Raw genomic sequence first — 139,951 nt, 5'->3', positions numbered from 1 at the left:
GTCCACCTCACCTACAACATCACAGCATCACGTGGCACAAACATAAAGCAGTCATTTTTAAAAATCAAAACCATGTCTTGAGCTGGGACTGTTTTCTCTCATTTAAAGTTTTGGGAATTTGCCGTGAGGTGCGAAATAACCCACTGGTATATACTGGATTCTTAGAGAGTGGTCCATGACTCAGACTCCTCAAAGGAAGTAAGACTGCTCCACGCAAAGCCTTTGGAAGTCATTTGTAGTCAGAGAATGGGGATAAATTTGAATCGCTCCGTGAAAAGAGAAATTGCCTATTTAAGAGGTGAGTTGAGGGCACTGTGGAATCATTTATGGAATTTTGGAAGAAGCGCCGTTGTAAAATAAATGAGGTATCGTGGACAAGTCAGTTTTGTTAGTCAAAGGAAACCGTGATCTAAATTTCAGCAACCCATATAGAGGAGACGAATATGGACGCGGCGGGGATGCACAGATATTCACAATGATCTCATCTCGTAGACGTTATCAGGAGCAAATACTTTCTAGTAGGCTATAGAACATGTGTGTGTGGCATGTTTGGATTATACGGCTTCTGTGCTTTGGAATTAAAACCCAGAAGGGGATGTATACCCATGGACAGAAACCCACATACAAGAAAACTTTCATGAGAGGCTTGGCTATATCTGCTCCCTGACTTCTTTCCTTCTTCCTGCTTCCTCAAGTCTATCCCCGCTTCCTTGACCTCCTGCCTGCTGCTTTGCCCGACTGACCAATCCTTCTCTCGGCTGACTGGCTTGCTCCATTCACATGCTTAAACACAGGACATGCAGGTGCTACAGGCTATTGGTTGGAGCCACAAGTACTCACACTGGTGATGAGAATGTGAAGTACACATAATTTTCCCACAAGCACAAGAGTGGACACGGAGAAAAAAAAAATCTAAGAATGAGTGTATTGTATTGGGAAAAAAAAACACACAGAAGATCCTGTCTCTTGGACCACCGGCATTGGCACCATCCAGGAGTGTGTTAGAAATGCAGGGTATAAAAAAAAAAAAAGAAATGCTGAATATCAGACCCCAAACTGGACCTACTAAATCTGAATGCTTTGTTTTGTTTTGTTTTGTTTTTTTAATATTTTTATTTTTTTAGAGAGGGAGAGCTAGCAGGGGAGGGGCAGAGAGAGAGGGAGACACAGAATCCAATGCAGGCTCCAGGCTCCAAGCTGTCAGCACAGAGCCTGACGCGGGGCCTGAACCCACAGACCGTGAGATCATGACCCGAGCTGAAGTCGGGCGCTTAACGGACTGAGCCACCAGGGCTCCTCATGAATGTGCTTTTTTAGTAAGATTGCTAGGGAGCTGTATGTACATTAAAAGTTTCCGAAGCACTTCCCGGGAAACAGATTAGATTAAAACTCAAGTTCTTATAGCAGCACAGCACAGCGTAGCAGTAAAAGCATGGAACCTGATGCTAGAATGCCTAGGTTCACCACCTACAATACGAATCACACAACTTTCTTCACCTCTCAGAGACTCACTTTTCTCATCTATAAAATCAGAATGATAATAGTACTACCTCATTGGGTTGTAATTGAATTAATAATTGCAGAATGCTTAGAACAGTGACTGGTACTTGGCAATGAAGTGCCATTGGCTAAGTAACCCGTTTCTGAAGCTCAGTGTAACATAGGCAAAACGTTCTAGAACTTCTTTATAAACTTTATGGAGTGATAATCAAGGCCTACTTGACTCATTTCTCCACGTTCTCACACACTGCTTCCTTACTTCCTCTTTTGGGCTGCCTCTGAGCTGGGCATATATATCAACTCTGTGCTTATTACTCTGTAATGTAATAATTTATCACTCTGCCTTCCACACCATACTATGAGCCCTTGGGAACAAGGACTGTATCTTAGTCTTTTTGGTATTGCTTCAGAGTCTGGCATCTGATAGTAGGCACTCGATAAATGCTTTTATTTTTTATTTTGATTTTTTTATACTAAATACAATTTATTGTCAAACTGGTTTCCATACAACACCCGGTGCTCATCCCAACAGGTGCCCTCCTCCATACCCATCACCCATCTTTCCCTTCTCTCGATAAATGCTTTTAAAATGAATGAACAGATGTTTGATTCATCATTAGTTCTTAATTTTTCTCAAGGCTTAGACATCTCTTTGTTTTTCTCATGCATTTTTCTCTTAATATTATTTAACACCATCAATTTATATTCATGGGGAACCTATTGTATATAGCTGTACGTATGTTTTCATTCACTAAATACATTTCACATTATTCATATTAGGTTTGAAAGTGGTGCCTGATAATGCAAAACCAAGCAGATTTCTCTAACATAATTATTCCAGAGAGAGTTTCTGCTCTAAGTGAGTCTGGCCTTGTATCCTTCACTAACAGCAGGATGTGACTTCTTCCAGTTTTAGCTCCCTTGCACACACATTCCGACGTGTGTTATGCCCTGGCCATTCGGACCTAATTAAGGCATACGTTCCTATCTTTAAAGACTCAGCAAAAAACTAGCAAACCAAATCCAGCAGCAACACACAAAAAGGATTATATACCATGAGAAAGCAGGATTTATTGCAGGAGCGCAAGGTTGGTTTAACGTCAGAAAATCAATTAAATTAGTAATATGTTATATTGAGAGAATAAAAAACAGAAAGTACACAATCATCTGAATAGACCCAGAAAGACAATTGACAAAAGCTACCACCTTTTCGTGACAGACACTCAGCAAGCTAGGAATGGAAGGGAATTTCCTCCCACTGATACAGAAAATCTGTGAAAAACTGTCAACGAGGTGACTGAATGGTCAAAGACTGAATGCTTTCCCCTTAAGGCTGGGGACAAGAGAAGGATGTCGCTCTCACCACTTGTATTCAACATTCTGCTGGAGGTTCTTCAGGCAAAGGCAGTGGGAATGACTGCTAATAGAGTTCTTTCTGAGAGGATAGAAATGTTCTCCACTTAGATTATGGTGACGTTGCACAACTCTGTAAGTATACTAAAAACCACTGAATGGTACAGTTTAAACAAGTATGTTTTTATGTTATATAAATTCTATTCAATGTAGCTGTTAAAAAGCCATTATAATACAGGGATGCCTGGTTGGCTCAGTCAGTAGAGTGTGTGACTCTCATTCTTGGGGTTGTGAGTTCGAGCCCTACGTTGGGTGTACAGATTACTTAAAAATAAAATCTTAGAGGCGCCTAGGTGGCTCAGTTGGGTGAGCGTCAGACTCTTGATTTCAGTTCAGGTCATGATCTCATGGTTTGTGGGCTCTGAGCGGATGGTGTGGAGCCTGCTTAGGATTCTCTCTCTCTCTTCTCTCTCTGCCCCACTCCTGCATGCACATTTATTCTCTCTCTCTCTCAAAATAAGTAAATAAAAAACTTTAAAAACATCTCAAGAAAAAGTCATTATAGTATAAAATGACAAGTGACAAATGTAATAACCCCTAGCCTTTTCCTAAGCACTGAGGGCATACCAGGCAGCATACTAAAGTCTTTAAATATATTATGTCTGTAATCACATATAAGGTAAATGTTGCTATTATCTTGATTTCATGGCTTTTGGCAGATGGGGAAACTGAGGCTTAGAAAGCTTCAGTAATCTCTCAAGGTTACACAACTAACAAGGGGTGAAGCTCGAATTCAGTCTTAAATACTACGAGGCTACAATGTATATACAGCACGAGCAAAGGGGAAGGATCTTCCAAATTCTGTTACTGAACACACGCTTTGAATATTAAATATTTATGCCATTGTAATTCTGTGGACTTATACAGGCCACTTCCTTTGGTATGAGGTTGGGGACTGGACTTGGACCAGGGCGCTCATCTGAGGCATAAAACGTTGAAGGGGGCTGAGCTGAAAGGCAGATTCCGGCATGGTAAGACCACACAACCTTTCGTTCAGCCTACAGCAATGATAGCGTCCTATCCAAAAACTCTTCAGCACACACATGCCTAACAGTAAGACCATTCTCTTCCTTCAACTCCTGGGAAAACAACAGGAAACCGCAGACTTGCACATCCCACTGTGGCTCTTAGGACACAACCCAGCTCATGGAAAGTGAACATTCAAGAAGAAGGGGCGGGACAACAGCAGGTGAAAAGGGGCGGTGGCAGATTTTCCCTCCTGCTGCTAAAACAATGGGCGGACTCAGTGAGCTCTGAAGCACAGGGACCTTCTCTTCTGTGGAGGTAAAAAGAAAGTTTTACCCTCCCTCATTCTCTCTGGCCTCCCTTTACTTTCCCTGTCTTTACTTTCAGGGTGTTTGGATGTTTCTTTTGATGCGTTTAGAAGTATTGAATCAGAAGGTGAAAATAGGGCAGGGAGAGAAATGTGAGTTTGCTGGGCTCATCACCACTGTCACGTGTTGCCTGGGAAGTGACCTGCAAGGGAAGTAGGGACCTGCCACTGGTCTCCCTCCTGGGCCCTGAATCCGTTTTTCTTTTTTTTTTTTTAATTACAAAAGTAAGACATCTTGTTTTTATACATTTCACCTCAATTTCACCTCCCTGTCAATTTCAGAGCAATTGCCCTATAGTTTTACTCTGGGAAAAAGCGCAAGTAAACTTCAGGCACTAGAAAATAGCTAGCAGGAGACCTTTAGAAGAGAAAACAAAATAAGCTCAGAATACTTAAAAAAAAAACACGTGCATGGAGCCTTCTACAAATCTTCCGAAAGAGGTAGGGAGCCACAGAAATGAATGACATAAATATTGTGATGTCCAGGTACTGAGGACCTTCTCTGTGCCGGTAAGTTGGTTGACCTCCAGAGCAGAAGCTTGGGCTCAGGGTCCCTCGCTTTCATGGAATCCCTTGCAACGCCCTTGTGTGGTAGGATCCTCTCCCTAAGGAAAGAAAAAAACCCAAAAACCCTCAAGGTAACCCGGCTATGCGCGCAGGTGACAGCATCCCTCGTGACCTTTAACTGAGGCCACTTAATCAGACTGCATGTTTGTGTGTGTTGCCATACATGGGAAACAGAGAAGTAAAAAATATATAAAAAAATACACCGTGTGGCATTTGGGCACACACCTATCTGAGTGGTGCTGGCACGAATAAAGCTGCTTCCTGGAGAGAAAAGCCTGGGTGTCGTGACTTTCTGTGCATTTCCACCTCCTTTGCTACCGGGGATGTGGATCTCGGGGTGCCAGGAGAGGCAGCTCACCTGGCACCAGAGGAGCCACTTGATCCGCAGGAGACTAGCCCTCCCAGCGCAGCAGGGTGGGGACCTGGGTGCGCAATGGAACCCGTGAGGCCCAGGAGCCTGCTCAGGGAGCGCCCATCAGACTGGTAAGAGCCCGGGTTCGTTTTGGCAGACCTGCCCCTAAGAGGCAGAAGGGGAGCCTGATCACCTCCCAGCGTTGCCCTGGTAGGTCCAAGAGGGACGAGGAATGAAGCCATAACTCTAAGGCGCTGGGCGCTGGCTGGTGGGTTGCAGTGGCCGTGTGACTGTGTGTGGGGATTTGTCTCTCGTTCATTTCCTGGGTCAGTGACTATGATCATTAGAGACAACTGTCTCTGGTCGGTTTACCTCAGAACGGGGACTTTAAGGAATATTCCCAAGCAGCTGCTGAAACTCCTTTTGTTTCGGGGAAACTCCCTGTCTTCTCCAGACTGACACGGATGGGGGGGGCGGTGGGGGGGGGAACAAAACAAAACAAAACAAAACAGAACAAAAGAAACCTGGAGTCTGCTCCTCGGTCTGACCTGGTAAGATTTAAACCAAGGAATTCTCTTTCTCTGCCTTCTGCTGGCACCTGGCCTCTTCTGCCTGCCCTTCCCCCCCTCCTGTTTCTGCCCCACCTGGGGGGCAGCCTGCACAACTGGCTCCCAATGCCTCAGGCACCATCAACTCCTCCTCCCACCCTAGATGTCCAAGAGCGAAGACCCCGGATGTCAGATTTCCCCACCAACGTTCCAGGTAAAAATTAACCACGGGGAACAAAGTGTCTTCCGTGGACCCAAGTAAAATGTATTCAGTGTTTAATCTAATTTAAGTTTGTTGGTTTGAGATAGACAGTGTTTGTCAACAACAACAACCAAAACCCTTTTATTCTACCTAGATTTGCTGGAGGTCAAATGAGCTCATGTTATCTCTGTTCTAATTTGTCAGCAAAAGGATGACTTAAAGTAATGGTTAACTTTGGGGCGCCTGGGTGGCTCAGTTGGTTAATTGATTTGTAAGTTTGCCATCTTAGAAATTCTGATGTAACAGTTCACAGTTGGTTACTACTTAGTTTTCACCGGACACTAAAGTTTCTAAGAGTTAAAATTCCTGCTCAATGTCATTAAGACTAATGAGAATAAGGAAAGCAACTCTGCATGTAAAAAAGTAGATATATATTAAAAAAAATATATATATATGTGTGTGTGTATATATATATATATATATATATATATATATACACATTTTTTGTTAAAGGTAAAAAAAAAAAGAAAAATACTTTTGTCCTAAATGAGACTGGTTGTTTAGACACACACACACACACACACACACACACACACACACACACACAGAAAAAAGGCTTAGGTCAAAATCTAAAAGCAAAGATAAATTGTAAAAGGTTTATAAAGAAAAATCTTAAAAAAATTTTTTTATATCTGGTCAGGAGGTCTAAAGTTAAACCATTAACTTATGCTAAATTATCCACTATCTTACAGACACAAAATAAAAGCCCGGTGGCCTTCCTGGAAAGGTTAAGGGAGGCTCTCATTCAATATATGGCTATTTCCCCTAACACTCCTGAGGCTGAGATGATTCTAAAAGACAAATTTGTCACTCAATCCGCCCCAGGTATTAGGAGAAAACTGTAAAAACTGGCTGTTGGTCCAGAAGGGACCCTGGAGGAGCTCTTATGAGCTGCCAACTGGGTATATTGCAACCAAGATCAAGAGGAGAATAAAAAAAAAGAAAAGAAAAGAAAAAAGAAGAGAAAAGAAAAGGAGGCTTAAAAACAAAAGAAAACAATCTGAGGCCTTAGTTGTGGCCTTATGTACTATGGCAGACCGGACTTCCCGAGGTCCTGGCACCAAGTGCCATTTATATGGCCGTTCAGAGCACTAAAATGAGAACGTCCTCAGAGGGGACAACAGAAATGAAAACCCCACAAGCCAGGCCCCTTGCGTGGAGACAACCACCGGAGATCTGAATCCCCTCAGGGACCTGTATCTGTGAGGCTCAGATAACCGTGTCCCTGCAAGGGACTGACGGGGCCTGGGGCTCTTCACCGAGGCTCCCCTGAACCAACCGTCTATCAGAAACCCAGAGCCTCGGGTAACTCCAAATATAGAACGAAAACTGGCTGATTTCCTTCTTGACACCTGAGCTACCTTTTCTGTCCTCCTTTCCACTCCAGGCCAACTATCCAAACGCAGTACGACGATTAGAGGCATCTCCAGACAACCTCTAACTAAAGTTTTCTCTCAGCCCCTGGGATGCATGTGGGAAAAAACTAATTTTTTTCTCATTCTTTCTTGATAATACCGGAGAGCCTTACTCCCTTGTAGGAAGGGACATTATAACTAAATTAGAGACTATAGTACGAGTAACTCCAGAACAAATAAACAATTGTATGAATTTTGGGAAATTATTGGATATTGTAGGCTGTAGATACCAGGGTTCAGGAAAATGGTTTGCCTGCTATATCAATTATTAAAGGAGACTCAATCCCACCTACTCTCCAAAAAACAAACAAACAAACCAGGGTCTGACTCCTAGGCACTGTCTCCAGCCCTTGGAATGGTTATAAACAGAGCAGGGCAATTACTATTACCAAGCTCACAGGGCTAAAAGATCGTTAAAACACAGCATCAGGCCTTTCATTTAGGGAAGGACAAGATTTATCGAATGGCCCAAAGGATGTTTACTGGAAAAAATTTGTCAAGGACAGTTCTGCAAGTAGTGTCAGCCTGTGAAGTATGTCTTAGAAACAGTCCTCTCAACAAACTCTCTCTCCCAGGCAGTCAAAGAACTGGAGGCTAATCCCCGGAAGACTGACAATTAGGTTTCACTCATATGCCAAGGTCGAAGGAATGCCAGCATCTGTTGGTATGGATTGATACTTTTACTAATTGAGTAAAGGCCTTCTTCTACAAGACAGAAAAGGCACAAGAAGTAATAAAAGTTCTGCTTTATAAAATGATACCCAGGTTTGGCTTACCTAAAAATTTGCAAATTAATAATGGTAAATGGCTGCTTTGACTCTTTCTCTAGTAGAACTCCTGGCTCTTAGAAGAGTTTTACCCCTCAAAATAAAGCAAACTGTCTGCTGATGCTCAGCAAAACTCTAAATAACACCTCAGAAGCATTAGATGTTTAAAAAAATGTTTTTTAAGTTAACCTAGGGCCGAACTCTTGGAAATAGAGCCACCATTGGTTATGCACTGCTCCTGTTCCTCCGTCACCTGAGTTATGAGAGATCCCCTGACAAAGTCAGGGTCTCTCCTAGGTTGTTTGACGGGTTTGGGAACTAAGGACATTATCTTAAATTTTTTTTTTTTCAACGTTTTTTATTTATTTTTGGGACAGAGAGAGACAGAGCATGAACGGGGGAGGGGCAGAGAGAGAGGGAGACACAGAATCGGAAACAGGCTCCAGGCTCCGAGCCATCAGCCCAGAGCCTGACGCGGGGCTCGAACTCACGGACCGCGAGATCGTGACCTGGCTGAAGTCGGACGCTTAACCGACTGCGCCACCCAGGCGCCCGGACATTATCTTAAGACGCCATCTTGTTGGTCAGTATAATCATTACTTTGTGTTTTTCTCTGTGTGTCTGCTGATGTTAATACCACCTCCTGCCTGCCAGCCTTCCTGTAGAAACATGCTGTGGGTCACTCGACCGACCCGTGGGTGGACTATAACTGCTGTACCCCTCCCTACACCACCCCTTGTCAGCTTGAAGAAGCCTCAACGGTCATCGTCCCTGTTCCCTGACAGCAGTTATAGGCCCTGTTCCAGGGGTGGAATAAACAGGGAAAGGGTTAACATGAGGCAGGGAGAGATAAGGGACCGCAGCTGCAGGTGGGAGGCTGAAGAAGCAGACGGGCTTCTCCCGGTATAGGATCTTTGACAGGCACCCTCCCCCCCCCATTATCAAGGGCATAAAGGGGAGGATCTAAATGCGATGGACAACCTAACCCTAAGACAACAGATGCGGGCCCTCGGCTCTGCCCTAACCACCTTACACCACTGGGTCAGGGAGCGATTACCTGTGAGTCTGACCACAGATGCTCACCCCTTTAAACCAGGAGATGCAATATGGATAAAGGAGTGAAATGTCCAACCCCTAAAACCCTTCTGGAGGGGCCCGTTCACTATCATTCTGTCCACCCCTCCTGTAGTAAAGGTGCCCAAAGTGTGTCCCTGGATTCACCACAGCAGAGTGAAGCCGGCATCTCGAAACTGGGCATGCATTCCTGACCCATCAATGCTGTGCAAGCTGACCATACGGAAGATTCTGCAACTCCAGAGCCTCCGGGAGACTGCAGCCCTGCTTTAGTCACTCCGGAAGCTGCCTGATCTATGCAGAGCAGAAGGCTGAGGAACCGACCGTCTGGTGAGACAGATGACCGTCTTATTTTCTATATGTTTCCTCACTTGTGATGCACTGTCACCCTTGTTTCTCACTATTACTGTGATGTTTGCTCTACTCTTTGTCACAGGATTGGCCTAGGCCGCCCCGGTTGGCTGCAAATGTGGGGAGAGGTTTCTGTGAACACTCACCTTCCTCTTGTGGATAGGATACTTCGTTGGTACCAACGTGGGAAAACAATGGCCATAAGAGACTAGAAAATTAGATCCCCACAAACTTTATTTTTTTTTAATTTTTTTTTTCAACGTTTATTTATTTTTGGGACAGAGAGAGACAGAGCATGAACGGGGGAGGGGCAGAGAGAGAGGGAGACACAGAATCGGAAACAGGCTCCAGGCTCTGAGCCATCAGCCCAGAGCCCGACGCGGGGCTCGAACTCACGGACCGCGAGATCGTGACCTGGCTGAAGTCGGACGCTTAACCGACTGCGCCACCCAGGCGCCCCCCCACAAACTTTAGAGTAAAACAAAATACCCCAGTCCTACTACCGGGGTTTGGCTTCTCAAAAGCTCAAATAATTGGGAAGAACTTTCTTACCTAGTGGGGGAAAAGTTCATCGTCGTCTCTGTTAAAAACTTAACATTCCTAGGCCAACTGAACTGCCAGGAAAACCCAATGGTGGGGGACCCCAGGTCACCTTGAGCCAGATCCCCATCCATTTTCTAACTTTTCTCATCTCTGAGAGGCCTGGGACAGTGTCAACACAGCCATCAAATGGCGGGTCCCAGGTGGACCGTACTAGATATGTGGAAGGACAGCTCTACAGTACTTCCCTTGGTCTGGTCACGGTCACGTGTGCTGGGAACTCTTCGTCCATCTTTCTTCCTGCTCCCACTTGCCAGAGGGAAACATTCGGGAGTCCAAGTGTATGGGGAGAGGGAGACGCAAAGAAAGCAGCATGCCTTACAAATTGGCACTTAAAAAGGCGATAAAAGGCCTCCCGAGCGTATAATCCAATATTATGGCCCTGCCGCCTGGACAGAGGACGGGTCCTCAGGCTACTGCACTCCCATTTACATGCTAAACCGCACAATCAGACTATAGGCAATTATAAAAATTATAACCAACAAAACTGCCAGAGTGGTTGACTTACTAGCCAAGCAGCAAACCAAAATACACAATGCTACCTATCAAAATTGCTTGGACTTAGATTACCTGCTTGCTTCCCCCCCAAAAAAAAAGTTTGTCAAAAGTTTAACGTAAGCAACTGCTGCCTACAGATAGATAATGAGAAAAAAAGTCATAGAGGAGATCACAAATCAAATGAAAAGGATTTCTCATGTCCCCGTCCAGACCTGGAACAGTTAAAACCCCAAGGAGTTATCTGGAGGATGTTTTTCAACTTTCGGAGGGTTCAAAACTCTCATAAAAATTATCCTCCTAATTCTGGGAGGTTGCTTAATCATACCTTGCTTAGCTCCCTTGGTGGCATGGTCTGTCTCCGGTCTCATTGAGACCATAATTAAAAAAAAAAAAAGGATGGTCACTCATGTAATGATGTTATAGAAATACAAACGTCTAAACCAAGATGATGCTGTTTGACCCAAAACAGAGGGTGTGAGTGTCAAAGGGGGGGAATGTGGTAGGGTTCCCTGCCTAAGGAAAGGAAAAAAAACCTAACAAAACCTCAAGGTAATCTGGCTATGCGCGTCCATGATAACATCCCTCATGACCTTGTAACATGAGACCACTTAATCAGACTGCATGTTTGTGTGTGTTACCATATATGGGAGACAAAGAAGTAAAAAATATACAAAAAACTATGCCACTGGCACAAAAAGAGACACTCAGATCAATGGAACAGAATACAGAAGCCAGAAATGGACCCACAAACGTATGGCCAACTAATCTTTGACAAAACAGGAAAGAATAATCCAATGGAATAAAGACAGTCTCTTCAGCAAATGGTGCTGGGAAAACTGGACAGAGACATGCAGAAAATGAACCTGGACCACTTTCTTACACCATACCCAAAAATAAACTCAAAATGGATGAAAGACCTAAATGTAAGGCAGGAAAAAATCCTCGAGGAGAAAGCAGGCAAAACCTACTTACTCATCATGTAGCAACTTCTTACTCAACATGTCTCCAGAGGCATGGAGAAACAAAAGAAAAAACGAACTACTGGGACCTCATCAAAATAAAAAGCTTCTGCACAGCGGAAGAAACAATCAGCAAAACTAAAAGGCAACCGACGAATGGGAGAAGATATTTGCAAATGACATATCAGATAAAAAGTTAGTATCCAAAATCTATAAAGAACTTAATCAAAATCAACACCCAAAAAACAAATAATCCAGTGGAGAAATGGGCAAAAGACATGAATAGATGTTTCTCCAAAGAAGACAGCCAGATGGCCAACTGACACGTGAAAAAATGCTCAACATCACTCATTATCAGGGAAATACAAATCAAAACCACAATGAGATATCACCTTACACTTGTCAGAATGGCTAACATTAACAACACTGGCAACAACAGATGTTGGCGAGGATGTGGAGAAAGAGGATGTCTTTTACACTGTTGGTGGGAATGCAAACTGGTGAAGCCACTCTGGAAAACAGTATGGAGGTTCCTCAAAAAACTAAAAAACTAAACATAGAACTACCCTATGACCCAGCAATTGCACTACTAGGCATTTATCCAAGGAATACAGGTGTGCTGTTTCAAAGGGACACATGCACCCCAATGTTTATAGCAGCATTATCAACAATAGCCAAAGTATGGAAAGAGCCCAAATGTCCATCGGTGGATGAATGGATAAAGATGTGGATCAAAAAGAATGAAATCTTCCCATTTGCAACTACCTGGATGGAACTAGAGGGTATTATGCTAAGCGAAATTAGTCAGAGAAAGACAAATATCATATGACTTCACTCATATGAGTGAACATAAAACAGATGAACATAAGGGAAGGGAAGCAAAAATAATGTAAAAACTGGGAGGGGGACAAAAACATAAGAGACTCTTAAATATGGAGAACAAACAGAGGGTTGCTGGAGGGGTTGTGGTGGGCGGTGGGCTAAATGGGTAAGGGCATTAAGGAATCTACTCCTGAAATCATTGTTCCATTGTATGCTAACCTGGATGTAAATAAATGAATAAGTAAATAAGTAAATATCAACACAAAACAAAACTACGCCACGTGGCATTCGGGGCTCAGTTCTTCGGGTGCGAACCCAACTGAGCGGCGCTGGCAGGGATAAAGTTGCTTCCTGAAAGAAAAGGCTTGGTGTCACAACTCTGTGCCCGAATCCTGCTACACTTGGAGAGGCTCTGGCAGTTTTATATTCTTAATTTTCTACGTTTTTGAAGACCGTAATGTTATTGAAGTCTGACATCACATAAAGAAGACAATTTTGCATCATTTCTCCTGAGGAGGATCCCCTACTCCCAAACTGTGTACGTCTCAGGCCCCACAAAACCTGCCTCGGCCTGTGCTTGAACTTGCTTCTGGAGAGAAGTCCTTTCCCTCCTCCTCTCCCATCCTAACTGCGGAATTCAAGCTTGATTACCAAAAGCCTCCCTGAGTTCGGAGTGCTTCTGGCCCCTGTTTTGCACTTCCATAAAGAGATCCATGAAATGACAGTGGTATCGGCAGGCTGGAATAATGTGCTCAAATCCTGAACATTAAATTTAAAAGACGTGAGTGTAAAAAAAAATCTAGCATTTGAGTTATAAAAGAAAAGGTACAGGACTGAGGAAACGGCTGGACTGTCATCCGTGAAGAAGGAGATAAGTGTTTTGTTTCACCACGAACTCAGTGTGTCAGTAGGTGCTAATGAGGTTATTAGAAATATCTAGAGTTATGGGATGTATGGTAACCGGGCAAGCATAGAGGAGTCCACTGTGTGCAGACCACATCTAATTTATCCTTCCGTGTTCTGGGAAGCCTGTCTCAGGAGTGGTAAAGCATACTTTTCTAAAAGGTAAAGTCACAAAAATAAAATGAACAGGTGTCAAGTATTTTATTTAAGTCGCTAATTAAAATCTACTTAGATGGTATTTTGACTTACAGAGATTTATGTTTTCCACCAGACAAAATCCATTTACACTGCCATGAACACGAATCATCTGCATTACCATGGGCACGCACTTGCCTTTGTTACCCATTTTCTATAACTTCAAGTCTATTCCTACGGACTTGTAAAATAGCCAAGCCAATTAAAGGCCATCAGAAGTGCACACCCTCTAGAATTAGACAACCCTCGAGGGTGTGCTAACAGTGCTGTGAGCTCCACTGAAAGGGCACTAGAAATCAGTTTGGCCATTTCCAAAGATTTGGACCATTTTTCCTACATGAGGGATATTACCAAAGAGAGGGATGTTTCACGTAGAATAACCGTGAAAGCAGATATCATGCATTCTGTGGACAAATGATGGGGGGGGGGCTGTGTGGGGTATTTTCAGCCCAGGAAAGGCAAGGTATATTGTACTGGGGGCATTTTCTGCCTGGCAAAGAAAAGATATGTTACCCAGTATCAAAGAATTGTCATGAGGCAAAGGGTTATCCTTATTCTCTGGTTGAAAGGTCAGAATCAAGATAAAGAGAAAACAAACAACCCCAGGATGTTAAAGCACAGCAGATCTTAATTCAATATATGAAAGTCCTGTTCGGAAATGAAAGTGGTCATTTGCAGGTTCCTTGTCATTGAAAGTATTGAGGCAGAGGTTATTTAATTTTCCATATAAGTTTTGTGAGGTCAGTTGTTACATTTTTAAGAAATTTGGTCTAGAGCAGTGCTGCCTCTTAGAGATGTAATGCAACTTGTGTAATTTTAAATGTTCTTCTAGCCAGATGAAAAAAACTGATTAAATTGATTTTAATAATAGACTCTGTTTAACCTGATCTATCCAAATCATTACTATTTAAATGTATAATCGATACAGAAAGCATGAATTATATCTTTTATTATTTTTGTACTGTTTCTGACATTCAGTTTGTATTTTTCATGTGGCAGCACGTCTCAGTTGGGATGAGCCGTATTTCAAATGTCCAATAGCAACGTGGAGCTTGTTCCATCTTATTGGCCAGCACAGGTCTGGGCCACTGGTTCCCAAACTCGAGCCTGGAAGACTTGTTAAAATATTATTGCTGGGCTCCACCCCATTTCCCAGGTCTGGAAGGGAGCCCACTAATTTGCATGTCTAACAATTTCATGTCTAACAATTTCTCAGGGGAAGCGGATTCTGCTGTTCTGGGACCATGCTTTGTGTTTCTGGGACCACCTTTGTTCCAGACAAACCTAAGATCTTTACACATGAGGTGAGAAATGGTTCTCTTTTAGAAAATCTTTTTTTTTTTTTTTTTAATGTTTATTTTTGAGAGAATGAGAGAAAAAGTGCACGGGAGGGGCAGAGAGAGAGAGAGAGAGAGACAGATGATCCCAAGTGGGCTCTGCGCAGACAGCACAAAGCTGGATGCGGGGCTGGAATTCATGAACCATGAGGTGGTGACCTGAGCCGAAGTTGGACGCTTAACTGACTGAGCCACTCAGGCGTCCCGAGAAATGCTTCTCTTGAAAATGGGTATATGTTTTGGATATCTGTTGCTTATTTTTGTTAAACGATGGTCTTTGTGTAATAAAATTGAGATTTTCTGGGTTGACTCCAAAATGATTCTGACTTTTTCAGTCTTCACTGAAAGTTTCCTCTTATATCATCCTCTCATTCTAGAGCTCCTAATGTTTCACTCATGTTTGTTTTTGAACAGAGGTACTTTTACAGATTTCACTGAGGCTGTATACACATTTACATAAAAGTCAAAAAGGGGAGTTTAAGGTTTTTGTATTCTTATAAAGGACATTCAGCAGTGGGGCATGATTTCTCGATGCATTAGACCCCAGAGACATAAGTCTCTGTTTTTCTTTTGTACCATATCTATAGGCTACTGAATTTATCTAAATATTTCTTGAAACTATAAATTTATTAAACTACATCATAATTTTATATCATACTTTTGAAGCTTATTAAATATATAAAGTAGACCTTTGAAAAGACTTTTCCTAAAATTATACCTTTTAATTTCCAAGAGGAGCTTTGTTAATTTGATTATCCCAGAATTTGGCAAACATCTCCATATCTAATTTACTGATACCCCATTATTTCCCTGCTGGCATGTGTCCAGATATCTCCTTGGAAACTTTAGTTAGGGTCTTACTCAATGATGCTTATCCATTAGCTATATCCACCTACATCCACCAGGAATTCCATTTTCAACTTCTTTTATCGAAAGCCACACTTCTTGCATAGGTTTTTTGGTTTGGCCTTTAAAACAATCAGTTAGCACCAAAGCAGTTATGAAAAGAAAGAGAAAGGCCTGGATATTCTTGGTAGCCAAGAAGACAAATGTTTCTTCTCAGCAGATACAAGAAACACAGACTTTTATTTTTTTCATGTAACCAAGAAACAAGAGTTTCTTCTCCTTCTTAGGAAGTTTGGGAATACACCAAGGGCCATTTGCTCACAGTCTTCACAAAGGTACAAGGCTTCCATCAGATCCAAATACAGATGGGCTTGGATATGCATGCTGGTCAGGAACACCAGCTTCCCGGTCAGGTTGTTGTTAGAGAGGGGGTTTATTCAAGCTGGGGAGATGACCAGTGGGGACAAAAATCAATGGTTTAAAAGTACAAAATATAGACACGTTCAAAACATAAATTAAAAATTGATGAAGCTTTGCATGAAACAGAATCCATTTAGGTGTATTGTGGCTGAGAAATGCCACGTGAAAATAGGACTTTGACCTTCAGGGTGTCTATCATACTAACCAATAAGTTTGTCAGTTTTGCTTAGAAGTGTTTAAATTATTCCCAGTAGACCCAGAACTTTCCTTTTAAACTATTGGGTTTCCAAAACACGTGATAGGTTATTTAAAAAAAAAAAAGACTAAAATCTTATCATGTGAATTAGTCAACGAGTATTTATTTTGAGCACCTACTCTAAGCCTGAGGCTTACTAGGTGTTGGAGATTCAAAGATGAATAAAATGTTACTACTGACTTTTTGAGAGCTTATACTCAAGTGCTAAAGAAAGGCAGGTAAGAGATAATTATGGAGCAAATGCTTTGGGAATAGCCCCTGTTTTTGCAAAATGTGGGAGTTGGGAAAGGCTTCAAGTGGAAAAAAATTAGTTTTGCCAGCAGCGAGGGGGTAAGGAGGGCTGGGGGAGGGTGGGGAACGGAAGAAGGAGCAAGAGGTGTCCTCCCTTTGGGTAGAGGGAGCCCCATATGCAATACACATAATAGGAGGTCTAATTTAGCATTGTGATACACAACTGTGTCTATCAGTAAATATCTAAAACATTTTGAATGTCGAACGCATTTTTGAAAACCAGATTTTAGCTCGTCACCAGTCAGCAACCATTTATGAATGATCCTCATATTTCTGGAGTTTTAACGTTCTATTACTGGAGTAATGAAAGCCACACCATCTTTGAAGCTAGTAGATTGTGTGTGTGTATTCTAATCTCACCGCCTATTGAGGCTGTCACGTTGGGTAAGTTACATTAACTCTCTGAGCCCCAGCTTCCTCATCTGTATAACAGAGATAATAATACTTTACAGAGTTGTCATGAGGATTAAATGAGCAAGTAAGTCTAATAGTATTTGATTCACCCTTGGTGGTCAGAATGTGCTCATTGCTGCTCTTGCCCTAAGTCCTTCCTCTACTGTGGGGTGAAATGTGGTTTTCTTATGTCTGTTCAGAAGCTTAACACTTAAATCACTTTTAGGGGCTCCTGGGTGGCTCAGTCGGTTGAGCATCTGACTTTGGCTCGGGTCATGATTTTGCGGTCCCTGAGTCTGAGCCCCACATCGGGCTTGCTGTTGTCAGCACAGAGCCCGCTTTGGATCCTCTGTCCCCTTTCTCTGTCCCTCCCCTGATGTGCTCTCTCAAATATAAATATTTTTTAAATATTAAAAAAAAAACTTTCAGAATTTTGTAGCATCTCTGGAGAAACTGCAGACACTTGTGGGATGGTTTAGTTCAGGTTTGCTCTAGCCTAGTGATTTTCAGCCCTGCTGTATATTAATATTAATTGGTGGAGCTTTTAAAAATTATGATTCTTGGCTCTTCTCCTCTCCCATAGTTTAGAACCCCTGCTGTTCATTTAAAAGAATTCTTCTGAAGATCCAACTGAGTGGGGCCATTATTTTAGTTTTTCATGCAGACTATAGTCACTGCTTTGGGTATTTTGAATGAGGTTCAAAAGGATGTTCTTTCATAATGCATATTCAATCTGCGGAATCATGTCAATAATTTAGAATAGCATTTAAGTAGTCATATGGCTGTTCCCCAGTACCTTTTTCTAAAGTTCATTTTATCATGAGAGATTCTTTTTAGGGGTCACAAAATGAGCTAGGATTTTTTCTTCCCCTGGAAGAAATAACATACTAAGATTATTTAATTTTGTTCACTTGGGATGACTTTAAGAAGTACTCTAGGTTAGAAAACTCTTCTTTATAGTAGGACAAGACTCAGCTCTGTAGATGTTAGGAACGCATGAGTATATTCAAAAAATCAATGTTGAAGCTACTAGAGCCATTTGGACTTTTCATTGTGTTGTGAGTATCTGGGGTAACTCTACCAATTATGAGGGAACTCTTACAGAGCCCCTGTGAAGAAATTCCAAGACGGTTGTTGGAGGAACTTGGAAACCCAGAGAGCACCAGTTGGAAGAAAGAAGAGAAGCTGGCTAGAGTTCTAGGCTGGGAATTTCTTGCAGCAGAGAAACGGTGAAAGACTTTACTACAGACAGTGGAAAGAATGTCAGGCACTAAAAAAGAGACCTGAAATGTCCACTAAAGGGATAGACTTGGGGGAAATCACATGACCTTTCTGAACACTGCCTTTTTATTTTTATTTTTTTGTATGAGACAGAGAGAGAGAGTAGGGGAGAGGAACAGAGGGAGACAGAGAGAGAATCTTAAGCAGGCTCCATGCTTAGCATAGATCTTGACGCAGGGCTCGATCCCACGACCCTGGGATTATGATCTGAGCCGAAATCAAGCTGGATGCTCAACTGACTGAGTCACCCAGGTGCCCAGGGATCTGCAAGGGCTCTTCTGTCAGCAAAAGTTGTGACAGACGTTTGAAATGGGCAAAAGAGATTTCTGGATGTCCTTCTAGTGGAAATCTGGGTATTGTGGGAGGGGCCTTCCCAGGAGAGTCCCATTCTCTGGGGCCATAAGTCTATGTCTTTGCTCTATTTTGTAACTCCGTAGCAATAGAAACGGTGCCTTAAAGTCATTAGTTTATAAATGTATTCAGCTGCTGGGAAACTACTAGACTCTAGCAAGGCAAATAGAGAAAAATGAGATAGGTTTCTAGTCAGTTCCTAGCCTAGAAAACGAGTCACATCATACACCCACTGATACTAAGTCATCCTTTACCTGTGCCCCTACCAACGTCCCCATCCTCAAATCCACCCAGGAATGGGGACTAGGTCAAAGAAGAAACGTTATGCAGAACAGTATGGTGGGCACGAAAACAACTGTGAATATTTTATAGTTAATGATAAGTTTTGTGTGGTCAGAGTTTTGGATTAATTACCGAGTGAATTTAATGAAGCTAGATGGTAAGATTTGGCCAGCTTTCTAAGGGTCTTGTGTTCCACACTAAAGGACGTGGATCTTAAATACCATATGCGGCAGAGAGCCAGTAGGGATTTCTAAGCAGGGAAGAGACAGGATGTTACCTTCACCATTGATACGGAAAATGAGCAAATGAGGAGAGAGTGAGGGCAGGACCACCCAGGTGAAAGCTGACAGTTTTGGACCGTGACAGTAGCTGGGGGAACAAAAAGGAAGACAGGGGTTGAGAGTCATGCTTTGAAATGGAATTAACAGGATTGCATTAGAGAAAACATTGCATTGGTGAGAAGGAAGGTAGTGCAGGTTGATTATGAACTTTCTATATTGCACCAATGGTAGCTTCCATATTGGCAGCAAACAACGTTAGAAAAGTGAGGTTGCTGGGGCGCCTGGGTGGCTCAGTCGGTTGAGCGTCCGACTTTGGCTCGGTCATGATCTCACAGTTCATGGGTTTGAGCCCCACATCTGGTTCTGCGCTGACAGCTCGGAGCCTGGAACCTGTTTCAGATTCTGTGTCTCCCTCTCTCTCTGCCTCTCCCCTGCTTGCACTCTGTCTGTCTGTCTGTCTCTCTCTCTCTCTCAAAAGTAAATAAACATTAAAAAAAAAAGTGAGGTTGCTAAACTAGGTGGGGTGAGTTGGGGAATGCGTTTAGCTGCAGACATGATAGGAGAAGCAACTTAATAATTACGAAACTAATTTATATTTGTATAATCATTGATAATTTTTAATAATTTTCATATGTATTTCTCAGTCGATTTTTTTTTTCAACGTTTTTTATTTATTTTTGGGACAGAGAGAGACAGAGCATGAACGGGGGAGGGGCAGAGAGAGAGGGAGACACAGAATCGGAAACAGGCTCCAGGCTCTGAGCCATCAGCCCAGAGCCTGACGCGGGGCTCGAACTCACGGACCGCGAGATCGTGACCTGGCTGAAGTCGGACGCTTAACCGACTGCGCCACCCAGGCGCCCCAATTTTCATATGTATTTCTTAAGAATTGTGAGTTGATATTTTTACAGTATCATATTTTCGTCTTTCATAGAGGGGCGTGCTACTCTTACTGAACATCACGAATGTATGAATGTGGATTAAACAATGTGTGTGTGCACGCAGTTCTTTGCACAGTGAAGGCACACATAGTCGTTCTTTGGTTTGCAGTTGGAGCTTCTGCAAATTGGGCTTTCCCTGTTGATGGCTCTGTGGAAAACCTAACAGCTCCTCACCTCTGGGATCTTTCCCAATGGTCACACCACCATTTGTAAGGCCTGTTTCTCAAGGTCATTGCTTGAGGCATTCTGAGTGTGGGTACGCATTTCATCACGGTATCCCAAGCCTTTAGACAGGATCTACCACAGAGGACTTAATCGATAAGTGCTGCCTGAATGAAAGGATGGATGAATGAAAGGGCACGTTCAAGCCGTCAAAGCTTAGGTAGAGCAGTACAGTTGCAGCACTGATGGACTGCCTGGAAGTTAGGACTCGTCGTGTCCTTGAGGGTTGGTCACGCGTGACTTGGGCTTTTGAAAGCGCGTAAGAAGTAGGACAGAAAATGTGCAAAAATTCACATCTCAAACAATCTTCTTGTCTTCTTCCCACAACTTCAGCCCCTTGGTAGACTTACTGATAATTTCTCTCGTATCTGAAATGTAAATATCCCTCCTTCCCCCATCTATGTGATCATTGGTTAAAGAGGCTTAAGGAAAACTAATCTAGAATAAGTTGTCTAAAACCAAACTATCCTGAAGGCAAATACCTAGAATTATCTACTGATTACCAGCAGGTTGTATTTTCTTTTTTCTTTCTTTCTTTCTTTCTTTCTTTCTTTCTTTCAGAAAAGAATTTTTTTAACGTGTCCTCATTTTTCAGAGAGAGAGAGAGAGAGACAGAGCACAAGCAGGGGAGGGGCAGAGAGAGAGGGAGACACAGAATCCGAAGCAGGCTCCAGGCTCTGAGCTATCAGCACAGAGCCCAACACGGGGCTCAAACCCAGGAATCGTGAGATCATGACCTGAGCTGAAGTCGGATGCTCAACCAACTGAGCCACCCAGGTGCCCCCAGCAGGTTGTATTTTCATCTGTGGTCTCAAAGGGATATGGTCAACTTCCTAAGGTTTGTAATACATTTGAAGTCCTGAAGTGATGCGCTATTCTTGTATTGTTTTACACACTTTGGGCAATCTCACAAATGTACAAAAACATAAAGACCACTTCTATGAATATAATAATAATAATAATAATCAAACTAATAATGGTAATAATCAAATTAACCCAAACATAAAACGACCTAAGAAAATATCCAGGTCAAACACACTAAATGTCAGTTTATCATTACAACCATAATAATTACATTATTTGAGTGTTTAGTACATGCAAGGTAGAGTCAGTTTTGCTCTAATGTGACACACATGCTCTTAAAACCCAATGTGCTAGGGCACCTGGGTGGCTCAGTCAGCTAAGCGTCTGCCTCTTAATTTCAGCTCACGTCTGGTCCCAGGGTGTGGGATTGAGCCCCTCATCCAGCTTCATGCTGTGCGTGAGCCTGCTTAAGATTCTCTTTCTCTCTTTCTCTGCCCTCTTCCCTGCTCGCACTCTCTTTCTCTTGGAAAAAAAAAAAAAGAATAATAGTTTTTTACACATTTCAAAGATTAAGAAATGCATAAATTCTAGGGGTGCCTGAGTGGCTCAGTCGGTTGAGTGTCTGACTTTGGCTCAGGTCGTGATCCCAGGATCGTGGGACTGAGCCCTGCTTTGGGCTCTGCACTGAGTGTGGAGCCTGCTTAAGATTCTCTTTTTCTCTGAACCCACCCCACCCCCTGCTTGCATGCTCTCTCTCTTAAAAATAAATTTTGGGGTGCCTGGGTTGCTTAGTCTGACTTCTGCTCAGGTCATGATCTCACAATTTGTGAGTTCGAGCCCCGTGTCGGGCTCTGTGCGGATAGCTCAGAGCCTGGAGCCTGCTTCAGATTCTGTGCCTCCCTCTCTTTCTCTGCCCCTCCCCTGTTCACATTCTATCTCTCTCTCTCTCTCTCTCTCTCTCTCTCTCAACAATGAATAAACATTAAAAAAATTAAAAAAACCCATAAATTAAAAAAAAGCATAAGTGCTAAAATAAGTGTGGCATTTTAACTTGGAAAAGACTGATATTTGCTTGTGGAAGCAGGTATTAGAAAGGCTGCAGCTTGTGAGTTACTGTGAAGGGGTGGAAGATAGGTTCCTTGGAATCTGATGGACAGTCGTCACATCAGATGAGGATGGTCTGGCCGCTAACACACCGTAAACTGAGGTAGCTGTAGGTGTCTGAGGTGTGCACCTGTGTGCACTTAGTGTATTCCCTGCACCACTCAGTCCAATCAGGTGCAGTTTTCTGTGTTAGTCTGGTGTTTCTCACAGACAAAAGTGGCATAAGCAGCAGGGAAGTCTTGCTGTGCTCCAATTGTTCCTTATATACCAATTGCATTAGAGCAAATTTGCATTTTCAAAACAAGCATTCTCATAGAAGTGACTGTTCTAGTTGAAGCGCATTATCTGTATGAACTCATGTAATCATCCCATCATCCTTTTGGCTTGATACTATTATTGTTCCCATTTTATTGATGAGGAAACTGAGGCAAAGAGAGGTTAGATAATTTGATCAAGATCAAACTTACTAAGCGACAAAACCATTATACTATACTATACTGTCTCTCAACATTAAATAATAATGCATTTAATGAGAGAAATGTTTCCATCAGACTTTTGGAGAGGACCACTTTAAATAATTCTGACTATCTGGTAATCACTGTGTCTCACCTAAATCTCTCGTGTTGTAATTTTAGTCTATTTTTCTGTTATCTCCTTTGTCAAGGTGGAGACTATCAAGTTAGAATGTTGTATGTTACTGCCCCTTAGGTAATTAACGCCCAGTTAAAAGCACAGTCAATCCTGTTTAATGCTTAGCATGTACTCAGCACCAAGCTGCATTTTCTCTTCCATCACTGGTAATTCTGCTAAAAGTAATAGTCAGTGAAGGCTAATCAATGGGGTTCCAATTATAATGTAAACATGCTGTGCTCCATTAGCATTAGAAATGTTTACTGTTTTGTGTATTTCATCAGTGTCCCTGGTTCCTCCTCATTACACAAACTCTTTATGAAATAGAAATATTTAATATAGAACATCTTGAATGCCTTCTGTTTTCGAAGAGTAGTATTTTAGGTTGCTAAGTAGGCACTTAATTCATATCCCATCGAGAGCTGGTTGTAAACATGAAAGGATGAATAACTAATGACACTCTGAATGGGCTTTTTGCTACAGTAGTGGCTAAAACTTGTCTGAGTGAGAGGTGGGAGAGGGTCACGGTATAAGCTTTGGCTGTAGAGCTGGTTGGACTTGATTCAGATTTTAATTCTTCCATTTGTTAGCTGTGTGATCATGGATAAAGCACTTCATTCTCTGAGTTTCTGTTTCTTCATCTATAAAAAAAAAACACCTTTTGTCATATTATGAATTAGTGAGCTAAATCACATGGCACACTTAATACATAATAGATGATTAGTAAATCGCCAGCTAAGTAGAGAGGACTCTGCCATCCACCAAGAGACATCAAATCCTGGGGCTGTTAGTCTGAGTTTGCTCAGAGGCAGGATGCAATAGGGCTGGGGTGTGCATTTCAGTTGGTGTTTGATTCTTTCCTTTTTCCTTTCCTTTTTCTTTTTTGGAGAGCAGGGGGAGAGGGAGAGGGAGAAAGAGAATCCCGAGCAGGCTCCACCCTGGCACGGAGCCCGACGCAGATCGGTCTCACAACTGTGAGGTCGTGACCTGAGCCGAAATCAAGAGTTGGACCCTTAACGCACTGAGCCACCCAGATGCCTTGGTGTCCGATTCCTAACTGTTCCTACAGCCCACATTCTCCTGGTGGTGGTGATGGAGCACATTAGCCGACTTCACCAACTCTAAAGGCAGTAAATTTGGTAGCTCAGAGCACGGGTTTGAGAGACAGACCTCAGGTCACCCACCACCTCTGTCTGTGGCCATAGACAAGTCTGAGCCTTTGGTTTTCTCACCTGCAAACGAAGCGATATTATTGGAGCTCGTCCGAGAATGAAAGGAAACATTGGGAAATGCTTTGCATAGTATCTGCTACACAGGTAAGTGCTTGCTTCAGTTCTCCGTGCTGCTTAATAAACCACTCCAGAGCTTAGTGGCTTGAAACAGTGATTATGATTTCTCAGAGTTCTGTGGGCCAGGAATTCAGGCAGGGTTTTTCTGTCACACATGCTGCCAGCTGGGGTCACTGCCAGCTTTCAGGTGGTAGCTAGGCTGGGCCGGAAGGTCCCCGAGGGCTTTATGCGTGCACCTGTGCCTCTGAGCACCTCTTCCACCTGTCATCGCCTACCTAGCTTGCTCTTCCACACAGCATGGCGGGCTCAGGGTGGGAGGGTTTCTTCCATGATGACTGGTTTCTGAGAGCAAAAGAATTGGTCAGCCCGCTTTAAGGCTAAGCCCACAACTGTACGGGGTCACTCTCTCACAGTCTGTTGTACAAAGCAGGTCACAGAGCCAGCTCCGATTTAAGGGGACGGCAAGAACTGTGGCAGCCATCTTTGGAGACAACCACAGTGCTCAAATTATTACCTTCCTGTGAATTGGTTTGTCATCTTGTGTAACAGGCATCCCTTCATGTCCCGGAGCTTCATGGCCTGTTACAAGGCAGAGTGAGGCGTCAGAGCTGCTGTGGGAACTAAAGTAGGGGTGTGGCCACGGGGCTGTTCGAACATCTGACGGATGCTGTTGTGTCTCCACATGTTTTCAACGCTGTTGTTCTGTCAATACCACATCATACTCATTCAAGCATGTGATCTACTGGGTATTTTATTTCATGTCGCGAGGTTATTTTGAGACTTTTAGAAAAGGAAATTTAAAGTAAACATAAAGATACCTTATCTGAACATGTCATTTTTGCTTTTTTATTAGCACTGCAGAAAACCTATTAACACCATAGAAAAAGAAAACAAACTTGACCAAAAAGTCCAAGCCGTGCTGGCTTCTGTATTTGAAGTTTTGTTCTTTATTTTTCCACTTGACCGGCATGTCTATTTTGCCTCCCTTCCTTTTCCCTTCTGCGGGCAAAAGAACACTTATTTGTCTTTCCATTTATAGGGCATTTCCTTTATGAAGCCCCTATTGACGCACCTGCCACCAAGTAAACTTGATCACTCCCTCTTTTTGTGGCCCTGCTGCTCCCTGAAAGCTTCTACCATGGTAATCACAATTTTTATTGCACTAATATATTTATAAAGGCTGATCGGGTCACCATATGGCTGCTGGCACAAGGAAACTAATTCCTAAGTGCCTACCATGTGCTACGTGGGGGATACAAAGAGGAATTAAGATGAACTCTTTGCTCGTGAGGGCTCATTGTCGGTTGGAGGAGATGTCTATAAGATACATACTTCCAACTTAGTCTTAATTTCAGGGCTCGAGATCTGTACACGGTATATGGAAGCGCTCAACCACTTGAGTGGGAGTTTCATTTGGCAGAATACTTGGAAGGTTCCCTAGAGAAGGTTTTGCTTCCTAATAAAGGTAGATTTGAGAAGCATCAATATAATGATCACATGGCCCAACGGCAGCCATTTTGGTTCTAGGTGGAGGGGCCCATGAGTAACTGTTGTGATCTCAGACAAGGGAAGAGGGTTCTACCCATGTGTACTCAGAGAGGAGGCACATTTCTCATGGAAAAGGGCTTTCGCACCGTGTGGTAAGATTGTGAGGATCCTAGACAGGGCCGGGGCTTCTACGAACTTTGCGAGGTGGGATACGGGCCCTGCTTTGCAGTGTTTAGTTTCCTTGCAGGCCAGAGAGGTTCTTCCACGCTAAAGAAAAAGATGACAGAAAGCATTTCAGGAGATGAAACTTGCCCTTGAACTCACCATTACCTGATGGGCTGCTGTAGCAGCTAGGTTATGCTAGGCTGCTGTAAAAGATTATCCTCAAATTTTAGTGGCTTATGAAACAAATGTTTACTTCTCACTGACATTACATGTCGACTTCTGGTTGGCTGTGGCTCTGATCTATGAGTCTTTTTTGTGCCAGGATCCAGAGTGACTGAAGAAGTAGTGGCTTTCTTAGACTGGGTACTTTTGGGACAGAGGGACAGACAGGATGGTAGAACCACATGACAACTCCTAAGGCTTCTATTAGAAGTGGCATGTGCACATTTACGCGTATTTAATTGGTCAAAGCAGGTCCTCTGGTCAATCAGTGAAGTGCCATCTCACAGAGAGGGGCAGAGAATGAAAGGAACCATAATAAAACCTACCATGGCTACCCAGAACCTGAACACTGAAAGCTGATGGTTCTGAAGACAAAAGATCAAGGAGAGATCAAACAAAGGTAGGGTGATTAACAAAACTTTAAGTAGGCAAAATATGCAATTAATCTGGTAAGGTAAAAAATGTGAACGAATCAGAACTTCTTGCCTCAAAGCAAAACTTGAAAGTTTCAGACATCAAAATACGTAATGAGGAAAATTTTGATGTTGTGAAAATTAATCCAGGGAAAATTCACTAAAATGGAGTTGGGAAGCCAGGGGGGAGCACAGCAGGGGGAGACATCACTCAAATGTCTATCATAGGAAGAATTGTCAATTACAGACTCGAACAGAAGAACTGTTCACAGGAAAGAATCATAAATTACGGGCCCCGATAGGGACTGATGGTTCATTGTATCTCCTACAAGAAATGAACCACCTTGCAACTCAGCCAATGAGAAACCATTATCATCTTGAACTCTCGCTTTTCTCCAATGGACTTTCATTCAAAACAACCCCTTCCCACCTCCTCTTTCTCCATAAAGTAGTGTTCCTCTCCTATGTTTGTTGGACTTGTGTATGGTTTTGCCACAGCTTACCTTTTCTGAATCACAATTCTCTGATATTCCTGAATAAATCTATTTTTGCTGGTAAAATGGCTGACCGTTTTGTTTTTCAGGTTAACAATGTCTTCACTGACAAAACGAAAATCAGACAAACTAAACCCAAGAAGTGTCTTACTCCAGTCACAATCCCATTGAAGCATACTTTTTCTGAGTAATCTAGATTGGTCTTGGCAGGTCACGGAAGATACTTAATGGAAAAGTGGGTCCACAAAGAGCACTTCGTGATTTGGTATCATTACTTGTGCTTAAAATGCTATTGGCTCACTCACTGCCTTCTACATCCTACTCAGCCTTTTTCATTTGCCTTAAAAGCCATCTTTTCCAAGAAACTCTCCTTGATCATTCCCATCTGTATGAATTGCATCTTCCTTGCATGTAATGGTATTTGCATTTCTATTAAATATATCGCCTTTATTATAGTTAATTATTGACTGATCCCCCGCCCCCCCATCCCAAGATTTCTTGGGACTGATTGTGAATTTCTGTGGGCAGAAAGAGTGCTATTCATTTTGGGGTCTCCCACAGTGCACAGTGCAGAGCGGTACACAGGAAGGAACAAAAATGGTCGCTGAAGTTTAGAAATTTATAATCTGGTTAGAAGCCATCTGATATCCATAGGTTAGCGCTGTCCTTGAGGTGCTCCCAGAGCATAAGAGGTACACAAGAAGAATGTAATAATTGTTCATGACTCGTCTAGAGCCCAAACTCAACAACACAAGGAGGAAGTCTGGGTAAGGTAGGCAAAGGATGGGGGAAGATTGGGAGGAGAGGGGTGTGTAAGTCAGGGATGCCGTGAAGCCATCTTAGTGCCTCTTTGTTCCTGTGACATCTAGATCAGTTTGTCCCTTTTAGTTATTTCTATTTCTGTTTTCTTAGTATCAAATAGTAATAGTTATATAGGTCTTAGTTTTAATAAATTGTTCTACTGATGTGGTTTGACCTCAGTTATGCAAACACTATAAAGCAAGCCATAGAAAGTTAATTTAAGGAATCAAATATGCTATTAGGTTGAAATATTTTAAAATTACATGCAGGGGTATGTGGAGTACTTATGTTCATAATATAGAGCAGGGATATTTTTAGATTCTCTGATATTAGATTTAGGTGTGCTTGCTCTAGTTTATAAATCAAAGAATTGGCCTATATCTTCGGTCTGTGTGTTTAGGTTTTATGGTGACAAATACCTTATAATAGCTAGAAATAGAAATTCCATCTTTAGTGATAATATAGTACAGGGACCTGAGAAGAGGTCTTAAGGTGCTGTTAATTAGCAGAAATCTGAAGCACACAGTCTCAAAGCAATTAAGGCTGTTAATTGAATATTTGGATGCACAGTGTAATGGCTCATATGTCACTGGGTAGGGTATCCTAGGCTTGCGGTGAGGAGCTGCGTTATACACATGATGCTGAATAATTCAGAAAGAATAAATATGGGAAAACGTATGTTTGTCTAGTAGTTAACTGCATTTATAAATAGTGATATATTGTTGGCTATATACAAAATAGTCTATTAGCTGCAAAATTCAATATTGGTAATCCAATCTTTCAGCCTATCTGCTGTAAACATGGCACACCGTTTACTCATGGAACACTGACCTTTTTGCCATGGTGATTTGCTGTTCTCTGGTTTGGTAAACATCTCCATAATTCATCGGATGCTTTAAATGAAATTGGTGGTCACACAGGGCTACAGTTTGGCATCTGTGCATGTGTGGGGTGCAGGGGAATGCACGTTGCTCATGAGCTCAGGGTGGCAAAATGATTTTATTATCTTCTACAGGTTCCACTAGCTGCGGCATTTGATTAACGTGTGAACATACCTCTAGCAAGAAACGTTAAGGAAAATGTCGGCATTGTGAAAAGGTATTCAACAATGGAAAGAGAAAGGGAATGTTCCTTTTAGAAGAACTTCGGTGAAAATGGTTAATACTTTGCGTCGTGGATGCTATGATTTAGGAACCAGCTACTCAAACTGCTAACAGACATTTTGGTGCGCGCACAGAGCATATAAAAACACATTTTGCTTACGGATCAATTCTGAACTTATGTATGTACACTTTCTAAAAATATGGAGTTCACCTGCTCAGGGATTATTAGCTTGGGCTTTTAAAATGCATTGAAACATGGGGCGCCTGGGTGGCGCAGTCGGTTAAGCGTCCGACTTCAGCCAGGTCACGATCTCGCGGTCCGTGAGTTCGAGCCCCGCGTCAGGCTCTGGGCTGATGGCTCAGAGCCTGGAGCCTGTTTCCGATTCTGTGTCTCCCTCTCTCTCTGCCCCTCCCCCGTTCATGCTCTATCTCTCTCTGTCCCAAAAATAAATAAACATTGAAAAAAAAATAAAAAAAATGCATTGAAACAGGGGGCCGAAGGCATGAACTCATTGGGAAGCACGTGTAAGGTAACAATGGGACCTCTACGGAGCAGGAAAGTTCCTGTTACGCAATGTGTGCATTTCATTATTTACATGCTTTCACGAGGCATTTTGGGAGCGGTGTGCACAGCAAGCTGCGCCTGCAGCAGCACCCCAGACTCTGAAAGTAAAACCACACGCCCTTTCTTTATTGCTTTTCACTACTCTTGCTTTTGAGATAATTTTTTTTAATGGAAAAAATTCCCCGGATTATATTTACTTCTCTAGATTAAAACAATTTTGTCCGAAATGGTTGTAGGAACTACAAGTTTCTCGGGAATTTTTCCATTCCCGTTTCCGTCATCCTTCAAGGGCGAATTATATAGTAAACCGCCAATAATAAAGATCGGGAGTGGGAAACTTTTTTCTTGAGGTCTCCCAGTCCTCTCTTTCTCCTACTCAAGGCAATTCATCTCGCCTCTCCCCGACCTCCTCCCCCACCTTTTTTCTTTTGGGCATTTCCTGCAGTAAAGCCTAAATGAAGTAGACGGAGGTCGAAAGCCCCGGGTCAAGGCCCCGCACGCGGGGGAGCCCGAGGGTAGGTCTGGGTGACTCGCGGGCTCCTGGAAGGTAAAGCGTGGGAGAGCCGGCCGCGGGGAGGCGACGACGCAGGTAGGGGGCGGGGCTTCTGCAGTTTCCCCGGTGGGGCCCGGTAGCCCCGAGGCCTTTCCCCGCCGTCCGCCCCCCTGCGCGGGGGCCACGGAGCGAGCGGGGCGGATCCTCCCGTACCAGACACGCCCCCGTCCGGTTTATAATTCGCCGGCTGCCGCTCCCGGAGCCGCGGCTCCACTCGCGCTCCGCGGGGACTCGGGACGCTCTCGCAGCGCCCGCCGCCCGAAAAGTCGGGCTCGGCCCGCGCCCGCCTCGCGCGCTCACGCCCCCACGAGCGCGCTCACACCCCCCACTGGCTCACCCGCACCCTCGCACGCGCGCACTCACACGCGCTCACGGTCCCACTCCTGCCCGCTTCCCTGCGGCGGCGCGAGAGCGCCGAGGGGACCCACGGCCTTCCCATGGCTGACCTGAGCTTCATCGAAGATTCAGTCGCCTTCCCGGAGAAGGAGGAGGACGAAGAGGAAGAGGAGGAGGGGGTGGAGTGGGGCTACGAAGAAGGTAACCGGACGCGCGTCGGGCGGGGTGTCCGGGGTCCCGGGGTCCCGGGCGCCGCGCGTGCGCCCCGCCGAGCGCGGGGTCCCCGCTGAGCCCCGCTCTCCCACGTGCGTGTCTGTCGCTCGCACCCGCTCCACTGGTGGAAGTGGCTCCAGGAGAGAGGGCGTGCCCGCCGTCCGCGTTCGCGTCGGGGAGCCCGGCTTCCTGCCCCGCGGCGGCTGGCACCTGCGGCGGTTTGGAGGGCCAGCCTTCGGCCGCCCCGGAACACTTCTGTGCGCGCGCCGAGGGCCCGCGAAGAGCGGCGTTACGTGTCGCTCAGCACCTTCGGGTGCACGGTGCTGCCGCGACCACCCTACGGGCAGAAAGTGTCCTTGCCGCCCCTCGGTTCGTGAAGGAAACTAACAGTGTTCCGCTCTTTCTAAAGAAGGCCTGGATTTCAAGCTCGGTCAGCGGGTTTGGTCCGAAGGGGGCTGACTTCTTAAAAAGTTTTGCTTGCTACATTTATGCCGGAAGATGTAGGAGTCCTCATACATGTGACCACGGGGGCTGGTGTTGAAACAGATGTGGAATTTTTGACTTTAATTATAAAATAGGGAAAGAGAATATGAGTCTGTATTGCGTGAAGATATAGGTGTGGGTATATGTACATATATCCACTTCAAAATTACCGTCTTTGCATTCTGTTAAAGAGGTGTTCATTCACTAGCATCAGATTTAGTGGTTTTGGCTCTCATCGAGCAAGTTGAGTTACAGGTATTTCCCCAGTAGTGCATGTAATTGAACTCATGAGCAGAAAAAAATTTTGTGGAATTACTGTTTTTTTAATCACTTAAAGATGAGCTAGCCTTCCTAGAGTCATAAAGGATTACATCTATGTGGACAAATACAAATAGGCTATTTTGTTAGTCCGGGATTTTATGTATGTATTTGATAGCTTTAGATCATTCGGAATATGAATGCAGAAGTTCTTCCACATTTATCGTATTTCATCCATCAAGGATCATAAGCAGTGTTTAAATTAGCCTTTGCATGTTAAATTTTACCGGAACTTTTTAAAACCTGTTCTAAATTTGCTTCATTTTGTCCTTAGGTGTGGAGTGGGGCTTGGTGTTTCCCGATGCTAATGGGGAATACCAGTCTCCCATTAACCTAAACTCAAGAGAAGCTAGATATGACCCCTCACTTCTGGATGTCCGCCTCTCCCCAAATTATGTGGTCTGCCGAGACTGCGAAGTGACCAATGATGGACATACCATTCAGGTTATCCTGAAGTCAAAATCAGGTATATTAGAAAACATTTTTGAAAGGATAAAAGGATGAAATAATGAAGATGGCAGTTTGGTTGTTCTGTGTTGTATGATCTTGCTGGAACACCCTTAGTTGGTCGACTTAAACTTGGTGGGATTTGAGGAAAAGTATATGCAGGTGTACTAATTTGCATTTTGTCCTAAATTGTTGTTTGGCTTAACTCGTTCAGATAATTATTCTCTTCTTTCACTGCTTGGTGAAACTAAAGATTAGGATTTTTTTTACCTAATCTGGCATTCAGGGTAAACTTTTCAAATTAATTTTCTCTACTATATGAAAGTGACAAGAAGAATTTCAACTAATAGCAATCAAAAACATCTCTAAACTTAGTAAAAGACTTAAATGGCCAACAAAACTCCTGTTTTTATTTTTAATTCTTCCCCTCCCCTTTGAACTCACCTGAGATGGATCTGAAATGTTTTGTGGAAAAGGTGTTGGAAATTGTCAAGAAAGTTGGCTTAAACGTAGGAGAGAGGGGGGCGCCTGGGTGGCGCAGTCGGTTAAGCGTCCGACTTCAGCCAGGTCACGATCTCGCGGTCCGTGAGTTCGAGCCCCGCGTCGGGCTCTGGGCTGATGGCTCAGAGCCTGGAGCCTGTTTCCAATTCTGTGTCTCCCTCTCTCTCTGCCCCTCCCCCGTTCATGCTCTGTCTCTCTCTGTCCCAAAAATAAATAAACGTTGGAAAGAAAAAAAAAAACGTAGGAGAGAGGAAAGAATTTTGAAAAATTAGCATGCATATTAATGTTTTTCTTAATAATAGTTTTATTTCTCTCTTGGTAAGAATATAAAATTGGAGTATGTTGAAATGCTAGGAAATACTAATGAGCAGAGATCCTCTGTGCCCAAATTAATTCCGAATTAATAAATTTTATATTTCAACCCATAAAATCTTTAGGTTTATTATTTGGCAGGGCAGGTACTGATTTCCAATGGTGGATTTTTTTTTTTAAATGTTTATCTTTATTTTTGAGATCGAGACAGAGCATGAGCAGGGGAGAGGCAGAGAGAGAGGGAGACACAGAATTGGAAGCAGGCTTCAGGCTCTGAGCTGTCAGTACAGAGCCCGGTGCGGGGCTTGAACTCGTCAACTGCGAGATCATGACCTGAGCCAAAGTCGGACGCTCAACCGACTGAGCCACCCAGGTGCCCTCCCCTTTCTTTTTTTTTTTTTTTTTTAACTCATTGTGACTGTTCCTGAACTTTAATTTAGAGTCCATGAGCTAGTCACAGATGGATGTAGTTTTCCCTGCTGTTCTGAGTTTAGTGAAGGTATGGACATCATCAAACAGATTGTAGGTGTTACTATATGTAGTCAAAGAGAAACCGCTTCAGATATAAATTTGGATTTAAGTAAGATTTTGTGGGGGAGGGTATCCAGGAGAGACATTATGTGGTGCTTTTTAAGAACACAGTACAGTTACTAAATGCTGACTGTTCTGGTTTATGAAAAACATTTGAAGGTAATAATAAATGTGTATTGGTATGTTGACATGCCTTGGTATTTCTGGAAATAAACATTTATAAATCTATACAACAAAAATGCATTGCACATCAGCACTGTGGTGAGTGAGTATAGGTTGTATACAAATAGATAAGACTGTTCTCCAGGATTCGTAGTTTAGTGAAAAACACGATCCTTTAAATTTTCTTTTTTTAATGTTTATTTATTTTTGAGAGAGACAGAGACAGCACAAGGGGGGAGAGGCAAAGAGAGAGGGAGACACAGAATCCGAAGCAGGCTCTAGGCTCCGAGCTGTCAGCACAGAGCCCGATGCGGGGCTTGAACTCACAAACCGTGAGGTCATGACCTGAGCTGAAGTCAGACGCTCAACCGACTGAGCCATGCAGACACCCCAAAACACAATTCTTTAAAGCATTAGTGTAAATGCTAGTGGAAGTGTTACGAAATATGGGAGCACAGAGGGATGGCTGAGTACAAATACTCTGCTGTTAGAGCCGATTTAACGTGATGGAATTGAATTTAACATTTCCTTCTGGTCCCTTCACGATTTTCCTTGGCCCCCTCTCTTAGCCCAGAACAGACACTATCAAGCATTGTCTCAACTCTCTACCCGCAAGATTTTCCCTTTCAGGGTCCCTCCACCTTCCACCCCTGACCCCTGACCAGCCGGGCAGAGCTCTCTCTACGGCTGTCCTAGCCTAATTTGGAGACACATGTTCCACACCCTTTCCTCCTGCCTCCTTAGGGAGCTTTCTCCTTTAGATGCCCTGTCTCCTTGCTGCCATAACAATTTCTTCTTCCTTGTTTCCTCCTTTTTAGTATTTCTCAAACTTAAAAAACAAGTAACAACCAAAGAAAAAAGTACCATGTCTGGACCATTTTTTCCCCCCTTAGGATATTTGAGCTTCTCAAAGGAGTAGTCTGTAAGCCCCAAACACCCTGTCATTTATTTATTTAATTCAAGTGTTATCTGTATCAAAATAGAACATAGCTGTAATTTAAATAGCTGACTAGTACTACATGTTTCTCTCTGTGCCTGGTTATACCCTTCCCCACGCAAAAAAAGCTTTTTGCCCTGGTGACAGCCACTTGTAGCTCTTAGCCATTTCTCCTGCTCTCTCCTTCATCCTTTACGGATACGTATCTACTGTCATGCTTTGACATTTAAGATCTCCATGGACTCCTTGCCATGGAGAATGAGGCTGGTTCTCTTATTCTCCTCCCCATTGTGGTTTTGCCCCTCTGTTGTCCCTGTATACTTAAATTGCAATTTTTATTTAAAGAATATGCATTAATAAAAAAATTTTTTTTTTGGTAATGTCTATTTATTTTTGAGAAAGAGAGAGACACAGCACAAGCAGGGGAGGGGCAGACAGAGACAGAGGCACAGAATCCGAAGCAGGCTCCAGGCTCTGAGCTGTCAGCACAGAGCCCGATGCAGGGCTCAAGCTCACAGACCACGAGGTCATGACTTGAGTCGGAGTCAGATGCTTAACCCACTGAGCCACCCCAGCGCCCCTGCATTATTTTTTTTTTTACCATTATGACTGTGTGGCTGTTGTTTCCAGCTGAGACTAGATTCTGTTTCCTTTATTGAACGATATGGAGTTTTTCTCCCCTGGAGTTCATGCATTTTTATTTATTTAATTGCAGCTTTATCTCTCGTGATTTCATTTCCAGACTCCTGACAGATGGCAGATCATCAAGAGGTCCTTCCACCCTCCCTTGGAGGCCTCTCCTCCCTTCTTCTGCCCCACTTGGACCGCATGCTCTCCAGGCCTGCCCTGTAGTCATCACTTGCAGCTGCCTGCACCTTATGCCTAGAGAGTTCCTTTGCTGGTCTCTTGTGTCCAAGCCCATGTTTCCTGGATGCTGGACATCCACTTTTGAGGTTGATCCCTCATTTCAGGGAGTTTCTAGGTTTTTTCCCTCCTGTGGTCTACTTCCAGTAACTTCCTGGGAAGAAGGGCATGTGAGGGCTAAATGTTTGGATACCGTGTGTGTGTCTGGCCTGGGTACTTGGTGTGCCTTTTGATCAGAATAATTGTGTCTGTCATTTTTTAGAAATTTTCTTGCATTATTTAATAAGTTTTCTGCTTTTTTTTATTTTCTTCTTTTGCAAGTCATATTTTTGTTTTGTTTTCTTTTGTCCTACTTTCTGGTAGATTTCCTCAATTTATATCTTTCAGTCTTTCTATCAAACTTTTCATTTCTGCTCTAACCTTTTTAACTTCTAAGAAAATTGTGCCTGGGGCGCCTGGGTGGCTCAGTTGGTTAAGCATCTGACTTCAGCTCAGGTCATAGTCTTGAGGCTCATGAATTTGAGCCCCGTGTTGGGTTCTGTGCTGACAGCTCAGAGCCTGCAACCTGGTTTGGGTCTGTGTCTCCCTCTCTCTGTACCTTTCCCTGCTTGTGCTCTTTGTCTCTCTCTCTTTCTCAAAAATAAACATTATAAAAAAAAGAAGGGTGCTTATTCTATGACTTTTTTTAGTTGTCGAAGTATACCTTCTTTTCTTACATTATTGATAAGTTTTCTGTTTTTTCTTTATTTTCTTCTTTTGTAACTCATATTCTTGTTTTTTTGTTCTACTCTCTGGTAGATTTCCTCAACTTATGCCTTTCGGTCTATTAAAATTTTCATTTCTGCTCTTAAATTTTTTTAAAGTTTATTTTTGAGAGACGGAGAGAGAGAATGTTTGAGTGAGAGAGGGGCAGAGAGAGAGAGAGTAAGAGAGAGAATCCCAAGCAGGCTCCATGCTGTCAGCATCAGAGCCCAATGCGGGGCTCGAACCCACAAACCATGGGATCAGTACCTGAGCCAAAATCAAGAGTCGGACGCTCAACCAACTGAGCCACCCGGGTGCCCCTGCTCTTACATTTTTAATAAGAAAATGCTTATTCTATGATTTTTTTTTTTTAGTTGACCAAGTATACCTTCTGAAAATTATTTCATAAATGCAGGCTCTTTCTCCATTCTTTTCTCTATTGCTTTTTTTCTGTTCTATGTCTCCGCTTATTCTGGGTTCTTTCTTCTATCTGTTTGGTCTCTGTTTTTAAGATGAGCGGTCTTCTCAAATGTCTAGTTATCTCTGGCTCTTTATTCATATTTAGGAATGGGCCTAAGAATTGTGTTAGTATCTTTTTACCTTCACTGTAGTTCTGCATTTTTGAGGATGTCTTCTAGTTGGGATCCTACATTGGCTTCTTTCGTTCTTTCACTCAGCAGTATGCATTGGCTTCTCACGCTGGTTTTATCTGGCTTGCCAAGGTGCAGGTGGCAATCTTTGTTTTACCTTTTTTGTAAGGTATTACCCTTCTTGGATCGGGTAAATATAAATCAGGCCTGCACCCTGCCTTCAAGAAGCATACAGTGGTGGGGGTGCCTGGGTGGGTCAGTTGGTCAAGCACCTGACTCTTGATTTTGGCTCAGGTCACGCGTGATCTTGCGGGTCATGGGTTCAAGCTCCGTATCGGGCTCTCCACTCTCAGTGCAGAGCCCGCATCAAATACTCTTATCTCCTTCTTTCTCGGCGCCTCCCCTGCTCATGCTCTCTCTCCCCTCTCTCTCTAAAGTAAACGTTTAGGGGCGCCTGGGTGGCGCAGTCGGTTAAGCGTCCGACTTCAGCCAGGTCACGATCTCGCGGTCCGTGAGTTCGAGCCCCGCGTCGGGCTCTGGGCTGATGGCTCAGAGCCTGGAGCCTGTTTCCAATTCTGTGTCTCCCTCTCTCTCTGCCCCTCCCCCGTTCATGCTCTATCTCTCTCTGTCCCAAAAATAAATAAACGTTGAAAAAAAAATTTAAAAAAAAAAATAAATAAAGTAAACGTTTAAAAAAGAAGTTTGCAGTGGTGGATCGTGAAAGATAGGTGTAAGGGAGAGATTATTTTTGGCTGACATTATTAGGGGAGGATTGGCTCAGGAAGTAGCATTTGCAGAAAACACAAAGACTGAAGAGCATTTGGATTGGGATGATTGGAATGTGTATGGGGAGAGAGGGCAGTAAGCAGAAAAGACATAAGATATATGGGAAGGTGTAGACGTTGGATGAGGAGAAGTGAATCCTGAAGTATAACTGAAAGAAAAGATTCATTCGTGTTAAATGAGGTTAATCTATAAATGGAGTGGCTGTGTTGGAGCAAACTCATGAGGGATCTGGAGCCAGGTGTAAAGAGTATAACCTTTTTTTTTTTTTCCTCTGTAGAATATGTTTTAGGAAAATTAACCCGGCCATACCAAGTAAGATGGGATCTGGGAGAGGTCGGGAGCCAGTTTGAAAGTTATCGCAAGAGATTAAGTTAACCAAAACAGCTGCTGTGTTGGGAGTGCCATTGGAAAGGCAGGGGTGACAAGGGGCGGGGGCAGGGGGTGGTTCTGAGATGCCATCCACAGGGCTTCGGTGACTGATTCCGTGAAATGGCAAAGATGGGAATCGTCAGAGACGTGCGCTGGGGTGGAGCCCCTGTGACTGGACCACACTTTGGATCCTGTCACTGTGCTTCACCCTTTGTGCGTATTTCAAGGTGACAGAGTGCCTTCTAACGTGGGTTGAGCCGAGCACCACATTCCAGGTCCTGTTGTCTCTTGACTATGGGGCATTTTACTGAGGCTGCCACATAGACGGCTCCATTTCCCTGTAGGACACGGGAATCCCTGTACTGCAGGAATCGTAACGTTTAGTGTGCACAAATTAAAATCAGACATCTTACAGCGGTATGAAAAGTAGCTTAAGTATAAAAATAGCACTGTAGATTTCTATAGCCTGAGTGGTTTAATACTTAAGTCACGAAAAAGCGTGAGACTGGCCAAGCTTCTGGAATAGAATGTCTTTCCTTCTGACGACAAACAGTGTGTTAAGGGTAATGACATTTTTAACGGGCCGTCAGTATGGGAGAGATTGCTAATCAGGACAGGTCATTTGTACCCTTCGCAGTAACTTATTATAGAAACCTTAATTAGAAAATTTTACTTCTGGGTCTTTTATAATTCTCAATATTAAATTTAGACTAGATTACTTTTATTGTCAATCATGCTTCCCCCCCCCCCACCAAAAACATGACAACTTTTTATAGTGCTTCTTAACAGCCTTGCTGATTTAAAGATGAAGTTGTCAAAAATATCTTTAAGTTATTTTCACTTAGGAAGTGGCTCTGTATCGTTTATTTATAGGGATGTCAGGGTTGAATTTCTTTCTGATTATACTTATTATTAGCTAACTTTGGGGGTCTTGCATCACCTGGAAAATTGCCTTAATCTGTCTCACTTTGCTTATACAGAGCAACCTAACTGGCCTCCTCCCCCTACTGTCAATGTTATGTCCGCTCTTAAAAGCTGATGATATTTGTTCTTTTATATGAAATGAAAGTGTAGGTTAAAAGCTAAAGACCATAAAATAATTGATTTTTGCATTTGTGCCTTCAAATGCTAAAAAAGAACTAATTTATACTATTTTTGGAATGTTTTATGACTACCTTTTGGATTCCTTAAAATTTAAACTGAGGTTATGAAACCTTCAGACCTGTCGAGAATGAGCTGTTTGTTTGGGTCTTGAGATCTTTTGGGGGACATATCAGGGACCTTAACATTGGTTTCCCTCCATGTTGGAGATATGGCTCTGGCAGTCTCTGTCTCCTGGGACAGCCAGGTGGTGAGGCTTGCCCTCTGATGGTCCACCGTCCAGGTAGACCTGTCGAGAATGAGCTCTTTGGGTCTTGAGATCCTTTGGGGGACACATCAGGGACCATTAACATTGGTTTCCCTCCATGTTGGAGATGTGACTCTGGCAGGCTCTTCTCTTGGGACAGCTAACCGGTTAGGCTTGCCCTCTGATGGTCCACCGTCCAGGTAGACCTGTCGAGAATGAGCTCTTTGGGTCTTGAGATCCTTTGGGGGACACATCAGGGACCATTAACGTGGGTTTCCCTCCGTGTTGGAGATAAGGCTCTGTCAGGCTCTGTCTCCTGGCCTCACCGTGTCTGCCTGAGCTGGGACAGCCAGCCACTTAGGCTTGTCCTTTGATGGTCCACTGTGCAGGAAGGTATGGGAGTAGTATTTTAAAGGGCAAAAAAATATTAGTTCTCTGCTTAAAAGCTATCGGTGATTCCCTCTGTGATAAACTCCAGCTCTTAGGTACAGCCTACAAGTCCCCTCCCGGGGCTCACATCTTGAAGCCTACCTTTTTGCTCTTGAAACACACTCAGTCGCTCACTTCTCTCGGCCTGATCTTCCAGACTCTGCTTAGTTATCTCCTCTGGAAAGCGTTCCATGACTTTCTGACGCCCCGTTGGTTTTGGCGTGGCTCTTGCTTGGTATCCTCCCGGTTCCTTGGCGCTTTCTCTTACTGCTTTTGATGTAATCTGTTTAAACTACAGTATTAAGTTCACGAAGCACTGAGAATGTCTTGCTAGCCCTGAGCCTGTGTCCTTCTTTTGAGATTCTTGGTGGTCAGCACGGAGCTGGGCATGGAGTGTATCTCAAAACGTGTGTTAAACTCAAATGAAATGAGGGGGAATAAGCCTTGATCAGTAGCCTTTGAACTGTCTGGAAAATTTGTCTTCGGCAGAGGATTGTGGAAGCTTAGTTGGACCTGGGTAAATGCTTCTATATCATGTCTTTATGGGATTCTCAAATTCTGCAGAGGCTTCTGAAAGGAGCGCTTTTTATGTGGATAAGCATAATAGCCATGCCTGTTAGAGAAAATGCAGACGGTGGCAATTGCATTGGTTTATTTTATATTCTTTCCACGAGTGTGCTATTCTAAGGAAATGCAATGTGTCATCAGTGTGACTTTCATGTTGTTTCAGTGTAATTTTATTGAACATAATGACATCACAACTAATAAACCTGCCACGTGGTGACAGAATATCACTCAGCAAAATTTGATACGCATTAATGTAAGGAGAGTATACCGCTTTTGGTATGACTAGTTTCCTTATGAAAAAATAGGCTAGGAAAAGGGAGCCTAAGAGGATGTTGCCAAATGGGTAAAACAGAGCTACTATTTATTTTTAGTCTATAGATGCAATCATTCTTGGGGGATGAACAGGTAATGCTTTTACTTGGCACCTCATAAAATTCTGAAGTCAGTATTTTGTCATTTTTTATGGCTTTGCACAGCCATGTGATTTTAGTGTGGTTTAACTTTGGATTATTCATCTGCAGCAAAAGTGAAAGGTACCCAGGGCCTGAGTGCTGGCCGAAAGCTGCGTCTTTGTCACCCCTCCCTGGGGACCAGGCCTGGGCAAAATGCTTCCCTCCTTTGTGTTTATTTTCAACCCAATAGAATGTAAGACCCATGAGGCTCTTGTTTCATTATAATTTTATTGAACATAATGACTTCACAGCTAACAAACCTGCCAGGTAGGGACTAAATACCACATACTCAGCATTAATGCGTGAATTTGCATTTTATCCAATAGAATGTAAGACCCATGGGGCTAGTGAATTTTGTCGGTTTTATCATAGTCAGGGTATCTTAAGTATTTAATATGGTACCTGGTATAAAAATACTAGTTGAAAGGATGAGTAAATAAACCCCTGGGGGCCTGGAATTTCTCCCTATGAAGACACAGGTCAAAATATCAGCTCTGTCCTCAAGTTTCAAACTAAAGACTTTCATTCCTGTTGAAGAAATATCAGGCATCGATCAGGTGGAGGTTGTATTTTGGTCCCCTGAAATCACTTAAGGTCCGCTTCCTCCTTTTCTATAGGAGAGTATTGGTGGACTGCCCTGTAACAGTTCAGAAACACTGCGTGTGTGTGTGTGTGTGTGTGTGTGTGTGTGTGTGTGTGAGTGCGCCCTGAAAAGAGGTTTTGGGGAAAGATTTTTTAAAATCCTCTTTCCCATTTCACATGTGCTTCATTTCACGATGCTACCCTTTCTTTTTCTTTAGCAACGTGGAGCTAAGCCTCCTCTAAGACCATTTTTGCCTTCTATTGAAAGAGTAGAGAGTGAGAGAACACCCGTCTCCCCCCAGCAGGCCTCAGGTCGGGCTGTAGCTGTGCATGGTGAGGGGTATGTTTTCTAGTTCTGATGATGCAGGCTGGGGTGTGGCACGGGACGTACCAGAAGCTTTTTCCCATTTATTCTTTTTGGTTTAGGAGGTGGGGTACATTCCACCTTTGGGAGTGGGTACAGCCCAGACTTCCTTCCTGGTTTTTCTCAAGACCAGCATTGGACAGCCAAGGGAAAGGAATGATTTTTATTCACAAACTGTGGCATGGTGGTTGAAATAGAAGCATTTCATCCACAGCATGGATGGGTTATTGGACACGATGCCATGCACTTGCTCTGCAGTTTGGGACATCTGTAAACCTTTGTGATCCATGTATTTACATTTTCTTTTTGATGGTTCTGGAAAATAGGATGAGGTGTAGTAGTTCTCAAAAGAAGGACTGCAGCTTAGAAATCCAAGCTTAAAGAACTCATTGGTTTTTTTTTTTTTAGTTCCTGCAAACAGATGCAGAGATTTGGATCCCCCTGTCCTGTGTCAGTGGGCAATGTGGATCAGAAGAGTGGAGTCCCAGGCTCCTGAAGTTTGCTAGCTAGCTGGGTGCCCAGGGCTGGTCACACTTTGCTCCTCTTGGCCACGTTTTCTCCCCTGTCGATGGGGATGATTAACACCGACTGACTCTTCTGATTTGTTGTACGATTTAAAATAAGACCAAGCGTGAGGAAAACGTTAAAATCGTGCCAGGTAGTGTTCTCCTAAAGACCATGTGTCTCACTTCCCTTCCCCGCTGGTTGTGAGGTGTACATCCTTGGAAAATTATCGTGGTGTTTTGCTGCTGATAGCTCTTTTTCTTCTTTGAGCTGGTAGAAAGCTTAAAACCAAATTTATAGGGTACTTTTGGTAAGGATTTCACGGCACTCGTTTGCGTGGCAGCCGCATTTCCCCGTCTGCACCTGTCTCTGTCTTTTGTTTTCCCTTTGCTCTTCCTTCTAATTTATGCCTTCTGGCTATATTACACGTACTGGATGTCAGAAGCCCTAACATGTTTCTAGAACAAGTTATTAGATGAAGAACCAGCCAAACAAATAATGCTGCACCAACTCCCTTACTTCTCCTTTGAGGTTTGGAGTAAGGATGGACAGCAGAACTGTCCCTCTGTGTGGCACTCATCCTTGGGCACCATTGCTTCCTTCACAACGGTGGCCCGAGTGTGAATGCTAATTTCTTTCACAGAGACTGCTTTTTGGGGGAAGAGGTAAATTTTTTCAGCTTCCTAACTGAAAGAGTAAAAATAACTTACAATTCTTAGCCAATACCATTTAGTGTTAACATTTATTTTTAGGAAGAATGCAAACAACCTTCATTGATGTCAAAATTGGTCATCTGTAATAAACTAAGCTTTTTCGTATGCTGTCACGGAATGTTTAAGGAAAGTATGTTATTGCTTCAAGACAGGTTCTTACACAAATGTACTTTTCATCATCCTTAGGGTGCTCTTGTTTGGGACAAAGTTCTGGGTTATATCTGGAAGTAAGACATAGAGACACGGCCCCCATAGAACAAACGTTGATGTCGTTTTTCCAAACGTTGACATTTTAAGCATTGTTAATATTCTGTCATAATTTTATTTCACTTGCATGTCTGTGGTTCTAAAATGGTAAATAGGTTTTCAAGTGTTACTTTGTTGTTGAGAAATCATATGGCCATAATCATTCTTTTCATGGAAAATTTTGTTAGCTTACACTTTTTAAATTGAAAGTCTGGTGCAAATGGATGATCTTTAATGGATTTAATTTATTGACAGGTTTATAACAAATTATTGGTCAGTCTGAGGGCACAGATTCTATTCTTGTCTCCTGAGCAGTGCTAAATGTAAGTCTCAGGGAGAGTAGGTACTGTGTGTGTTTTCAATGTCTACTCCTTCACCTGAAAGACACAAGAAGTTGATGTTCTGCAACATTTCGACGTATTTCAGTTTTTGAACTTCAGTTTTGAACTTACTGTTGTAAGAATTCTGCTGCCTCTGCAGATTCACTAGGTCAGTTTTGTAGATGCTGTGGATAGATGATAAACTGAAAATCGGTAACTTTTGGGGAAACCTCAACACTAGACTCAAATCTAGTATCGATATGATAGTGTAAGCACATCCCACAGTTAGAATATATTTCTCATTTTGGCTATATGAATTCAATCTGTAGAGCTCATGAGAGCTTTCTGGCAAAAAATGTTCCCCATGTTTAGAATGCTATACTGATGAATATGTTTGAGATGTAATTAAACAGAACTTAATTTTCTTTTTTCAGTTCTATCAGGAGGTCCATTGCCTCAAGGGCATGAATTTGAACTGTATGAAGTTAGATTTCATTGGGGGAGAGAAAACCAGCGCGGTTCTGAGCACACAGTTAATTTCAAAGCTTTTCCCATGGAGGTAAGAATAACAAATCCTCTTGTAAAACTCTTACTGTTCATGTAAAGTGTTCAATGATTTACTGAGAATGGTTTAGTTTAGAAGTAGTTGCACATCAATTGGATTTTATCAATTTATATTAAAATGATAAAGTATTTACGGAAACATAAGCTCAGGGCAGCAGATGACGCTTCCCAAGAACTTTGGTGAGCTTGAAGGATGCACACGGGCAACTGGCTGTAAAGGTAATCTACACTAATAAGTTTCCTTTCAGCATTGGTACTGTTCTAAAAATTCTGCTGCCTCTGCAGATTCACTAGGTCAGTTTTGTAGATGCCATAAATACATGATAAACTGAAAACCAGTAACTTTTGGGGGCACCTCAGCACTAGCCAAAAGTCTAGTTGAGCTCTGATTAAAATTGGTAAATTGGTTTTATTCACCCTAGGCATTTAGAGATTTTTAGACATTTTGTCTGAAGAATTCCCTCCTTACTTACTGTCCTAGTCGGTTCCTGCTGCTTCTTCAATACCTAGTGGACGTATCATTTCTTCCATGGGAGTTTTTCTGAGTTCCTTCCCTAAGCAGAATGAGTTCTCCCTCTTTTGTGTTCCAAGTGTACTTGACCGATTGCTACCATGGCACTCATGGGGCATAACCTTTAGTGCCTACGGTGTCTTTCTCACTGATCCTATGGGTTCCTGTTATGGACTGAAGTATTCGCGGCCCCCATTCATATATTGTAACTCTACCCCCAATATGATGGTATTAGGAAGTGGGGGCTTTGGGATGTAATTAGGGTTCGATGAGGTCAGGAAGGTAGAGTCCTAATGAACGGGATTAGTGCCCTCATAGGAGTCCAGAGAGAGCTTGCTTTCTCTGCTCCTTGCCACGTGAGGACACAACAAGAAGATGGCTGTCGATAAGCCAGGAAGTGGGTCCTCACCAGACGTCAGATCTGTCGGCCTCTTGACGTTGGATTGCCCAATCTCCAGAACTGTGAGAAATAAGTGTTTGTTGAAAGTCACGCCACCCGTGGTAACTTGGGCCCAAGGTGGCTAAGACAGCTCCTGAGGAAAAAGTCTCCCTCTCATTCTTTTCTTCACACCCATCATTTAATCCACTGCTAGGTTTGTCTCTGTGAAATGCAGGTGATGTCCCTGTTGGTCCAGGCCTTGTTTATATTTCTTTCTATAAGGACCCACAGTTCTCTCCTTGCTCGCAACTGCACACATCCTTAATTAAGTATGGAAGTGAATATGGCTAGACACTGTGTCTGGTCCAGCCTACTGACTAGAAATCACTACTGTATAATTTATGGAAGTGATATTTGTATTTCAAAGAATGAAGGTAGAGGAAGGCCTTCTTGATATTACTTTAATTATTTTTTTTTATTTTTTTAACGTTTTATTTATTTTTGAGACAGGGAGAGACAGAGCATGAATGGGGGAGGGTCAGAGAGAGAGGGAGACACAGAATCTGAAACAGGCTCCAGGTTCTGAGCAGTAAGCACAGAGCCCGACACGGGGCTCGAACTCACGGACGGTGAGATCGTGACCTGAGCCGAAGTCAGACGCTTAACCGACAGAGCCACCCAGGCGCCCCTAATTATCATTTTTAAAAAGTCTCTTCGGGGGCTCCTGGGTTAAGTGTCCAACTATTGATTTTGGTTCAGGTCACGATCTCCCGTTTCTTGAGTTGGAGCCGCACGTTGGGCTCTGCGCTGACAGTGCGGAGCCTGCCTGGGATTCTCTCCCTGCCTCTCTCTTTGCCCGTCCCCTCCTCGCTTTCTGTCTCTCTCAAAATAAATAAGTAAACTTCAAAAAAAATCCCTTTGGAATCTGAGGATAACCCTTTCATTAAAAAAGACTCAAGTCTTAAAAGTGAAATATTAAGTGTTTTAAGGATGGAGGGAAAACAGTATGTTGAGCAGCACCTGAGTTTGTGATCGGGAGGACCGTAATGGAGGGCAGCTCCTTTAAGGCCTTGATGGGGAAGGTTGGGTCTTCAGACGTTACCATTCTAAGCGCTGTGTTTCTCAGTGCCTACAGACATTGTCTGACTTCCACCACCTGAAAACAGTTCTGCTGTGTCTTTGTGTCACCTCTGGCTACTGTGCTGTCCTCACCCAATGTGACAAGGAAAAGTACACACCAGGATGCATCAGAGAGGAGAGAGGGCACAAAACAGTCCAAAACAGTTAAACCTGCAGGGTAGTGGAGGGAAGAGTGAGGGGCAGGTTGAACAGTGGACGGCCAGTGCCTCAGCTCTGCCCTCTTCTTTGAGATTGAAAGACCATTTCATCACTTCCTCTCAACCCATCTTCAAAGACGTAGTGTGATATAAAAAAATTTAGTGACAGATGGGAGTAATTGGGTAGGCAGCAACTTGTAGGTGAGAACTTAGTGGCTTTGCTTGCAACACACGGAATTTACAGCCTTGAGAAAGCTTGATTAGATTAAGGGAGTCAGTGGTGTGTGTTCTTTGCTCTGCAGTGAATTAGCATTTCCAGACCACATGTTCAGACTGGTTCTGTTACTTGGTGCCACTTTAACTGCTCTGGTCCATTAAGCACAGGTAATGGTTTGTTTTGAGTGAAGATTAAATTCTGATAGGCTTTGTTTCTGCAGAAATATTTATATTTAGGGTAATGGAATTACTTGCTGTAATTTTTCCAAAATAGGTGATGAATAATATTTATACTCTTTGTTACCCCAGATTATCCCTGATCCAATCCTAGAGAAAATACTTGTATCACCATCCGATGTTTGTGTAGTGTTGTATCCCATGGAGCGCATAAATGCAGGAGCGTGAGTGGGCAGGAGCAGAGGGAGAGATCTATAAGCCACGTGTTTTCTGTTTATGTGTTTTGTTTTGCTTTGTTTTAATGGTGGTTGTGAATACTGAGCTGGGTGTTCTGGGGGAGGGGGCTCACACACGGTGTGCTGAAAGAGAGAAGAGAGACACTCCCTGTAGAATAGTCCAAGAGGGAATGAGATGGCTGATGTGGAGATAGGTAGGTGACTTGCCACTGGTCCCCTGGTCCTGAACTGCCCCCACAGGCCACCTGGAGCACAAGGGCATGGCAAATAGGACAGTGGAGAGTGAGGGTATCCAGTACCCTTTTGGGCGTGTTATTAAAAAAATGTTTCTTAAAGATACTTTCCATATTTTATTTATACTTTAAGACTAACTTTAATCTCCAGATCACCTATCTGTACATACTTTCCTTTTATTGATTTCACTTAACCTGAAATGAATGGCTTACTAAACACTACAAACAAATATTGACCACGTGTCTTACGTGAAACATAAGAATGGCTTCTAACAGTCATTCATCAGTCTCCCCACTAACTTTTTAAAGTTATGAACATATACAGTAAAAACAGTTCTGAAGGTTTTTGATGGTACTAGTAGCCAGCACCCACATCCCTTCAAATATTAACACAGTTTGTGACTTCAGACAGTTTAAACTGCAGCTCTTTTGCTAAGTGGGGTGGATAAGGCACACCATTTCTGCTTTTCCTTCTTGAACTTCCTAGTTTTGAGACACAGATGAGCTTCCACAGCGTCTGACATTCTTGCTGTTTTCGTCTCGTAAACCTGAATTCTGTTGTTCATACTCCAGGTTTGTGCTTAGAGGACAGTGCCTTAGCAAGAGAAAAGTAAATTGTGCTGCACTTTTCTTCCTGTTAGCTGAACACCTAATGAGTTTGTACATGTTAACTACATTCTTAGAAATGTCTGAGTCATGTCTACCAGCTGGAATTCTCTTACTTAACGTGTGGAGGTTTTGCATTGTGGTATTGAATCAAGATGGCAACAGGAGGGGGAGGTTGTTGATTGCAGAGAAGTCTGAGATCCAGTCCAATGAATTCCTGTGTCTTTGTCCTTCTGGTGGCTGCAAAACCTTCATATTCTCTTTAGACATCATTAGATACCATGGCTCTTGAAGTCCAACTTGAATCCTGTAAGAATGTTGTCATTTTGCCATAGCGGTATATTGCATTCACTCACCATACCATAAGGATAATTTATTCCATTCACATTAATTTTTGTTACAGATCTAACCACTGGAGGAACTGCTAGGTATTTAGGGTCACATTCAACTTTCAGGCTGTATGTTCTGTTTCCGCCACTTGTCTAAGAAGACTCTCAGCTGCTTTTCTACTTCAAGTAGCCTAACATTGTGGTCCGTAGAACTCTTGGTAAATTATGATTGATCTTCACCCATGAGTTGCTACTTTAATACTTCCATGGAAGAGTGCTTCCCAGGCATTTAGATTTTAGGAACAATGAAATAAAAAAAAATTATAGGATGGGGAAACAGATAGTGTGGCCAAGTTTTGTTTTTTTTTAAATACGAACATTATTAACTATACTGTCCTCATCATTTCATAGAGAGAACCTATCTTTAGTAGCTGAGTGTAGGAAGGATACAGTCTGAGAATGAACACGGACCTGTAAGTTGAACAGACTTAGCTTTTAAAAAACTCGTAACCTTAGTTCTGTTTTCTCATTTCACTATAGATGAATGATAGTCTTGTCAGGAAGGGCACTGGTCCTGCCCACGGACCAGCAGGAGGTCATGCATGGCGGGCGGGTCTTTCTTGCCCTCTGGGCCTAAAAGTTTGTAATTTGAGAGTGAATTACCAAGGAAGAGCATGTTGTAGGACAGATTCTTATTTTTATCTTGTATATTTAAAGAGAAGCTATTGCTCTGTATTCTCCGAAAGGACTCAGCGGTAATTGAGCCACATACCAGCTATTTATGGGAAGTTGGGTGCATTAGGTAAATATTAAAAAAAAAAAAAAAAAGTTTGTGCAGAGCAGGACTCTTTAGTTGTGAAGAGTCTAGGCCTTGGTTGTGAAATAGGCCAACAGAACATTTGTTAAAACATTTTTTTAATGTTTTTTAAATTTTTTATTTTTGAGATAGACCGAGTGTGAGCGGGGGAGGGGCAGAGAGAGAGGGAGACACAGAATCTGAAGCAGGCTCCAGGCTCTGAGCTGGCAGCACACAGGCCATCGCGGGGCTCGAACTCACGAACTGTGAGATCATGACCTGAGCTGAAGTTGGATGCTTAACCAACTGAGCCATCCAGGCGCCCCAGGCCAACAGAACATTTTGAACAGTGTGTCTCCTGATACCGTACCAGTTCTGAATATTCCACTCTCCACTCTCTAAGTCCCGGGTCTTCTGTGTATCCTGTACTTTTCTTTTCTTTTCAGGCAAATACTAGTGTCTACCATTTAAGTTTTCTTTTAGTAAAAATTATCAGGCCTTTTGCTTTTCCTAAGCTATTTGCATGCTCATATATTTGCCTGACTGAAAGGCCTTTGTCAATTTTCCGAGCTCTGGGGAGCACCAGGAAGAGTTTTCATGGTCAACAGCGAAAGGCGGGGGGATCTGTTCAAGTTACTTTATTCCCACGGATGTCTCAAATAGAGCTTCGTGTTTGTGACTCGCTTCCGAAATAGAGACTTCCCTTGACTTCAGTGAGAAAAATATGATGAGATTAGATCTATAAGATATATAGTTAAATAATTTATTTTTAAAAGGAACTTCAGAGATCACCCAGCACAAACTCCTGTTTAACATAGGAGAAATCTGAAGCTCCTAAAGATTAAGGGTCACAGGGCAACTTGGTGGAAGCCATAATGTATGGCCCGGGTGGAAGAGGGGGTATTTTAGTTAATTAAATATTCCACTTAAAAAAGAGTCATCCTCTGCTGCTGGTCTTTTCTCTAATGGGTTAGATCGACAAGAGACAACACAACAGTCTTTGTCTCCCTGCCTCCCCCCACCCCCAACATGCCTGAGAGGGTCTTGTATGTGTGCGTGCACCCCCATTCAGCGATGGGAGTGTTGTCGCCTTGCATAGGACTGTGCTGAAGCTGTGGCATGGTCCCCTGGCTTTACTGGCTGTGAAGACAAAATTCAGAGTGGCTTTGTGAAGGTATAGCAGTGTGGGGTCATGAAGGTTGGGACCCTTGCTGCCCCCCGAGAACCGGCGTGGATGTAATGGATGAGGTAGTCCCTCCGCTTTGCTGGGGTGCTCACCAAGGTCTGGAGAAGAAGGGGACTAGCTCAGGCAATGGCAGGGGTCACAAGACCTATTATCTGACTTCTCCAAGGAGTGCTTCCCCCCCCCCCCAGCCGCCCACTTTCCAAAGCCCATTATTCCTAGAAAAATCAACTCCAGTTTGAGATTGTATTTGTAATGGTAGTTAATACTTTGGATTGAGGTTGCTTTAGAAGAAAAAAGGGAAAGAGGAGGTAAGACTGATACTAAAGGAAATGACTCAAAGTTTGAATGTTCAGCTTCTTTGGGAAATTGTATTATTTTGATCAGAAAAAAGGAACAAATTGTACATATGATTGTTATGATTATAATTTGGCATCCTGGAATATTCCACAGGGCTAGCAGATTGAGCCTCACGGAAAAACAGATGAAGGAATTAGAACCTTGTGCTGTGGCCTCTCTGTGGTCATAATTGTGGAAACTCCCTCTCATATCTGGGTAAAAAAAAAAAAGATAAATAAAAACAAATTTTATGTTTCCTGAATTCTGGTGAACACTTGCATTTTTACTACATAAAAATCACAGTTCCTGCTTTGATTTAGCGTGTTTATTTTCTCATTTATGAAAATGTATTTAGAGTAGAAACTTCACAGTTTACTGAATAGAAAATAAATTACAGTGTTGAGCAAACAGAAATGTTCTTTTCGCTGTACCACATGATGTGGCAATCTTCCATTCCCACTTAGAAATAGAAGTGCACGAGGCCAGTTTGACCTTTGAGTCGTCTTTGAAGCTACCTTTCATTTTATATTTGCAACTATTTCTTTTAGTAGATTATTCTTTGTTGTTGTTTGAAGATGTATAAAATGTTTTCGGCAAACTAAATTTGGAAGAATCATTTATATGTATATTTTTACAAGTAAGGCAAATTTGTGCAAAATGGAAAATTGTTTCTGTAAATGTATATGGTGTATAATTAATTTACAGGTGTAATAGGTATAAGTAATTTATAGACTTGCAAGAAGAAAATATTTTAAATTGGGTTCTAACAGATATAAATTCTACAGTAAAATAGATCTCTTAATGCGTCTTCAGGTAAGAAATAGACTCTGATTTAAATATATAGTCCATAACCAAGCAGCCACCTTTAACTCCTTTCCATCTATTCACCAGTTTATTCATCTGTTGTTTTTCCATCCATCCATGCATCCATGCATCCAATCAAGTGTTTCTTGGGAATCTACTGCTCAGGCTCTGGGCTAAGTGATAGGGATACAACGATGAGTGTCAAAGACAGCCAGTGGAGTTTATTGCACTGGGGGGAGTGCAAATGCATTTGTATGCAATTTATCTCCTCCCCCCCTTTCCTCCTAAATTGATGAGGTTTCAAATCAGTGTTAAAGGGCCTTATCCCCTCTACCCTGTCTATGCAGTATGCAAACTCAGGCTATTAGAAGCTAATTACAGGAAGGTTTTGAAGATACTTACTAGAAAGCAAATATATTATTTGAAAGGTAAATGATTGTCAACCAAACAAAACATTTATTGACTAGTATGTGAAAGGCACTGTGTCAGGTGTAACTCTGCCACAGGGTTAATTTAACTGCGATAACCTAACAAAATTAGAATCAGCAAGACACAGGATAGGAAAGTTTTGATGGTGGGGGGGGGGCAAGTTAGGAAAGGTCTAGATTCTGAAAAGCTGCTGGAACCCCCGGGCCAGTTTTGCTGCCCCATTACCTACCTATAGATTACCAGTGGGATGGGGTGGGGAGGGGTCAGTGTGCTGGGGTTGGTGAGAGTTTAGGCCGGTACATCAGAAAATCCAAGATTCAGATCCAAGCTCTGTGACCTTGGGCAAGGTAGTAAACCTCTTCAGATGTTCCTGTCTACGAAGAGGGTTCAAAAGTAGCTCCAAAGTTGGCAAGGAGTAAACCTTTTAGTATATTAGGAAGGTGTCATTATTCCATTATTATTATTATTATTATTATTATTATTATTATTATTATTCCTACCATGAGGAAGAGATGGGAGGACATCAAGGGGCAATTGTGATTGTGATGGTAAAAATCTAGTTAAGGGACACCTGGGTGGTTCATTTGGTCAAGCGTTGGACTGTTGAATTCGGCTCGGGTCGTAACCTCATGGTTTGTGAGTTTGAGCCCCAGACAGGGCTCTGTCTGTGCTGACGGCAGAGCTTGCCTGGGATTCTCTCCCCACCCCTCTCTCTGCTCCTCACTCACTCTTTTCTTTCTTTATCTCAAAATAAATAAATAAACTTTAAAAAATTATTTTAAAAAATCTAGTGAAAAGTTCCTAAGGGGAAAACAAAAGGCTTTTTTTTGTTGTTATTACATGGAATATGAATGGAGAAAAAAGTCTTTTGTTTTCTTTGAAACCCCTGTTCCACCCTTTACTTGAATATATTGTCCTCTACAAGTCTAGTCAATATGTTCCCTGAGACATGTTTTTATGATTATGGTGCATGCACACGCAGTAGAATTTATATCACCAGTCTATTTTGTAGTGAAAATCAAATAAATATTTCCTGTGTCAGGTGAGTATTGGCATGATAAAACTTCTAATCGAATGGGAGACTATTGAAAGATTTTTAATTCCAGAAGATCTTAATTAGTATAGAAACTACATAAGGTGTGGGGTTTTTTGCTTGTTTGTTTGTTTTTGGTATTTAAGAATGACAGCTTAAAATGGCACAGTGGTATTGGTAAGATAATTGTGCTTGTGCCCTGGCCACAGCTTTGCTGTGCTTGAAAACATGTCTCCTTTTAGCTTCTTCGTGTTACGCACAACAGGAACTCACTATGGAATCCTAGAATGTTGGGCCATGGACCCTGTGGGAAATTGGAACTTTCGGTGCTGTGGTTTCCCAGAAGGAAGCCTGCTCTGGTGATCGGTACTCTCCATCAGAGAAAGCCCCACTCGGATTCCAGCTCACCATGGTATTTGCTATAGGACTTCTTTGTAGCCATTCAAGTTCAATTCCTTTGCTGGGACATAAAGATAATACAGTTGTACTTAACCCTTATGGAACTTAGGGAGAGGCTGTAAAAATTAATGGTGTAATATTGGAGGCACCACGCACTGAGTATCTCATATGGTGGTTTAAACACAATCTGGTGTTCGCTTAAAGTACTTTGTAAAAGCATTTTAAGGGCATAATTAGCTGCAGTGTATGTGAATGTAATTTATGATAGTATAGTTGTCTCGGGTTTTTTGTTTTTTGTTTTTTAGAAGCCTTGAGTAGAAAAAAAGAAATCCAGATTTAAACTCTTAAATATACACATTAAGTGTAGAAGGAAGACATTTATGCTTGTAGGACCCGACAGATGAAAGATGGACCTTTTTTCATCAATTAATGTGTTCACTTGGGGCCCTGAGGCAAGCATGTTCTCTAAACCCAGTTAACGAGTCACTTAGAGCTCTGGTTGATAGAGCTTATTCAGTGGAACCAATTTATTTGGCTTCAGAGTTAATGTATTTCTCGTGAACGTTCCTTGATGAGCTCTCTAAATTGATGAGTTCTCTGAGGAGATCTATAAAGGGATCCCTTTCTCCAGCCTGGGTTTTGAACAAGTAAGAAATAGGGCATTATTAGAGTCATCAAATGGAGAACAAAACATTACCTCTGTTGTGAATAGAACTATACTGGAGACGTAGCGTAGAAGGAAAAGGCTCTGCCCACCTAGTTACAGGCAAGGGGCGGGTGGCAGGTTGTATTAGCCTGCTCTCTAAGGGTAGCTCTCATTTCAAAAGAGGAAAAGAAAAAAGAGGAAGGGGTTAGTTGAAAGAGCGGAGAGGAAGGCCAGCCTTGTTGAGGCAAAATCCCTCTTTCTAGGAACGGGCAACAGGGAAGAGGCATTTCCTGTTGATAAGACAGACTCTTTTTTTTTTTTTTTTAATTTTTTTTTTAACGTTTATTTATTTTTGAGACAGAGAGGGACAGAGCATGAACGGGGGAGGGGCAGAGAGAGAGGGAGACACAAAATCCGAAACAGGCTCCAGGCTCTGAGCCGTCAGCACAGAGCCCGACGCGGGGCTCCAACTCACGGGCTATGAGATCATGACCTGAGCCGAAGTCGGCCGCTTAACCGACCGAGCCACCCCGGCGCCCCTAAGACAGACTCTTAAAAATTCTCCCACTTATCCTTTAAAATTTGATGGCACTGGAGCAAGAGACCAACTCCATTTGGGAATCAGCGGCGAGAGTGCGGTTTCCTTTTCTTGCGGTTTGTTCATTTTAATCATCTGGGACCAAATCCCTTTTTGCTAGCTGCTCCTTTATACCTAAGATAGTCGCACAGTCTCCTCCTTTCTAGAAGGAGCTGGGAGATGGAGTCAGCGAGGATTTTGATGCATGTGCAGGATTTATTTTTTTTCTTTCTAACCTACGTGGGGGGGTTTCTGCCCAATGTAGCATCTCAGCTTGGGCCAGTTGTTTAAACCAAAGCTATAAATGTATTTATAAAAAGAGCTGTTTTACTTCCCCCAAATTGTGACCTAAGTCCAAGGCTTAAGTCATTAATCCTATTCCGAATTTGGGTTGCACGGTGCTGGAACTATTCTGCAGTAATTTTTAAGAACAAATGTCACTTATCCACCTTGTCATGGAGAACAAATAATCACAGATTTTTATCAGTGGGCATTGTTTCTAATTAGCTTATCAGCCATGACGTGCTTTAACTCCGCTCCCAGTCTTGCTGTTTTCTGGCCAACCTCGAGCTTGCCTGTATCGGTCAAGGACTTGGGTCTAGTGGAATAAAGGCTGTGCCATTAGTAATGTCTGTTACTGTTTCCTCAGCTGAGCTCCAGTGGGTTGCCTCCTTTGAGGCTTTCTCTCTGAGGCCCTGTTTTCCCCATGGGCAAGTGAGAAGAAAGATACTACTGGGTTTTGAGTCTCGTAGGAAGGCAGGATGGCGGACTGGTACCTACCATTCGGTTCACAAACACCTGTCAAGTACCAAACCCTGTGAGATACACAGCATGTAAGACGACAATACTTGTGTGCGGTGATTCTGTAGTCTGGTGGGAAGAGGTTGGATTAAGATAAAAACACGTGAAGAGATAACAGCAGAAAGGTTAAATGAAAAGTGATTCGAAACGCATTTAGGGAGCAGCTGCTGTGTGTTTGCTGCTGGGTGTGGTGCCGACCTGTAACAATAAATGAAAAATAATCCAGGTCTAGAAGAGGTTCATGTTCCCAGCAGAGTGACAGGCCTATGAAAAATGATGACAACTAAAAGGGAACCGACACCACGGAATAGTGGCTTTCTGCTGGACTCAGGGAGGGCTATGGAAAAGAACGGTTATTGGAGCTGGGCCCTGACGATTGGGTAGGAGTTTGCAGGATAAAAACGATACGAGAAAAGGAGAGGTGGACGCAGGAATGTGGTAAAGGACAGGTGCGCTGGGGCTTGGCGAGCGATCAGAAAAGGCCAGTGTGATGCTGAGAAGTGGACCTTCTGTAGCTGAAATAGTCATGGGACAACGAATCGGAAAGTCAGGGAGAAAGCGAGGTACCATGGCGGAGAGAGGCTGATACATTTGAATTAATACAAGTGTCACTTGACTCATTTCAATCCATATTGTTTTTAATCCCAGAATACTCGCAAATTAGGTAAAAAAAAAAAAAAAAACAACAACAGGAGTTGGGGTAGCAGTTCCTTGAAAGGTTGTAAAGATGCTCTCAGCTGTGGAGAAGGTGAAGAGAGAAAAGCACTTGAAGTCCTACTAAGCCTCACACAATGTGAGTCTTAATGAAAGCAGGGGTGATCTTTCTCCACACAACAGAAAAGTGAATTAAAACTGAGGATTACCAGAGTTTAGTTCGTGTTTCCTGTTAGTTGGAGTTGACTTGTTTTCGCAGGGAAAGAATTTTCAGCTTTGGAACTTTCATCCCCTCCTTTCAGCTTGATGGTCTGGCTGTATTGATCCTCACAGGGTCACGTGTATTTCTGCCCGGGTTTCCTAGGCAGCATCCAGGAGAGCCTCTCCTTTTGGGTGTTGTTTTGGAAGAGACGTTTCTCTTGATATCTGTGCTCCTTGGAATCGCCAGGCTTGCTCTTGGCAGTGGCTGTTCCTGGAGTCTCTCCTCCTTTCCTCAGGCCAGGTTATTTTTTAACATGGATGTCCATGCGCTGTCAGTGCACCTGATGGCCCTTAGAACTCGCTGGATTTTAAAAACTAAAGAACGTGGCAGAAATAGGATATTGACGAGGAAAACCATAAGTGAAGATGCATCAAAGTACACGGATATTTATATTTCTATATATCTAAATTTTATTAGAGATTTTATTGTGAATTCGTCGTGAAAACCATATTTGTGCAGACAACACAGCATTTTGTTTTAGGTTATTAGGACTTGTGTTACGGGGGTTACTGCTCTGCTGAGCCAAAAGGCTCTGGAGAACTAGGTTCCAGTCAAGTTTGAACCGTCTTTATAGGAAGAATTATCCTTTGTTATTTGAGTCTAATATCAGAAACATCTCGGTGGCATCCCTTACTGAATAAATATTGAATCCTGTGGGGACAAAGATTTGAGATAATGGCAGATTGTTTTGCCTCTCTTTCCCAGCCTTTTTCGGGGGGGGGAGCGGGGAGTGGGGGGCATTGGGGAAGATAGTAGACATAAAATTGGACTGACCAAATACTATAATTTGGGGGTGGATAATAGTAAGCATGTACCTCATGTCACACTTGTCAAAAAAGGAATGGACAGGCACCTGGGTGGCTCAGTCGGTTAAGCTCAGGTCATGATCTCGCTGTTTATGGGTTCAAGGCTTGTGTGGGGCTCTGTGCTGACAGCATGAAGCCTGCTTGGGATTCCTGTTCTCCTTCTCTCTCTCTGCCCCTCCCCGGTGTGTGCCTTCTCTCTCTCTCTCCTCTCTCTCTCTCTCTTTCTCTCTTTCTCTTTCTCTCTCTCAAAATAAACACTAAAAAAAGAGAAAAGAATGGAGACTTTGAGCGGGAGGCTGGGGAGCACTGTGTATTGTGAAACGGCATGGGGATGCCAGGAGGGAAAGGGAATTGAAGCAAAGATGTCAAGGCCAACCGAAGTCATGCTGAATTTGAGATTGGTTGAGATTGTTATACAGTTGAACTCAAAGATGAATTGGAGGAATTTTCACATTGGGAAGTTTGATTTCTGATAGACTCTCAGTTCCTGGCGTAGAGAGGGCTCTAAATAAATACAAGTAAGTGAGTGAAATAATAGATGGTAAAGTTCTAGGCATCGTACCCAGGTTCGGAGGATGTAAATAGGACAGTTGGGACCTTCTCCCACTTGGGGGATTTTGTCCTTGCAATTCCCCTGTCTGGAATATTCTTCCACCAGTAGCCATTAACTTGTTCCTTCAGCACCTTTGGGTCTCTATTCAGATGTCACATAAGCAGAGAGGCTGACTTTAGCTTTCCTTAACCTACTTGGTTTTCTCCATTGCATTTCACGGTAATTTAATAATACATATATGTGGTTATTTAAACACAAATTCTGTATATGTGTACCATACATATGGCTATTTTATAGCAATGCATTGTAGCTGGAGTTTAGGGGATCTAGAAATTAAATAGCTGGAGATAAATCTTGAATGGCAGGGTGGAACAAAGAATGGAAACCCTTAAATGTCAGGTTGATATTGGTATCCTTTTCTTTGGTCAGAAAGGTGATGTATATGTGGCATTTCACTAAGGGCGGTGGGGATCACTGTTCTGCATTTCACAGTTACACATTTTTTCATGCATTCACCAAATATTTGTTGAGCACCTACTATATGAGTTGCAGGCAGTCTGAGGTACTAGGGACAACACACCGGTGACAAAATACGCAGAAATCACTTTCCTTCTCAAAACGGTACTTCTAGTGAAATGTAATCATTTTCATCGATCAGTCATGTGATACTTTGGGGAAGTCATGACGTCACCTAGGATGTCGTCGGCTTTGACAAAAAAAGAAGGGAGTGTGAGAAATGATGTGGGGAGAGAGCATTCAGAGCTTACCAAGAGTTTTGCTAGCTTGTTTGGAGATCAGGTGAAAGGAGCAGTCCGTGATTCCTCTAAGATTTGAGCCTCCATAGCTGGAAAAATGGTGGGCCTCTTAGAGGAATGCCAGAAAGGGGGATGGTTTTGGTGGAAAATCCTGGTGTATACTTTGATATGTTTTGAGTTGGACAGCTGCCTTTCATCCAAGTGGAAATGCCCAGGAAGAGGCTAGAAATGCAGATCGGCAACTCAGAAGGGAGGCCACCGTTCAGCATGTACTAGAGCAGCTGATACTGTTTACTTATGTATCTGTTTGAATCTGACTCCAGCTAAATGAGTTCATATAAAAGAGCACACTGTATCTTTTCTTCGTGCAATGTCATGAGAAAACAGTTACAACTTTCATTTGGTATCCTGTCACTACTGCTTATTGGTATCATAGGAATATGTAATGTTCCTGAGTAAGCTTAACCATGCAGTATTTTACCAAGGGGAAATTATATTCTTAATCCTAGGTAATGGCCACCGGTTTACATACTATGATTGTAGCGATTGTGGTAGCATATGTTCTCTTTATCCACACCCATAATTAATCCATCCTTGAAACTTAACTAAGCTACTTACTTCAACAATAAACTAATAATAAAATCCACTGCTTATTAAGAAATATTAATGTGAGTATAAGATTTAGGACTAGATTTACACTCCTAAAATTGCTTTAGCTGATGATATATTTTCTGCTTGCTGATAACCGGTTTCCGTGCCTCATGTCTTTATATTTCAGGGTATTAAAAATGATGATATAGAAAATGCGTCTTAGAATATTTTCTGAAAAGCCCTAGATCAGAGCACAAAGCTCAATATACTTTTGTCTGTTCTTAGACATAATTTTACTTTTCAAGAAATGCTACATTTTGTCTACCAGAACCCCAAATTTGAATTGAAATAAAATTTTTCTTTTATGTATTAAGTTATTTGGCTGTGTGTACATCTAAAAGATTTGATGTCAGAAACTAAGGGAGTGCTTTTGTTCAGCATCCTATATCCCTTTTAGAGGAGCACCTTGCAACTCAGAAAGTGTCGGACATTTTTCCTTCCACGTTGTGAAAAGTTCTAAAGGGCAGCTCCTGGGTTGGTTAATTCAGCTGCTAAGCCGTGTTTTGAAGGGCCAGCTGCTTTGTTTTCCTGCTAAGTCATTTCAGGACTTTGGCCCTTTCCTGGAAATGTTCATTCAGGGTTGCAGGATGGCCATATCACATCTTAGTGGCACATCCTCACAGACTAATGATGAAAGGTTGTAAGAGGACTCCATTTTCTTGCATTAATTTTTTGGTAACATGTATTTATTTTTGAGAGACTGAGAGACAGGTTACAAGTGGCGGAGGAGCAGGGAGAGGGCGGCACAGAATCCAAAGCAGGTCCCAGGCTCTGAGTGGTCAGCACAGAGCCCCAGTGTGGGGCTTGAACTCGTGAACCGAACTGTGAGACCATGACCTGAGCCAAAGTCGGAAGCTTACCCGACTGAGCCACCCAGGCGCCCCTGTTTTCTTGCATTAAAAAAATGTTTTATTGACGCAAAACTTACATACCATGAAATTCACCCGTTTAAACCGTACAGGTCAGTGGCTTCAGTATACTTACAGTGTTGTGCAGCCGTTACCATGGTCTAGTTTTAGAACCGTTTCATCACCCCATAAAGAAAAAGTTACTCTTCATCCCCTACCCCTATCCCTAGGCAACTAGGAATCTGCTTTCTGGCCCTGTAGACTTTCCTATTCTAGACATTTCATAGTAACCAAACGATGCTGTTTTCAAGGTTCGTTTATCCATGTTGTAACCTGTATCAGTATTTGATGACTTTGATTGCCAGAAAGCATTCCATTGTGTGGATATACCTCCTTTTGTTTATCTGTCAGTTGACGGACACTCAGTTTGTTTCCACTTTTTGGCTGTTGTGAGTAATGCAGCTATGAACATTTGCATACAAGGTTTTGCGTGGACATAAGTTTTTCACTTCTCTTGGGTGTGGAATTCGGGGTAATATGGCAGTCCACACCTAATTTCCTAGGCGTGGAATTACTGGGCAATATGGTAGCTCTGTGTTTAACATTTTAGGAATTGCTAATTTGTTTTCCAAAGGGACTGCATCATTTTACCAATCCTGTCAGCACTGTGTGAGGGCTTCAATTTTTCCACATCCTGGACAACACTGGCTGTTGTCTTTCTTTTTGATGAGAGCCATTCTAGTGGGTTTGAAGGAGTTTCTCCTTGTGGTTTTGGTTTGTATTTCCCTAATGATATATGGAGCGTCTTTTCGTGTGTCTGTTGGCTATCCATATCCGTTGTGTTTTCGTTTTGCTGATGGTGTTGCTTGATGTCCAAAACTTTTTGATTTGGATGAAATCTGATATATCAAATTTTTCTCTTACTGGTTCTGCTTTTGGTGCCTTCTCTGTTTTTTTACAATTAAACATCTTATAGGTAAGTAACATACGTACAGAAAGGTGCCCAAACCACAAATAGACAGTTCACTGCATTTTCAGAAGGTAAACATACCTATGAAAAACCAGCATGCAGATTAACAAACAGAGCACGACCAGTATCCCAGAAGCTCCCGTCACGGTTCCTCCAAGGTTAGTTAACCGTGATCTTGACTTCCAACATCATAGGTAAGTTTTGCCCATTTAGGGGCTTTGTATAAATCGAATCACATAGTAGTTGTTATCCTGTGTCTTCTTTTTTTAAAATTCTACGTTGGAGTCTGCTACACTGTAGCGTGTATGTTTCCTTTGTTTACTTTCTTGTGTAGTAGCATATCACTGCGTGAGTTTTCGACGGTGTATTTTTTCCACTGTTGACCAGCATTCGGATTACATTCAGGTCTGGTCTGTCAGACTAGAGCTTCTGTGAGTATTCTGTTTGGCGAGCATACACTTAGAAGGGTAGCCTGTGTAGGAAAGGCGTAGTTCAGCTCTAGCAGTTGTTGCCAGTTAATTGGCCACAGGGTTTGTTACCAGCCTTAGGAATCTCTTTTTAGCAACCGGATGTTTTCCCAGAGGTCTTCCTCACCCCTGCCATGCAGCAGAGCTCTCCTCAGGTGTCATTCGCCAGAATTTCTGTACACGCGGGTTCCCGGGATGGTCATTTCAAGGGAGAAGACAAAGCTTAGTCAGGCTCACTCTGTAGGGCTGAGGAGGGCTCTAGGCTTGTCGTAAACACTTGGTCTGATATATAGAAATGCAGCTGAGGTTCTGTCTGCATGGAGGAAGGGGGAGGGGAGGCAGCTGTGTCTGCAGAAAGTGGGAACATCCAGTCCCACCAATTAGACACTACCAGAGGAGTGGCTTTGTGCTCCCCAAGATCTCTCTTCTGGACTTACTTTCAAAATTTAGCAGGAGTCCTCCGTAAGTATTTTTTATAGTGATCGTGCTTTTTGCATTTTAATTTGTATTTTTACAACATTACATGTTCACTAAGCCTGCTGTAATAAATCCAGTGTTGACCTTTGGACAGTGTCGCCCGTCGTCGCTTTTGTCTTCGTCGTGGTGCCTCATTGAAAATGTGCAGGGGAGTGCTCTCCAGAAAGTGGTTACCATTTTCCCACAGAAACAGTGTTTCATTAAGCTTTGGTTCCGGCTTAAGCCTTAACAGCACATTAATTAAAAATATCAAATACCGTGTTATGTAAAAGCAGAGGTAATACAATAACTGTACATCTCCACAGTGATTTTAGCAGAATTATCTTCTGAGTTACATTACTGTCGAGCAAGGAAGGTCCTTGCTTTCCGGAGGGGCATGTCTCTATGACTTCACATACACTCAAAAATACAGTTTCACTCACTGATATATCTCATTTGTCTAAAACAAATGTGCTACCTGTAATAAAGACTTTTGGAAAACAATAATTGTGTTTCTATCTGAATTTACATAGGTTCTTTTTTGAGAATGGTTGTGGAGGGCCAAGATGATAAAGCATCGAGTAGCACAGTGAAAGTACTGTTTCCGCAGCCATGGCTGTGCAGACCAGGGGGATAAGTGTTGTTGAGCAGAGTCTAGTCAAGCAGAGAGCCTAGTCGGTTCTGGAGAGATCGGTCCCGTTGGCAGGCAAATTCAGGCATAGGTGACGTTCTCATTTCCTAATTGGCGTTTCCATATCTGCCCTCTGAACATTTGCGGAAAGCACGGTGGTCACTGGTGATTATTCATTTTGGATTATGTGTAAAAGGTAATCCTCTTGTTTTAGAAATGTTTTCCCCCTAAGTCATAGGAGCTGTGCAAAATCCAAGCGCACTGCCACGTAAACGTAGGTTAAATTTCCTATCAGAATTGTTGTGCTTTTTCTCGTTCACACCCATTCATGCCTTTCCTGTTCCTAGTTGACCTTTTTTTTACCCGAGTTGTTTTGGTACAAGTTCCATCTCAGTCAAGCGGAGTGATACTTCACCTTGTCATAGCATTGAAAGGAAACCTGGACTCCATGTTCTAGGTCAGGGGTAGGTTAAAACCCAGTTTTCTAGAATGCCTTTTAAAATAATTTGATATGCATTTGGTTCCCAGTAGCATTGCTCCTGTGTTAGCCTGAGAGTCTGAGACAGACTTCAGGGAAACAGGGTCCCCTTTAATTAGCACTAGAAGCGATGTATGTAGTTTACTGCGAGTTTGCTGAAGAAAGGTTCTTTGTGCAACTCTCTTGAGCAACAAGTGAGCTGGATTAGTTTGTTACGGTTTTCCAGTAAATTACAAAACTTCTATCAATAAGGAAATAATTTGCGGGAGGAGCATAGGTGTGGATCTTTGCAGAGCTTTTTGTCTTGAGGATGAGGGCAGTCTTGAGTGTTCGTCTAGTTGTAGAGGCGGGGATGTCCTTGCACTTGTGCGGGAATGTTTGGGCGAAAATCTGTTACATGAATTTCTGAGTGTACGTTTATTTCTTGAGCCTGTCAGAGTTCACTCTTCTCTCAGTATTTCAAAGGTGCTGGATGTTTTTATTGTTGGAAAGTTTTGCATCCCTCGCATGATCTCCTATCCACGGAGTTAGTGCAAGACTCCTTTTACTGCAATCCTCAGGGAATTGTGGACACAGTGTTTACGCTCATGAAGACCATCCATGTGCCAGACACATGCCATATCTTATTTAATCATTAAAATGTCCCTTAGAGCTAGATGTCATGTGTATTTTTCAGTTGAATAATCAAGTCATGGGGCGTTAAATAAGTTGCCCCAGGTACATCAGTAATGGCTGAGACTCAGACCAAGTACCATTCTTTTCCCTCTACGATATATGCCTTCTCATATTTCTAATAAAATGGTTCTGATTTGTGCTGTAGATAATTGCAGTTCAGAAAGTAAAAGCCTCTGAGTATGCATGCTGTGTTAACAGACAAAGTAGCTTTTCAGGTACAGTGAGGATTAAAATGGACTTTAACATTTTCAGATAAATGCATTTTATCGTGCAGTTGTAATATTTTGAATATTGTAATTGGCTTTAAAATATATTTCCTGAAAACTAGGTTAATAGGCAATGTATTAGGTATATAAAGTTGGAGGATGAAAACTGACAGGGGTGTTTTGATAGAAGGACATATTCTTGTGCTGTGCTGTGCTGCGTATTGAGGAATTCTGATTGTATCCCGGGGACAGTAAGAAGACTTAGTTGGGCCTTCCTGAGGAGAGTGACGTGATCAGATTTGCACCGGGTGACTGCACGGTGGGAGGTGCATTTGAAATGCCTGCTTTGGAGACATGGAGATAAGTTGAGAGACCTGGGCAGTAATTCTGGCTAGAGCTGATGCAGATCTAAACTCAGGAACTGCTCGTGGGAATGAGTCAAGTGGACGGATCTGGGAGATTTTAAGGAGGTAGAAGATGGCAGAACATAGCTCTTGGTTGTTTTGCAAAGGAAGAAGAGGATGAAAGAGGTTTCTGGCTTGGGGCCATTGACAGAGCAAGGTGCACAGAGCGGGGGACACAGCTCCGAGGAGTTGGTGGACGGGCTTCAATTGTGAAATGCCGATTTTAAAATATTTCAGTGGGCAGTTTAGTAAAGGGATCTAGACTCAAGACAGATTTCGGTGAAAGATGGTGGTTTTGGAATCATGGGCATCTAGATGGCAAGGGAAGACCTGGGAGGATATAAGATGACCCAACGAGAATTTGCTCGGTGGGAAGAGAAGAGGCGAGAGGGTATGTTCCTCAGCTCTCCCGTCCCTGTTCACCCCATGCTTCCCCTCATTGATTAGCCTCATTCTTAGAGGCACTTGAATTTGTGACTCTGATGGAAGGGATCCAGCTTTCTGTAATGAAAAGCCTTATTAGTGATCTTGGACCTTCAGCAAAATAAAATAGGTGAGGTCGGGCAGCATAATGAGCAAAGAACCAGACTGAAGGGAGAGGAGCATACATTTGTTTTCAGAGACTTTTAGTACAGTTTTAATACGATACTGTTCTGTTGGCACTTCTGCTTCTCCTCACCCTCCCCGGCTCTAGCAGGCACTTAGGTGATATTTTCCAGGAGCTTTCCAGATAGTATCTCTTGCCCTTGTGACGGCCTGAAACGTTAGATAGTATCAGCTCTCTTTGACAGTGGAGAGTCTTAGAGCTCAGGTAATTTCTCCGGGAGCTGTGCACTCACACCTCGGCCCTGTGAGCTTGTTAGTATCACACAGCCTGCCTGGATTACTAGCCGTTTCCTGGTTTGCACAATCTTTATTCATTCTCTTCTCCCTGGTTTTTCTGGTCTCTAGAGAGAGCGCTGTGTGTCGTTCCTCTAGGCACCGTGTGACCGTTCACGCTGTGAAAGCTACGCTCATCGTCTTCCACCTTGCCTCTTTGGAGCACAGAGCTGCCGTCCAGGTGCCGTAGCCACGTCCTCGCTCTGCCACTTGTGAGCTGTCTACTTTGTCTTCTCTGCCTCCATTCCCTTCTTGTTAAGATGGGTGTTGGTGACAGTCGCAATAGCATCTGTCGTTAGAAAGGTGATCGCGAGGACCGAGGTAGATGTTTGCGAATGTTCGTGACGGACCGCGCCTGGTGGAGAACGTGACGTCAGTACACATTAAGTAAATACAAATACCCAGAGCATCCTCTAGAATGTATGCTGCACCGATGCTTTTCACTTATCTTTTCCTTCTGTTGAAGTAGAAGTTTTGCGTTTGTATTTATTCACACCCTGTACTCCCCAATAAAAAGATTTGAGGTCTTTGTATTTCCAGTGTTGAAGGCAGTGAACGCTAAAACCCAGGTATCATTGGTGCTTAGTAAATTTCAGAACTGTTTTGTCAAATGTGGTTTTATTTGGGAGCAGTGGGGAAAGAATACGGATGTTATTTGCTGACGGACCGGACGGAGCAGACAGATGCAGTCTGTAAATGACTTCCGCTCTATAACCCCAAGACCCTCTGACATTTCTTTGCTTTCTTTATTTCATAGAATAACAAATGAAATAGAGAGACGTTTAGTTAGAGCGATTTAACTGCAGCCACAGCCCGCGATTCAGATTTTCTTTTCTTTAGAAAATAAGATGGGTGATTAAAAAAAAAAACAAGATTGGATATTTCTCGGAAAACAAGGAAACCAGTGTCGAAAGAATCAGTTTTAATTGCTTCTGATCTTACATTAAATATGAATTAGATCAAAATGATGTTTGTTTTGATTCTGAAGACTGCTCCAACAAGCCTTTTTTCCAATGTTTGTTAATGAACCTCCTGAAGGAATCTCCAGTTTTCGAGAGAAGAGTCCTAACAGTACTCACATGCCCTCTTCCTACGAGGGCAGCGATGTCAAGGTAAACAAAAGACATTAGCATTCCAAGAGGAGGTCATTCTACTTTGAGAAAAATCTTTTTGTAGATTACACAGAACTCTAGTGCCTTTTGGACTGAGAATTCTGAGCCCCAAGAGCACTGTAAATAGCTTTTGATACTAATAAATCAGTAGATGAAGTTGCTCTGAAATGTTTTAACATATCCTCCTATTTTTCTTCTACCTCATGTGAGAGGCTACGTAATTTTTAGGCAAACATAACAAGTAAGTGACAGTCAGATAGAATTTCAAATAATTTATTTTCCATTTCATGCTTTACATCCCTTTGTCACTATTATATTTGTCTACACCTTGGATGTCCTTCTCTGAATAATGGCTGTATGATAGATTGACAATGACATCTTAAAGTGCAGCAGCACCTGGAAATAATATACACTAAATCTCCGTTTATCTGCAGAGGTAATTAGGAGTGGATCGGAGAGAGGGGGTGCTTTCTCTGCTCTTTTTCAGTTAATTATTGCTCTCATCTTGTTACTCAAAACATTTCCAGTTTCCTGTTCTTTTTTAAGTTGGAATGCTTAATGTCTTCTTTGTTTCAGCCCTCTCCTTATCAGAGGTGTAGCTGAGACCTTATCTTTTCTTTCCCTTTTTCTAATTCCATAGCTCTTCCTGAGTACTCTGAGAGTGGGTGTTTGGAGTGGGCCAGCGCACAGGTGCGGTGGCACTCTTGGCTTCTGACACTCAGAATCTGGTGGGAGACCGGCTGTACCTCTCCCCACGTTGCATTTCTCTGGGACTAAGGATCCCCACGTTGCGTTTCTTTGGGACTAAGGAAAGCAGTTCGCCCAAATCAGGACCCAGAAACCAGGGTCTCTTCTTGACGAATCTATAATAGGTAGTGGCCCAGCTCAGAGGAAAGTTCTCGATGACTATAGTTTGGCAGAAGAATGCTTTTCAGGTACAGTTGCATCTGAGTTCATAGGTGCATTGAATGCTTCCTTTTTTTTTTTCTTACACTTATTTATCTTTGAGAGACAGGGTGAGACAGAGCGTGAGTGGAGGAGGGGCAGAGAGAGAAGGAGACACAGAATCCGAAGCAGGCCCCAGGCTCCCAGCAAGCGTTCAGCACAGAGCGCGACACGGGGCTCGAATCCACGAACCGTGAGATCATGACCTGAGCCGGAGTCGGACGCCTAACCGACTGAGCCACCCAGGCGCCCCTGAATACTTCTGATTATCAAAATGTATAGCAGCTTGTGATTCTCCCCAGTTTTACTTGTACCCGTTGAAAGAATAGACAAAAAGGACACTGAAAGTGAAAGATGACTTATCCTTGAACTGAAGCATACTGTTTCTCCTTACTTGAAGAAAGAGCACTTAGCAGTCACTTCAACCACCTTTTGATTTGTTTTCTGATCCTCGCCGCTCACCTTCTTGGGTGAGTGGCCTTGCCCTGCTGGTTTTATCCTAAGGCCTTTATTTTACTTCCTTAAAGTTTTATTTATTTAAGTAATCTCTACACCCTTCATGAGGCTTGAACTCATGACCCCAAGATCAAGAGTCACACGCTCCTCCAACTGAGCCAGCCAGGCGCCCCGACGCTTACGCCTTTATACTCTGCTTCCTTCCTTGTATTGCCACCGCCCTCTCAATAATCTCTAGAAGGAGATGGGTCCCACATCTTTTCCTTTCCTTATTTTCTTCTGTTTCTTTGTAGCTTTGTTGGTAGCACAGCCTTAACGCTTCTCCTAAAATGATTCGTTTGTCCTAATAGGTCTTTGGAATTTTCTTGGTTTCCTCCTCCAGATTTGGGGTCTGAAATTCCCCTTTTCCTCATCTCACCATTTCCAAAAGCTCAGTCTTTGCCCTTCTGTCAGTCTCTTTTATGACTGGACCCATGGGTGACCTGACTCCGTAAGGCTGTCTGTCTAGATATCTGAGGATGTCTGTAGTCTACACCGTCAGCCCTTCTTCTTAAGGCAGTTAGTTCTTCGTTCTGCACGTCTTACCCCTGGGGGACCAGCTGGACTGTTGAGACGTAACTTTCAACTCTTCTCTACAACCGAACTCTTATTTTTGGTCAGCGATACAGGTTAGAAACCTCAGTGATCCCTTCTCCTTCGTGTCTGTTGGGTCAGGTTGTACCTCTTTTCATCTCTGTTATCTGCATCATCAGTGTATCTGTCTATTAAATGCCTGTCAAGGCCCAGGAAGATAGGGAGAGTTTGGATGAGTCTCCCGACAGTCTCCGTTCCAAGCGAGTGGAACATTAAACAGAACAGGAAGGCTGTTGTGAACGGTCAGGAGTCACACGTGATTTGAATATTTGGAGATAGTTAGGATGGAGAGGGATGGGGTTAAAGAAATTTGATCCCATGTGGGCAGGAAATAAAGCAAATTAGACATTTTTGAACAGAGGGAATGTGGTGAAAGCTGCATTAAAGAGAAATCAGTTGGGCTTTATAATGCAAATGATTAGGAGCTGGGGAAAGGCAGAGTTGGAGATGGGGGGGGGCAGGGTCCAAGGTCCCAGGTCCTGGAGGTTGGGGCTCCACGGCGGGAGAGTAAGAGTAAGGGAGTTGATGTCCGTTCTAGAGATACTCAGCTTGAGCTGACGTGAAGCCATTCGGAAGGAATTGTCCACGAAACACCGGAGGAGAGTTTTCACAGAACTTGTGTGAGCGAGTGCACAGGGCTGGGGAGAGAAGTTTGTGAGTTATCATTGCCTCTTCAGCCGTAATTTACTGCTTTTTCCATTCCTCATGATTCATTCTTTTGTACTTTAGTGCTGTCGTGTTATTTATGTTAATAATAAACATCATTTATCTTGAAGATAGCTTTCTGTTAGGCCGCCATGAAATCTTCAAACTTCTTTTTCTCGGTGACAAATAAGTGATTATAAGGCTGCAGCTTGTCACAGTTTCATAACTTTGGACAAATTTATCTATTGCTGTGAGTTAAGTACATTAAGATTAACGTTTCACGGGTACTAATGGCTCAGCAGCACAACCAATTGCAGGAAATTTGAATTTGTGAGCCGTGTAGCAGAAGCTCAAAGATTTTCTCTTAAACTGTGAAAGGATGCTTTACAATTGTTATCGGATGGTCAGCTTTTTTCTTTTTTTTTTTTTTTAATAGGCAGGGATGATGGTCACGATGCCGATAGAGAAATTATGGATCTTTGCTTTTCCAGTTCTCTGTGATACCTACCTTGTAACTCATCTGAGGCCACATGCATTGGGGCCTCGGGGTTGGGCGGTCGTGGGGGTGGGGGAGAGCAGTAGGAAGTGAGGAAAGAGTTGGCTTTGCTAGAGAAAACCACTTTCTTCTACTCAGATGCAGCCAAGGTGGGAGGAGACCAACACCTTTTGTCCTTGGAGGGAGAGTGAAGGGAGAATGGAGAACTGCCCATTGTTTTGATTGAAGACTTCTCCCTTTTTCAGCTGCTAAGGCAGAGTCCTGCTTGCTGTCACCTTGAGCCCCGGGGACCCTGACGGAGTGAGAGTGTAGGCAGCAGATGTAGTGATAACACTCCTAACCCTTAGACTCCGTAGAGACGGTCAGGGGCACGTAAATACTTGGGTGTCACCATCACTTGGTCGGGTGCTCTCCATTCCCAAGATGCTTCATCCTGCCCCTGTGCCTTTGCTGCCTGCAGAGAATTGATGCTGATGAGTGCAAAACGTGCTAGAAATCTCAGAATCAAGAGAGTATGGTGAGCGGGCAGAGAGAGGTGTGAAGAAGCCGAGCTGGGAAGACACAGCTCTCCTTGTGTTGCAGATCCTGAGGCTCGGACAAGTTCACAGCTGAAGAGCTGTGATTCTAAGAGTCGAAGCTTCGGGATTGCTAGCTCAGAGGTCTTTCAGGAGAGCCTGTTGCCTCTAAGAATTCAGGAGTGGAGCTGCAGAGGAAGTGCCCATTGTTCCCGCCTCTGCAGTCTGCACTGCCCTGCACACCATTCACACCCCACAGCACGGCTGTACCGTCAGGCTTTGAAGTTAGCTTCCAAGTTCCCTTGACTGCTAAGGGCTGTCTGCATGGACCTCTGCTAAGCCCCCCTTGGACTCGATTGGCCGCTTCATCGTTTTCTGAGCCATGTTCTTAATATCATCTGCCTCTCCATTCAAACTCATTTGTCCCTAAGCAAATTTTGGAGCACATGTCCTTAACATTGTGCATGTCTAGTAGTAAGTTATACACATGCACCAACGTGGGTTTTGCCTGGATCTGTCTTCTTCTGTTCGTACAATTATGTTGGGAAGCACAGGGAAATGAAATTTTAAAAAGGATGAAAATAAATGGGTAGAAGTTCTAGCCTGTATTTTCTGTTCGTATGTGGGTTGCTTTGACCTTCCACTCCTCTTCCCTACAGGAACTACACTTAGGTTTAGGAGAGTAAATTGCAAATGCTCTCACTTTAATTGTTAGAGTCCTTTGTCTTTATTCATATTGCTGCTAGAATTGTCCATATCTAAACGTCCACTTGTTTCCACACTTTTTGTTTGGTCGTTTGTGCAACCTGTATTGGTTAGGGTTCTCGAGAGAAACAAAATATATACTGAGAATACGTATCTGACACAGAGAGAGACACTGAGATTTGTTTTAAGTAACTGACTTATTTGATTATAATCACATGGCCAGTCTGGAATCTGCAGGCAGACCAAAGATTGGAAACTCAGGTAGAATTTTTATGTTATAATCTGGAAGTACTGTTGCTTCTTCTTCAGGGGACCTCAGTCTTTGCTTGTCAGGCTTTTGACTAATAGGATGAGGCCCACCACATCATCTGTAAAAAGTACTTTCACAGGGACGCCTGGGTGGCTCTGTCAATTAAGCGTCTGACTCTTGATTTCAGCTCAGGTCGTGATCTCATGGTTCGTGAGATGGAGCTACGCGTAGGGCTCTGTGCTGACAGCGTGGAGCCTGCTTGGAGTTCTCTCTCTCTCGCTCTCGTTCTCTTTTCTCTCTGCCTCTACCCCACGCATTCTCTCTCTCTCTCAAAATAAATACATAGGTATTAAAAAAAAAAGGACCTTCACAGCAAAACGGCTAGACTGGTATTTGTCCAAAAATCCGAGCACCATAGCCACGCCATATTGACACATGAAATTAAGGAGCTTTTGTGGTACCCTCCTAGCTTATCTTCCAGTCTCCTATGTCCATCTTCCACTTCTTTTCCACCCTCCTTCTGTCAGGAGACCTTAGAAGGACAGACGTCGGCATGGGAACATTTCATTCTAAGCAGCGTAAGTAATAATAATCCTCACTGTGCTAATACATTCTTAGTGTTCCCCAAGATACAGTTAGGATCAATTTGAAAGTTCTGTGCCACCGGAACCCCTATACCTTCCAGCCTTGTCTTTCCTGTCTTGGACAGACTTACGTACGCTCTAGCTACTCTCAGAGGTACTTTTAGTTCTTCCTGTGCACTGATAATTTCCTGTCTCTGTGGCTTTGCTTTATGATACAGAAGCAAGACTAGTATAAAGCAAAATATAAGATGGTAGGAATCAGGAGGGGGCTGAGAGAGAACAGAAGTCAATGTGAATAATTCAAGCTTTTGAGCTCTGAAAACACTTCATTAAGGTGGGGAGAGAGGAAACGGTGAGATAGATGGTGTTATGGGCCGAATTGTTCCCCCCTCCCCCATTCATATGTTGAGGTCTTCAGGATGTGACCATATTTAGAGACACAATCTTTATAGAAGTAATTAGGCTAAGATGAGGTTGTTGGAGTGGGCCCTTAACCCAGTACGACTGGTGTCCTTATATAAGAAGAGGGAATTTGGATACAGACACACACAGGGGAAAGATGATGTGAGGACGCAGGGAGAAGGTGGCCATCTACAAGCCGAAGAAAGAGGCCTCAGAAGAAACCAAACCTGCTGACAGTGGTCTTGGACTGTTAGCCTTCAGAACTGTGAGAAGATAAATTTCTGTCGTTCCCATCACCCAGTCTCTGGTGCTTTGTTATGGGGCCCGAGCAAACTCCTTCAGGTGGAGTGAGGAGGGGCTCAGGGAGCGCGGAGAGGGCTGAAGCGGAGAGGCGGCAGAAACGTGGAGTGTTACCTTAGTGGATCGTGCATCTGAGTTACTACTACTAGGTTACGGCCGATTTCCACAACGTGTCGGACCTCAACCTGGTCCTTGAATTAACCGTGTTCAAATGGTGGGGAACAGGGGTCTTTCTTTAATGGTGTCTTACAGCGAGAGCAAGAGCCTCCAGGAGAAGAGGGTGCCCAGTTGGTACCAGAACAGCGCTTTGTTTTCCAAATCTTGGGTCCCTTGTTGACTGTGAAGGATGAATCTTTTCTGCCTCTCAACTGCCAAGTCGCAGGTGATTATTTAAGACCCAGATGGCAGAATGAACAACAGGTGGTAGAGATTCTCTGGCCGTTTCGTTTTGTGTTACGTGCTAGTCACACAAGAGTCATAGTGAGCTTTCGTTATTATCCTTTTTTAGCTTGGGTCGGCTGAGGTGACAGCATTTCCCTTAAAAAAAAAAAAAGACTTCATCTTTTTAGAGTACTTTTAGATTTATAGGGAGACTGTGGAGACATACAGAAAGTTCCCATATAACCCATACCCAGTCCCCCTGTTATTAACATATTATCTTAGCATTTTACATTTCTTATGATTAGTGGACCAAAATGTATACATACATAAGATTTTTTTATTTTTATTTTTACTTTTTAATTTTATTTTAGAGATAGAGAGAGTGAGCGAGTGGGGGAGAGGGAGAGAGAACCTTCTGTGCTAGTCACACAAGAGTCCTGGCGATTTTCCATTATCCACACTGAGTGCGGAGCCTGACGCGGGGCTCGAGCCCACGACCCTGGGATCATGACCTGAGCCGTAATCAAGAGTCAGATGCTCAACTGACTGAGCCACCCAGACACCCCTATACATTAAGTTTTAATTTTAATTCAGTTTCCTTAATTTTAAGCTATTTCTTTCCTGTGTCTCAGGAGCTCACCAGTGATACTGTGTTACATGTAATTCCCGTGTCTTCTTGGGCTCCTTTTGTCTGCGACCTTTTCTCAGGCTTCCTTGGCTTTTGTTGACCTTGACGGTCTTGAGGAATACTGGTCAGGCGTTTTATAGAATGTCCCTCTACTGGGATTCGTCTGACATTTTCTTCACGATTAGACTGGGGTTTCAGGTTGTTGGGAGGAAGACCGTAGGGGTAAAATGTCATTTTCACCGCATCCTGTCGAGAGTGCGCTATCAACATGACTGATGACTGTCGATTCTGACCTTGCTCACCTGGCCCAGGTAGTGTCTGTCCCGTGTCTTCACAGTAAAGTTCCTCTCGGAAACCAAGTCACCGTGTGAAGCATATGCCTAAGGACTGGGGACCCTCGATTTCTTAAACACAAAATACCCTGGAGCAGTTTTTGAACGCAGGGTGTGAGTAACGATGTTGCTGAATTACAAGGAGTGGCAAAGCAAAACACAAAACCATGTTTTTTTTTTTTTTTTGCTCCTTTTGTTTCAGAAAAAAAAATACTTTGTAATGTTGCTATGAGAAGTAAGAAAAATGTTGATTGGAACTTTGCAATTTGTTGAATAAAAATAGATTTCAACCTTGGGCCTTCTTTGTTTATCTAATTAAGGCAGTCAGTTCTTATCTGTATGCTGTATACTTATCTGTACCACGGGGGCTCCCAGGCTATTGTTACAGCCAGAAAAGGAAAGATTAAAATTGGTCTGTCTTTCATTATTAATTGAAATGTTATAGAACATTGTTTTCTCAGAGGCGGTGTCTTGACAGTTACATTTATTGGGCGGTCACAGTCCATGTTGGTTTTTCAGAGCCTGTCCTAGCTTGGCCTTGAATGTGGTCTTTTTCTAGGTTACTGTTTCTATTATAGGCAGAGGATTTCATTTTCGCCCTCTAGTGGTCAGCTTTATCATCTCGAATTCTAGCTGGACAAATTCAGAGGTAGAAAAATCAAATCACTGACTATTCTCATGGTAATTTTCCCCTCACGTTTTAATACTGATGCTAAAATGACATGGTGATGAATTTTAGCCACGTATTTTTGGATTAGAACTAATATTTAAATGGGACAGTGTTTTAAAGTGGTAAGTAATTCTAACTTGATTAAAAGCTATAGTGATGAAAGATAGCATTCCAGGTGGACGATTTACCTAGCTGCTGCTTTACTAAGAACCTCAGTGGGCATTTGAATTTAACCAGGGAATGGAATCTGGCTTCTTGCAAGTGTTTTATCACTGCTGTAGGAGCAAGTGCATATTCTAGATAAACTTGAAAGCTACAAAGCTTCATGAAGCTAGGAGTGAGGGAGTCCTCTAGAGCACTGTTTGTCATTCTTTCACAGATAAAATTTTATCTCTGCTGCAGGAAATGGCCTTCTTTTAGAGCTCTACATCAACATTCATTATGTTACCGTGACTTTTAAGAAGACGCAGCATTATAGGGTGCTATCTCTGTTTATCCTTAAGAGAGTTGAAATAATTTACCAGAACTTGAGGCTGGCTTTGTCTTATTCTTGATGGAAATCGTGGGTGACACAGTGTTTGATTTTGCAGGTACTAATCCCTGGAATGAGTTCTGGTGTTTGTGCCCAAACCCGAAGTTTTGTCCTGTTGAGAACTAGAGGGGGATGCCATTTAAGGGAAGGCAACTAACTCAGTGTGAAATCGGCCACTCCCCTTAGATGCAGTCCTGATTACGATCAAAACGTAACTCAAGAGGCAACGATCCACTGAGCATTGCTTCTGTTCAGAAATAAGAAGGGGGGGTGCCTGAATGGCTCAGTCAGTTAAGCATCCGACTTCGACTCAGGTCATGATCTCGCGGTTCGTGAGTTCGAGCCCCGCATCGGGCTCTGTGCCGACAGCTCAGAGCCTGGAGCCTGCTTTGGATTCTGTGTCTCCCTCTCTCTCTGCTGCTCCTCTCTCTCTGTCTCTCAAAAAATAAACATTAAAAAAAAAAAGAGGTAAGAAGGAAGGAATTCCTACAGAGCGCCTGAATTAAAGCAGTGGTCTGTTTGGGTCTGTTGGGTATACTTTTGTTTCATATGACACCATAGACATGTAATAGATGTAATTTAGGAGAAATGGATGTCTCTTTGTTCTCACTAGAAATACGTGAATGATGAGGTGACCTGTCTGTTGTTTACCCAGCTCCATCTGGTCCACTGGAATGCCACCCTCTTTGGCAGTATTGATGAGGCCGTGGGGAAGCCACATGGAATCGCCATCATTGCTTTGTTTGTTCAGGTAAATGGTCTTTTGCTGTGACTGTTGGATTGTTCAGAGATGCTTATTTCTAATTCATTTGCAGAATGTTTTTTGTTCTTCCTCAATTTCGTTACTTATTAAACTCCTGTACAGAAAACACAGATAATTTAAAGTTGGAAAACTTGATTTTTCTGGCTCATGGGAGAGCAACCATATTCACTGGTAGAACGTGGTTCATTTAGTTAGTAGAACTGTTCTTCAAACTGGCCTTCAGCGTCTTGGGCTAAACGATGGAGAAAGTGTCTCCCGAAGGCAGAGTTCATTTTATTAATGAAAAAAAAATGTTTTTAGAAAATGTTTTTAGACCCTGGCTTTCTGTAAAATTGAAGAAAAGTCAATAATATAATCACATAGTAGATTCTCTTAGCTCTTTATTGTGAATAATTTTCACTCCAAGAAGATTTGAAGCATCTGATAGAAAACAGTGATAAAGTAAGATGTTGGTGGAAAAGATCTTGGTGGATATAGTCAATAAATAAATAAGTAAGTTTAGATTTGAGCTCTGTGGTGGGCAAAATAATAAATGAACACAATTTATTACATAAATTTTGTGAAACCTACAAAAAAACAGACTACATACTTTCAAAGGTAAAAATTTTAATCTAGTTCCTCCCGCGAATCTTTTTAACTTTGTCTTATCACCCGTTGGATGTCCTAAAAGGTTAAGAGGTGAAAGAGATCCGGCTTTCCCCTTCCCCATCCTACAGAAGAGAGACCAAGGGCCAGAGAGGTCAGGCATTGTTTATAGTCACAGAGACTTAGTGTCACTGACAAGACCAGGAACCATTATTGCAAGTATACGTGGTTCCAAGCTGCCTCTTGGAGAATGTGGGACCAGAGCAGTGATATTAGCAAAGTGATCTTTAGTAACTTAATCTTCCAAAGAGAGTTGGGCCTTTGCAAACCTGCTTTTCTTGTGTGTGGTATAGATCTCTTTTCTTTTCTTCTTCATTTTTTTTTAAGTTTATTTATTTTGAGAGAGAAAATGGAGGAGGGACAGAGAGCGAGAGAGAAACCCAAGTATGCTCCACACTGTCAGCACAGAGCCCCCCATGGGGTTCAGTCCCACAGACCATGAGATCATGACCCAAGCCGAAATCCAGAGGTGGATGTTTTAACCAGCCGAGCCACCCAGGTGCCCCTGGGTGGCATATGTTTCGACAGTATTATTATGTACAATAATTTTCCATTATAAATTTCTTTCTCGGATATTTTCCTATTGATGTTTGAAAGCAGCCATCTGGTTTTAGCCTGTTAATATTTTAAAATCAGTATCTTGAAAGTATGACACATGTCCTAGAATTGAAAAACAAATTCTTACAGTTTTAAATGAACCTTCTTACTGTTTACTTCATGGGTCTTTTACAGGCAGGGCCCTATATTACTTCTGTTTTATGACTGCATTTTGTAAATGGAAGGAAATCAGGGCATCGGGATATCAGTAAAAATGTTTTTAATTACAAATACACATTTTGATAATCTTTAGTGTTCCTAAGTGTGCTAGCTATTGAAGTCTATTTTTTGAAACCTGAAAAAGTTAATAAAGCATCCAAATTTGAGATGTTGAGGCAAGAGAAGTAGAAGGCAATGTCTTATTAGTAAAAACTAAGAATAAAATAATAATAAAATAAAATAATACAGATAATTGAGCACTCACAGAGAAGGGAAGTGACCGCATTAGATTCATCTCTGCAGTTGGTACCCAATAAATATTTGTGAGTGGAATTAGACGTGATAGTATTTTCACGTACTGATTCTCAGCATATTACGTGTGACACGCAGTAAGAGAACACTAGGCGGAAAGCCAGGACTCTGGGGACCGGGCTTCGATATTCTAGGAAGAAGCTCCTTGTTGTAAGCAAGGGGAAGCCTAAGAGAATGCGCCCTTGTTCTAACTTTCCAAAGTTTGCTGTGAGGAAAAAATCAGATTATCTAGGAGACAGTAAAGGTACAGACACTTGAGAGCCAGATTTCATGAAGGAGAGAAGCACTGAGCAGGAGTGCCCACTGAAGCAGAAAGGAGAAGGACTGGAGTCCATCTGGGGGTCTCACACTTAGGCGAGAGGAGTGGAAAATGAGCGAAGAGGCCGCCAGAGACCGTGAGCATGGGCTTCCCGTTCAGGAGGCTTGGCTCAGGAAGAGAAAGGCAGATGGGGTAATAACTCGTGCTGCTGCACAGGGATGTTCTCTTTGTTTCATTTTGAGATCTGCGGTCTGCCTGCATTTTAATTTTGTGCAAAAAGCACTGGTGCAGATGCAGAGTTTAAAAATACTGGAAAGAAAAGGGATACTTGATATAGACAAGTTCTGGGGGAGACAGGAGGCTGTAGGATGACGAGCTTTTGTGGGTAGACTAACCTTGGAAAGAAGGAGGGGCCGCCCTTTCTTCACGACACGGGGTCAGAAGAAAGACTGGGTAGAAATGGCGTGAATTTGAAGGTGGAGGATGGCTGGAAATTAGAGGAACTCATGCCTGATGGTCATAATCTCTGAGACGTACAAAGCAACATTATTTATAAAGCAAGGGAAGCATTGGTGTGGGGTTGGGTTTAGAAATAGCCCAGGAGGAGATGATAATAGCCTTGACCGTCGGTCTGGGAGACCCACTTGGGAGCGGACATCCTAGATTGTACAGCACGACATATCGTGGATGGTTCTCTATCCAGGTAGAAGAGTAGAACATTCTAGCAAATTGTTTCATTGATCTGTTGCAGTGCAGATGATTTAGGAGGATGCAGAAAATTAGAGAATTGGGGGCGGTTGAAGAGGGGTCTCCTTCAGTGCAGGCAGGAAGGGAAAGAGTCAAAGCAAAGAGGCCCCTGAGAGTCTTGGCTCCTTACATGAGTGAATGTGGAGAGAGAAAAAAGAGCGAGAGAGCTAGATGGCTGGGAAACTGTGGTGAGAGGGAATGGTCTTCGGAGCTGACGTGTTCAGAGTGAAAAATTCAGGGAGTGTTCTCGGGATGGGTGCTGAGGCGGAATGTTGCTAGAAACCACGGAGGGCGGGGGGGGGTAAAGACACAGACCGGTGGTGAAGCCCCCCGTAGTGACAGCAGGAGGTGATGCGTACGAGGGAGTGACCAGTGAGTCATTTTGTAAAAACGTTGCCCCTAATAGATCTTGACAGTGGGTGGTGCACTCAGAGGACGATGGCCCCGTGCACGTGGGTCAGAGTATCCATCGGGGCGGGGAACAGCAGGGCTCTGACCACAGCTTTCAGCCCTGTCTCTGAGGGAGATGGCACAGCGCCCACTGGACAGGCCCGGGAGAGCTGCGCCTCGAGCAGACCTGAGGGGAATCGGTAGACGGGGCGGGTGGTGGCCGAGCTTGTCGGAGATGCGCTGGCGCCCTGTCGCAGAGGGCTCGGTGGAGATGAGGCGGAGTGAGAAGGTGGAAGAGCACAGGGCCGTGCAGGGCCCACGGTTTGCATTTTGGATGACAGTGAAAGATGGCGAAGGTGAGAGGTAAGACGTGACCTGGCCTCCCTCCCCGTCCTTGGCACCAGGCAGTGCTGTCACCTGGATTGCCGTGGGATCTTGGGGACCGGGGCGTACAGAGTATCGTCTGGCCTTGCTTGTGGTGGTGATAACCTCTTCGTACAGAAATTTGGCAAAGGAGGAAAGGAAGAGAGGGAGCATTCGCCGGGGTTTGTTGCAGATTTAAAACTCTCGCAGAAAGTAAAGAATCTTTGTAGATCGAAGGAGCCAATGATAGTTGAGTGCTACCAGATGTCACAACTATTTGATGCTGTGTGACATTCTGAGCGAGGATGATAATGGGTGGTATTAATTGAATTGCCATGTTCCATGTCCTTTTGTAGTCTTATCTTCCACCCTATCAGCGCCACCCCCCCCCCCCCCCATGAGGAATCTGAAGGACAGAGGTTAAGTAAACTTGCTTAAGGCTGAAAAGTGAGTCAGGCTCAGAACCCGGACACCCAGCATAGGTGACCTTGCTCCTGAACCACGACACTGAGGACTCTTTCAACAAGTTACAGTCTGACAGCAGATACGTTAAAGGAAAAGGGACCCCATCTGGAATCCTCCAGATGCTACGTCATGGTTAACCGAGTACAACAAAGAGAGAGGTCCGTTTCCCCAGATGACTGGGCAAAGCCTTCTGCTAACAGATCCAGGCTTCTGCACTCACGACTACATTTGCCTTCGGTATTATTCTTTAGCTTTAGAGGGTTCATTTTCTGTCTTTAAAGCCTGTCTGAGGAACTGCAAACACTTGGAAAATAGTTGAAGTCTTGGCTGTTTGGAACTGATTGGGATGTCTTAGGTTACGTGAGTTTCTTGTCTCTTTTCTCTCTCTCGCCCCTTCACCTGGCATGCTTCGCAGTTGCTGCCCGTGGAGAGACACGGAAAATGGCGACACGTTGACAGCTTTTCTAGCTCCTGTAGGTCATTCTCCACACCTTTCTGTGGAAGAGAAAAAGCGAATGATAACAGTGTTTATCTAAGATTTTAAGTTATCTCTTGCTGTTGCTGTCGTCCGTTATCACGGACCATTGAAACCTGGTCGAAAAGTGGAAATCAGATGGCACTTACAATTTCTAATGTTAAAGTCAAGAATACTTAATGTCAGATTTCTTTGAAGGCTCACATTCTTTGAAGCATATTATACACTAAAAATATGTAATGATATGTAATGTTTTAAAATAAAAATCAATGAACAGCATATTTTGATGTATTTAAGAATAAAAAGGTGATTTCACAGTTATGTCCAGTGGTAATCAAGAGATGTCCTGATTTTGGTGACTTTAAATATGAAATCACATACTTACTTTTCTGAGTTAATACAATTTTTCAATGTTGGTAAAGTCTTTATGACAATGGTCTAAAAATGCCAAAGGTAAAAACGAAAGTGTTTGGAATGTGATGAGCAATTTTAATAAGAAATATCCTTGAAATCCCCTTGAAATTGTAATCATTTGATAAACAGTTGGCCCTTGAACAAACATGACTTTGAACTCTATGGGTCCATTATACATGGATTTTTTTTATGGTATAGTACTGTAAATGTTTTCTCCTTCTTATGGTTTTCTTAATAATGTTTTATTTTCTCCAGCTTACTTTATTGTGAGAATACAGTATATAACACGTATAACATTCAGAATCCGTGTTAATTGACTGTTGCTTTCAGTGAGGCTTCAGGTCAACAGTAGGCTATTAGTAGGTAAGTTTTTGGGGAGTCAGACATTATACGTCATTTTCAAGGGCACAGGAGTCAGTGCCCCTTAACCCCCTCATTGTTCAAGGGTCAATTACATAGAGCAGAGTGGGTGATAATCCATACAGAGCAAGATGAATTTAGAATGAATTGTTGGAAATGTCCAAGAACATAGCTAATACTTTCTTATACTAGCTTCTCTTACAACTTTAATTGCCTTTAGTAGAAGTTGACCTGGTTATTAATAAAAAGGTCATTTACTTACTCCCTGAGAAGGAAATTCAGGTGGACTTGAACTTTACTTTCTGTTAGTTATTTTGAGTAAAAGCTGAGTGTTTAAAAAATTTTGTGGTGTGGTTTATGCTTTATGTATTTCAGATAGGAAAAGAACATGTAGGTCTGAAGGCTGTGACTGAAATCCTCCAGGATATTCAATATAAGGTAAGTTATTATTTAAAAGAAAATGAAAATACTGGTTATGGCAGAGGTCCCCAAGACCATTCTCAGATTGATGATTCGCTAAAAGGACTCATGGAATAGTTGTTATTCTCATGGTTGTGGTTGATTACAGATGGAGGACACAGGTGAAAAATGACGGCAGTGCAAAGGTGCATGGGGCAGAGTCCGGGAGAAACCAAACACAAGCTTCCCGCTCTCCTACCCCAGTGGAATCGCTTTGGGATGAGCCTGATTCTTTCAGCAGTGATGCGTCACGGCATGCGTGAAGTGTCACCCATCAGAGAAGACTAGCTGAGCCTTTGTGCACAGGGATTTTACTGGGGGTCACTTATATGAGCACACGGTGTCTGTGTCACTGACTCCATCACTCCCACCCCAGGGCGAGCAAAACCACGCGTTTTCAAAAATCACATTGTCAGGGTAAACTTATCTGGTCCAGCTGGTAGAGCGTGGCCCAAGGTCTCAGGCATACAGAAACATTCTTATCAGCAGAATATTCCACAACCTTCGAGCCGATCAAGGCCAGTCCTGAAGACAGACCTCCTTTTGAGCAACCCAGGCCTGCTGAGTTCACCTTTTCCACTTACTGGTTGTAGGAAAGTTGTGTAAATGAAACAAAAATTACGGCACTTAACACTTCAGAAAGACCAGCACGCAGAGGCTGTAGGATCCTTTATCTCAGAGAAGGTGATTTAGTTGGATATGATTCTGTGGTGATTCAGCCCAGCTTTGCTGGAAACACAAGTTCTGTTTTAAACTGTACTTTTTAACACTCACATTGCATTGATTGAATCTGAGTGGCCTTGGAGGGCAACGGCGTAATCCTGGGTGGCTTCTGGAGATACAGCACAGGATTCAGCGATCCAAGGCCAAACCAAAAATCAATCTGGGAATGAAGTCTGATTAGCTCTAGGCCGGCACAAGCCCAGGACCTCTCGAATGAGGCAGCAGCCTCCACTGAAGATTTCCTGAGCAGGTTCAGAGTGAATCCAGCTACCCGAGGGAAAGCGCAGAGTAGTCAGAAAGCTGTAAAAAGGAGGAAGGACACATTTTGACTGACATGTGTCTACTAGAAATGGATTGAGAAATTCTCTTTCATTGTTTCTGCTCAGATGGCATCAGTCTTTCTGGAATACAGGGGGGGTGGGGGAGAGTAAGTACGCGGGATTCTCTCTCTTTTTTCGTGTTTATTTTTGAGAGTGAGAGAACACACGCTGGCACAAGCAGGGGAGGGGCAGAGAGAGAATCCCAAGCAGCCCCCACACCGTCAGCACAGAACCCATGTGGGGCTTGAACTCACAAACTGTGAGATCATGGCCTGATCTGAAATGAACACTTGGATGCTTAATTTTTTTTTTAAATATAATTTACTGTCAAATTGGTTTCCATACAACACCCAGTGGTCATCCCAACAAGTACCCTCCTCATTGCCCATCACCCACTTTCCCCTCTCCCCCACCCCCCATCAGCCCTCAGTTTGTTTTCAGTATTTAAGAGTCTCTCGTGGTTTGCCTCCTTCCCTCTCTCTTTTTTTTCCCCTTTCCCCTCCCCCCTGGTCTTCTGTTAAGTTTCTCAGGATCCACATAAGAGCGAAAACATATGGTATCTGTCTTTCTCTGCCTGACTTATTTCAGTTAGCGTAATACCCTCCAGTTCCATCCACGTTGCTGCAAATGGCAGGATTTCATTCTTTCTCGTTGCCACGTAGTATTCCATTGTGTATATAAACCACGATTTCTTTATCCGTTCATCAGTTGATGGACATTTAGGCTCTTTCCATGATTTGGCTATTGTTGAAACTGCTGCTGTAACCATTGGGGTACAAGTGCCCCTATGCATCAGCACTCCTGTATCCCTTCGGTAAATTCCTAGCAGTGCTATTGCTGGGTCATAGGGTAGGTCTATTTTTAATTTTTTGAGGAACCTCCACGCTGTTTTCCAGAGCGGCTGCACCAGTTTGCCTTCCCACCAACAGTGCAAGAGGGTTCCTGTTTCTCCACATTCTCGCCAGCATCTATAGTCTCCTGATTTGTTCATTTTGGCCACTCTGACTGGTGTGAGGTGATATCTGAGTGTGGTTTTGATTTGTATTTCTTGACGAGGAGCGACGTTGAGCATCTTTTCATGTGCCTGTTGGCCATCTGGATGTCTTCTTTGGAGAAGTGTCTATTCATGTTTTCTGCCCATTTCTTCACTGGAGTATTTGTTTTTCGGTCTTGGATGCTTGATTGATGGAGCCCACCCAGGTGCCCCAAGTAAGCTGGATTCTTTAGTGTGTCAGATAGTTCCTAGAAATAAGGAAGAGACCAAGAGGTTATGCATTAACTTGCCCTGTTATGTCTGTATTGATAAAGTAATCTTATAAGAGACATCCAACTGCTGTGATAGGTCTGTTTGCCTCGAGGGCCTGAGCATTTTAAGTGGCACTTTGTAAAAAACTGATTGTAAATGTGAACTGTTGAATAATGCCACAAATATTTTATTGAAATTTAAATACAGCTTTGATAAAAGTTGGTAAGAATTGAATATTTTCACTCAGGTGTTAGTTTTCCCTCCCTGGAGGAAGAGAGCACCTAGAAAACATCATAGAGCTGGGTTACCACATGCAAATGGAGCAAAATGAGAGTTTCGGAGGCGGGTTATAATGCCAGGAAGGCTAGGAGCTGAGGGCAGAGCAGCGGGAGGAAGGTCATTTCAGAAGGATTCCCTGAACCAGGGTTCAGGCATTTTACACTAAAGCCCGTCTCTGGTGTGGATGTGGTAGGGCCGGAAAAGTACCTGGCGTGGGGCCTACAGACGCTGGACAGACAGAGTTAAATTTCACTCCGGGGATTAAAGGGAAAATTGAACCATTGTAGCAGAGAAAGAACCATAAGCTCAAAGCAGGAGTATCTTGTCGGAACGAGCCGCCGTTTCTCCAGTGAGGAGACGGAATCAGGAACCCACAAATCTGTGGTGTCGAGGCTGCCGTTCAGAAAAGACTTCAACCTGGATTTTTAGTGCTAATGGATTTTTATTATACGATTTAGAAGTTTTATCTTAACATGGGGTAAATTTTTTTTCTTTTTCAGGGGAAGTCCAAAACAATACCCTGCTTTAATCCTAACACTTTATTACCAGGTAGGTGCTCATCTTGATGGCATAAGAGGAATTTTAACCGTGTGGATACGACCGCACTGTTTCCCTCATAATACATATAACTATGTATTGTTAGTTAATACAGTTTCTTTACAACTTGTATTCTCCGTAGTAGGTACCAGTTTCAGGTTGCTCTGAACATGGGAGTAAACCTTTTGAAATAATAAACATTTTGTCACTTGTTCTATTATTCTCTGAAGAGTTTCCTTTGGATTTTTAGCTGTAAAAATGGCTACCTCTGTGAAAAGCACGAGCATAACATGACCTTGATACACTTCTAGGATTGGTCAGCGAGGTTCTTTTCAACCTCTGAGTGAAATAAACTTTGTATCTAATTGCAGTGGTGCTATTGTTTAGGTGTTACTCTAATCGGTTAAGTATACCTAAACGTATAAGAATCGTGTATATGATGCTCAAAACATAGTTTGTATTTAAAGGTTGTTTGGTATAAAAGTTTTGTCTTTACATTTCTCTGCCAAAATTTTATGCTATTTCTTAGTGTTTTAAACAAAACCAAATAGGCTGACCCATTGTATCTTCGGCTTCCTACATTTAACTGCCTCACGGCAAAGCGGTTTTTGCCGTGTGTTGAACACTTATCCATCATATTCGATTGTGAATTCCTCTAATGCGGAGCTAAAATATTTCTTAGGAATGATTTCTTTTGTCCTGTCATAATAGGACTTTAATATTTTACTGTTGAGGGAGCAGTATAAGACGCAGCTACAACAGAATGGTTGAAGACACAGACTTTGAAGTCAGACCGCTTGGGTTTGAATCCTGGCTCTCTGCCAGTTATTAGCTGAGCGACCTTGGGCAAATTATGTAACCCTCTGTGATTCAGTTTTTCCGTCTGAAAAATGGGGCTAATGACACTATGTATCTTGTTTGTTGTAAGGGTTAGATGAGTTCATGTAAAGTGCTTAGAACAAACAGTGCCTCACATGGAGTAAGTGTTGAATTAGTACTGAATTACGTATGAGTCAGTCAGGTCAGTCCTTCACTAAAGTACAAAACACCACAGATACACTTCTTCCGAAGTGACCAAACTTGGTATATACGTACACGTGTGTATGTATATATCAGGTTTATATAGCCATATTTGGAGTATATAGTGATACAATGATAGAAATCGCTAGAAACAATAGAAAGAATGTTTGTCATATTTTCCCATTAGTTATTTTCTTCGTGAGCATTAGTTTAAGAATACATGTGCGAGGCTCTAGTTTAAAATGACTTCAGTCTGAAAACTGTTGTTTAGACAGTTTGTAATTTTAAAAATGATTATTGGAATCTTCAAGATCGTCATTAACTTAAATTTTCGTGACATGTCCATGTGGTTGCACAGATCCCTTGCTGCGAGATTATTGGGTATATGAAGGCTCTCTTACCATCCCACCTTGCAGTGAAGGTGTCACCTGGATATTATTCCGATACCCTTTAACTATATCCCAGCTACAGGTGAGTACAACGTTTTAAATCTTTCAGAAGAAGTTCTGAGTTAAAGGTTAAATATTGTTTCTGTAAGAGAGAAATGTCTTTTATGTTTTAGCTTCCTTTAGATCTGTCACATCTTTGCAGATGAAAGTTAAATAAATGTCTTGAACCAGTGAAAGCAATTGAAAGGTCAGGGATGAACAAAACCAAGCTATCATTTATGAACTGTATTTTAAAAGTTAGTTTTTATAGAGTAAACAGAAGTCACGGAAATAGTCAGACTTTTGATTAGTCTAGTTATTTCTTTGTGTAGGATTCCCCAGGAGTGGAAAGGAGAAAGGTCTTGGAAATGAGAACGTTGGTTATTTCTGTGAGACATGTGGGCTTTATAATACTTCTTCCTTGTCTTGCACAAGAAAGTTTTGCAAGCAGAAGGGTGAAGGGGAGGTAAAAGGAATGCTCTGGAAAGATCCAGATTGTTCTCTAGCCCCACGTTTGGTCACTTAACTTCCCACCTTAGGCTTTGCATAGGTGCTCTAATGCTGATGCACAGGGGTGGAGGCCCCAAGTTGCATGTCCTGGGCTGTTGGCTGGTGGAACATGAGGCAACATCATTATAACGTGTTTAAATAATGATTTTGATATTATTACAAGAGAGGTACTTCAAATGTCTCCTGTCCTCCAGGGGTCTAAGGGATGTGTTCTAAAAGGCTATGTTTTTTCTCTTCATGATCAATCTCAGAAGTCTTAAGCTATACTCCAAACAAACCAAGTTTCCTTTAATAACGTTTTACAGATTTTTATTATATCCCCTATCATTTTATAAGAACTTTAAGTTTACTAACTACTCAGTAAACCCTTCTTTTTTGCTTGTCCTTAAATCTTCAAAATCCTTTCAGCCTTTAATAGTTGCTTCTTATTTTTCTTTTTCCAAGGATTAATTTTAAGAGTTACCAATTTAGCTTCGCCATCCTTTTACAGACTTTGATCACATCACCTTTAGGCCTTCATATTTTTAATATAACAGATCCCTTGTTGATTCATTCATCCCTCTGGTCTCACAAGGAACTATGCCCAGTGCCAACCAGACACACAAAGAACATAGAGATTAAAACGTAGTCTTTACCCTCAAAAAGTTTGCCGTAGAGTTGAAGAAGCAAACAGTCACACAGATAATTATGTTCATCGTGAGCAGCGAGGTGTGCTGGAAACGCGTAGGAGAGAAACCCATCCCTGACTGGGAACTTTTAAAATTAATTCTTAGAAAAAGAAGTAAGTGAATAATTCCTGAAAGATATTAGGAGTAAGTCTAGTAAAGGAGAGAAAGGAATTAGAAATTGGAGTCTAATGTTAGGATCAGAAGTTTGGACTACTGATTATGGGTTTGGATTCGAACACCAAGATGATAGCTGCGGTAACCGGTCAATGTCAACATTTCAATGACTTGTCACAGAAGAAATTTATTTCTTACTCAGAATCCAGCAAGTGGGTTTCTTCTTCCTGGTGAAGGCTCCTCTCTGTGCAGTTGTTTAAGGGACCAGATTGAAAGACACTGCCTCACTCGCAGAGTTGCCCTAGGTGTGGGCACGTAGCCAACAGAAAGGGGAAGAGTGTGAAGAATCTCCAGGAGGATTTTTTAAGGGCCAGTCCTAGAAACGGTGAACACTCATGCTTGCCTTCTCTTGGCTGGAACTCAGCCACATGGCCACATCTGACTGTGGGGGAGGCTGGGAAGTGCATTCAGGCTTCATGTCCAGGAAGAGGAAGAAGTGGGTTTGATGCAGAGTTGTGCTCAAGTTGAGGAGGAGACAAGACACCAGCTGATTAGAGAACCTCAGGGCAGCTGGAGGTGATGGTACCATGCAGGGCACCAGGAAGGACTTGAGGACAGTCAGGAGGGAATGATGTCCTGGGATCCAGGATGAGAGAGAACATTGCCAGCGTGTAGAGGAGAGAAGTTAATAGTGACAGATGCCTCAGAGAATCTCCATAGGATGAGTGCTGCCCACCGGAGTGGCGGTTAACTCTACCTTACAGAAATGAGCCCAGATGCCAGTAGGTAGTTGTGGGGATCGACCCCGATTCCGTGTGATTATCAGTATTGGGTGCCTAAGCACTGTCGCTGTTCAAGTCTTGCCCTTTATGACATTACAGTTCCTTTGAGACCCTCTTTTTTCCGTGTGAGACCTTGACAGGAAATCTCACTGTATCAGAGAAGGTTTCTGCCTGTTTGGCCTATGTTTTGTGTCCTCAAGTAGGAAGAGTTGGTTTCTTTTGACAGTTGGAAACAGAGAGCAAGATCTTCAGAGGCCGATTGAGGGAGGGATCCTTGGCGTAAGAGAAGGAGCCAGTGGACACAAACAAATGAGATACCCGAGAAAAGAGTATGGGCGAAGAAGAGTCGAGAAGATGGTAGAAACATTCTCTTGGGACTTTTTGCTGAGGGCATCCTGTCTTTCAGAAGAGAACTCTTCTAAGCTGGCAGCGTCCCATGGGGCTTACTACTCTCCTTTTGCTGTCTGGTTACCCCCAAGTCTGGTCCTCTCACCGAGATCACATTTCCAAAGCAGGGAAGAAGGTCTGGGATTAGGAAGTGGGCATGTGAAGGCCGTGCTTGTGGTTGGCCAGCCCGTCCAGGTCAGACTGTGAGGGATTGCAACCTCAGCGGTCCTGATATTATGATTGTTCTGGGAATGACGTATATCAGAGATCAGACATCCCTGTGCATTTACTTTTCCTGTAACTTGCTTCTAGGACAGTGATACACGTTTCCTTGTTGTTGCTGCCAGTAGCATAAAATCTTGGACGACCAAGTTTCAAAGCATTGAGGCTTGATATACAGTATGTTTTGTGATGCTGGGGATGCATTCATTGGCTTTTACATGTCCCTCACCCTATTAATGCAAGAAGTTAACTGATAGTATTTTGCCATAGTCCTGTCTTCCTTTACCCTTGTCAAAGGCGGATGTTAGCATGGGGAAGATCTCCTTTGAGAATAATATGGGTAATTTATTCATTAACTCATGCATTCATGGATCGATTGGGTGATCTGGCATTTTCTACATTCCAGGTACCATAGTAGGCACTGAAGTGGAGGACCAGTAAGACATGGTTCTGACCTCAAGGAGTTCACCCTCTAGGGGGAAGGCGAATATGTTCACACTTAAAGCACAGTAATTTTGTGTGAACAGTGCCTTGGTATGATGTGAATATGGTTTTGTGGTAGCACAGAGGACAGACATCAGATAAGATTTAGCCATCTAGTACTCCTTCCCCGGCCAGGTGGTGGGGTGTGGCACGATTGTTAGTGGGCATTGCCAACCGGGGGAGAAGTGTCGGCACAGGCACGGAGGACTTTGGAGATGCACGCTGTTAGTATAAAGGGCCAGTGGCATGAGGTGAAGTTGGAGAGGAGATGAAGGGCCTGACCTTCATCAAAGAGCCTTGATGTTGTGCCGTGGAGGCTTCCTGAAGGCAAGGAATCTCCGGGATGTTGTGAGGAAGAAAGAGACGAGGCCAGGTTTGAATTTGAAAAACCTCTCTGTAGGTACAGGATGGAGATGGAAACCTCAGTTAAGACCGTGACAGTGAGATGAAAGGAGAGGAATGGCTTTAGAAATAATAAAGTAGAATTGGTGACTGATGACGCTGGAGGGTTTTCAGGGAGTTCGAACCCACATACTACTCCCTGGATTTTGGCTTGAGTGACCGGTGAGTGTGATGTTGCTCTCCACCATGATAGGGAACAAAAGTGGAAGAGCTGGCTTTATGGAGAGTATTAGGAGCTCGTGGCTGTAAATGCGGAGAGTTCGAGATGCCTTTGTGACATCCAAGAAAGGGGCGTATTACAAAGGTGATGGTTGAAGCCCTACGTGTAGAAGAGGAGATCCTTCAGGGAGAGAAAGGGAATGATGCTGGGAGTGGCAGCTGATGAGGGCATGCGTTGCAAGAGTTGTCCCCGTGCAGTGACTCAAGAAGGGGGTGACAGTCAAGAGGTTGATGTAGCGTAATGTCTGGAAGCCACGGTGGGGCGTGGGTGTGAGTTTTGAGGAGGAAGGAGTGGCGAGATGAGAAGTATCCGATGCTGCACACACATTAAATGAACGGCTGAAAAGTATTAGTTGTATTTAGCCACGAGGAGAGGTCTCAGCAAAGTGTTAGTTGTATTTAGCCACGAGGAGAGGTCTCAGCAAAGTATCAGTTGTATTTAGCCACGAGGAGAGGTCTCAGACGTGAATATGACGTGGAAGAATCTGAGTCTGCGGTCCTATTTGTTCAGCATCGCTTTGTTTAGGGTACTTTTCTAACGATAGATCAAACCTTACAGCGAAAAATAAAACTTTAACACCACAATACATTTCTATTTATTGGAAGTTAGGATTAACCTTGGTGAGCCAGAAAAGAGAACATTCGCCATCCCTCTCAGAACTCCATTAAGGATTCCCTTGCTAGCATGTTAACGCACGGGGATGTGAATGTTGAACTACATTGTGAATGTCAACCGATGTTCTGTAAATCTGAGCAATAGTGTTTTACTCCCCTGTTGACTAGCGTGTGATGCTAAGATTCAGAGACAGAGCACTGGGCCTTTGTGTCTGGCTGGCTTCAAAGGGGACCTTGCTTTCTGTTGTCCCTCTGAGTAGGGTCAGTGACATACTCTAACCCTAACCCACCTGTTCCTCGATTGTTGGGAAAAGCCGTATCTTCCTCTCTGGGAGCCAAAACCAAATGATCCCAACTCCTCTTGAAAACAGATGACTTCCCAGTTAGCTGTAGCTTTTTAAGAAAAGATTTAGGTACTATTTGCACAAAGCTCCATGCTAGCATCTGTTCAGAGGGCAGCAGTGTTAAAATGCACACATACACATATTAGAATGCATTTTAATGTGGTTTATATATACAACGGAATACTACTTGGCAATGAGAAAGAATGAAATCTGGCCATTTGCAGCAACATGGATGAAACTGGAGGGTATTATGCTAAGTGAAATGAGTCAGGCAGAGAAAGACAGATACCATATGTTTTCACTCATATGTGGATCTTGAGAAACTTAACAGGAGACCGTGGGGGAGGGGAAGGGGAAAAACAAAGTTACAGAGAGGGAGGGAGGCAAACTGTAAGAGACTCTTGGATACTGAGAACAGACAGAGGGTTGACGGGGGCGGGGGTGGGGGCGAGGGGAAAGTGGGTGATGGGCAGGGTGGAGGGCACCTGTTGGGATGAGCACTGGGTGTTCTATGGAAACCAATTTGACAAAAATTATATTTAAAATGCACACATGCACATATTAGAATGCATTTTAGAGTGATTTTGGAAAAAATCATAATTTTGGGAAGATATAAATTAGTCTGTCGGTTGACTTGAATGTTTCACTGTTGCTGCTCTTAGAATTTCAGAGAAAGCAGAGCAAAAATGGAAAAGGTCTAGAGAGGGCAATAAAAATGAGAGGGACTACAGGGAGAGATGTGGTTCTAAAATTTAGACCAAGAAAAATTGAGACCTCTCGTATCATTATTGCCCTTAAAGAGGAACAGAGAAAAGGGGAGGGATTGTATATAAAATACCAAAGGGAACAGCAAATAGTAGCTAGAGTCTTTGCATAGCTGACTATATTGAGAAATATAAAACTGTATTGAGGAAGAAATGTTTACTTTTAGATGCCAAGGTTAACATGTAAATTAAGCTGCTGGGTATTATTACGGAAATAATGGGTATCTTGAAATAAACCATCTGCCATAGGACAATAATGTCTGCACTAGCCACATTAAAGAAAAAGCTCTAAATCGTCACACCTTTTAATGAAATGCACAGCAGCTGGATTTAAGGAGGAGTCATCTTCTGTTTGTTGATGGAGAGTTGACAGTTAAGCCTATCCTGGAGCATTTTCGCCCTTCTAAAGTACTCAGAATTCTAGAGTATGGATCTGGGAGCCTCTGCTTAGTTGAATTTGTTCATATTATTCTTGGTTAGCATAGCATATGCTAGGGGGAAAAAGCATGCTATTGGATGGATTTGAATGAGTGTAATTTTCTTTTATTTTGCTATGATCCATAACTGTTAAATTACTTTTCAATAAACAGTGGTCTAAGCATTAGGATGCTACAGGAAAATTTTTTTCCAGCTGAATTATTATGTTTGGAGATGAGATTCCAAGAATGGAATAAAAAATAACCAGATTTCTTCAAGTCTGTCAACAGAATTTTCAGACACATCCTGATTTCCAGAGACATTAAAATGTGAACAACACTCAGGGTTGATAAAATGTGGTTATTTTGATATAATGGTATGTGTACAAGTATGTGCACGCACACACACGCAGATGACTGATAAAGTTTTACTCTCCTTTGCCTTTTTTCTCTCTTCTGTTTCCTGTTACTCATCTGTTCCTATTTGTTAATTTATCTGCTCTCTCAAGTTAGATGTGCCTGTCTTTGTTTTTATCTCTTTCAACGTTATGTGATCCCAGTGAAGCAAAGGAATATAAATGTGCTTGTTGTTCTTCACTATGTGGATATTTGTCTTGTTAGAACTTGGAAAACCACTTTTAATTTTCTTTTCTTCTCCATTTTCCTTCCTCTTCATCCTTCCCCATTCCATGTTTCTTAGAGGTTGGAAAGCGGGACTCTTCCTAGCCCCAGCAGCCCGGGTCAGGTCATGATGTGTGCTTAGCCAGTGTGACCTGGGAGCTCACCTGGTCCTGGGTGGCCAAGGGGGTGTTACTATATCCAGGATTCAGTGGCAGGAGCAGGGCCCCTCTTTCCGTGTGCTCCACATGGGTTTTGAGGTGCTGTTAACCCTAAAAACCAAGTTGCTGTGGGACCATGGCCTGGTCATGTTTGAAAATCATTTCAGGGGCACCGGAGTGGCTCAGCCAGTTAAACATCTGACTCTTGACTTTGGCTCAGGTTGTGATTTCACGGTTGTGAGATAGAGCCCCATGTAGTCGTGGAGGCTACTTGAGATCCTCTTTCTCCCTCCTTCTGCCCCTCCCCTGCTCATGTGCTTGCATGTGTGCGCTCTCTACCTCTCTCTCTCTCTCTCTCTCTCTCTCTCTCTCAAAAATTTTTTTTTCCAAATCATTTGGAATATTTGTTGTAAATTTTTTTCTGTATCCATGATTCTCAAACTTGTGTTCTTGTTAGAACACAGATTGCTGGGGGGCTCCTGGGTGGCTCAGTCAGTTGAGCGTTGGACTTCAGCTCAGGTCATGATCTTGCGATTCATGAATTCGAGCCCCACACTGGGCTTGTTGCTGTCAGCACAGAGCCCACTTCAAATCCTTTGCCCCCTTCTCTCAGTCCCTCCCTCCCCCCCCCAAATGAGTAAACAAACAAAAAAAAGAACACAGATTGCTGGGCCCCACAGAGTTTCTGATTCAGTATGACTGGGGTAGGAACTTCTTCCAGGAAGCACACTTTGAGAACCCCTATTTCTTGTCTACTTGTATTTACCTCCATGTATAATTTAGAACAGCACTCTTAATACCGGAATGCGGAGTTTTGAAGGTAAGTATTGAGTATCCAGTGGAAACACAGTATGAGCCGCATATGTAAGATTAAAACTTCTGGTAGTCACAATAAAAAAAAAATCTAAATAGATGAAATTAATTCAGATAGTATAGTGGTGGTCATGAACTCTAGACTATAATTCTTTTTTTTTTTTAGAGTCACCAGCTGTTTATTCATCCAACTAATATTTTTTGAAGATTCATTACAAAAGAAAGAGTGAGAACAGAATAATGAACAACACAATACTTCCTTTTGGAGGTTCCTTACCTAGAACAGAGTCAAGGAGGTAAACAGTTATAACTCCTTGCATAACATGATCAGCTTGGCATTTTATTAATTAATTAATTATCAAGAGTTTATTTCAATTCAAGTTAGTTACCATATAGCATATAGGGTAGTACTGGTTTCAGTAGTAGAATTTAGTGATTCATCGCTTCCATATAACACCCAGTGCTCATCCCAACAAGTGCCCTCAATGCCCATCACCCATTTAGCCCATCCGTCACCCTCCAGCAGCCTCAGTTTCTTCTTTATACATAACAGTCTCTTATGGTTTGCCTCCCTCTCTGTTTTTATCTTATTTTATTTTCTTTCCTTTCCCTATGTTCATCTCTTTTGTTTCTTAAAATTCCACATATGAGTGAAATCCTATGGTATTCATCTTCCTCTGACTTACTTATTTTGCTTAGCATAATACACTCTAATTCCATCCATGTTGTTGCAGATGGCAAAATTTCATTCCTTTTGATGGCTGAGTAATATTCCATTGTGTAATATTGATGGCTGAGTAATATTCCATATATATATACATACATACACATACACACACACACCACATCTTTATCCATTCATCTATTTATTAGTTGATGGACATTTGGGCTCTTTCCATGATTTGGCTATTGTCGATAGTGCTACTGTAAACATTGGGGTGCGTGTGCCCCTTCGAATCAGCATTTTTGTATCCTTTGGATAAATACCTAGTAGTGCAATTGCTGGGTCATTGGGTAGGTCTGTTTTTAACTTTTTGAGGAACCTCCATACTGTTTTCTGTAGGGTTCCCCTTTCTCTGCGTTGTCACCAACATCTGTTGTTTCCAGAGTTGTTATTTTTAGCCATCTGACAGGTGGTATCTCACTGTGGTTTTGATTTGTATTTCCCTGATAATAAGTGATGTTGGGCATTTTTTCATGTGTCTGTTAGCCATTAGTATATCTTCTTCAGAGCAATGTCTGTCCATGTCTGGCCTGTAATTTTGATGATGTTTGTGTATGCGTAGCTCATCAGTAACTGTCTTCAAGCAAAGATGGGAAGACAGTGACAGAGACCAGGACTGAGGATTGGAATAAGGGAATGTTGACATCATTGTTATTGGGGAGAGGATATTCTCTTCTCTAAGCTCTTAGGAAAATTAGATCAGATTAAGGAGTCAAAGACAGATGAGTTGGTTTATGGATGAGAAGTTAGTAAAAAAGAGGGAGCAATGGCTTTAGAAAAAAGTGAGATAGTGGGCTGAAGAAAATGAAATAAACGAAAACAAGTCTGAGTACATGAAAGCTGGAGAATCCTATAAATGACATATAACGTATAATCCCAGGGTATAGAAGTTTATATGGACTATTTAAGTACAGCCTGCTTTTGACTTGCTTTTGATGGCTGCCATAAGGAGTTATATTACTCTAATTCGTTTATTGCCATTACCTGATGATAAAATAATACGAGAACATTGACTTTTATGTGTTATTTTTCTCTTTTAACATAACAGAGATGTAAGTCAAAAGAAGTCTGGTAGAGGATATTTATAGAAACTTGTGAACTTTTAAAAACAATTAGTGCCAAACCTGAAGCCATGTAAATTAGCACTTTAAATGCAGTGCAGTTTTAAAGCTGAATGCAGTTTTAAAGCTGAACTTTGAGTGAATAATCTGGTTCATGAGTCACTGAAGGTTGGAGTAAATGCTTTAGACTAAGTAGAGTGCACTCCTGGTTCAGAGACCAGTCGCTGTTCAACTCTGCTGCCCTTCAGGAGATGAGGATTTCTCCCTGAAGCTTGGGTCTCTGTTGTCCCTCTCTCCCTCTCTCTCTCTCTCTCTCTCTCTCTCTCTCTCTCTCTCTGTCTCTGTCTCTCTTAAATTGGTTAAAAACAACCATGTTTAAGTAGAGTAGTATTAAAAATCAACGAAATCACCCCTACTGATACGTGTGACAGTGAAAGTCTCTGTACTGCCCTGACATTTGAATTTCATTGCAGACTTTTATCCTGAAAATATTATTCTGCTCATTTCTCAATGTCTGTCTTTTCAGTGGGAGATAACCCGGTATGGTCTTGAAACCATTTGAAGTGACTAAAGGTTTTGGGGGGGGGATTACTTCAGAAAAAATGGCATTTCAGAAGGACATGTTTTTCCCTCCATCTCTGTTGACGTTTGAAGTCTTCAAAGTGTTGCCTATGATCAGAGAAACACGTTTCTTGTGAAATAGTTCTCTCCAAGAATGCAGTGATTTGAGGCTGGCTCGCTGTGGATTCAGCTCATCTGTTCGAGAAGAAGCTGTTTTCACTGAATTTGCTTCAGGCTGAGGTCTGGGGCTTGAAAGATTTATTGTCAGCTCCGAATATGTAAATATAAAATTAACCTAGTTTTAACATAAGCCTCAAGGTCAATCCAAAAAGAAGCATTTCCTAAAATATATGTATGCAGTACGGTTTCTAGTCTCTGTCGCTCCTCAGTGACCCGGTGCATGGTATGAAGATTCTAGACGCGGCCCTTACGTGGGGTTGACACATCAAAGTGAATGCAAGAAGGGAGCCCTTTCTGTTTTCTCAGTCAGTTGGCTTCCGACCTCCAGTCTGCTTTTTACCTATCAAGTTGTAGCTAAATATTTATCTCAGGATGCTAAAGGTTTGACTTCACAAGAAGTTGTGCTAGTAGCTGCCGAGCACGTCTGCATGCTAGACGTGTGCTGAGTGATTGTCGTGAATTATCTCACTCCTTGGACCGTCCTCGCAAGTACTGCCATCATCACGCTTATACACACGTGGAAACTGAAGCCTAAAGAGGTGACCTGATCGGGTCTTTGGGGGTCTTAGGGGTCAGAGCCCGGGGGGGTGAACGGGGTTTTGGATGCAGAACCCAACTGCCTTCACCTCCATAGTCGCCTTCTTGAAGAAGCTCGACTGGGTTCCTTTCTGCTCCGTGACAAACTCGAAGTCAAAGCACACTCCACGGATGATGACGGGATTTGCACGCAACCTTGCTTCTAGAAGTTTTCCAGATGCAGTAAGCAATAGGTGCTGCCCGTATTCTCAGCCTGAGATCCCAAGGAAGTCTAGTGAAAAACCACTGTGTAGACTTAACAGCCACTTGCTCATCTCACGGGCACTGCTGTGCAAGTACAGCACACAGGTGTTCTAAAAAAGCAGACAACAGGACAGTAGCAGGTGGGTCAGCCTTCTCCCATTTAGGGAAATCGTTTGGAATGCTGAGAAAATAAGACCTTAGATTTCTAACTTGGGTTCGAATCTAACAAGCTACTTACTCTTCCCTGTGCTCCGTTTCCCGACGAGTATAGGAGTGGTGGGAATATTTGAATCCTGTGAGACTTAACTCTTTTGGAGTCTGGGAACCTCTTCTTTTTTTTTTTTTTTTTTTTTTTAATTTTTTTTTTCAACGTTTATTTATTTTTGGGACAGAGAGAGACAGAGCATGAGCGGGCGAGGGGCAGAGAGAGAGAGGGAGACACAGAATCGGAAACAGGCTCCAGGCTCTGAGCCATCAGCCCAGAGCCCGACGCGGGGCTCGAACTCACGGACCGCGAGATCGTGACCTGGCTGAAGTCGGACGCTTAACCGACTGCACCACCCAGGCGCCCCAGGGAACCTCTTCTTAGGAGAGGCACATGTAAACATTTGCATGTCATCCAGGGGTTTCATGGGCCCTCCAAAATCTCTTGGGGTTTCTAGACTTTTATTAGAACCCCTGAATCAGTTGATCTCCTGCATTTCATTGTAGCTCACAAATGGCAGAATCCTGTGGCTCTGCCGTATGAAGAACATTTGTAGACAAAGCCCTGTTTTCCTGGTGAACTTTCGGTGAATCGATGCTCTTTAAAGCGCGTTTGTTCCACATCCGGGAATATGGAGGATACAGGTTATACTGAGTTGATTCGAATTTCTTTTTAAAAACTTTTTTTTAAGTTTTATGTATTTATTTTGAGAGAGAGAGAGAGAGAGAGAATGAGACAATGAGAATGAGTAGGGAAGAGGCAGAGAGAGGGAGAGAGAATGCTAAGCAGCTTCCACACTGTCAGTGCAGAGCCTGCTGCGGGGCTCAAACTCACAAACTGTGAGATCATGACCTGAGCTGAAATCAGGAGTCAGATGCTTACCCAGCAGAGCCACCCAGGCGCCCCTGAGTGATGAGAATCCTGAAGCGGTGGCAGTGAAGCCAGGAGGAGAGCAGGCCGACTGGGACTTGTCAGACCTGGCTAACGTGGAAACTTCTTAATTGTTCAGTTTCTCCTTTCGTGGAAGGGGCAAAGAACGTGTCCTGTGGCTGTGCGACGTTTAAGCAGAACATCAGGTGATGAGTCCTGTAGCTAAATCGACGAATGCGAATGAGCCTGGTGAATGTTCATCACGTTCGCTTCTTGCTTCACTAGTGTTTGGCGGGTCCCGGCAGCGAGTGGGTTCTTGGGCGATGGAGACCTGGCAAGTTGGGTACACTGATCCTTGAGACACTGGGGATCTCTTCCTTCCTGTGGAATGAGAATCCATGGGATCTGGGGAAGCCACCTGAGAAAGGGAGATGCACTTGAAAATCGATATTGTTGGGGCGCCTGGGTGGCGCAGTCGGTTGAGCGTCCGACTTCAGCCAGGTCACGATCTCGCGGTCCGTGGGTTCGAGCCCCGCGTCGGGCTCTGGGCTGATGGCTCAGAGCCTGGAGCCTGTTTCCGATTCTGTGTCTCCCTCTCTCTCTGCCCCTCCCCCGTTCATGCTCTGTCTCTCTCTGTCCCAAAAATAAATAAACGTTGAAAAAAAAAATTAAAAAAAAAAAAAGAAAATCGATATTGCTAAGGGGGGGCAAGTTGGGCTTACGGTTTTGGACAGTCGGAGGTATTCACTGGGCCTGTGTGCTCCAGAAGGCTGGAAGAGCGGCAGAGGGAGTCTTGTGGTAAAGGAAACCTCCATCTGATAAATGCAGCATCTAATCAGGATCTATCTAATCAGGCTACAGCAGGACCAGAATCCATTAATGAAAGCTGTACTTGGGAAGCATTTAAGAGCACTCATTCATTTGTTCGCCTTGTCTTATCATGCAAGCTCTTGGGGAGGTGTGTATCATTCTCGCGTGAATGAGTCCAGCAGGTTTCTGTGGCTGTTGGGGTTGTCTGGAGACTTCGGTGTCTCCTCTTCTCCGGCCTTCGTTGCTTGGGTGCTACTTGTGTCTGATGCCTTCCTCAGGTCTGGAAGACTTAAGACAGTTTTGCTCTTCCTGAAGACCAACTTTAATTTTGTTTTTTAAAATTCTTACAATGTATGCATATTTGAAGTCATTTATGAAGTGTCTAGCAAATAATCAGCTTGTTTTGCTCTGTTTTTATTTTCAGATCGAAGAATTTCGAAGGCTGAGGACACACGTCAAGGGGGCTGAACTTGTGGAAGGCTGTGACGGGATTTTGGGAGACAATTTTAGACCCACTCAGCCACTTAGTGACAGAGTCATTAGAGCTGCATTTCAGTAGCCAACGAGAACAGGAACGAGACTGCCTTCATCTGGGTATGTGCAGATTAAGGAAAAGAGGGCACACAGTTACGTGAAGCTGCCATGCCAGAGTTATTCTCATGGTGATGCTGATAATTTAGCAGCGTGAGTGCACTTCATTTTGATAAAACGGATGACACGTTCGCAAGCGCTGTTAATTACAAATCAGGTGGCTTTAAAAATTTCACGCAGTGTTGAGAAAGAATCTGTCATCCTTCTATTTTCCCACCAGAGCAGCCTTTAATTGTCGTTTTGCTTTAATATTGACCTTCATGAGATAAGGAGCCTCGAGGCAGAGAGGCAGCCCCTCTTTACTCCAGGTAAAGAGGTTAAGTCCTTTTTAAGCGCTCCCTATGCTGTAGCCTTGAAACGGCAGCAGTCACCTCCTGATGACTGAGGAACACAAAGGAGGCCACTGGAGGAGTGTGTGAGCCTCAGGGTTGACCCTTGTCTAATGCAGATTCGATCTTATTTATCGGGGTAGGCGAGGGCAGATCTGGCCTGCATTAAAACCCTTGACCTGTGCAAGTGCTTTTATTTGATAGATCAAGAAACACTTGTCAGTTACGTGAATATGGCACGTTCCTTTATTGTCTAAAACATAATCTATGCATTTTAACATACCGAATTCAATATGTGTATACCTTATCCCCATAGAGCTAACAGGATAAAACGTCACAGACACGGGAAAGCTCAAATATACATAAATGGCTGTATATATGCTGGATTATTTCTTTACCTTGTGCATTGCCTAAGAGTGCATACAGAGGTCAGTTCCCTGAGCTGGCCAACCACTGCTTCCCACAAGAGGAAAGCATCTGTCGGAGTTAACGTAGGCAAACAGGTCAGAGCTTGGACTTTGTTCAACGGACCGTGGAGAGTGTGAGCTCACATACTGTGCGGGTGGAACGGTGTGTGGGAGTCCCAGGTCAGTAGAAATCTCTAGCCTCGAGAAGCTCACAGTCTCACAAGCTAGGCAGTGGATGTTGGAATTTTAAAAGGTGATCATTTTGTCCACGTGTTTCCCCATCCATTTTTCTTGCCTCTCTCTATATACCACATATTCCTAGTGTTCTGTCCAGACTGTCTTTTTTCTTATGTGAATGTGCTTTGCTCATACATTCTTTCCCACCCCTGCAGGCCCAACTCAAATACTGTTCTCAGCACAAATTCTCTGCTTCTCCCTTAAATTGTGCCTCTAAGTTCACATTCTTTCTTCCAGTTAGCTATGTGTGTATTTCTTATTTTTTGTCTGTTAGATTCAAGGTTTTTAAGAGTTGAAACATCTCCATTGTACCTTGAATCCATCATGACATATAATACTTTGTGTCTTGAATATCTATTGGCAAATTAGAAATTCTTTCTTTTCTAAAAATGTTTATTTTGAGAGCGAGAGCGAGAGCGAGAGAGAGAGAGAGTGCTCGTGAGTAGGGTAGGGGCAGAGAAAGAGGGAGAGAGAGAATCTCAAGCAGGCCCCGTGCTGTTAGCACAGAGCCTGATACGGGGCTTGAACTCACGACCTGAACTGTGAGATCATGACCTGGGCCAAAATCAAGAATAGGATGTTTAATCAACAGGGCCACCCAGGTGCCCCTGGAAATTCTTTAGAACTACGCATAGCGTGTATCAGCCAGCCACATTCCAGTCATTCACTGACTCCATTGCTTAGCCAGTACAGTTCTTCCCCTTCTGATTTTGGAGATGGTGAGGGCCAACCAGGCAAAGTTGCTTTCGTAGGAACGAGTGGGGACTTAGAGTAATCCATATATGGAAACAAGGGAGAAAAACCCAAGAGTGCTTTAAGCTAAGCCTTACAATGGAGGAACTAAAGAATTAAAATACATTTGCTCAAAAATCATTATCGAGCACCTACTATGTGAGGGTTCTGGGTATCCAAAGGTCAGAAGAACACGTCTCTGTCCTCATGAAACTTAGAATCTCATGTGGGGAGCCTGACAGAGGAAAAACAAATACTTCAAAAACATACAGTTACAGCTTATAATGAATCCATGAATGAGAAGAAGAAGAAAATGCAGTGAAGGAGATTTCAGATAGAGGGAATATCTCTTGCAAAGGCCCTGAGGGGCTGCTCCCTGTGGAGGAGGTGAGAATTTGATGCGTTGAGGTACAAAGGGAGACCCTGTACATCTGGCGTGTCGGAATCAAAGGGGCAGAGCTCTTATCTCGGAGGCCCCGAAGCCTCTGGCTGCCACATGAAGGCATCTTTATTTTGCTGTTGATGTGCTGAGAACCCATGAAGACTTTTACTCAGGGGAGTGGCTGGACCTCATGTGTGTTTTCAATAGATCACAGTAGCTGGGGAATGAACAGATCGGGTCATAGTGGGCTAAGGGGGAGGGGGAGGGGGAGGGAGATATTTTAGAAGTCTGCCGGGTAGCGGAGGTGAAAGACACAGAGTCTTGGCTACTGGAATAGGAGCAGTGGAGATGCGGAAAAGTTAAAGTGTGTTAAATAAACATTGAAAGTGATACTTAGTTGATAAATTGGATGATGGTGGAAGGAGATGGAAATAGCCAAAGATAGCTTCTGGGAATTGGGGGCTTTAGAAACTTGTGTGGAAGAAGTGCCATTGAATGATGGCAGGAAAGCCAGAGCAGACTCTGGGTCGGAAAGACAGTGGAGTTGGAGCTCGTTGAATGAGAGATGGTCTGTCAGTCACAGTAGTGGACCCCTCATGCAGGTACTAGAGTTTCGAGAGTGGAGATCAGAAAGGAGGTCTGAACTGAGTATGGTCGTCAGTGGCATGGAGATTATGTAGATGTATGTGTATGTGTATGTGTATAATGTTCTGATGCTACATGGGATCATCTCATTAAGTGCTCCTAAAATTTAACAGGCGGCCTTATAAATAAGTTCCTGAAGCACAGAGAAATTAGACCACTGGCTAAAATAATGCAGTCCCTGAGTGGCAGAGCTGGAAATTGGACCTGGGCAGCCTGACCGGCAGAGCCCTTCTTCTTACCCACTGCACGGCAGAGGTCAGAGAGCATCCCCACACTGGCGGTGGGGGGTGGCGTGCTGAGGGAGGGATGTGTGGTGCGCAGGCGGGCCCGAGTTGAGTGGGAAGGGAGGAGGGGGAGGTGTCTTGTGATGTCTCAGAGGGGCTGATCCTAGCTGTGAGGTCCCTGAGGAGTTGAAAGGGGAAGAAACCTGGGGTGCCTGGCTGGCTCAGTTGGAAGAGCATGCGACTCTTGATCTGGGGACCTTGAGTGCAGGCGCCACGTTGGGTGCAGAGACTACTGAAAACGAAAAGGGATGAAATCCTAAGCAAATGTCGATACTGCTTTGTTACGAGAGTGGACACTTTCTGGGCTATTATAGGAAGGGAGAAGGAGGTGGTGGGTTGTAGCTTTTGAGTTTCCCTGACTTGCCTTTGTTATTTAAGGAAGAATGGGGCTGCAGCCAGGAGGCGTGAGAGCAGGAGGGAAGGTGGGAGATTGGAGCAGAGAGAAGGGAGGGACGGTGGGTTCACAGGAGCAACACAGTAGGAGGGGTGGGCAGGAGGTGCAGTGGGGTTGGGTGAACGTGAATTTATTGATTTCTCCAGTCTAGGTTTTAGTGTACTCTGTGAATATCAGTAACTATAAATGACACTTTTTATGAAATCAGATTATTACCTTGAATTTTTGATCCATATCTAGTCCTAGGCCAGAGTTGCCTTTCTGTAAAGATCTAAATAACCGTCGCTCTTTTCTGTCTCCCCCACACATGGCACGCAGACCAAAATGTTGTTGATGAGATTATGTGTATTTCAGATACTTCGTATTCCTTATATGGTAGGAGGGTAAAGAATAAATTTTCAAGGCTTTAAATCAATTATGACCTAGGCATTTTAAAAGGAGGGTGGATTTGTGTCCTCATCTTTGTGGCCAAGATTACTTAAAGGGTGTCACTTTCCCCCAAATTCCTTAGAATGGTGTAGGAGTTCTTTCAAAGGCAACTCCAGTTCTGACTTCATCCTTCTATGAATGTATTTTTGACCCTTTTATCTTGAAATATGTAATACAAATCTAGTCATAGTTCTACATAAAATTATATTGGGAAATCAAACTTATGGATGTGTGCTTTTTATTTGATATTTAATAATGCCCTAAGGGCGGTAATTCAAATTTTTATTAAAGTGGAATGATTTGACAGTCAGACTTTGAATTTAATGCATGAATGTTTCATTTAAGCTCTTGGAACTGAAAAGAAAAAAAAATTCTGGTAGTTCTCTAAAAAATGTTTAAAATAATTCAGATTTATTTTAGCTATGTCTTACTAAAATAACTTTAGTTTTTGGACTTAAAATGACTTTTTTTTTTATATGACATAGCTAGACATCTGGAGAGCTTTGATAACCAAGACTTATTATTCCATGAATAATCTGTGACTTTTTATATTACCATTTAAGAAGTATGAACTATGGTTTTATACTTGTTTAAAGAACTAGGTTATAACTCATCCAGGTGCTGGAAATTCTTTAGTTTTCAGTGCTAGTTCAGGTTTCTGGGAGCCAGTGGACATGAAATGATCCATTACCCATTGAATTTTCTGTGTGAGAACCATATCTGTGTAATAACAAACAAAAAACAATACCAAAGTTCAGGTCCAGTTTACTTTTTTTTTTTCCATTCTCTTTTTATTTGGCATTTGTTCATTTGATACATATATAAAAATCTATACAAGGTAAAAATACAAAGTAAGTATTTCTTTATAAGTTATGCAGTTAGATAGCTACAAAGTTTAAAAGCCATTGCAAAAAAAGAGAGAGAAGAAAATCGTCAATGCTTTATAGTCATTCACAATAACATTGGTATAAAATATCCATACAACACATGTGTACAAAATAGTATACAGTTCGTAAAAGCTGTGCAAAGACAGGAAAAAGACAGTTTACTTTTGTTCTTGGTATCTCAATACTGGTACTTATGTTCTGATGAGATGATTATTTGCCTGTTTGTTTCACAAAGCATTAGCCCATTATTTAAAGCTTTTCTGGCTATTCAAAGACTTGCTTATTTCCCAGTGACTCAGATATTAAGCTGCACACGTTTACAGTAGCTGTACTTAATTATATTATTTATTTTCTGTAAAACCAGTGCCACAAGGCTCTTTAAATTGTTTCCTGCCCCCCACCCTTGAAATGGGGAAAAATAGAAGTATGCTTCCAATTAGGGAAAAAAAGTAAAACAAAAAAGAAGAAAAAAGAGGGGTTATTAACCAAATGACTTTGAATGATCCCTTTGTCAGACTTGCCCTCATTTTTCTTTCTGGGTCTTTGAAGCTATCCTGAACTGTGTTGAGCTCTTCCCCACATATACTTTTTCAACTAATAATATTGTCTTTTTAGCTTTAATAATGCTATCACAAGCATCAGTTTCATATCAGTTCTCTTTTATAACCTAAGAGGAGTTACAGGTTGGAAAAGGATAAGGCATTATAGGAAAGGAGGGGCTATGTGGGGAAGGGAGAGTGTCAACTCTGAATGACCAAGTAGGTAAAAGCTATTATCCTTCTAGGACAAATGGAAAGCTCAAAGCCATATTTTCAGTCAATAGAACTTGGACTTTTCCTCACTCTAATAATTTAACTTGATGCACAGCATTAGGGTGAGAAATGAAAAACTCGCTGGATATAGCTGTTTTCTATTTACTATATCATATAGAATTTCTTGAAAATGGAATGGATTTCCTAAAGGATTTCAAAATAATTTCAGGAAAAGGCCAAAATATCAAGGGTGCTCAACCTATCTATTATGTTTTGATTATGTGATATAAAAATTGTTATTAACCCAAGAATGAAAAACATCAAAGCTATATCAGCATTTCTTTAAGATTACTCAACAAGGAAAATAATCCCTGCTTCCGTATTTATCCTTTTCTCCTTTTTATGTTTTACAAATGTTTTATTTATTTATTTATTTATTTATTTATTTATTTATTTATTGTGGATAACAATTGGGGAATGATTTAATTTTTGTCCCCCCCCCCCCATGAATTAAAACAAGGTTGGGTTTGGGGGAAAGATAAGAGAATATTTGGCAATCGTGGGCCAACTTGTATGTTGAACATTCTTATATTCTGATACCTTAAGGATGGTGGGGTTCATGATTTTAAATCTAGAGAATATATTTTCCAGTGAAAAATTACTGAGACCAGGTTACCTTATCTAAACATGTTCTATTATGCCTTTTACATCATGGGTGCTCGTTTTTGGTAATTTCCCCAAATCAATTTTTTGACTCCATTTTCCCACTTTGAGACTTCTTAAGAAAACTGTATTTTTAAAGAGGCTCTCGTTTCAATTTTCTCCTCATTTATCTGCTGTCCATTCTCTTGAGTTTTTCTTTTTCATGATGAAGTTTACAGAGACTTAGGAAAGCAATCATCCCAGAACGAGGGAAGCATAAAAGCTCAGCCCTCGAATGGACCTTCAGGGAGGCCGCTTACTGTCGGGAGTCCTCACAGTCCAGCCTGTGACGCATGCTCTTACCTAGACCTACAGTTTCTGTGGCCACCCAATGCAGATGACCCATGCGTTTATAGTCCAAGACCAGGTCTCTCTATTAAGTTCTAGAGTTGAATTGAATCCAGAATTGAATGCCCAGCTGTCTGTATGACTTTTCTTTCGGATATGTCAAAGACATCTTAACCTCACTATACACAAGAGTGAATTTATGATCTTTCTCCAAAGACCTGGCTCTCTTCCAGTTTTCTTAGAAACCTGTTATACCTGACACCTCTCTTCCTCACCTCATCTCACATTTCCAATTTATCATCCAGTTCTGCAGATTTGCCTTCTGATAGCTCCCCAATCTATCTCTGTGTCCCCTTTCCCAACCTCACACCCCATGAAGTTAGCCTCATCCCTTACCTAGACCATCACGAGAGCATTCTGCTCTCTTCTGCGTAGGATTATTAAAGGAAGATTTGTAAAGATCAAAGACCTGGATAATGTGGAGCCCTCAAACTTCTGTGTCAGCTGTGATTGGTTGAAAAGGAGACTGAATCCACTTGTGAGCCTAGTGGGAGGGAATGCTGTGACAAATTGGCGTCATCTGCCATTGGAGTTGGGTGGTATTGTAGTTTGTTCTCGCCATCCATAATGAAAGGTTCTATTATTGGCATCTATTATTAAGGTGCAGAGTCTTTTGAAAATGTGCCTTGGGAAACTTATCTGAATTAGATCTAGTGCTACATTGCTAGGTGTTGACAGTTATCAAGGGGATATGGAAACAGGACAGAATGACTGAAGTCCTCTTTTTAATAGTTTCATTTCGTTATGTAATAGTCACAGTCCTGATGATTGTATATAGCAAATTGCTTACATATAGCAAAACCTAGGGAATCTGAAATCTTAGCATGAAAGTGAAATGGCAGGAGGATGAGGAAAGAATTATGGCATGATAGCGTGGAGAAACGTACCCCAGACCTCTATATTAGGGACAGAAGCCATCTCCCAAAAAAGGGAAAAGGATAAGTTAGAGAAGAAACCACGTAAGAGAAAGATAGATATTGACGTGATGCTCAAAAGGGTGAGAGACAATATATTTTAAAATATTTTTAATAAAAATGTGCCATAAAAAGTTGTTTTTTTTAACCGCATAGACCTTAGGGGTGTGTGTATATGAATATAGGTTTGCCTTATTTGGGGAGATACTTCAGTTTTAATTAAGTAAACATTCCAAATAAAACTTGTTTTGATAATATACAAAGCTAAAATGATCTAGACAATACCCAATATCTTGGGAAGAAATACATATATGTTTGTTAGATAATGTGGAGGTTTCTCCAATCAAGAAATTTGCCACTAGGTAGCTAACACATTCTCAAATTTATTGTTAAAGCAAGAAAACCACATTGGTTTTGGATGGCTTCTCTTTTCCATTACAGTGCTTTTTTAGTTCCCTTCAAAATTTTTGAATTCTCGTTGTACTTTCAGTGGTTAGAAACTCATAAAGGTCTTTAGGGCTTGTCTACAGTAAATCTTTTTAGGACATCTTGGAAGCATGGTGTTGAATTGGACCTTAAAAAGTTACTTAATCTAGTCGTCTACCTGAAGAGATCTTCAACTCAGTTATTTCAGATGATTGCTCCCTGTATCTAGAAACAAGCAAACCAACCTTTGTTGTTGGAGAATATCCATTTCAGACTTTGTTTTACTCTTCTGTAATGCAAAAATGAAAAAAAAAAAAAACCTCATGAAATAGTCTCTCTGTAAAGTATTAACTGAATTTGGAATGCCATTTTGATAGTAATATTTTTACGTTTTACCATAAATAAATGTTTTTTATTAATGTAACTGATTAGATTCCAAGATTTATGTTTTTCTTCTGTTTGCAGCATGTGAGAATTCCTGTAGCTTTTATGCTGCAGAGAAACTCATCTAGTTTTTCACAGATGTGAATGTTCGTTCTGATTTTGGTACAACTAATGATTCTCTAATGGTATCTTTTCTTTAACGAATGATTATATTTAGTGGGTCCCAGCAATAAAATCACTGTAATGAGGAATAAAAGATTGTAAATAAGAATAACAATGTTATTAATCATCTAAATTAGTCATTTATGGCACATTCCTGTACCTGAAATATTTCCATAGGAAATAATGCTAAAATCCACATTTACTTATAATTAGACGTAATACAAACCTTCTCTCATTATAATAGTTGCCCAAATCCCAATTCAACTTAATTTCATTGACTCTGATTTCTGGACTGAAGGCATTAAGCTTGAACTAGTGAAAAATGTATAATATGTGCATTCAATTAAGAAGTAATTAGATACTCAATCACCCTTACAACACACCAGGGATTAGGGAAGAAGGAAGAAAAATGTGACTCACTGTAGTGTAGGAAAGTTTTGTTAATTGGTTTACTGCTAATTGAGATTGAGAAAGTGTCAAAGTATCATAACATAGGTTTACTACTGAACGGTCTTAAAAGCTAAGTTTAATGTTTCATGATTCTCTGATGCAGAATAATGTAGAAATTACCAAGCTGTATGATTTATTTTAGAGTTCTTATTAAAGTTTATGTATTCATTCTAAGTTCTACATATTAGTGAATGGTGAGAACAAGAAGAAGGAGTGCTTTGTTAACAGTTCAGACACGGTGCTCTATTGTATCTCATTTAATCCCCACAGCAATCCTGGGAGGCATGTGTTCTGATTGTCATTTTAGAGATAAACTGAGGCTAAGAGGGGTTGACTAACTTGCTCAAGGTCACAGCCAGTAAAGTGCAGAACAAGAGTTCAGACCCAGGTAGGCTTAGCTCCGAGCCTTGTCACTGCGCCACATTTCAAATAGCAAAGGGCAGAAAGTTATGAAGTCCTTGTATATATTTGCCTCCTTATGTCTTTCGGACAATTTCCTGGGGCTGAGATTTCTGGGAGGAAGGGACACACGTGTTTTCATTTTGGTAGCATATTGCTAAAACACCCTCCCTAAGGGATGTGCTAATGATGCAGGCTCACTGGGGTCTCGGATCTAGAGTGGATCCTGCAGGACCAGCCAACATAGTCCTTGGCTTCGTGCAGAGTGGAAATCAAACTCAAGCCAAGAGGAAGTGAGAGCCGAGTTTACTGAGGACGTAGAGTGCAGATAGAGTGTCTGGGAGACTCGAAAAGGAAAAGAGAGGAGAGTGAGCCTCATCCTTGCTTGGGACCTGGGCTTTTTATCGAGGATGGTGGTCCAGAGCAAGTGTCTTGGCAGGCATCTGGGAACAAAGACAAGTATTTAGGTGTCCTCTGTAAGTCAGGTGTGCCCTGGGGCCAGGGGTCTCGGTGACTCAGTGGTCTTGGAAAACATTCATGACGACCCTGCCTGGTGACTCCTTAGATGTTACCCACCGTGCTGGAAGAATCCAAAGAGATTATTGACTTCTCTGCAATGAGGACATACATTATCTTTCTGTGAGGCATGTGGAAGGCAAGGGTGTAGGTCCCAGCAAGAATAAAAACAGGAAAAAGAGCCAAAAAAAGCAGTTTTTCATGGGGTCCCTTCAGTTTCCCCGTCTCACCAACGTGTGCTTGCATCGATTGACCATTTTATAGGTGTTTCTGCCATTTTTTTAGATCACTCAGTATACTTTCCATCTCTCCCTCATCTTTTTCCTCCTTAATTCCTTGAAATGTGTTCATCTCCATCTGCCTATGGAGTCACCTTTGATTTCTTTTTTTTTGTTTGTTTGTTCTTTGTTCCCATGTCTCTAAGTATGATACATGTTCATGACAGAAAATTGAAACAACATAGAGGGAAATGAAGAAGCGATGATGTCCCAAACCCTCCTGTCAGTGACAGCCATCACCAGCACTGGGCTGAACGCGGAGGCCCCATAGCACAGTGGGGATGTCTTGGGTTCCATTTTGACTTCACCACTAATCATTGTGTGATCTTGAAAAAAGTTGCTAATTTCTCTAAGTTATTTTCTTCGTCACTTAAAAGATGTCCTTAAGTGTAATGGTGAAGGTACAAGGAGATTGAATACAAAGTGCTTAACGTGTTTTTGGTCCATGATGTAAGTATCCAGTGAATACTTAGCTTTATTTTTATTTGTGTCCATTTGATCTCTCACTATGCATTTATCTTCAGTGGGATATGTAGATATATAATGTTCTTTATGGGATTATATTCAGGCTATTTTTATTTTTCTTATTTCTTTGAAGATTTTCTACATTTTTTCTTATTTTTAAGTCATGTCTGCACCCAACATGGGGTGGGAACTTACAACCCTGTGATCCAGAGTCACATGCTCTACTGACTGAGCCAACCAGACACCCCATAGGATCTTTCTTTCTTTTTTTTTTTTTTACTATTGTTGTTTTTTGTTTTGTTTTGTTTTTACATACAATGGAGCTTTACATACAGTGTGGGGCTTGAACTCACAACCCTGAGATCAAGAGTCTCATGCTGTACCATTTGAGCCAGCCAGGTGCCCCAGGCTATTTTTCTATCTTCTTGATAATATATATCTTTTTATGTCCTTAAATAGACACATTCCATACTTTAGATACATTCCATACTTTAAAATGATTTATTTTAATATTTTTAAATTTATTTATCTTGAGAGAGAGACAGAGTGAGCGAGGAGGGGAGGGGTAGAGAGAAAGGGAGAGAGAGAATCCTAAGCAGGCTCCACACCGTCAGCGTGGAGCCCGATGCGTGGCTCGAACTCAAAAACTGTGAGATCATGAGCTGAGCCAAAACCAAGAGTCAGACGCTTCAATGACTTAACTACCCAGGTGCCCCTAAATGATTATTTTTAAATTTTTTAAAACTTTTTTTTATTTATTTTTGAGAGAGAGAGAGACAGAGCACGAGTGGGGGGAGGGGCAGAGAGGGAGACACAGAATCTGAAGCAGGCTTCAGGCTTCAGTCTGTCCCCACAGAGCCTGATGTGGGGCTTGAACTCACCTTGAGATCATGACCTGAACCTAAGTCGGACGCTTCACCAACTGAGCCACCCAGGCACCCCTTACATGATTACTTCTAAATAAGTTACCTGTATGTATGTCCCCGGATTTTGAGGACATTATTATTATGCACTGTACGTTATTATACATCCTCTATTATTATTATACATTTAGGTTACTTGTAGTAATTTGCTGTAATCAAAATGGTTGATTTATGCATCTATTTCCTTAACACATTCTCAGCGATGAGATGACAGGGTCAGAGAGTTGGAGTTAAGTGCACGTATATACAAATTACTCTTCCATTTATGCTTCCATTAACCAGTAACTACAGTTTCTCCTCACCTTGACCAACATTAACTGTTTTCAAGTTTTTCATCCTTGCCCATCTGACTGAACAGGGCAACACTATGATACAACATTTTCAGTCCGTGGCTACTTGGTTCTATTCCTGAAGGCCCTCACCTGTTGCACCAATCTGCCTATTCCTGAGCGTCTCCCACATGCTTGTGTATGTTTCAGTGTTTGGTAGGACAAGATCCCTCACTAGTCCCTTCTGCAGAATTCTCCTGGCGATTTTCGCGTGCTTAATTTTTCCAGATAAACTATAGGATCATCTTATCGGGAGGATTGAAATAGAGAGTAAAAGAAAAGAAAGTAGGAAAAAGAGAGTTTGGGAAAAGGAAAAAAGAATCTTGCTAGAGTATTACATTTGGGTTGCATTGAATGTATAGAGTACATTAAGGAGAATTGGTATCTTTCCAGTATCAAATCTGGATCAAGGAATAATGCATGGGTTGGTGCTTCTTAAAGTTTTTACGTTCTTCATAGTTTTACTACAGGATGTGCGTTTGGGCTCTGAAGTCAGCCTTGGGTGTGGCTCGATGGGGAGCATAGCACCTCCAGTTGGTTCTACAGCTTGGGCGGATTATTGAAATTCTTTCAGCCTCGGTTTCCTCCTCTATGAAGTAAAGGTACTAAGAGTAATACCTCATAGAGATGTGAGGGTGAAGTGAAATAAAGTAAAATGCACAGCATGGTGCTTTGCAGAGGATTAACATTCCACACATGTGAGCTATTACTGTTGTTATTGTTATTGCTGTCATTATCGATTTTGATCAGTGTCATTTTCCATTATATTTTTCTATTGGTTAATATTTCTTCATTGAACAAATAATTGTCCTTGGCTTTCTTAACTAACCTTTTGCATAGTTTGCAGTAACATTTTAGCTGATTATTTTGAATTTTCTAAATAGACCATGATCACATGTGTAAATAATGACAATTTAATAATCTTCTCCTTTCTAATTTCAATACTTATGGCACCTTGTAGTACTTTCAGAACAATATGAAATAATCTGGTACCCCTTTCTGACTTCTGATATGTTTTGATTTCTTTTTCCACATACAGTGGCATTTTCCTCACTGTTTTTTCTTTGAATCTTCGAATGCACTGGGCATGCCTGACCTCTTCCTTTCTCTTCCTCCTTTCTTTATTTTCCTTCCTTGACCTGATGCTGTTGTCAGTGGGTATGTTGGGGGGGGGGGAAGCTGGTCATGTGCCCTTGCTTGTAATGGGAGAACATTTAATGTTAGCCTTCTGTTTTGTGTGTGGTGGTATTCTAGGGGCTGTGTGAAAATGTAAACATAATCAGACATAGACTTTGCCCAAGAGGGCTTACAGCCTAGCGTTGGGAGTAAATCAGGAGCACGGCTAACTCCAAATTAAAGCAGTATGTGAAAAATGCCCTGAGAAAGTGTGCTTCTAGTGAACAGGACAAAACGACCACTCGGAAAGAGAGAATACTCATGTCTGTCATATCCCTATTTCTTAAAAGACTCTTATTTTGGAGATTTTACACCGAATTCTCTTACAGAGGGAAACGCTAATGGGTTACCAATGAGCTGAGCCAGACTCACTAGAACTCAGGTCAGCCCTGGGGCCTGCAGTGGCCTCAAAAGCAGGACACGTGTGCACGCGTGCCTTTTATTATTTTATTATTTGTTATTATTTTTTAATTTTGCATGCTGGTTTACTTTTGAGGTCTTTTCAGGAAATCCTCCCAGGAGTGATTCGATATGCACTCATTCCCTAGGGTCTCTTCATAGGTCATTTGAAGTTCAGAAATAGTCACAGGAAAGATAGCATCTGTTACAATTATACTGAAATAGCAGATGATTTAGAAGACTTGTTAGGCTGTGGCCATACTTGAGGGTCTCACTATGAACAGTGATCATCATATAATAGAACATTGTTTTTTTAGAGTTAAGCTTTCTCATTATTTATATATCCATAAATGGGTATTTGGAGGAGGGCCCAAAGGGGGGCAAGCCCAGCTGACCACCTTTATATATTGACAGTATCATTTCTGTAGATGGTTTTACTGAGTAAATTTACATTCTGATTGCCAAGTAGTATAGTTACGGTAGAAACTTTAGAAAATACACAAATGTGTGAAAAAGAACTTTTGTGTCAAATAATGATAATCCATGGAACACAGGCAATTAATTTTGGTTCCACCACAAATTGCATTAGCATAACAGGAAAGATTTTATTTGAAGTGCCCAAACCTGCAAGGATAGAGAAAACAAAAGAGACAGCAGCAAAAATATTTTAGAAGCTGGAAGCAGATGGTTGTGAGGTAACAGATTTAGCAGATGTGAGGAACAAGCCTGTTTACGTGACAGAATCTCTCAAAGTCTCAGGAATTGGAGGCAACAGATAATCTCTAGAAGGTGGAGTGAGAGGGAGCTAAAGTCATCTGCAGTGGTTAACAGCTGACGAGAGAGTCTGTTAGGGGACATGGGTGCACTGGGTGTCAGGACACCTCACTGAAAAATAGGATTATTAAATCACACCATCCTATTTATCTTCCCTCCTCCCCCTCTTGGCCTCCAGAACACTGGCAGAAAGGCCTCTACTCTCTAGGCAGGGGGCTGGCTGCCAGGGTCTTTCTGGAGAGTCTGAGCAACCTCAGGGACTTTTTAAATTAAATGGCCCAGCCGGTTCATTCTGTGGTGAAGGCAGGACAGAGAAGTGCCTGCTGTGCGCACGGAGCCTTCACCCAGGTTTTCTTACAATGGTTGTTCCCATTCTTAGATAGGGCTGCTAAGGATATTTGAAGAAAGTCTGTAATATAGAAGGGCCCAGAAGAAACCGAAGAAGGTAAGGTATAAGAAATAAATACTTAGGAAAAGAAAAAGTTCAAAAAAATGATCATTCATGTCTTCAGAGAGGTAAGGGATGAAATTGCCACCATGAACTGGAATTGGATGCTAGGAAGAAAAGGAATATTCTACAAAGCTTTTGGAAATTGAAAACATAATAGCAGAAATGAAAACTTTTATAGTAGAGTCAGAAGGCAGAACTGAAATTTCTTAGAAAATAGAGCAAAAAAAAAGGAGATCTAAAAATAAGAAAATTGGAGAACCAGTCTAGGAGGTCCAGTATTCAAATAATCGGCAAAGTTAGAGAACAGAGAAAACGGAGGAGAGGAAGCAGTAACGAAACCATTTAAGCATTTTCTCAGGACTCCTGGGTATAAATTTGCAGTTTGAAAGGACCCATTGAATTTCCATCACGCTTGATCAAAATACACCCACTAGCAAGGCACTATCATTTCTGGACACTGAGGGAGGAATTACAGGAAGAAAAAAATTCGAAATCCAAGAACCTGGAATTTGAACATCAGACTTCTTTTTTTTAATTTATTTTAAGTTTATTTATTTTGAGAGAGAGAGGGAGAGAAAAAAATTCAAAATCAAAGAACCTGGAATTTGAACATCAGATTTCTTTTTTTTTAATTTTTAAAATTTATTTATTTAGAGAGCTAAACCAGGGAAGGGGAAGAGAGAGAAAGAGAGAGACAGAGAGAGAGAATCCCAAGCGGGTTCATTGCTGTCAGCACAGAGCCTGATGTGGGGCTTGAACCTACGAACTGCGAGATCATGACCTGAGCTGAAACCAAGAGTCAGATACTTAACTGACTGAGCCACCCAGGAGCCTCTTGAATGTCAGACTTCTAAATAGCAACACAGGAAGCTAAAAGTCAAGCATGAATTCTGAGAGAAAATTACAGCTAGAATTTTTTCCCCAAACTACAAGTAGTCATTTTTAAATATCACAGTTATTGAAAATTATTTCCTAGGAAGCTACTAGAAGATGTGCTTCACCAAAATGGACTAAGCCAGGAAAACAGATTATGGCAAATGAGATGCCCAGAATGATTGTGAAGTGAGGGTGTAAGGGTAGAGGTTAAGAGTCCAGATGTGAGCAGATGAGAAAGTTCTAGAGCTTTTCCCAGAAAGATGAAATGGATAGACTGCAGGATATGTCTTTTAACTTCTGGGGAGTTAGACAATTGGGAGGTAGTTTTGGATTGAATACATAGAAAACTAAGGTGGGAAAAAACCAATGTAATTATTCACTCCACAGGAAAAAAAAATTGTGCAGGAAAAAAATTGATACACTAATGCACATAATTCAGCTCTGAATAAGATTTACATTCTCACAATAATAGAACTAATAGAATAGAAACTGATCCAGCCAAAATGTATAACCGTATTAGAAGGATGGAGTGAGGGAAAGGTGTGTATGCACGAGGGTGATGTGGTGGGGGGGGCGTGGGGGTTGGATATCTCACAGGAGGAAGGAGGGTCGCATTTTCTTTCTTGGTGGGGAGAGTCAAACAGACAATGCTAACAATCGAAAAGGAATAATGCCATCACACTATAGCCGTGTGGTGTTAGTATAATAATCGGCTAAAAGAGTTGAGGAAGTTGGTGGCATAAGAGACAGGACTGATAGTTTTCATAAGAAACCTTTTAGAACTATTTAACTCTTTATGTGAATGTGTCATTTTGATACAAATTTTCAAAAAGTAAAGTTGCCACTGTCATTTTGTTACACTTTTTGTGTATGTGTACACACACACACTTGCATTTTCTTGGAGAATTTGCTGTGAGCCAGATACTGCTCTGGACCTTGGGAACACAGCGCAGATGAGATCAAGTATAATTTGATCCCATGAAAACTTCTCTGACATTCTGAAAAGTAAACTTTGAACACATGCGATGGAAAATAGTAGGCCATAGCGTGGTTCAGTTTTCAGTTAGTGAGACAGACGTCTGTTAAATCAACTGAAATCCTCACTGGTAGCTCAGTTATGTACCCAGGACTCCCTGTTGTCACATTTTATCTGTTGTCCTGCTGGATTCTCACGCAATGCTATGAAGGTAGCTATTGTTATCTGAAGCCCAGAAAGGACAAGTGGGTTGCCTGAAATCTCACAGCAAGTTGATGGCAGAGCTGGGATCTGAACCAGTCTCCCTGATTCCAAATCCATACCCCAGATTGTGATCAATTGAAATATTTTCCCAGATAACCTGGTATCTGCAGTGAACAAGATCAAGCATCTATCTTTGGAGGTTGGGGGGGCAGGGGCGGAGGGGAGCTAATACAAAGATCATTCTCAGTGTGCTTTGTAGAGGACAGAAAGCTCCGTAAACGTGGGGTATCTTTAGTTGCTCCTTGAGGGAGATTTTAGGAGAGTGAGTGCCTAAAATCACCAGGAGGGTCCACACTCTGGTAGACTAGAATTCACTTGGCATCTATTGCGAACCATTTACGTCAGAGCCTTAGAGCTTCAAAATGAATAAGACACCAATGAGCATGTGCTTCCATTGCCCTTTGGATATATGTTCAAGTGTTCAAATGCTTTGGGTTAAGATGTAAATTTGTGTGATTGGGGAGACTGCATATTTACTTTAACTATCTTTTTTAATTGTGTTTTGGACCATGGTAGTTTAATTTTAAGAATTGTTTCATATATTCTTAAAATGAAATTTCATTATTTTCATAAACTTGGAATATGTTTGTCTTGTGGACTAGCCTTTTCCAAACGTGTTCTATGCAGCCATTAAGATACCCACTAAGGTGTTTAAGTCACCAGCTGATTGTCTACAAATTTAGAGACTCCTGGACACAATTACCTCCTTTTGGAGATTTACAGTGCACATCAGTGTGTTAGAGACTTTGAGGTGGTTTTGTATAGAAGAACCATGTATTTCTGTATTTAACCAGAGTTTCTACAGTTTTTTGGAACATGGATTCATTTTTCCAAGTAATTTTTAGTTATGTGGAACACATTTTAGGAAACGGGGGACTCTAGGTTATTTTACTTTGGCAGAAAATGTATACATCATGACCTTTAGGCTCCTTTTCGCTCCGAAATGCTGTGGCTTCAGAATTGCAGTCATCAGTTTCTTGTGTTACTTTGACTTACAATTTACTGAGTTATAATTATCACATATATACACAAAGTCCTATTTTACCTTTGAAGTTCTATCTGGGATCTTAAAGATTTGATTAGACTATCTTCTTTGAAATATAGTTTGGAAAAATATACCCCAGCATTACAAATATTTCCTAATAAATTGTTCCAGAAATAGTATTTATATGTCTACATGCATACATGGACAGACACATGTATGTATGTATGTACAACACATCCATGCACACATCTCATATGTGGACATGTTTAAAGTGCTCTATTGTGTCATTCTTTATTAAGGAAGGAAGTCACTTGTTTCCATTATTTTGCTGCAGTGAATATCCTTACACATAAAATCTTTGATTGAGTGGTTATATCTGTACAATAAGCTCCTAGGAATATAATTTCAGCTCAAAAAGTATATACATCTGGGGGCACGTGGGTGGCTCAGTTGGTTAAGCATCTGACTCTCGGTTTCGGCTCAGGTCATGATCTCATGGTTCATGAATTTGAGCCCCAGGTGTGGCTCTGCACTGATAGCATGGAGCCTTCCTAGGATTCTCTGTCTCCTTCTCTCTCTGCCCCGCCCCCTGCTCTCTCTCTCAAAAAGAAATAAACGTATGCTGATTCATAGGGGCACATGTACCCCAATGTTTATAGCAGCGCTTTCAACAATAGCCAAATCGTGGAAAGAGCCTAAATGTCCATCAACTGATGAATGGATGAAGAAGATGTGGTTTATGTGTACAATGGAATCCTCCTTGGCAATGAGGAAGAATGAAATCTGGCCATTTGTAGCAACGTGGATGGAGCTGGAGAGTATTATGCTAAGTGAAATAAGTCAGGCAGAGAAAGACAGATATCGTGTTTTCACTCATGTGTGGAACTTGAGAAACTTAACAGAAGACCATGGGGGAAGGGAAGAGGAAAAAAGTAGTTACAAACGGAGGGAGGCAAACCATAAAAGACTCTTAAATATGGAGAACAAACTGAGGGTGGATGGGGGCAGGGCAGGGGAGAGGGGAAAATGGGTGATGGGCATTGAGGGAGGGCACTTGCTGGGATGAGCACTGGGTGTTGTATGGAAGCAATGAGTCATGGGAATCTACCCGTGAGCACACTGTGTATACTGTATGTTAGCCAACTTGACAATAAATTATATTTTAAAAAATAATAAATAAACTTAAAAAAACTATATGCATCTGAATTTTAATAGGCATTTATTGTCCAAAATGCTGGGCCTGTTAACCCACAGGAACTGTATGACAGTTGGCCACTCCCATCACTGGGAATGTGCGTAGATGTCAGTGAAAAGAAAATCTTAGCTGAATGTTTTCCTAAATGGGAAATTCATTATCCCAAAAAGGACTATTGTTTCATGTATTATTTTATATTTATTATTTATCCATTTAATAGAATTGAGTCACAAAGTTACTTGGAGACTGGGAAGAAGTAGTCTTTATGCTCAAGCAATTACCATCTGTGATTGTTATATAAGAAATTAATGACAATAACTTAAAGCTTAATTTTCTTATTAAGCATGATACATAAATTTGTTGTTTAGCAGGTCAAGTATTTATTTCAATTCAAACGATTTATCTCTGGGGCGCCTGAGTGTCTCAGTCGGTTAAGTGACCGACTTCGGCTCAGGTCGTGATTTCGCGGTTTGTGAGCTCGAGCCCCGCGTCGGGCTCTGTGCGCAGCTCAGAGCCTGGAACCTGCCTCTGATTCTGTGTCTCCCTCTCTCTCTGCCCCTCCGCTGCTCATGCTCTGCCTCTCTCTGTCTCTCAGTAACAAACATTAAAAAAAAACAACTTTATTTCTGTGCAATTTTGCATTCATCGGTCCTTTCACAGAAATAAAAGGATGGTAGACTTTATGGGAAAACCGCAGACACGACAGACTTGAGCAGGAAGAGATCATTGAAATTTCCATGTTTTCTTGTGAAATCTTAGCGTGCACTGTCTCTTGTTGGACGGTGAAACAGACGTCTCAGTCTGCTGTGGAGGGATGTCAGTAACATAATTGATTCGTTCTTTTTGCCTCAGGGAGGAAGACAATGATCCTATAGTGCCCTTGGATGAGAAACGGAAACTTTTGAGCCTCACCTTCAGTTTATCCTCAAAGCCTGCGTTGTTTGTCTTCATCTAATCCAGCTTTGATGGACATCTGTGACAGTTGCCTATACACGTGCTCTAATGAAATATTAGAAATGGCTGTACATTCCGAAGAAACCGAGTGTTGTATCCCCACGTCACTGCTGCTAGTATTCATATTTTTGCACATACTGTTGATTGCTTATGTGTAGAAGAAATGAAACTAGTTTTCAGAGTTGTTATTAATATGAATATATATCATGTATTAATACCGAGACAGGAAAAATACATTCCCGGTGTTAGCAATCCTTCATTTCCTGTCTCCGAGAGAAAATTCCGTCATTCGGAGAATAATGCAATTCTTGATAATAAATAAGAGTTTTGATCAGGAACAGCACATGGCTTGAAAATGGAATGTGAAGGATTAGTAAAAGTCCTATCTCATGTTGTTTTCAGCCCTCATAGCACAATTAATGTCAGGCTGGTTATTATGCAAAACAATTTGGGAGTTAATGCAAGAACAAAATTGCTTTATATATTTCTCAAAGGATCGAATTGAATGTATGAATCTAATTGTATTTATTTGACATATTAGAAGCTCTCGTTTCTAGGAGTTTGAGAAAGGCATAAAAATAGGGTAAAACGTAAGTGGGTACAACATACCAGGAATAGCTTTATTTTCCACGATAGAAGCGTAAATTTAATAGTATTCTATAGTAATTTAGTGTTGTACGTTTCGTAAGACCTTAAGGTATTTTATTCCATGGACTTTAGTATATTGAGCCATTGCTTTCCAAGATGATCAATAATATCTTTATTTTAATTAATTTTAAGCGCTACTGGTAAATGTAAGCATATGCTTAGATGCAGTTAGATGTGACAGAATTGAGATAATTTTGTAAAGCAGTAGAGTGCCTGGCACAAAGCAAGTACTTAATAAATGTTATCTGTTGTTATAATTACTGTTGTAAAACCGAAGACTTCATAATCCCAATTCGGAGGGATTTTGTGATGCCAAAAGTTGGAAATCCTACAGGTGCAATAAGTGTGTGTTGTGAGATTTTAGGTGTGTTGGATAGAGGCTGTAGTACTGAAAACATTAAATACAAATAAAAATCACGCGGAGTATCCCTGAAAATGGCAGCAAAGAAGGACTGTGGTGGACCCGTGGGCAGGGAGAGGAAGGACTGGCATGGCAGCAGAGTGAGGAAAAGCCTTGGGCTTGCAAAGGGTCAGGGTCTGTCCTTAGACCAGAACCGCAGCAGGGCAGCTGCAGGCAGAGCCTCTGAGAAGTGGAGACAAGCCCTGGGAGTCTTCCTTTCTGTTGTTTCTTGTATGCAAAAATAATGAAGAAATGGTTGCAAAACTGTCCCGTATTTAAAGACTTAATATCTCCTAGACGCAAACATGCCACACACACCGAACATTGGTTGTAGGTATAGCCTCATTGTACTTGACATCCAGAGACGACATCTGAAGATTTCATTTTCTTGTGGATTCAGAAGGCACCTTGGTGTTCTTTGGGTAGAGCCTGTGTTCAGGCCCTGGAACAAAACTGGGTGCAGGCACCCAGCCTCTTTGCTCCCGACACAGTTGGTGAGTGAACATCCAGGGTATGTTCTTGGACTTAACGTCCAGTGCTCCTTGCAATCTCCACAACCATCTCTCCCTGAAAAAAACAAAATAGACATAACAAAAAAATGGTTCACATGTCCTTTAGGGTCATATCTAGTTGATTATATTTCCCCTCCAATTTTTTTTTTAATGGAAGCAACCAAATTTACTTACCATACATTTTTTGAGTCAAAAGACTGAAATGAACTACTTGATTCAGCTTGTGGGGTCCATTGATGTGGTTGTGTGGGGGCTTTCTAATCTTTGATCTGGAAAACCCCTTCTTCTTTCCACATTTAGGTACCTCAGACTCAGAATATGAATGCTGGTGATAGGGATGCTTACATAGGACTGAATTTCAAAGGGCCATTTGTACATCAAAGTGCAAACAACTGACCTGCAGTCGATCCTGTTTGATGGTGTCCTGGGAAAGAAAAGTAAAAGATACATAGTGGACCCTGAAACTGAGGAAGGAACTTCCCAAGGCAAAAGTGTGTGTGTGGAGGAGTGGTTAACAGGATAAATGACACATTTCATGGATCTTGAAATGTAATTTAGGGTGGGTTTGTTTATCTAACAGGAAAAAAAGGCAACAAACAGGTGCTTTTTTTCACCTATCTCACACATTCAAAAGCGCCTCTGATTCATGGTAATTAATGTACCTGATGGTGTGTAAAGTAATATTATTCTCAGAAGGTTTGTCAATTAAGATAATTTGAGTCTGTATTAGTCATTCAAGCTAGAGGCTTGCCAATATTGTTGCTCTTCTCAGAGAACATTTGATTTTGTTGGTTTTCTCTATGTTTCTATAACATATTTTGTGAAGTTCTCCATATTATTTCCTTCCTTCTGCCTGCTTTGGGTTTGGTTTGTGATTTTTCTAGTATCTTATGGTGGAAGATTAGTTATTGGTTTGAGAGGTTATTTTTAAAATAAAGCCATTTACATTTATAAAATTTTTCTAAGCATTGCTTTTTGCTGAATCTTACAAGTTGCTTTTTTTTTGCTGTATTTTTGCTTTCTTCTATTTCTAAGTATGTTCTAATTTGCCTTGTGATTTCTTCTTTGACTTAATGATGATTTAGGTGTGTGTTGGTTAATTCCCACATATTGATGAATTTCCAGACTCTGTCACTGATTTTTAATTTCCCTCTATTGTGGTCAGAGAACTTACTCTGCATGTTTTCAATCCTTTTAAATCTGTTGAGGCTTGTTTTATAGCCTAGCACATGGTTTATCCTGGCGTGTTCTATGTGCACTTGAGAAGAATGTGTATTCTGCTCTTGTTGCTGTGTTCTATAGATGTCTGTTAGGTCTAGTTGGCTTATAGTGTTGTTTAAGTATTCTATTTTGTTGATCTTTCTATTTCTATTATTGAAAATAGGCTATTGATGGCTCTTTTATTATTGACTTATCTATTTCTCTTTTCATTTCTGTCAGCTTTTTCTTTAGGTATTTTGGGCTCTATTGTTAGGTGCATATATATGCTTACAATCTTCATGTCTTTCTTGAGGAGTTATCCTTTTATTATTATTATTACTTTTAAAGTTTATTTTAGAGAGAGATAGAGCATGAGTGGAGGGGGGGGCAGAGAGAGAGAGTGAGAGAATCCCAAGCAGGCTCTGTCCTGACAGCACAGATGTGGGGCTTGATCTCATGAATCATGAGATCATGACCTGAGCCAAAATCAAGAGTTGGATGCTCAACTGACTGAGCCACCCAGGTGCCCCTCCTTTTATTATCATAAAATGCCCTTCTTTATCTCTAGGAACACTTTTGCTTTAAAAAAGTACCTTTTAAGATATTAGTATAGCTATTGCAGCTTTCTTATAGTTGCTGTTTTCATGATCTGTATTTTCCATTCACTCTCAGTCTATTTGTAGTTTGAATCTAAAGTGTGTCTCCTGTAGACAGCTTAAAGTTGGATCTTATTTTTTCATCCAGCCTGACAATGTCTCTAACTTTTGATTGTGTTGCTTAACCCATTCACATTTAGTGTTATTGTTGATATAGTTGGATTTATGCCTGCCATTTTACTTTTTGTTTTCTACATGTCTCATGTCTTTTTGGTTGTTGTTCTCTATCCCTCCTTTATTGCTTTCTTTTGCATTAGGTGAATGTTTTCCACTGTACTATTTCAATTGCTTTAATTTTTTTCCTTTCACTTTCTTTGCACTTTATTTTCTTAATGGCTGCTCTAGAGCTTACCGTATTCATGTTAATTCATTAGAATGTGCTTCAGATTTATATTAACTTGATTACAGTGAGACCAGAAACACAACCTTTATATTTCTCTATTCTCTCTTCTTCTTTTTGTGCTATTATTGTTAATATTATTATTATGTGCTATTATGTGCTATTATGTGCATACACACACACATATATAATGACAAACCCAACAATATATTGTTATACTCATTATTTTATATAATTGCCTATTAGAAGCTAAGCAAACAAAGGACAAGTAGATTTTCTTATTTATGCAATTTCTTTTATTAGCCTTCTTATTTACCATTTCTGGTTCTTTGGTTCTTTGAATTTGGCCCTGTGGATTCACATTACCATCTGTATCATTTTCTTAGTCCATTTTCGTATTGTGTTCTCACCTACCTCCTTTATGTTGTTATTGTCAAATGTGTTACATTTCTATACGTTCTAAGCGTAATAGTATAATTATATAATAACTGTCTTATACAATTGCTTTTTAAATTAGAGAAGGAAGAAATATACACATATACTGCCTTTTACGATTACATAATTACTTTTATCAGTGCTATTTGGTTTCTGGTGTGAATTCAAATTACTGTCTAGGGTCACTTGGTTTCAGGCTGAAGAATTTCAGGTAAGGCAAGTCTACTAGCAACAAATTCTTTTGTTTATGTGGGAATGTCTTTATTTTACCTTTATTTTTGAAAGATAGTTTGATGTATGTAAGATTCTTGATTGACAGGCTCTTTGGCCTCCATTGTTTCCATTGTTTCTCATGAGATGTCAGCTATTAAGCTTAATGGAGTTTCCTTCTGACAAGTCATTCTTATGTTGCTGCTATCAAATTATTGTCTTTTTTTCCCCTGCCCCTCCTGTTGCCTGCCCTTTCCCACCCATTATTCTTACTATGATGTGTCTAGGTATAGATCTTTTGTGTTTATCCTACTTAGAGTTGGTTGTGCTTTGTAGATGTGTAGATTAATGTTTCATCAGTTTGGGTTTTTGGTCATTGTTTCTTTAAGTATTTTTTTCTGTTTCTCTTCTCTCCTTCTGGTACACCCATTTTGCATATGTTAGTGCACTTGATAGTGTCCCATATTTCTCTGAGCCTGTACTCGTTTTCTCCCCTTTCCACCCCCTCCATCTCTTATTTGTTTTTGTTGTTGCTTGCTTTATTTATTTAGTGATTTGGCAGGACTATTTTTTATCACATCTGTTACTTCATGCACTGTGGAGCCCCGGGATGTGGCTCCTCAGAAAACTGTAACTCTGGGCGTGTGCACAGTCATCATGGGACTACGGTGATGGTAACAGGGCTCTCTTCGGCTGTCTCTTTCCTGATCTCTCTGCTAAGCAGTTTGCCTGGCAAACACACCCAGCTGTTAGGTCCACTCCTAGGTGATTGCTTCCTTGTTTTTGACAATGTCCTGGGGCATAAATTGCTCCATATCTGGTTCAATTAAATTTAGACCCCTTTGCAGGAGTGGTTTTGAGGCCAGCTGTGAGATTGGTTCTGATCATAGGAAGGTTCTTAGCTGTCTCTTTCCATGGTTCTATCTGGTAAACTAGCTAGTGACTTAACTTGCTACCCTCATACAGCTAACAGTCTCCTCTTAATTACTTGCCACCAAAATCTCCATTAGTTTCCAGAGTTCCCTTAGGCTTGAACTTCCCCACACTTTGTTACTAATGAAGTTAGTTTTTTTTTAGAGAAAGCTTTGGTGCTTTTTGCTCTCATCAACTGTCCCTTGCCCTAGGCAAAATCTTTAAGTCGTAGCTCTTGAGCTGTGGATGGGGTCAGTAGATTATTTCTTATGGAGTGACACTCTTGCTTTGAAACAGGGCTCTCGGTAGGGGCAGTAGCGTCTGATCTTTGTGGCTTGCCTCTCCCAGGATGCAACTCTACCACTGTACGAGTGAGCTGGGGCACTTGGTGCTTGTGAGTGAGCTTGCTACACCTCGTATAGAACCTCTGCTCTGTGAGTGGGGGCTGATGGAAGAAGGGGGCCTGTGAACTCTTGGCTGTAAGCCCTCAGGGGCTTAGCCTCTGCAACCTTTTTAGCATCCCTTGATTGGGAATTGAGGGAAGGGGAGCCCCATCTTCCTGGCCATCCCCACCCAAAAGTGGAGATTTATTATTATTTTTTTAATGTTTGTTTATTTTTTTTTTTAAATTTTTTTTTTCAACGTTTTATTTATTTTTGGGACAGAGAGAGACAGAGCATGAACGGGGGAGGGGCAGAGAGAGAGGGAGACACAGAATTGGAAGCAGGCTCCAGGCTCTGAGCCATCAGCCCAGAGCCTGACGCGGGGCTCGAACTCACGGACCGCGAGATCGTGACCTGGCTGAAGTCGGATGCTTAACCGACTGCGCCACCCAGGCGCCCCATTGTTTGTTTATTTTTGAGAGGCACAGAGTGTGAGTGGGGTTAGGGGCGGGGAGGGAGCAACAGAGGATCTGAAGTGGGCTCTACGCTGACAGCAGCAAGCCTGATGCGGGGCTGGAACTCACGAACCAGGAGATCATGACCTGAGGCGAAGTCAGACGCTCAATGGAGTGAGGCACCCAGGCACCCCGAGAATGGAGATTTAATCATGCTAAGCTGGAGTAAGAGAAACAAGGGAGTGGGTTCATGGCTCAATTTCCAAATACTCTTTCTGCTTTTACTTAGATTTAGGAGATTTTCTTGAATAAATGCTGCTGCTTTTGCTGTATGTCCTTAGAAAAATTTCTAGACTGTTAAGTTTCTTCTCTTCCCCCTCCCCCTCCCTCTTCTTCTTCTCCTCCTCCTGCTCCTGCTCCTTTTTCTTTTCTTTTTTTTTTTTTTTTTTTCAATTCTATCACTTTTGGTTGTTTTGCCGGGGAACAGGTCTGTGGAGCTTCTCACGTTGCCATTCTGGATGTAATTTTCCCTCATTTAAGATAGTGTATTCATCAAAATGCCTGGCTATCGGTTCCTTTTTGGAATTTTCACTTGACTGAGCATATATTTCAAGTTTTTGTGTCAAATATCATAATTGTGATTGAGGGTAGACTCGTGGCTTTTGGTAAAGTTTCTCAAAATGAAAATGAACTTGACATAACAATATCATTAACTTGTCTCATTAATTACTCTGAGATCTTATTCCTGTAACTAAAGTCAGTTAACCAGCCCGTGCTGATGATTTCCAAGTCTTAGTTCTACAAACTTAATCCCGAGGTGGCGTGTGCATAAATGGGCTCCCCCAAAGCCTCATTTTCCTTAGGCTCTAGTCACTTCTTTTAGAACATATTACTATAGCAAAAATCCCTATGAGAAAAAACAACCTATATCAATTTAGTACAGAATATTATCTTGGGTCATAGAACAGAACGTTGTGAAAAAGATGAGGCAGGCATTGTACAGCGATGATGTAATGCAAGCAGTAAGGATATGCACCCGGAAACATTCTTTCCTTCTTTGCTAAGTTCCCTTCCTTTGTTTAGAGTTGTTTCCTGCCCCGCTTCTGTGTGAAACTCTTAAGGGGGACTCACTGAGCGAGTGAGGTGGTGAAATACGACCCTTCAGACGTTTTCAAGAAAGATAAAGACAAAACAGAAAGAAGATATTTTAAATTGGAACATCTGTGTTGTCTCGGGCTTCGCTTCTGTTTCATGAAAGCGTCCTAGAAGTTTCATACTTCAGGTTGTACAGGAATGCCCACTGGGAAGTGACATTGTTGAGTCTGAAGAAACTTTTCAGTTTCTGAAACTCCAGTGAATCTGTACAAACTGCCTCCTAAGGCTTTTATCTTCCCTGCCTCCACGGAAACAGTACAGCTTTCGAGAGTCCGCAGAACCTAAGAAATGTCTTAGAGCCACTCCAAAGACCTAATATGCTTGTTTTACCGCCTTTGGGCTTGATCCAGTTCTGGAATAACTCTGCTGCCCCGTTCCTTTGATAAACTTTAATTGCTTTCAAATTATATTGGAATTTAGTCAGCCTCAATAGGAATTTTCCTGTGAAACTGTATTAGAATCTGGCCCAAAGGGATTTTTAAAAAATGCAGATTAAAGTCCATACGTTGCATGAAAAACACTTTATCTTTTGTAACATAAAGATGCGTCTTTATGGCATAAAGGAGATCTGCAGTATTCTCGTAGCACAAGACTGAGATGAAAATTGATCCCTTGAAATTTCAGTCATATTAAATAAATTTCCGTATGAATGCTTTTTGGAACAAATCTCATTTGAATGAAATGATCTTAATACAAAAAATCTCCTGTAGTGTATGTGATTTCTTTACCCTTTTTTCTACTCCTACTCAGAAATTATTTTCATATGAAGTAGTTCCAAATATTCAGTAAACACATTTGAGGCATGTAAAAAAGTTCACATGCAAGTCCCGTGAAGTCTCTCACGGTGGCTTTGCAGAAAGGAACTGCCTCTGCTCTTAGGGTCAATAGTCAAGGTGGCCCAGTTCAGCCTTCACCCATAACCAGAAATGTGAAGCAGCCTGGGAAAAACAGAGACCAGAGAAGAGAAGCCTATAAGTCCACAGGTTTGTATTTCCTAAGTCCACACAAAGGAGATGTAAATATCGTTCTTGTGGGTAGACTGGTCTTCCCAAGAAGAGAAATTAATACTTTTGAGCCCCAAGGAGGGAATTTTCTGTTCATAGAAGTGTGAGAAAACGTCCTAAGTGGTACTCCGTTGTGCGAGACGATTAGCAGGTGAGCACTTAGCTCTAAGGAATGGTGCATCGCACACAGGTTAGGGCCATTATTACTGCTAGTCCTTTCACGGAACCACATGTTGGAAAACATTGGATAGACTTTGATTACCCGTTACTTCCCACTGCAGTTCGGACCTTTGGGTTCCAGCCTTGCATCTCTGCTCTCAATATTTTCCTGAGTCTGTAGGATACATTGCTGCTAACTCACACATCGTTGGCAAGATGATACATATTTTCGGTGGTATCCCGGGAGGCCTTTCCTTTCTTCTGGATTGCTGGCAGTTGGTCTGTATTTTTACATTCTCATGAATTTGTACTAAATATTTTTTTATCATTGTACTCACTATAATATAGGAATCAGTTCAAAGGAGGCAGACCATGTTTAAGCCAGAAGAAACTTTGTTTCCACATCACCTTTTAAAAATTGTCCAGATAGGATGATATTATTGATTTCTGGGATTTCTTAAGTCTGTCCTCTGATTTCACCAAGGGAAACTTTCTTTTTTTTGACCAGAAGGAAAAAAATGTGTCAAGTACATATGGTCAAACCTATGCGTTTGATGAAGAATTATTTGTACTTTCAGATTCCTTTAGAATATTTCCAATGTGTTGCACAACACCCTTAACAAAACAGACCTGCCTCACCAGCATTGATTCCCACCATCACCCTGTGAGGTGGAAAACTCAGGAATAGGAAGCTATGGCACATCACTACCAGCTGACAGGTGCAAAGAAAGACCCAACACAGCCAAATGGAGGAAAAGCAGGACCTTCAAATAGAAAGTGATATACAATAAAAGAATGTACCTGGGGTAGGAATATAAGTGATAGAACCCATGAGGACTTCACAAAAGGAAAAAAGAAGATCAGTGAAGCCAGACGCACAGTAAAGTAATGGCAGGTCAATACCTTGGATGATTCAAAGTAGTATTCATCACACCATTATCTGGGCAAAGTTTGTGGCTAACTCCAAGTTACGTGCTCCCATCATGTCATGCGGTCAGATGGGAAGGTCTTAATGAGGTTCAAGGCATAGACCAAAGCCAGGGGCCTTGATTTGAATTCTGAATCTGAGTCCTGCCAATGATATGTGACCTTGGGCAATGTATTTAATCTCATTGGGTATCAGTTCTTCATCTTTGGGTCTCAAGATTTAAATCTGAAGTTCATTTTTAATATTTTAGCACTCATGGGAATATCTGAATAAGTGTTTGCTATTACTATTCCATCACTTATAGGAATGCCTAAGACCATAGAGAAGCACTTTTGCAATTTAGTTGTTTTAATAGGATATAAAAGGTGTGTTCGCTTGTTCAACAACTGTTTATGGTGCAGTTTTACAAGTTCCAGGCATTGTGCTAAGTGATAGTGATAGAGTGATGATTGGGTCAGAGCAGTCCCTGCTTTTGTGGAGTTACAGGCATTACGTAGGTAGGCTGCCTGGTGACCTCAGCTTGCCAACCCATTCTGCACTCTTTCTGGAGACTTTGCAATGCACACACCTCTGTGTTCCGCCTCTAAGCATACCAAGGCTACCTAGCCAAGATGATTGATAGTGATGACATCCAGTTCTAGTTTTTCATTCCTCAATCGGAACACTGAGTAATAGCCATATGACAAAAGAGCAAACAAAAACTTTTGTGACATTGAATACAATATAAAGACTGAAGGATTGTCTGGTGGTTTCATTTCCACCCCTTGTTATGGCACGCATCAACTCTGTTGTGAGGTTGGAATGGACCATCCTCAGAGTTCTGTGCTTTCCTAGTGATGGTTGGCAGATTCACATGCCCATGGATGAAGGGGGCACCTCGTACCACTAGTGGCCAAGAGCCCTGGCCTGTTGGAGCAGGCCTGCCCAGCACAGTCCCCTTCTCTCTCCTCTTTTGCCTTCTTGCAAAAGGTTGCGCATCCTTTTTGTGCCCACTGGCTCTCCCAGGGCCTTCGAGAGTGATGAACTTGCCTGTGTAGCACATGCCTGAATTAGTAACTCCCATACTGAGAGAGGAGTATCACTCCCCAAGGCAAAAATCTCCTGAGATGTTTCTCATCATTTCTCTTCTTCCCACATATGGGACACTAAAAGTAGCTGTATTCCTTAGGAAGGATCCATCTCAAATAGATGTTTGAATATCAAAATACTTGAGGGGAGATGATGAGAAATAATTTGTGAAGGGTGAGTGAAGCCATGCTCTGAAGTGAGGAGTAAATATGTTTACCAAGTGTAATTTTGTATGTTATTGTTCGTCGATGTAGACAAATGATTTAAAGAGTTGACTATGCCTGCCTCTTGTATAGTAGACAGTCTCCCAAGGGTACAACTTCTTGTGTTTCAGAGTGGCGGGGGGACCCTTAGAGATGCAAATGTAGGCAACTAGGCACACACCATTTGGAGCAGGGCACAGGGGAGTGTGAGAAAGATCTCTGCTTGGTAAGGAGAGTTTCAACTCTTGGTAGAGTTGAAACTATTTCCATAAAGAGCTAGGGCCTTCTGGGAGAAAAGAAACCAAAGTCTCAAATGAGTTTGAAAAGTAGGGAAACCATGGGGTGCTTGGGTGGGTGGCTCAGTCGGTTGAGCGTCTGACTCTGAAGCTCCACTCAGGTCATGATCCCTTGTGTCGGGCTCTGTGCTGAGTGTGGATCCTGCTTGGGATTCTCCCTCTCTCTCCATCTGCCCCTTTCCCCAGCTTGTGCTCGCTCGCTCTCTCTCTCTCTCTCTCAAAAGAAAGGGAAACCTGTGGGAGTTCACTGCTTGGGAACGGCACCCCAAGACCCAGCAAAGCAGTGCACCACATGGAGAAGGGCAGGCTATTCGGTGTCACCTAATGGATGCTAAAACCTTAGGATTGTGGGCTAGGGCTGGTTGCAGTATTTTGGGGGCTGAGGCCAGAATCTTCTCAGGATCTCCCCACCCATCACAACCTTGGATAACAACGCAGAATACAAGTGACCATGTGGGTTATGGGAGGAACAGGGTGAAGTGCCCAGGCTGGAATGAAAACGCTGACTGCTTGGACAGCCTTTCCCAAGGGGGTGCTTAGACTTTCTAGGCATGAGGATATGTGGAGCTACACGTGGCACATTAAAAAAAGAAGTTATGTGATCAGTTTTGATGCCCAAGCTGATGAAGGAAGTCTTACTCCTTGTTGACACACAACAAACTAGGAAGAAGACACAGGGGATTGAGATACAAGTCTACAGTCCCTCCTCATGTGGCAAAGGGCACAAATGTGGACCTCTCTGGATCCTTTCCTTCTGTTGCAGATTGTTCTCTTCCAAGCCAACTCCCTTTTTTTCTCATTATAAGTTTTTCCTCAGTGCCAAAAATTCTTAAGAGTTTTGCTTGTGTCCTTGCTCAAAGTGCAGCCTTTAAGCCCGGAGTGTTCTTTCAGCAGATTCTTTTGAAGGCTCTCTTTCCACCATTACGTTGTGTGAGATGATGACTGCCATGTGGACTTGTTAAAGAAAATGGCCATAAGGCCACTGGTCTCTGCCCCTCCTGTCCTGTATGCAGGTGCTTGGTGTCCTGGATGGCTGCTTCTTTCTCTCTGGTGGTATCATTCTCCACTATGTCACGATAGATGTTATACTTAGCATCAGTCTGGTTGGAAAAAGTCACTTTCTTGGTTGGAATCTTACTGGAATCATCTCCCACATTCCCTCACAACACCCCAGACTTCCTATGCAGTAACGTGAAATCTGGGTAGCATGGGGCAGCATTTTTTAATCAGTGAATTCCTAGGTCTGTGAATGTGAGATAATGATTAGGTTAAGAATTTCTAGCCTTTCTTTTCTCAAATGGAAATAGAATATTTAATTTCCAAGGGTCACTTAGATGAGAAAGAGTTGAAAACTCGGTGGAAGGTAAGTGCAGTTGTTATCTGGAGAACTTCCTATATTCACTGAATATCAACACTCATTTCTTTTGCTTCCAGTGGAGAGAGAGCATTTGTTTCGTCTGTGGTCTGTTTCATGGCCCACATCAGCGAGGCCTCTCTCTTCGGGCCATATGGGCGAATGAAAGTAACTTCCTCAATTGCCCACCTACATTGATAAGTCAGACTTCTTCATAATGATAGAGCACGCCCAAGGCAAACCATTGGAGTGCGTGGACCATTTGCTTCATCTTGGTGTGTGCAGAAAAATGAGTAACTTGGCACAGAGGTAGATTTTCAGTTACCCTTCAGCCACCAAGCAAATATACAACACTAACAGAACTTTCCTGAATTTCTGCCTGAAAACACTCTAGCAAGAGAATCGGAAGCAGATCAGATAGATGGCCATGTGGTTCATGTGAACCGTAAACGACTGAGTTTGACCTAGTTCTAGTATATTCAAATTTTAATAGCTTTGCTTTAACTGGGTTTTAGGCAAGGTTCTAAACTAATCAACAATCCCCGAATTATTGACTTGCAGGGGTAGGAAGTGGACAGCACTCTTTGCGGTAGCACACTGAGTACAGAATTAAGCGACAAGGAGACTTGAGGGTCACCCTGGGACTAAAAGTCTCCTTCACGTACACAATGGACAAGTCCCTTCTTGGACAGGATGTTGGTTTGTGGGAGGTGAGCCAGGATCTAAGTGTGAGTTAACAGTAGCCTTTTTAATTCCATTCTTCCATATTTCTAATTAACCCCACCCTATGGAAACACTATCTTCTCGTGTTCCTTTATAAATTTATATCACAAGCCCCCAATTTTATGGTGTCAGCATCGATAAGTTTTCTCAGTGCACACATTCCATTTATTTTTCATGCCACTCTCTAGTCCGGATCAGTGAAATTTATGTAACAATATGTTATTATATGCTTCTCGGCTTCCGCCCATCAGAAATATTTAGCAAATACCCTATGTAATACTGTGAAACTATTCCTAAAGGAAATTATTTTTGTGGATGCATTTAGTTGATGCATTGCTTATTATTATTATTTTTTAGAGATGTAGAGATTTCTAGAGTGCAGTGCCACTGACAGGGGTGCCTGAATGTTTGGGGTAAGTGCCACTGCTCACCGAGATGCCTTTTGCGATGATGGCTAGACTCACTTTGAAGCCGAAAATGGAATAAAATAAGGTTTACACGTAGTTGGGGTCAGCTAAGTCCATCATGATGATTTTGCCTAATGCTTGTCAAGTAGTCTCTAGTTGTCTTTAGTGGAATGCGTGGCCCGCTGCAGATTTTACATTTTGGCGAGCAGGCATCCCTATCTACAAATGCGAGGGCAGTTGCACAGTGGGAAGGCTGTATGGAAGATGGCTGTGGGTGGCATGGAAACGTGGCAAAGTCAAGGGCAGTCATTAGGTTCCTTCCTCCTTCTGTTGGTTTCTCCTCTTCTGTTGTAAATGAAACATGACTGGTCACATCCGACGTTTCCCCCTTGGCAGGGAGGACGAATGTATCGTTTACTTATTCAGTGAATATCTGCTGAGTTCTTACCCTGTGTCCATTAGTGTGCTGTGCTAAGGGAAGTTCAACTCTTGCCCGAAACACACCTACATATGATTCAGAGCGTCTTCTGGAGCCGTATGGATGGTGCAAAGGATCTGCTCAAAAAAGAAAAAAAGAACATTCTGAGGTGAGCAGGCACCGTTGCGTTGGGAAGGGGGCCCAGGACCTGAAAGTTGCAGAAGGAGGTTAGAGAGGCAGGTGAGGAGAAGGCGTCCAGGGATGGAGACCAGTGAGAGAAGAGGTGTGGGGGTGCGGGACAAGGTGGCCTGGCACAGAGTGGGTGATGGGCCATGTTAGCTGAACCTAAATATAAAGTGAAGAGGTGTTCCGATAAAAGGCAGGTGAGGGAGTCACACTGAGTAGTTTGAGAGCTAAATTGTGAAATTTGACCTTTATCTATCTACGGGAGGTAATGAATTCATTATGCAAGTTAATTATGAGCACATAAGTAGCGCACACGATATTAGACGCTGGAGAGACCGGAGGACAAAAGATCCACAGCCACCTCCCCAAACAGAGGCAGCAACAAGGCCCAGAGGAGTTTTGAACGTGGGCTTGGTGTTTTCTGGAGATTAGCGCTCCGCGTCGTTCACGGTGGTCAGGAATGGGGGACAGCGGGGGCTGGCAGGCCTGTGGCCCAGAGGTGTGGGCAGGCAGACAGGTCAGGGCCAAGAAGCAGGATGGAGAAGCGGCTGAGGTGGGACAGGTGCCTGTGCCCCTCCTGGCTTGAGAGCCGGGGTCTGAGGCTGCCCAGGCCCCTCTCCTCACGAGCCCCCCATCAGACAAACAGAGGTGTCTTGACGTAAGTGACGTGCTGCCCCTCGGCCTACTTTGTGGTGTGAGTCATTTGCAGAAACGTTACCTTACTCCTCAGGCTCCAAGAAATGTAAAATAACTCCCTCACAGGCTTTAAATGCCTTGCTTGTCCATGGCTCTCAAAAACTCGTATTGTGCCCACATCTGCCCTTCTCAGGTAGCATTTAAGCACCTCAGAAAAAGGAAGGACTATTTTCCATCCCTTTGATAAGTTCCCACAGTTCCGTAAGTTCCCCCCATATGCGTTTGATGCCTGACAGATTTCCCAACGAGGTGAAACATCCTGAACTCACTGTGGCGCACAAACAAACATCAGTAACAACTAAATCGCAAATTGACTTACCGTTTTGGAAATGTACATTATATCGTGTGTGTGTGTGTGTGTGTGTGGCCGGCGTGCACCCACATGTATATATTCCATCCCCTGTGGCCCATCCTTTCTCAGCAATCCTTGCTGAATCCATGATTTCATAGTAAAAATATGTGCAATCTGGAAAACACGTTATCCTAAAGCCATATCACATAGCCCTTTTTCTTTTCTATTTGCTGACGACACAGTTGTTCAGGGTCATGGACTCAGGATGGGCGTGTCTTCTTGATTAAAACTAATGGAAGTGTGGTGGTTCTATCCGCTTCTGACCTTGTTTCTGTTTTCTAAAAGCGTTTTCTAAGAGGATGCAGAAGCCCGGCCCCCTCAGCTCCCCCTCAGCGTCCTGTAACCCTGTATGTAGGTCTCCATTTTCTCCAGACCCAGGAGACTTCTCCGTGCCATAGAAGACGAACCTAAAAGGACTTTGGAGGTGGGCATCTACAAGGCAAAGTAGAGGAGGTGGGAGCTGGGTGTTCCCCTGCTGGCCCGCGGAGAGTTCCTTGAACAGAGCGGTCCCCAGGCTGAGGGGCAATGGAGAGGGAGCCTGAGACCCAGCCCAGAGGGCGGGCAAACCCACCGTGGTGCTCCCGTGGGGCCATCCCTTACCTGGTCGGTGTCCAGGAAGGTGCCTTTTTTGCTTGTTTTAAAGCAGCGCTCCTTTGCGGATCTGTATTCCTTTAAAAACTGACTCATTCTATGCTGCCTTATGCCACACGGGTGATTTTTCATTTAATGTAGGCTAGTGCACTATTTCTCATTTTGATGGGGATTTGTCTTCAGAATTAATTTCACTCATTTCTTCTTCTCTTCATATCTTTAGCAACTTGCAAACATTACTTGGAAAGACTGGTTTATATGATTTATTGGATCTTTAAAAAGCCATTAATATCTCTTCCTATTCCATAATTATTTCACTTAAAAGGTGGCAAAATTATGCTTTCTTCTTATTTAGAAGCGAACATAAAAAAAAGCAGCGGCGTTCTGTTTAGGTGGTAAATACGGGATGAGACAACTGACCCGGATTCGCTCGTTGGGTGCACCTGTTTCAGAGGATTTTCTTCAGCCTTTGCAAATTCAGGAGCAATACTATTATTTTTCTTTTACTTTAAACCGACCAGAGAAGAGCTGGAGCACGAAGCAGTTTTTCACCTGGCGGAGGCTTTCTTTTTGCAGCGGTCTAACAAGAGTGTTGCCTGAAAGCCTCGTCCCTTAAATGTGGCGGTGAGGGGCCATGCCTGGCACGCCGCGTTGCTTTGCCATGACATCTTTCTCTGCCCGAGCATTCTGAAATGACTGGATGGATGCACTGTCTTAAAAGGACAGCCTGCTGTGACTCGTAATCCCGGTGCTGCGACAGTGGGCAGAGCCGCGTAAGACAAAAAGGCTTTTTCCCAGCTTCGCGTGAATCACCACTCAAGCATTTAAAAACACAGAGTCCGTTCTTTCAGTGCCAAAGCACTCCTGCTAATGTTAATGAGAAGTCACACATTTTACCTCAAAGCCGGAAGAGATGCCTCAATCTTTCCCCAGGAATCCTAGATGATAAAGAAAGAGTCTGTCCCTTTTTGTCGTGGGGCGGAATGGCATAATGGAGCTGAGGCAGAATCTGGCAACGTTTAAGATAAAGCTCTCCATTTGTTGACACTAGACAAACACGGTGTCAGCACAGAAATGCTGTTGTCTCCACCTGTGCTCGATACGTTATAGATTTGCCTCTTTTCCACCTTGAAGTGAAAAGGAAAACCGTGTTGATTTTTGCAAGATACAAGGGAGTTTTAAGAACATTTCACAGACACCAGCCACTCATTTTCTCGCTAATTCAAACCACGCGTTTTATCAGTAGCATCAGCAAAGGAAAGGAGACGAGACACAATAGATGAAAGACAGATGGAAATAGTGGCAACGCGATGGGTCTGTTCCTCATCTCTTAAGGGACCACGTTCTGTCGTTCCTATTGAGCTGAACCACCTGTGATGTTGGCTGGCTAAGTGCACAGAAAACGAGGCCTTTTCAAAGTATCAGATCAATTAGCAAATCCTTACAACCAAAGAGTTAACAGAAAGCGTTCCACAATAGGGCGGTATTATGTAGCATTGTTCTTCCAAGAATTACCGTTTTTATGGTTCAGTTTTCTATGTCCATCCACGTGGTGAACCCTATTCACTTTGAGAATTTGGGGGTAGTTCTGCATTTTGCTAAAACACAGGAGGCTAAAAAAATAACAAAATAAAATGTAGAGAGTGAATAAAATGCAGGCGGCGAAGCAGGCTCCAGGCTCTGAGCTGTCAGTACTGAGCCGGATGCGGGGCTCAAACTCCCAAACCGCGAGATCATGAACTGAACCAAAGTGGGACGCTTAACCTACTGAACCACTCAGGTGCCCCAAGATGATCGGTTCTTAAGATGAATCTTGGCCTTCTGCTCTGAGGTATCACCATTCTTCCAAGTGTATTATTTTTATAATTTATACTAACAGTAAAGGAATAAAAATCCCAGAGCCACCAGCATCCATTTATTTAACAAATATTTGAGTGCCTCGTGTATCAGGCACTGTTCTACTTGCTGATGCTGGTGATAGAGCAGCAGGGATGTGTGAATTTCAATAGATGCATTTCAGTATAGATGCAGGACTGAACCCAGAAACATACTCCAAATGGGAGTCAGCATTTGGGTCCCGGAAAGATGACTACAGATTTCACTTTCATTGCTTATGTTCCTGGTCGGGAACACCAACCAGGAGGTTACCGCCAGGCTATCTGATTCCTTTCTTCGGTTAAATATTTGTACATTTGATCCAGGTCTGGCCTGATTCTCTTTGCGCTAAAATTGGAAAAATGGGAAGATAATTTTACAGAGGGTCTCAAGATCCATGAATGAAGCATCCACAGATACAGAGGCGGGAAGACCACGAATATGGCCCATTTAGCAGTGCTAAATCCCGCCCACACTGCCAGATTGCCTCGTTACTGTATCAGGTCTGTTTGCGAAGCCTCACACTACCAGGAAGGATCTTAGTTGGAATAATGAAAAGTAACCCTCTACTAGTATATTACATCAACTGATTTACCTAAAGCTTAAATCTTCCCTTTAGGGCTTGTGTCGAGGTTGGCTTCAACGTGCTTTACTCAGTCTAGTGTTGGGCACGAAATGCAGTGTTCAAAATGTAGTGTTATGTGTTGGGTAGAAGAGCACAAACTTTGAAGTCAATCAGGTTCATCTGAGACCTGGATCTGTCACTTAGCATGTGGCAAATTCTTAATCCATTTCGAAGTCTACTGAAGACTCCACTGAACTCATGCTACAAATTTCTGTCGAGTTGTTTTTCTATTTATTCTAATCATCTTGCACCTAGAGCCAGAGGTTATGGCGAGATTGATGTTGCCACGATCCGATGGAAAGAAGTCAGGGTCTACAAAATTGTTGGAAGGGGTCTGTAGAATCGGAGATACTTCAGATATTGCCTATCAATATTCAAGTGTCTAAAGATCATCTTGAATTAGTAATTAAATCAATCTTCTTTAGAAATACTGCCTAATTCAAAACAGTTTCTGCAATTTTTTTTTCCAGTCAGTGGATTTTAAGTGCATAAATAATATCATGGATGACTGATCAGAGTTTTGAAACTTCAAAAGGAGATCTCTAAAAAGCTAGGAATATTTTAAAAGATTTTTCTCCCTGTTTATCTTGTTCTGGTTGTTTTGGCTTGCTTCCAGTCCTGTAGCTTGTCCTCCTTGCCTCCTTTTACCTTTTTTCTCTCCAACTGAGGTTCTCTAATTTGTCCTAGACCACTACTGGCTCACACTATAAAAATAGCCCCCCTGCAGACAAATGGTGGCCATTGCCTCTTCCCTTGGAGTTTCTTTCAAAGAGCCCTGCGGAAGTATATAAATTATACAATTACATAAATTATATAAATCATAAATTATATAAATTATCCATCTCATGGTACTGAAAAATTTTTTAACGTGTATTTATTTTGAGAGAGTGAGAGAGAGAGAGAGCGTACGTGTGCGTGAGCAGGGGAGGGGCAGAAAGAGAGGAGAGAGAGAATCTTGAGCAGGCTCCACACTCAGTACAGAGCCCGAAATGGGGCTCAACTCGGGGCTTGATCTCATGATCGTAAGATCATGACCTGAGCTGAAATCAGGAGTCAGATGCTCAACTGACTTAGCCGCTCAGGCAGCCCTGTTTGTTTTTAATATATATATATATAATGTGTGTGTGTGTGTGTGTGTGTGTATATATATATATATATTTAATTTAATATATAACATATATTAAATAATATATATATTATATATTTTTACTTTAGTATATATTTTTAATTTAATTTTTTATTTCATTTTATTTTAATATATTCTATTTAATTTTTTATTTTATTTAATATAGATTATTTTATTTAATATATACATATTTATTTATATATATTATATATTTATATATTTTATTTTATGTATATTTTATATATATTTATATATATTTTATTTATTTCTGAGAGCAAGAGAGACAGAGCACGAGCAGGGGAGGGGCAGAGAGAGAGGGAGACATAGAATCTGAAGCAGGCTTCAGGCTCTAAGCTGTCAGCACAGAGCCCAGCTTGGGGCTCGAACTCACGAACTGTGAGATCATGACTTGAGCCAAAGTCAGAAGCTCAACCCACTGAGCCACCCACGTGCCCCTGAAATGTTTGTTTTTAAGTGGCTTTTTATCCCCCTCAGCACTGTGGGGGTTCACAGCGCACATCTCAACATACCAGTTTTGTTATATATATTATATATACAATATATATTTAAAATATAATATATAATATATAGTAAAATAGAAATATAATAAATAATAAATGTGTGCATATATTCACCTTCAGAGATTTCAGGGTATACTGAAATCCTTCCTGCCACAGCTTAAGAAGGGGACTGTATAAAGCCGTATTTACTCAGCTCTGATCCGCTCATGATTCCACCACTCCACACAAACCACTGAAAATCGCTGCTAAATTCTCAGACTTTGAGTCTCTTATTATTTTACTTTTATTTTGGACAACAAATTTGTCAATTTAAAATTTACAGAAAAGTTAAAAACAATGAGAGAATTAAGTATACTGATTTTGGGGGGCACCTGAGTGGCTCAGTTGGTTGAGCAACCCACCAACTCTTGCTTTTGGCTCAGGTCGTGATCTGAGGGTTGTGAGATCAAGCTGTGCTTGGAGCTCCACACTGAGTGTGGAGCCTGCTTGGGATTCTCTCTCTCTCCCTCTGCCCTCCCCTGCTGGCACATGCGTTCTCTCTCTGTCTCTCAATCTCTCTCTAAAAAAACAAACAAAAAAACCAAAAAACGATTTTCTTATCACCAAGAGTTAAGTATAAAAAAAAAATCTGTCATCTCTGTTTTCCCTGTTGGTTAAAGATGTGAAACATATCATGAAGCTAACATCTCCTTTGACCACCATTACCCATCCCATCACGTGACCCATTATTCCAAGGCAATCACTACAATTAGTACGTAGCTTTCTAGTTCATCTAAATGCATAACTATGTGACTACATAATATTACTTTGGTATGTTTTTATTAGTGTATTTACTATGTTAGTATCCTTTTATCTTGCCTTTTTTTTTTTTTTACCTGCGATTATGTTTTTGCTGTCTCTGCATGTTCTACAGTGTTGTATTTTATGTCCGTACTCTGTATGTACATTTGTTCCCGATTTGGTGGCCGTTTAGATTGCGTCTCTCTCAAGATGTCAGCAACATCCATCTTTGTATCTGTATGAGACATTTTCTAACATAGACCATTTGTAAATTTTGTACTATGGGAGAGATTGTGGCACAGTGTTAAAACCTTAGAATTTCTCTTGTGGTAGAGTTATACTGATGCCGAAATTCTTACTTTTTCAGCATCGATAGCATTGCCTTGTTTTGCTGTGTTTTCAAAATTTCATTCTCCATCTTCCCCTTCGATTATCTGTGTCCTTCCACCTGTCTCCTGCCCCTCCTCATAGATTTACTCATACGCCAACATCCCATCCCATTAATGCTTTACCGGTGTGGTTGCTCAGAGATGTACATACATATTGCTTTCCTGTGACACTTTTCTTAGAAATAGCAAAAATAAATCTGATGGGAAAAAATCACATAGAAAGATCTATTCTTTAAAATGTCAGCTATCAGGCTGATATGAATGACTCAGATTCAGGAAGTGACAAGGAATGTATTGTCATTTTTGAAACAGAAATTACCAATCTTTAACCCCTGACCAGCCAGATCATCACAGATAAGATTCCTTGTTAGTCCGTAGATGAGGGCAGCAGGAAGCCTACTCCGTACAATGCATATTCATTCCTCCATATGTGAGACCTCATCAGTGAATATTTTGTGACGGTAGCCAGGTAATTAAAGAAATATTTGAGGGAGCAAAGGGGTCAAGTGACAGGGTGAGGAGGAGGGAGAAAGTCTTAGATGCTAATAGTTCATGTTCTAGAACTTAATTGGTTTAAAACTCTTCGTCATAAATAGACAAAGAATTGTATTTTTACAGATGAGCTTTTATATTTCATTTCTCTGTTTATGCATGGCTCTTGAGGAGGAAACTGAGGCCTGAGTGGAGGCCACACAGATCTTACCAGAGGCAAGGTGGCATTTGAATGCACGTGAACTTCTCTGAGTTCAGGTGCTCTTGCCATTGCATGACTATGCGGGTTGTAGCATCTGTTGTAAGTGCTAAATGTCATTGCAATGAACAGGAGCACTTGGC

General features: G+C 42.2%; 2 protein-coding genes across 3 annotated transcripts; one reads left to right on the top strand and one right to left on the bottom strand.

The window, feature by feature from the left end:
- Positions 1-30,355: 30,355 nt before the first annotated feature.
- On the top strand, positions 30,356-120,602 carry CA8 (carbonic anhydrase 8). Of its 2 annotated transcripts, none has more exons than XM_047073971.1 (9): positions 30,356-30,628; positions 31,716-31,907; positions 43,644-43,768; positions 74,681-74,776; positions 80,350-80,412; positions 83,502-83,550; positions 84,917-85,029; positions 98,120-98,289; positions 118,009-120,602. In XM_047073971.1, the coding sequence occupies exons 1-8, from the start codon at positions 30,529-30,531 to the stop codon at positions 98,252-98,254; spliced, it is 873 nt and encodes a 290-aa protein (XP_046929927.1). In that variant the 5' UTR covers positions 30,356-30,528; the 3' UTR covers positions 98,255-98,289; positions 118,009-120,602. The 2 variants fall into 2 exon arrangements, with proteins under 2 accessions (XP_046929927.1, XP_046929926.1); XM_047073970.1 differs by having other exon boundaries at positions 74,639-74,776.
- LOC124507927 (ubiquitin-conjugating enzyme E2 variant 2-like) lies at positions 47,559-61,364 on the bottom strand. The gene is given in 3 exon segments (XM_047074394.1): positions 47,559-47,758; positions 47,761-47,873; positions 61,234-61,364. Coding segments are annotated over 3 exon segments (444 nt in total).
- Positions 120,603-139,951: the final 19,349 nt, after the last annotated feature.

The sequence above is a fragment of the Lynx rufus genome, unplaced genomic scaffold, assembly GCF_022079265.1.
Source record: "Lynx rufus isolate CCGP_SWC_20201006 ecotype Redwood Valley unplaced genomic scaffold, mLynRuf1.p SCAF_12, whole genome shotgun sequence".
Classification (NCBI taxonomy): Eukaryota; Metazoa; Chordata; class Mammalia; order Carnivora; family Felidae; genus Lynx; species Lynx rufus.
The sequence above is the reverse complement of the archived record's forward strand: the minus strand, read 5'-3'. Positions and strand labels throughout refer to the sequence as shown.

What these genes read in the sequence shown, in the direction of transcription:
- CA8 (XM_047073970.1), top strand. Translation starts at nt 30,529, where the DNA reads ATGGCTGACCTGAGCTTCATCGAAGATTCAGTCGCCTTCCCGGAGAAG. An exon ending in GGAGTGGGGCTACGAAGAAG is followed by an intron (nt 30,629 to 31,715) that starts GTAACCGGACGC and finishes TTTTGTCCTTAG; the next exon opens with GTGTGGAGTGGGGCTTGGTG. An exon ending in TCCTAACACTTTATTACCAG is followed by an intron (nt 83,551 to 84,916) that starts GTAGGTGCTCAT and finishes GTGGTTGCACAG; the next exon opens with ATCCCTTGCTGCGAGATTAT.